We start from the raw sequence: 117,023 nt of genomic DNA, 5'->3' as shown, positions 1-117,023 counted from the left end.
TTAATTGAAATTGAAATATTTGAGTTGACTTTGTTCTGTTGAATTATTGTTTTGAATTACTTAATTATTTTATCATTTCACTTTTCGAAATGAATTGAACCAGGTTTATTTGACAATTCATTTTCATAGTAATTATATGTCATGCCTTTTCCAAACTGAATCGATTTTGAAGATCATAGCCAATTCAATCACTGATTAATTTTTGTATAATTAATATTATTGTGAGTTCTTCTATAAAGTATGTGTTCAAAATCACAGTTTTAAAATCAAATAATTCACAATTTTGTCCCGCAAGATGCCCCAAAACTGTGTTTATTGTGATTAAAGGACTTTAAACTGTCATCTACCGTTAAAAAATGAACATTCACCGTACCTACTTGCTCAAACAGTCAAACTACGTTAACTGCACTATAAAGTTTTGTACTCTTACTGTAATCTGTAAAATATGATGTACATAAGTCTATCAGAGTAAATTCTTATTGCATGTTAATGCAAAAAAAAAAAACAAAAATTAACATATGTATTTTATGATGTGCATTTATTACGCACACTGCATATATGCGTTAAATAAAACGGAAACATGCATCGTATCAAATGCATAAGCAATATTTATAATGATTTATGGATAAGTGCATTTTAATGTTGAATTTTAACAACAACCTGCGCAACCCTCATGTTATCACATAAATGGATGGATGATATTCATATATTTTCTCAAGTTTTATGTAAGGTCATTCACCTTAAATGACACTTTAGCTTCTTCACCATTAAAACCCCATCGATTAGTAAAGAGTGTCACTCTCAAAGTGAAATTATTTCTAGCCCTTGTATTCAAAAATGGTTCACTATTACAGATAACGGAGATATTATCGTAAACGGTACAGAATGTTCGATTTACATCTAGGCATATAAATATCACGACTATGACAGAATACATGCGTTAAGCAATGCATCTAAGTGAGAGATATTATATACATGTGTTGAAGCTTGAGATAGTTGTAAGACGCTTGGAGAGTTGGAATTTCTTAGTTGAATAGATGAACTACAAAAGATACAAGTCGCTTTTGCAATTTCATATAACACCTATAATACCTCTTACTTAGGTGCATTGCTTAACGCATGTACCCTGACATAATCGTGATATTTATATGCCTAGATGTAAATCGAACATTATGTATATTCTGATGTTACTAGCATCACATAGTGCTAGCAATGCAATTTTGAGTTTTGATTTGCGGTGTATGTTTCAGAGCACCTAATTTCTCACTTTATTACCTAATTTGCACTTTAAAAGTACCTAGTTTTGACATTTTTTAAATGCGATTTCCGTATTTTGCGTCGCTGGCGTAACAGAGCTTTAAACTTGTTCGAGGTAACAATGATGATATAGTATATAAATTAAAACGAAAGCAATCAAGAATCTTAATTGGGTGAAATTAAATAAGAACCCGTTAAAATTCTACTAATATATATAGAATGAAATAAATGAGGTTTTTTGTACCAGAAAAATTAACTTTTATAAGTCTATAAATCGATTCTTGGAATGAATGAATGAATGATATTTCCCTTACCTTCCCTTCCTTCTATGTATATGCACACATAACCTTTTTAAAAAGTCAATACGCGTATCAAATCAAAAAGGAATAACGAAAGCCAACAATAGGATTATAAAAGGTGCTTTAAGTTAACACCGCCTTAAGGCTTGTAGATGTATATGCCACTCATCGTCAATTCCTTGCGACCACAACAAAGTAGTGGTAAAATTAGCAACTATAACATTGACTTTTCTCGTTTTGGACTTTTATACGCTTGAAGCGCTCACCGACTTTTGGTTTACTACTAGCGTTAACTTTTGATTATAGAAACATAACTTGTGTGCACTTAAAGCGTCTAAATGTTCCAAAAGGTTACCGGATTTTAATATATTGCATAAGGCAAAATTTGTTGCTTGCAGCAGAACTCATTTTAACGTCATGTGTGGAAATATTTATAAGTTGTGTCTCATTTAAGTAATATTATTGCCTATGTTTTTAAATGAATATTATTATTATTTGAAAATATAGGCAATACTATTATTACGAACTTATCAGAATGGAAAAGAATACGGTAGTTTTCTGATGTCGAATGTGCCATATTACCCATATACTAGACTTGATTCCATAACAAAATTTGAAAGTGAAATTAAAATAGATTAAAAAACGAAGCCGTTATGAGCATTCAAAGATTGTTTTCCCATCTCTTTTTAGCAAAAAGTTTTATATGGAATCTTTATGGCAATACTATGGAATGACGTCAGTTAACTATATCTCCCTCTTTGTTATAAGCATTTCAAGATAAAGTTTTATACGTAATCTCTATGGTGATACCGTAAAATTACTAAAGATTTTCAAAAACCGACTTCTCTTTTCTGCCCATCCAGTAAGAATTCTTCACCTGCAGTGATACAAAAAAATTTTGTAAACATCCCCTGCATAATTTGCAATTTGTTTTATCTATCAAGTACCTAAATTCAGATTTTCATTGAATCCAAAAAATTTTTGAGCTCACTGTGAAGATTGTTTTCTATAGATTGAAATAAACTAATTTTGAAATGAATTTAAATGGCGGCGATAACTTATTAGGATATGACTTATTATTATTTTATGATATTTTATCAAATGTCGATATATAAAATTCAGTCTATCTAGAATGTTGATAGATACATTTAAGGTAGAAGAAGAAAAAAGGTATAATTGAATTTCAAATCGAAAAAGTAGCAAGTCTTCGTACGAACTTCAATCTATATATATATGTATTACAAGGTACAAGGTTTATCAAAACTATGTGAAACTAGTGGCAGCAGGCAGAAGTTCGGTTTCTTAAAGGGTGTCCCAAAATTAACGCAAGATTTGAATGTTTACCCATTGGCGTGGTAAAGTTTTGACGTTGAAAATGAAAAAGAAATGACTTTAAGGTTTTTGTGTCTAGGGTTTCTTAAAATAGAGGATTCCACGAAAAAAAAACGCTTTGCTGTTGAGCAAGGTTTTATAAATAATAAAGTTTAAGCAGCTAAGGCTCGCGATTTGCGTATAAACTATGCCACTGAAGCTACCAGCCGAAGTAGCTTAGGTCAATTAAAAATTTTTGTTTAGATCAAATTTTTTTCTTCATGGTTTTTTTGGTATTTATTTGTTTGATAGTGATATGTAGAAAGCCTGGGTAATTCGACAGACGGACTCGACCTTTAAAAAAGGTCTGGAGTGCCATAACTGAACTTTTTAGTTTGTTAAAAACTTTTAGCCTGTCAAGTTGATGGGAATTTTTTTTTCTGGTTTTCTTGGTATGTACTTCTTCCTCGAAGTATACCGAAGGGACCCAAGAGTTTGGATAAACGTACTCGACCTTTAAGAAAGGTCTGGAGTCTCTTGACCTCGAATAAACCGGTGAAATTCAAGTTTTCTGCCTTTGAAGTTAATGGAAATTATTTTCTTTTGATTTTGTTGGTATATACTTGCTCCTCGAAGCTTACAGAAGAAACCCAGGTGATTGAATAGACGTACTGTACCTTTAAGAAAGGTCTGGAGTCTCTTGACCTACATTAAACCCGTGAAATTCGACTTTTCTGCTTTTCAAGCTAATGGGAATTTTTGTCTTCTAGTTTAAGTACAGAAGAGACTCAAGTGATGTTCGTAATTTTGAAACAACTTGTTTTATATGTATTTAGTAGTATAAGTAAAATGATATTTACAAATAAATGAAATTTAACATCGAAACAAATCGAAAAAATTTTCTATAAATAAATAATTTATATTATTTTCTACTTACTAAATGTTGTAACATGCAGCTTTGTATAAGTATTCAAATACTGAAAATTTAAAATGAATATTTTTTGGATTGTTTAAAGCCTTTTTCTATACAGGGTATTTAAATAATTAACTTTGTTTGTCAATTGTTTGTTTTCACTTCATTTGAATGGTTTTTTAAAGTAATAAATTTTAAAGTTGTACCCTATAATAAATTATTATAGAGTATCATACAGGAAGGTCAATTAGTTGGTAACTCAACTCATCGATATTCATTTAATAGTGTGTAACTTAATATCGCCATAAAAATTTGTTTATTTTAATTTTAAATAGAATATAAATCACACCTGATTGATTATCTGTATTGTAAAATGTAATTGATAATAATCGGTTTGTTTTGTATTTTGAATTAAAAACCTCCATCTATTCGTAATGTGCGTAGTCATGGTAGGGACAATAAAATTGATGCCAGCGCTTCCAGTGAAAAATTTTGGGGATAAAGGAGGCTGTTGTGTCTAATTTGCAGTTCTTTACATGTTAATGTTATAGAAAATGTCAAATTAAAATTATTAAAAAACACTGATTAATTAAACTTTATGCATTAAAAATTGTGAAAATAAGAAATCAAATTGCACAAATATTATTTTTCAAATGTAAATTATCATAATTATTTATTTAAATTTGTGAGACAATAATATTAAATTTTCAATTAATTCAATTTTTTAATTTAATTATAATCAAAGTAGTATATCGTTACCATGGAAACGCCTCCAAAAAAACTCACGCACGGTGCGAATACATGGCGGTTATGTGAGTATTTACCTAACATATTTAAAATGATAATTCATGTAATTTGATCCATTTGAAAATTTGGGTGTTAGGTTTATTAAACCTCTATATGGTTTAGGGTTACACCATGTGATTGGTAGCAGTTATTAGCTCTCAATAACTCTCTCTTTATGTTTTTATGAGAATTTATGAGAATTGTAATCAATATTTTCTTTTTAAAAAATATAGTCATTTTTATTATACGAGAAATATTCTTAAATTTTATTACTGTTGATCGTAAAGTATCTGTTCGATTTAAATGCAATTTACTTTAAGTAATAACTTGAAATATATACAGCAAACATTTAAATCGTTTGGAAAATATGATTTTATTATTCAAAATTTTATTTCTAACGTATTTTGACCGTTATAAAAACATGTTCATGTTTGCGTGCATTATTTGTGACAACAAACATGTTAGACGTAGTGCATGTAATTCTGATTTAAAATAACTTATATATTTAGCAAAAATATAAAAAGGATAACCTATATATGATTTATCATTTTTTCAGTCAACTTTGAACGATAAAAAAAATATAATAATTGAAATCAAGCATGAGCAAAGTGCTGACGGGCTTAATTATTTATTTTTATCTTAGATGTTAATAATAGAATGGGTAAAAATAATAAATAAATTGATAATATTTAAACAATTTTTCATATATGTATTATGTGCAAATCAAGATTTCTTTATAAATAATAGAATTTCATCAGATGATGCTGGACTCGATGCTGAATGCGCTCACTGATGGTGATCTGATGTATTGATGGTGATCTTTGAAGAGTTGGATGGTGAATGAACTTTATAAAATTCATAAAAATATTTTTATAAAAATACTTTAACAATGACGTCATCATGATCATGATCATACAGTGTACAGACAGACACACAGACATAACATTTCATTTTACAATAGAATCAATATTACTTTATAGGTAGTAGTTAGTAATCAAACATACCACCAACCATATGTGACATTCAATGTCTGTCTGTCTATTTATTTATCTATCATGTCAGTCATTATTATTATTATTGTTATTATTATACAACAATGAAGTGAATCAAGTTACAAACGACGTTACAATGTTGAATGTAACGTTACATGTTACAAAGTTATATAGTTGTTACAACAAAATATAATGATAATGACTTTGTTTGTTTGATTGTTTATTTGTTTTTGTTGTTCAATAATTATTGTATTTTATGTTTTAAAGCATTTAATAGCGAAGCAGAAAAGTCGTAAAAATTGTTTGCATAAAATCAATGCTGTTGTGCTGTAACATAATATCTAGATACACTTTTGTATCTTGTATCTTAGACCCGGTAAAATCCGTCATTGTGCATGATTAATTTTCGCATAGAAAGATTTCGTTTAGAGAATGCTTCCGAACGTAAAAGTGCGGGTTGTCGGTGGGCTACTTGGTAGAATCGTTTCAGAAAATTTTTTATCTTAGACATTTTCTCTAAAACCTCCAGTTTTCGAATAAAAAATTCCTAAAATTTGAAAAAAAACACCATTTTTACGATTTTCATCCCTCAAAAAGTGTATGAAAAAATACTTTTTTCCCAATCATTTCTCTGTTTTTTTGCCCTCGGAGCTTATTGCTATAGATCAGGCGTCGGCCTTTCGCCCGCCATAATTGTGTTGGTTTTCAAAAGTATTTTCTAGATTTTTTATCGTTTTTCGAAAATCTTTTACAATACTAAAAGTTGTTTACATTTAAATTAAACATTTTTTCATTTGAAAAGTTGAGTCCTACATATGTAAGATCCCAATTGACCTTTGTTGCTCATTTACGAACTCGAACTCACTTTTTTCGTCCTGAACACGCTTCAAAAATTCCAGTTTTATATCTTTTTTCGTTTTTGAGTTATCGTGTTTACGAAACTGGAAATGGAGTAATTAGGTGATTTTATGAACACCTCTACCAAAATTTTGTTCATAGCATGCATATTTTTAAGCGTTACAAGCTTAGGACTAAACTATAGTATACCTTCATATATACTTCATATATCCAGGGTATAAAAAAAACAGAGTTATTCCAAAGTTTTCACTTCTGTCGACAGTCCCCATGACTATCGCCATCATTTGTTTTAACAAAAGACGAAAAAAATTTCCGAGGCCAGAAAAGTATTAAAAAAAAAAAGGAAATATTTTCTAAGTCATTAAAAATCTTCTTTGAACAGTAAAAAAAAAAAAAAAGTAATCACTTAGAGATGATTATTGTTAGTATTTGATTTTGATGTGGTAGACTAGGGTAAAATAGAGTAAAGATTTTTTTATGTGCAACAAACAGTGCAATCATGTGCAAACAATTCCTTTGAGATCAATTAAATCAACAAGAAATAGTTTTATATATAAGTCGTATCATCCTTGTGTTATATATGAAAAAAAAATTTTATATTTGTGACTGAGTTTTACATTAATTATTATATTTTTTAACAACAAAAAAAAGTACTTTATTTACATAATACAGGATGATCATTTTAAGGATGTTGTCTCGCTATGGGCATTGTGTCGAAGATCCTAAATTTTGAAGTCAGATAATTAAAGCATTTGATTGCCTAATGTATGAGCTGCTTTTTCTGGGTGTCGCAATCGAAAATGTGCGATCTCTCCTAATCTTGGCGGTCTTTACTTTATATGACGATAGGATTCGTATTTTCGGAGAAAATTGCTCTTAATGGACGATTTTGGAAGATATCTCAGAAATTATGCTTCCAACAGTTAAATAAACCCGATTTTTGAACTTTTTGGGTCAAAATTACCTGATATACTGAGTTTAATCGAAATAGGGAACAACAATTTTTTCTCAATTTTTTCGATTTTTTTCAAAGGGGTACCCCTTAAAAAAATTGTAAAAAATCGAAAAAATTTTGTTGTCACCGATTTTGATAAAACTCAGTACATAAGGTAATTTTGACCCAACAAATTCAAAAATTGGGTTTATATGACGATTGGATTCGTATTTTCGGAGAAAATTGCTCTTAATGGACGATTTTGGAAGATATCTCAGAAATTATGCTTCCAACAGTTAAATAAACCCGATTTTTGAACTTTTTGGGTCAAAATTACCTTTTATACTGAGTTTTATCGAAATAGGGAAAAAAATTTTTTTCACGATTTTTTCGATTTTTTTCAAAGGGGTACCCCTTAAAAAAATTGTAAAAAATCGAAAAAATTTTGTTGTCACCGATTTTGATAAAAATCAGTACATAAGGTAATTTTGACCCAAAAAAATCAAAAATTGGGTTTATATGACGGTTGGATTCATATTTTCGGAGAAAATTGCTCTTAATGGACGATTTTGGAGGATATCTCAGAAATTATGCTTCCAACAGTTAAATAAACCCGATTTTTGAACTTTTTGGGTCAAAATTACCGTATATACTGAGTTTTATCGAAATAGGGAACAAAAATTTTTTCTCGATTTTTTTCAAAGGGGTACCCCTTAAAAAAATTGTAAAAAATCGTTGGTTTCATTTGTCTGATTTGAAGTGCCTAAGTAAATAAAACCTTTAAAACATTTTAGTTTTTTTTTAAATATCAAAATTTTGGTATATGGATATATATCGGATATATATCAAAAATATCTGATATTTTGATATTTATAATAAATATCGGATATTTTCGAACCCTGGTCTTTAATCTACTTTTTTAAAGATAGTAAAATAAATAATTGTTATTTTTTCACAGATGGTAAATTTTGAATAAATCATCTGTATTAAAATATATACATATATACAGTAAACATACCTGGCTATATGTGCATAAATAATCAACTTATCCATGGTTGACTTGGTCCTTTGGGACAAACTATGGAATTATATGCATTGTTTGCTACAGAATTTTATATATTCACTGAATAAAAATGTGTTTTTAGCAGCAAGTAGATGTATGTACCTTTAATTCTTTAGTTCATATGTTTTAAAGGTATAAGGTTTTAGGTATATACCTCTGAGCTCTCTGAGATGAATACGAGACTTTTCTTTTTTTTTTATAACAATAAACTTCACCTGTATAAGTGTATGACGTATTTGTATACATATGTTTAATGTAAAGTTATAATATCTGGTGCAAAATTAAAAAATGAAACAGGTAGGTATTTTTTATAAAAATTGGTTTTGTACATTGAATATTGCTCCACCAACTGTGACATTATACTATGTATACCATTTGTAAAGTATCTCGTTAGCTATTATATGAAGAAAGAAAAGTTTTTTGGACGTTCTTATGTATAAGACAAAGAAAGATTCTTCAGACAATTTATTGTTTGATGTCCGTGCAATTATATCATTTGATTTAGGTGGGAGTTGCATCACACACAGTAAGTTGTCTGAGGCGTCTTTCTTTGTCTTATACATAAGAACGTTCCTAAAAACCCTTCTTACTTCATATACTATAATGGCTAACGAGATACTTAGCCATATACTACAAAGGGTATATGAAATATATCAAGGTATACTAAGTTTAGTACAAAGTTTGTATCGCTTAAAAATGTTGATGCTACGAATAAACTTTTAGTATAGGTGTTCATAAAATCATCTAATTAGTCCATTTCCGTTTGTATCTGGACACGATAACTCAAAAACGAAAAAAGATATCAAGTTAAGGACGTAAAAAGTGAGTTTGAGTTTGTAAATAAGCAACACAAGTGAATTGGCTCTTTAGTCCGTAAAACCCGTCTTGTAAACCGTTACAGATACAGAGAAAAGTTTAAATGTAAAATGTTTTTTTTTACATTTTCATTTACAAAGTCGACGCAGAAATTCTTTTATAAAATTTTAAAGCCTTTGTTTGAAACATTTTTAATTAGAGTTCACATACTTCAGAAAATTTTTTATCTAGGGTCGTAAAATAACCTTATTAAATGACCTAATTATGATTATTTTCATTTCAGAAGTGGATTAAAGAAAGTGTGTTTCTCCGTGAAGTCATTTTATGCACCTTTACATAGAAAAGTGGTTGTCGGACTCGTGGGCACGACATCGTGGTGGTAATACATGTAAGTAAACGCTCTTAAATACCATTGTACTTAAAATATAAGCATGAATTCTCAGTGTCACAATTGTCAAGGCCATTTTGGATAAAAGACTAAAAATCCGTTGTGCCCAACTAATTAAGAACGTATGAGCACGGTGGTGGTGACACAAATTGAAAAATACATATATTTTGAATTATGTTATAACTTGACAATATAAGACGAAAAGTAAGAATGAAATTTTTCGATATCTGGAGTAATTTTCAAAATATAGAAGATTGGAAATTTTGTTTAATTATTTGGCTTTCGATATTTCGAAAATTAAGATAGATATCGAAAAATTCTATTCTTAATTTTCGTCCACATTCATGAAGTTATAACAAAATTCATCATCAAAGTTGAAAATAAGGTACAAATAATTTCAACCATAAGTCTAAATTTGCCTTGACGCTCGAACTACCTTAAAAAAAATCAGTGAACATACATCAAAAAGAATAACTATATCCGAATAACATAGAACCTCCTTCCTTTTTTGAAATATGTTTAAAAATGTTTCAAAGTGACACACTAACCCACAGTTTTCGCATTGTACTCACCTTGCACCTTCACACCCGGTAGATAACATTAACAATAATCACACAAAATAAATTCATTATTGTATGATATCTTTATTTAACAACAAAAAGAAATAAAAACCCTCAGACTGTGTGTGAGACACAACAACAAAAAAAGTAAATTAAACAAAAAAATGTCAAAAATGTTTTATATTGAAAGTATTCAACTTTTTCACCCTCTAACCCCTCTCATCCCTCTCAAATAATAATTATTTAATATTCCTTTATTCAAACACAAAAAAGGGCATTATTTTTTTTCGTCTTTTCAATATTATAATACCTAATAATAACAAACAAAAAAATTCTTTTATAAAAAAAAAAAAATGTAAAAACTAGATAAATGAAAACTGACCATAATTTGTTTTATACATTGTATTCTATTTACAGAATGTACCGCATAAAAAAATGTTACGTATTCTTTATAGCAGGCATGGGCAAACGTGGCTTACAGAAGTTCCTCGGACTTCTAACTTAACATACTAGTAAGACAGTGACAACCTAAAATACGAGTAAGACAGAGAGACAACATTTTTTTCTACTTATCTCGTTACTATTAGTGAAACTGGGATAGATAAAAGAGTCGTATACCCGTCTCGCTTCCTCCTCTATGAGCAACGCGGACAATAAAGTTTATGACACACAATAAAGTTATAACAATGGTGACTTTGCCTGCATATATGTTAATAGTCTTATTTCTGCCTGTCCGTTCGGTGGTCTGTCTGTCGGTCCATCTGTCTTTAAATAAAGAAAAAGAAATAACATGGTGAAATTACTGAAGCTTCAGACGAAAAAAGTGACAATCAATTTGTATACGCTCAAAATCGTTGATTTAGATAATAAGTCCATGGGACCCATTAGGAAAAATAAGAGTTAGAAGAAAACTTTTTACAATAAATGAGCAACATAGGTCAATTGGGTCTTGGGCCCGTAGGATTCATCTTGTAAACTGTTACAGATGGAAAAAAAGTTTAAACGTAAAAAATGATCCTTATAAAAAAATAAACAACTATTATTTGAAACATTTTTTCGTAAACATCACTGTATACCCGAGAGGGCGCAAATTAGGTTAGAACAAATGCAGTATGTGCATATGTATTGTATTGTATCAAGTATACATGTTTGTATATATGTATGTGTTTGTTTATTACTATTTATACTGAGGAAGTGAGAAGAAAGATACCTTTATTACTTTGTGTGTAAGAGTGACTATCTTTTTTTACTTACATGACTGCGTAATCAACACTAGTCTATACAGGGTATCTCAAAAAGGAATTTAGTCAATTGTTTATTTTCACTTGTATTATACAAATTTTATGTGTAACAATTTTGAACGTGACACATTGTAAAAAAATATATATAGAAAAAAATCCCTTTTTTCTAAAGGTATTGTTATAAGGCTTATCTTTTTTTACCTTTTATATACATACCTATTGTTATAATATACCTTATAATACAAAGTTGCTGTGTGTGTTAGAGGAAAGATAACTTCATATCTGTATATAGGACGACCTGAGCTTATTGTGGTGGATAAATATGTTGGTTGTATATACTTAAAGGTCATTCATGTGCTAAAATACTCTGATCATTTTTTGGGTACAGGTTTTTAAATGTGATCAATCAATAAATGATCATTTAAAAATACAAGTTCAAAAAGGAATTTTTATTATTCAAAAAGTATGAATTATTCAAAGTTAATAATCCGTAATACTTTCTTAGGTATATACAGAGTGGTCCATTTTAATATATACAGGTAAATATTTCGTTATCAAAAAATAACTTAAATGTTGCTGAGTTTGATGGAGGATATCATAATCTGATATTGAATCTAGTTCTTCGGGTTTCTTTAATAGTCTATTTAGATCCTAAACTGTAAGAGATAGAATAACACTTTAAATTAGAAAATTGATCCTCAAAAAAAAAAATCATTTTTCGATTAAAACATTTTTTCGAAAAACGTTAGCTTTTGAAGGAAATGCGACGAAAATTCGATAAAATACAAGAGTTATCAAGCTGAAATTTTTATAGCGTGCTCAGAACGTAAAAAAAGAGTTTCAGTTCGTAAAGGAGTAACATAGACTAAGGTCTTGGGTCCGTTGTAAACCGTTAGAGATATAACAAAAGTTTAAATGTAAAAAAATGTTCCTTATATAAAAATAAACAACTTTTGTTTGAAACATTTTTTCGTAAATATCACTTTTTACCCGTGATATCGCAAATTAGGACAAAACTTTGATGTCTATTTTCTCCAAAACCATAAAAGATTCTCGAAAAACAAAAAAGATTCTAGAAAATACTTTTGAAAATTTTCCAAAACCAAATAAATGGTAGCCGAAATGCAGATTTAATGATCCTGGCTTTTTAAACTGTTCTAATTTATAAGAAATAATGCAAGCACTAACATTCAACACTTTCTATACAGGATATTTCAAGAATTAACCCAGTCAGTTGTTTGTTTTCACGTTTAGTATTGCTTTTCATCTTTGAAAATGGCCTTTTTTATATTTGAAGTTTTTCCAATCACAAAATTGTTAAATTAAAATCGCAAGCGAACTTTTACCCGTAAAATCACTCAATAAACCTAACCTAGCTTTAGTTTGTTCAAAAAATGACATTTGACGGCCTGATTTAAAAAAATTGGACTATATTTTCACCTGGAAAACTCATGATTCATATTAAGCGACGTCTTAGAAACGGTAATATAGGGAAAAAAATCTAATTTGAAATTTTTCTCCAACGTCTTTATGTGCTCCACTAAGACGTAAGCATCAGTGTAGAGACAAGTACTGTTAGTCGGGTTTTGATAGATAATAGAAATGTATAAAAATATAAAATAAATAACAAATTGATAGTTTTAGTTAATAAATTAAACACTTTTTTTTTGGTAAGTAATTAAATTCTTTACAAAATATAAAATTTTATTTAAAAAATAATGTCCAGTAATGCTCTTGTAATTATACTTGATAAAATAACATTTTTAATCAGTTTTTATCAAACAATAATTATTAATTAAAATATCATCCCTGGAATTCTATTCTATATCACAGTTAGGGGGATATTTTTGTGTTCCGAAATTTTTTTTAATCAAAATTTATAATTTAGACATTCATTTTTTGTTTATTCATTCATTTTTTTTTTAATACTGCCTGTAAACTGCCTAAAATATCGTTAACCATTTATATTACATGAAAAAAGAAGAGTTCTTACTGACGTTCTAATGTATTAAACAAAGAATGATTGAATATGTGTATACATGAACTCAGTCGGTCAGATTCATTACTCAAGCTTCGGATAGTTTGTTCGGCACCTTTTTTTATGTAAAATTAACTAACAAACAAATTTTGTAATAGCTAAAACTGCCATAAACTTAATAGTTCACGAGATATTGGAAAAAAAACCTATTTTTGCGACCTTTGACCTTGAATAAATTTTTTTTACGCACATGATTTTGCAATGGACTTTTCATAGATCATTTCTTGCATCCAAATAAAGATAATCTCGATGAAAAAACTTGGATTTTTTAAGATTATCAGCTATTTTTTGTGTGTTATTTCTCTGTGTTAAATAAACAATTAATTATTAATTTAATAATAAAATACTGCACCGATGAGCTTGTCTACCACCTCGAACATGCTGAGGTATTTTTATTTTTCAAGACATAGTTCATTTTTGTTGAAAATTGTTTAATTATTATTAATATTATCAAGTGTCCAATAAATTCCCTGCTGCGTTTTTTCAGACCGATAGTTTAACTATGATATTATTATGCTTATTTGAAAGCGTAACTCTTTCGAAAAAAGCCGTAGAGATTAGTTTGGTGGGGACTCGTCAAAAAGAAACCAACCACTCATAAAGTTTCAAATATGTAAAAAAAAGGACGCTTTATTTTCGGTACAGAACCCTAAATAATAATCATATATGTACTATAATACAAAGAATACCTTTTATGAGTACATAAATATGTAATTATTTTTGATGGGTATATGGATTCTAATACTAGAGTACTTTTTCTTTTGAGAAAATACTAAATTGAATATGAAAAATATTATATAGGTATTCTATTATAGATAAATTTTGCCAATTTTCTTTCCAATCTCAATTCGTATTCTTTAATAAATCAGATAGATAAATAACTTTGATTTTATTTTGAAAGTTTTCTATAAAATCATCTTAAAATTGTATGAATTGAAATGGAATAGTGAATACCAATCCATATATGGTGTTATAATGTATATTATGAAGTGAATTGTAATTTTTGATGGTGTGACAACAAGCCTCTTTAGCTCAGTGGTAGAGCACTGGTCTCGTAAACCAGGGGTCGTGAGTTCAATCCTCACAGGAGGCAAGTGAATTGTTTAACACATTTATTATAAATGTGTTTTTTATATTTTTATTTAAAAATAAAAATTTTTTCTTTTATAGAATGAAAGTAAAGTATACTTAATGACCTTCAAATTATGCAAGCTTAAACATTTAAATTTAGTAATATAGTTTTATACATTTAATGTTTTAAATTTTTTTTAGTAGTATTTTTGAGATAATATACTCAGAAAAGTGAGGTGAGTAGACGAAAATCTTGAGAAATCTTGTAGGGGGGAGGTAAATGGTTTAAAAATAGTTTTTGGTGACTTTTTTCTTAAATTGTTAAACAAAAGAAATTTTCAAATAGCGTTTGGATGCCACAAAACCTGGTATTTTAAATGCTTACCGGGCAATGAAACAAATAAACAGTACAGGCAAGTAAATTTTCCGTCCTAGCCTAGAAAAGTAATTTCCCTGTACCGTTCTACTTCATTTGATTAAATTTGTTAATATCTATCCGAAACTATAAGAGATGAGGAGTTGAAAATCTGCAGGTAGCTTTAACTAATGGTCTTGTGAAAGGTTCTCCAGAAACGAAAATTTCCGAAAAACATAGTTGTGTTTCTATACAGGGTATTTCAACAATTCACTCAATCAATTGTTTTCACTTGTGTTTTGGCTGATTTTTTATTACTTGTATTTATTATTATATTAGCTGATGTGGTATTTTGGTAATGAGGAAATCTAAAATTAACCATAGGCCATAAGCTTGAAATAGAAATGGACCTTGGAAAAATTTTTTTTTAGTCCATAAATATAAAGTTTAATAATTCATAATAATATCATTTTGTCGACTAATCATCAATGGTTGATTCCCTAAAGCGATTTTCATAAATATATTAAATTATTCATAAAATAAAAAGGGAAATTAGATAAAATTTTAATTGAAATGATATTGAAAAAATATGTAATCTCCAAGTTAGAAAAAATAAAAAAAAATGAATAAAAAGTAGATATAAAATAAAGATGATGTGAGCTTTGTCGTTATTGCATTTTTCAATTAGTTTTCAAATTTATTTTTAATTAACGTTAGCGTTAGAGGTTGGTTTTAGAGTTGATAAAACATATAGTAGATAAAATATAAGAGGTGCACAAATATTATAATTTAGGGTAGTTCTATCGAGACAGAATGCTCAACAAGAAAAATGTATGCTCTATACTTGATTATCAGTTTTGATTATCAGAACGAGGAATTTTGAAAAAATTAAAATTTTTAATCTTAGGAAGTACAGCATCCTACTTTTGATTAAACTCTTTTTTAACGACATGAAACTGAAAGTAGGTTTGTACGAAATTATGCAACAGGATACTCTCAAAGTACTAAATATACATGGCGTTACAAAATTATGGAAACCCCTGAAGACCTCGCAGTCAGCGGAAGAAAAGGATTGTCAGGATTGTCGCACTTACCTTAGAGTTTCCTATCAAAATCTTGGAATGACCTTGAAGATCATGGTCAAAGTCATATTTGGACGTAAAATATTCTGCTCTTTCCAAAGCCGCCATATAAAATAGGGATTCATTTTTGAATATCGATTTTTAAGTCGCTGTAGCTTTAACGTTATGTTCAAGGTCAAATCCAAGGCCACCATTGGATTCCTCATCAACAAATATGTCGAATGTGGTGGTTTTGCAAGGGTTACCGTTGCAATAATAACTTTGACCTTGGATTGACCTTGAAGATCATGGTAAAGGCCATGGTCAAGATAAAATTTTTGCGCTGTAGCTTTGAGGTTACGGGCCATTCATTAATTACGTAAGCATAATTTCGACGATTTTTAACGTTAGTTTCTAGACGTTAGTTTCGTTTCTAGTTTTTCTAGAGTCTAGACGTTAAATTCTGTCGGGAAAACATTTTACCATAGCCTTTAGCATAGAAAATACCATGATGGAAAAAATGAATGTATGCGTGAATTACCTTCATACGACTGTCTTGTCGTCCTAATATATCGTCTTCATCGCCACTTAGTGCAAGTTCAGTTAGTTAGTTATACGATGAATATCTACCGTCATCGTCGCATCGGTCTGGTCTGATACTTGGAGTGGTCTCAACAGTCAACAACATTCAAAAGATAATCATGACGGTGATGTTATTATTATTATTATTATAACACGTAGTGTTTGGTTGATATCTTCTCCATTACAAATTATAAATATACAGAATGGCTCCTCTTTCTTTTTATACCCCCACTTCGTTGTACTTACTCTTAAAAACAATCGAATATTTATTTTGAAGGGTGATCCAAATTGAGTTTCTTAGCTAAAATTTAAAAAAAAACAAGTGAAAACAAACAATTCACTGAGTTAATTGTTGAAATACCATGTATTTTTTTTTTTTGCGTCGTGTAAGTAAAGAAAGATAGTTACTTGTACACACACAGTAATAAGAATATCTTCTCACTTCCTCAGTGTACAGAGTGGGCCGATGTTTCGAATTCGATGTTTTAAAAGGGTATCTCCATAATTATACGAGCTAGAAAAAAATGAATAACTATACAAGTTCATTGGCGTCAACAAAAACTGATTGGCTATGGTTAAGTTAACTGCTGATTTTATTTTCTAACTAGCTTGATATTCACCCGCTTCGCTGGGATTAAACCGTGCCTTCATCTCCCTTGGTCTCACTAATCGCCTTTCCATATTGTTTTACAATGCCTAAAATATATGTACAGTTTTCAAATTTGTTTAATTAAATGTAAAATTATCATAATTCTTTGAGTAAATCAGAAATAGTTGGCCATGAATTGTATTTTTACTATTTTTAAATTTTTACGTTTACCATTTTTACAGAAGTCTTTAATTTTTGCTTCAAAATGATGCTCATAGGTGGCGCAGTGAAATGTCAGACCCAATTTTATTCATTTAATTTTTGAATATAATTTATAGCTCATGTGTTTGCCTGATGTATGAGCTAGTTTATTGTAGAGATTCAATCAAATTCATTCCGTAGATTTTGCGTGAAAGCATCACAAACAAGCAAACAAACAACCTTTCTTTCACATTTATTATAATATTTTGGGATAAATTAGGAATATTGTGAGTCAATTTTTTTAATTTTTTAAGTATTGTAAGATGGGCCATCTTAGACGCAGCTCCCTTAGGTTAATATGTCTTTTGTTACTGTCCATCCGGTACAAAATTTATTATATTTTTTTTGAGTGCTTCATCCCCTTTAACATAAGCTACGTTTTTTTCTACCTCTCAACGTAAAATCCGACGTGAAATGAAGATGTGAATATTATTGTTCTCCTGGAGAGAGAGTACATATATATGACGAAATCTTTTTTTTATTTTATATTTTAAATACACTTAGTGGTGAAATGTAGGGAATTGAGAGAGCATATATATATAGGGATAATATGGAAAAATATATACCTTTATGTAGGGTTGCAAATAAGGGATGATATAGCTCATTCTTTTAAATAATAAAGAATATATTTTAGTAGCTTTAACACAGAACCACATACTACATTAAAATTAAGTGTGAACATATAAATATATTTATTTAGATTTTATGAATAAATGTGGATATTGAAAATGATATCATACAAAAAAGAATTTTTTTCTTGACACTTTTATTTCATCAAAAATTTATATTTGAATAAAATAATACAAAAAAATCTAACACAAATAGTGTTATATTGGCTAAAAATATGCATTATTTCGGAATAATAAAGAGAAGTTGCGTTTTTCTTAAAATCTTTTCATGTTACTTTTACTTTTAACATACTATTTTACGAAAATCTCTTGGATGTAGGAATTACTCCTTTCCAGGATTGGAAAATTACAAATGTTTTTGATATCTAGAATCGATAGAAGAACAGAATTTTTAGCAAAAAATGATTTTTTTTTTAAATGCCTAATTTTGATGATATAAGCAATATCAAATTTTAATTAATTTTGAGATAAGGATAATTTAATATTGGAGATATAAGCGTAGGTCACTCCGTGAAGGACACGGAAGTTTAGTGCTTTTTCCCCATCCCAAAAGTGCCCAATGCGTCTAAAGATCTTCAAAAATTAAAGTAGAATTGTTTGTTGAACTGCGAACGCCACCCTAGAACACCCATCCCCTTTGTCACATCCTATCCTCGTCGAGTAGATTACGACTTAACAAGATTCGAGTTATCGAGGTTCTACTGTACTTTCATTTCCTGCACTACCTATTTACCGAAGTTGGTCAAGGCGAGTCATGGATAGACGAGGCTACATTCTCGTTCCTCGACCGACTTTGGGTTACTTCGCGAGTGTGGGGAACGATTTAGCCATAACTTTAAAGTATCCCAAATTTTCTCACTAAACAGCTATTTAAGTCTTAAAAACGTAAAACGTAGGTATTATTTATTACATTGGCAAGTTATTTAACATTTGAAGTTAATACTGCTTTCCATGTGAAATAATTTCCGGATGTAAAAATAATTATGATAAATCAATTAAAATTTCAACAACAAATAATTGATTTGAATTACGTATAGTATTATCAAAGTGAATAGATCATACAGCATCGGTATTTGAAATTTAAATAATATATCAAAAGTGTCGTTCGTTTATATTTTATTATCATACGAAGGTTTATCAAAGGGAGGACAAAAATAAGTAGAATATGAAAATCTAGTTCAGGTATTATATGAAAAATTTACATAATTTTTATATTGATTTTTATTCACATTTTACTATTTATTTTTGTCTAAATTAACGAAGACAATCGTTTGATGAATTTTACTTATATAATAGAGAAGAAAAATAATGGGTGAAAATTATTAACAAAATAGTAGACAGAAATAGAGAACTTGTAGTCCGTAATTTCTTTTTCTAGCGAACCAAGTTACACGTTCACATAATAATAAAAAAGAGAACTTTCGAAAAAAAATAAAATTAAAAAGCAAACAACTTCTATATTGAATGTAAAAAGCATACTTTTCTGCTAATGGGCTATTTTTTAACCCCTGAACTAAAAATAAATTAGTGTTATACGTTTGACCGCTATGTGTGTGTGACTGTCTGTCTGTCTGTAGATCGTAGCGCCTAAACGGATAAACCGATTTTGATTTTTTTTCGTTTGAAAGGCAATTTAATGGAAAGTGTTCTTAGCTATGTTTCAAGTGTGATTTTATGCTTACGTACTCGAAAAAACTAAAAAATTGGTGATGATATTCAAGAACGGCTCAGTTTTTAAAAGACTTGAGAAAAAAAGTAATTTATATATGTTTCAAGTGCAGTTTAGAGTTACGTATTCGAAAAATTTATCGGAGTTTTTTTTTTTTTTAATTTTGTAAATTTCACTTGTGCGTTACTTAATATAGTACAGTATTATAGTATTTAATCTATCGTATTCTGTTCAGGTTTGTCGGATATTACGTTTTAAAGTTAGAATTTATGCTCATGCAATTGTTCTGTCGCTTTTTTTTTAAGTATACATAATAGATTTTAAACAGGCAGTGTTTCGATTCATCCAACATATAACTCATTGGGGTTTTAATATAAAGCTATTGCTTTTAGAGTACTAATTTTCCGTTGTTTTGCCGAATCTATCGCTTTAGAATGTTGAACCATTTTAGATTATGATGAGTAGTAATTCAAAAGTAAGATGATGCATGATTGTTCTCTGATTTGTGTTATGATAGAACGAACATAACACGGTCAGTCAATATACTCTCAGTACCCTTTGCTCTACATTGCGGCTAGCTCACGTTCACTTTATAGCTGCTTGTGCTAGCTATAGCTTGGCCTGCTTGGCTTACCATGATAGTAGTAAATAAATATTACTTGGTATACCTACGTACCTATTCTTATATTAAAAAAACTATACACAATCTTCATTTTAAAACCTGTTTTTGCTTCACTAAGTGTAAAGATATTAAAACGAGGAAGTTTAAATGCTATTTTTCATACAACTGTTATACGTATGCTATGTATGGTTTAGAATTGCATATAATAAATAGGTGTAACTTTACCTTAGTTTTGCTTTTTGGCGGATTTAGAAAAAACCAAACCGGAAAAAATAGATCGAAAAAAATTTGCTGTGATAGTGTCCTATTTTTGAACGCAATGGCTAAAAACTATAGAACCCAACCAACTCCTCTTTAGCTGACAAACTCAACCCAACCACCAACTTGTAATTACAACAATACTCCGGGTCTATAAAACTTTTTCAGATTATCTTTTTGGCACCTCTGCTATTTTGGACCGGAGTCTCAATTTTTTGAAATGTTTCTCTGTTCTATGAACAAAGGCATGATTATTTCGAATTTAAACGAAAAATATAATTTCTTTCATTCCAAAAAAAGTAAATAAGTATTAAACGTTCCTTTGTTAAACAGTAAAATATATCAAAGTTTTTAAATCAATTATCCAGTGGAGGCTTTATTGTAACAAACCTATGAGAAAACTTAACAATATTATCGAGATAATATCGAAATGGGAACATTTATCGCAAGAAAATAATTACAATTAAGGTAGTACGAACACCAAAACAATTTTAGATTTAGGGTTGAAATTATTTGTGCCTTATTTTTAACTTTGATGATGTATTTTGTTATAACTTGAATGAATGAATGTAGACGAAAAATAAGAATAAAATTTTTCGATATATGCTTTGGTTTTATTAAACCAACTTCAAATTTAAAAAAATCAAACTTAATTAATCAAAAAATTAATGTCTAGTCTCTAAAGATCATATCTACCACAGCTTCTTTGTTGACAAAGTCACTGTACATCGTAAAATTGAAGAGAATAATACCAAAAGTTATAAGTTTATTAAAAAATTCTTATTACTAATATTTTTGTTCGTTTTTATACCATGTACATATGAAATATATCATAGTATATTAAGTTTAGTCACAATTGATGCTATGAACACAATTTTGGTATAGGTGTTCATAGAATCATCTAATTAGTCAATTTTGGGTTGTCCGTCCGTCCGTCCGTCTGTGAACACGATAACTCAAAGACGAAAAAAGATATCAAGCCGAATTTACAGCGCACTCAGGACGTAAAAAGTGAGGTCGACTTCGTAAATGAGTAACATAGGTCAATTGGGTCTTGGGTCCGTAGGACGCATCTTGTAAATCGTTAGAGATAGAACAAAAGTTTAAATATAAAAAATGTTCCTTATCAAAAAATAAACAACTTTTGTTTGAAACATTTTTTTGTAAACATCACTGTTTACTCACGGGGGCACATATTAGATGCAAATTTTATAGTATGTATTAATATGGGATTGTCATTTATGTATCTGTTACATGTATGTATGTGTAACGTGATATTGTCATCAACACAATCTTTACATGATATTGCAACAATTAATTCAGTCAACTGTTTGTGTTCACTTGTTTTCCTTATGTTTTTCATTCCGAACTGAATTTCCATTATTTTATAGATATTTTCGATTTGATATTATTAAACATAATAATTTTGTGTTGGAGGATTTAATAAAAAAAATTTTAATAATTGATACGTGTTTTAATAAAAAATAAAGGAACGTAAGACGATCTAAAAAATTATGAATAATTCATTGACAGAAGAAGAAAAATAAAGATGTATACGCGTATAAATTTGTACGCTTCTTCTACAAATTTATATTTATTATCTTCTAGAATTCTTGATTCCTCTCTACGTTCGATTTTGAAATGAAATGAAAATGAAAGACGATCAACAGAAAATTCATACACGTATTGGCCATCTTTTAACTTCCATGTATAGATTAGTATAGAATTTAATTGTGAAAAGGTACCTAGGTTTTTTGTACACTCATACTTCAAAGAAAACGAGTTACGTGACTCATTGAAAACTGGGTCAGACTAATATAATTTAAATATATTCTCGATAACCGCGACTGTTATCAAATTTTTCTTTTAATAATAGTTTGAGAAACACATTTTTTCATAACAAACATTTTTGTAAAAAGTGTAAAAAACTGGTACTGACAGCCATACCTCGTGAGATAATAACAACCGAATGTCGTCGAACGCTGCCGAAAACCTGGAATTGACATATATCGTAGATCAAATCAGAACTACAGTTTTCCGTATGATTACCAAACCCCGGGTAGTACTGGAGGCACTTCCCCAAAAAATTTGTAGGAAGATACGAAGATATTTTGCAGCTCTATTAGGTCATTTGTAATATGACCTAATAGAGCTGCTAAAATGCTACGTTGGAGATTGGCCTCGATTGGTGTGACGTTGGAGATTGGCCTCAAACAACACTTTTCCACATAATTTCTATTCGCCCAAATGGTACTGGATTTAACTATCCTCCACTAAAGTTCCCCGAGTTTAAGAGGGATTGTGACCTCTGATTTCTGTGTATTTTCCTTCAAGGCAGGAGGTGCAAGTGCACCACCCCTTCTCGGCGCGTATGGATCTACAACATATGTCAATACGAGGTTTTTGGCATATGGTCAACATTCAGATATTATCACCTCAAGAACTACAATTCGAGCTTATGAAATCAAAGCGAATATTGTCATCGTAAGTACGAATCGTTATCGCTAGTATATCTGTGGACAGGAGGCTTTGACTTGTGTATGGAGGACGGTTCTGTTGCATCAAACCAACTTATTTATGTGTGTGCGTTCCATTCAAGAAGTGTAGACTGTGAAAGATTATCAAATATTTATATTTATTATCTTTGTAATATAAATGGCTTTTGTTTTTGACCTAATTTTTTATGTTTTTTTTTTCTCTTCAATCGAAATATTTTCGGAACTTGAACGTTAAAGATGATATTATTTTCTCTACTGTTATATATTTATTATAGCGGAATTGTGAATGATTTAGATGAAAAGTGTTGTTGAATGGTGGCGGGCACATTTTCAAATATTTTTGTAATAATACAGGTTGTAGTCTTTAAAACTGAATATACAGAGTGTTCCAAGTTTTAGCAGTAGAACTTCATCAAATAGTAATAAGTTTAAAATAATATGGGATAATCCTGATGTCAAATTGGCCAGATTTTCTATAAAAATGTAAAACTAAACTTAATACCATGACAAAATTTGAAAATCGGCAGAAAATCGGAATAAAACATAAAAGAAATGTATGTAATGTTAGAGGTTTAATCTTCGTATACTGTAAATTTGAAAAGACGCGCCTTGATGTTCCTCGGATCAAACAACATATTGTACCATGTATAGATGATAATGGATTATAAATATTACATTGTTGAAAAGAGCAACTTCAGGTAAAATAGATGGGGATAATTCTGGATACATTGGTACTCGTCATATCATATTTAAACTCGTAGTGCAATGTGATATTGTACTTTGGTACACAGTTCATGTGGTTCCGTTTTTATCGACACCTGTTTAATATTTTAATCCTCGAATAAAAAAACAAAGTTCTTGGGAATAATGGTGATAATTTTTGATTTTAGGTACTACACCGTTCCCTATTTAGAATCAAGATTTAATAATGAACATGTGTACCTATTAATTATTAAGCGATATCCTTTAATCTTATGTTTTCATAGCATGTTAAAAACCATAAGCCTTTTAACTATTATGCATACCTATGTAAAACTTAAATCCATTTCCTAATAAATATAAAAAAACAATTTAAAAAAAGTCGCCATTAGCACCAATAAGTTTGAATTAAAACTAAATTTGAATAAAAGATTTATGTGAATCATATGTAGATGATACACAAGCGTACATACGTAAAATGTTTGGATACAAAACGATTTTAAATTAGTTTTAAATACCTAAATTACATCAATTTTGTTGGAGCTAACAACAGTATGTGTTGTGTTTTATCCATAACTATGGCTAGCGGTCTATTAGGGTGTTATTGGAAATTTATTACATATAATATTTTAAATATGTAAAAACAAAATAAAAAAAATCGGGTTTAATCGTCACATGATCTCCGTATTTTACAAACTTCATATTTATACCAGGAAATTGAACTGAACACTGTGAAAGTGAATCTTCTTTACGCACAGCCACTTAAAAAAGAAATATAGAGAGTGCCTCGGTTAAAAAAAGCGTAACGTCTTTTCACATTGGAAGGTTACGAAACTTGAAGCTTTTCGTGTTTCTTTTTCCCACTCGCAGATAGCGCTTGTGTACTAAATAATTCTAATTTCTATTTAGAAGAAGGCGCTCGTGTTCTAAATGAAGAAAATATTAAAATTAAAAAAGAATTACATGAGAATTAATTTTTATACAGTATTTATTACAACTTTTACAATTTATATATCTTAGCCTGATACCCGCCCGCTTCGCTGGGCTTACAAGTAAAGACTGGCAAAGACCTCCGTGTAATAGCCTTCACCTCCCTTGCACTTTTACAGTTTTCAATTTTTTATTAAATGTAAAATAGTCATAATTCATTGAGTATATCAGAAAAGATGACCATGAATTACATTTTTACCATTTTTACGTTATCATCTTATTTTACAGAAATCTTTAATTTATGGTTCAAAATGATGCTCATAGATGATGCAGTGAAAAGTCAGACTAAATTTCTTTATAAATTACAGCTCAATTGAGATTGAGAGTTAACTGTCACAAGGTCGCAAACAATTGACTTAGTTAACTGCTGAAATACCATGTATATAGACAGTGTTGATTACGCTGTCTTTTGTTCTTTTACGTCATGTAAGTAAAAAAATATAAACAAACACATACATAATATATGTAACGTATAAATTTAAAATATAAACAATAGGTATTTCTATGTATACACTATATAATGTTTCTATGTATACACTATATAATGTTTCTAAGCTAATTTGCGCTCTCACTGGTAAATGAGGATGTTTACGAAATATGTTTCAAACAAAAGTTTTTTTTATAAGGAACATTTTTTACATTTAAACTTTTGTTTTATACCTAACGGTTTACAATCTCACTTTTTACGTCCTGAGCATGATGAAAAATTACAGCTTGATATCTCTTTTCGTTTTTTTAGTTATTGTGTTCACAGGCAGACAACCAAAAATGGTCTAATTAAGTGAATTTTAGTGTCCGACCGAAGGTCGATTTTTGGCCGAAGCCGATTAATCGGCTATCGCCACAACCTTCGGCCGAAGCCGAGCCGAAGCCGAAGGTTTAAAAACATGATTTTAAAACTTAAATATTAAAGTTGATCTCTAGAAGTTGATTTAGAGGTTATGATCTTGAGAAGTTGATCTAGAAGTCAATCTAAAGATGATTAAAAAAATTACTTTGAAATTTATTTCAAAATAATAACATTTAGAACAATTTATTCAATTCCGACGTTTGCTATGTTTCCCAAATACAATTGTTGCGCTTATGATGATTTAGCTTCTACATAGAGGTACAAAAACATTTAGTTAATGAGAATTATATACACAAAGAATGACGCTATTTAAAAACACATCGCTAACACCGTGGTGCTGGTGCTTATGCTAGTCACGCTGTTATTCAATCCAGTATTTATATTATGATTGTTTTAAAAGCATATACCCACATAGCACGCCATACCCATATAGCAGCCCGTATTCGTTTACTGTCTATGTGTAAACTGTAGAGGACTAAAACACCTTTTATTGTGTTCATTTAGTGAGAAAAAAAAGTAAATTTCGATTAAATACAAAAAATTCAACTTTTTTTTTTTAATAATGTTTATTCTCATATGTATATGTCCTTGTTAATTTTGTCCAATTTATTGTGTTTCACAGGATATAAATGAATATTGAAAATATACATTAGATACAGACGGACTCAAAATAATTTAAGGACGTTCTCAAAAAGTCACGTTTTCTTAGGGTCATATTTAAATCGAGTAAATGCATGCTCATTATATTCCCTAATACCTCTTACGGTGTTTTTATAGATTTGAGCTGTTGAAGTTTGCGATTTTAACATGTGACAACGATAATTTTCTTAAATTTGGAAAACTAATTAATAATCATTAGTTAAAAGAATGATATTATCCTATAAAGGAAATCATAAGAAGCGGCACTCGTTTTTACATAAAAAACATTTAAAGTAATGAAATGAATGGCATTTGTGTGTTATTTCTTCTCTAAGTGATTTTTTCTAAATCTTTAAGCATCAATATTTTAAAAACTATGGTATATCTCGAACAATTTTACGTTAAATTTTCGACAAAGTTCTGACAGAATTCACCCTCAAAATTTGAGGGTTTATTTTGCTTATTATATGGCCCAGAAATCACTGTATATTCCTGTAACACCCTCTGTTTATATTGGGAAATCCAACATTATCGCTTCATTGGTTCTGGAAACACAATGCTGTGAAAAAAAGGAATTTTACTTCGTGTATATATAGTCCAACCTGTGAGCCTAAAATTTTTTACTAAAAAACGGCCAAAAACACGGGTTGTTCTATATTTTATCTATATCATTGACTGTAACACATTAAAAAAAACTTAAAACTTGAAATGTTTTTGGTTTTACGGTTCCCACGATTCTAAAAAAATTATTTGAATTTTGTGCAAAATGTTGAAAGTAGTTTAAATTTTAACATAAATTTGTAAAACCGGAAACTAATAGAAAATATGTACAATTCTGTGCCATATAGAGTGACAGCATGACTCGCATGTTTCTCTACATGTAACTATTTCTGATCCACCCTGTATCATGTAAATGCCTTATTTTTTGTATGTAAAATACCATTTATTCAAAAAAAAAAAAATACATATACACAAAATTTTATAAAATATTTGTTATTGTTATGTTTATTGTTACCTTTTTATCCACCCTCCAGGACGACTTAGTGGTGAGAGGGTGTGTATGAATAGTGTATGGAAGTATATAAGGGAGCGTGTAGTACCAGGGATCAAAATTTATATTTACTTGTAGTACAAGACACGGCTACCTTTGAATCAAGACTTAATTTTACCGCCTACGATATCAGACTTGAGTTGGCCTGAAACGAAACGAAAATGGGTTGCCTACCTTTAATTGACCTCGAAGTTAAAAGGTTCAGTTCAAGCTGTGTATACAAGATGCGTACCAACAATTTGTGCTTGAAACATTTTTCTGTATCTCATTAAAGGATGGGTGAAGAATGTAACATGCTATAGAGTGATTCCAGGTACTTTGTATCCAAGGTACTAAACATTACCCTATGTATAGTATAGACTATAGAGGGTGTTAAATACAATTTTTTTTACCTGTTTCAATAATAGACTGAATACATTCACTACTCCATGCCGTAACTGTTTGGGTATTTATATGGTACAATACCTGCTAATAAATTACCTTTGTTGTTGTTGTTTTTTCTGGTTGTTTGTTGGCTTAGCTTCGATATTTTTACATTGTTTTTTGTGCGGGGGGAATAAAGAGTGTAGTTTTTTTTCTATGTTATTATAATCATAAGTTATAATATTTTTGGTTGGTATTCAAGGTTTGTAGGATAATTATAAGAACCTTTAAAACACAACAATACTATTTCATCGGCCGTAAAATAGTATAAATCTGGATGCCACATTCTTTTGTTTTCGTCTCGGAGGGGAACAAATTGAGGAGTTATTTGCGACAGAACTGCGTGATTAACAAGTATTCATTTCCATCATCAAAAAGAAAGATAGTTCGCGGGAAAGCACTCTATTTATCAATACATACTTGAAACTTATATGTACGACTATTTTCGAAAGTGTTGCGTGTCCAAATGAAAAAAAGTTATTTTTAGCTTTACAATACCACGCAACTACAAAAATATATAATATATTGTGTGCAAGTGCTGCTTATAAATTTGATATTATAGATATCACTGTTCAATCATCAATACTCTAACTATAGTCGTCTATGATCATCAAACGATGGATCTTCGATGACCTCATAATTAAATTAAAATTTAGTTTTTATATCATCGACAACCTTATATTTTTATGGTATTATTATAAACTACAAGATTGTCTAAATATTTTAGATAATTTTTTATCACACTCTCTATATTTTTTGATATAGAAATATCAAATTGAAAAGGATAATCTATATGATTCATCATTTTTTCAGCCAACTTTGAACGATAAAATAATAATAAAAAGCCCGAAGACCTAGAATTTTTGTAGTGATTTTTGAAACTTTGTTAATCAAAAAATGTATTAATAAAGTTTTATTGAAATCTCTAGAAAATGGCACTTTTTATTAAAAGACCCTAAATGAATCTAACTGAATCATTTACTTGGTCGATATTTTAAATCCATAATTCCATAACTCGTACACACTTGACTCGTCCAATTATACTAATAATTTCTATAAACAGGATATGTAAAGTGTAAAGAGTCCTTTTTTTTGACACGATAAAGATAAATATACAGACAGATATTTTATTACTTCAAAAAGAATAAAATTTAAAATGTATAAAAAATAAAAAAACTAAAAATGTATTATTGATCTGATCCACAAAAGTGTATAAAATTTATGATTATTTCATGGTTGTGTGGGTACAAGGATTTGAACATTGAAGGGTGTGAGGAATGTGCAGGATGAAGTAAGAACGTAATACATGTCTATAAGTCACGTAAATCGAATGTATTTCATTCAATATTTGTGTTTTCTTGTATAATATTTTTTTTTTATTTATCGTCAAGTAATAACCATGGTTCGTTCGTACGTTGGAAGAAAAAACTTTTTTTTTTTTTACAAATATATATTTTATATTCATTCGATAAAGAACGGATTTATCAAATAAAATTCTTAAAGAAAGAGGACGGTATTCAAGAATGTACTTATTTATTCCCAGGGCACTGTTTCCCTATTTTTTTTTAAAATGTAATTTTGATTTCATAGGAATGTCTTCTTTGAATTAGATTGTTCACAAAAATGTTTGATAACTTTACAAAAAAAGTTTTGCTACGCAACTCCACAATAAAATTAAAACAACTCCGGTTTGTTATTTATTTTACCAAAAATGGAAATGCATTAAGGCTGTTGTCTTGCTATGGGCATATCGACAGAAAATTCTAAATTTGTGTATACTTATTATGAATATAATTATACCTTAACCAAAAAAATTTGAAGTCGATTGACCGTCTCTAACTCGAGTAAAATACAATTAAAGTTCGGATAATTAACATGGAGAGCATAGGAAAGGTTGCGTTTTGTTGTGTTTTTAACAAGTTTTTTAATTCTAGAAAAAAACTAGATTTAAGATATTTTCAAAAAACTAACTGAACATTCATATAAATTAATTATGTTAAATTGGAACAAACACTAATGTCAGTATTGATTGGAACAAACATGTCAAGACACATGTCATAATTTCATAATAAAACTATTAAATTATTTGACAGTATTTTTTTTAAAGTTATTGCATTTATTAAAAAAGTTAAATAAGTTTTAAAATAAATTATTCAGGATTACTATTATGGCAATGAAATTAATTCATACAAAGTCTATCTTCATAGTTGCAATGTGTTTAGACACTTCAATTTTACTAATAAGGTATAATACAATTTAACCTAATTTTATATCTTAGTTATAAGTATTTATCAATTTATCATTTTTAAATTATTATTGATTTTAGTTTTAGTTGGTAAGTAAGCCATAAATAAATGACGAAAAGTGCAATTTATTCAGATTAATTCATTTATTCTCCTAGATATGAATATTGAAACATTCATATTCTTTTTTAAATTTTTTTATTACTAGCAAATATTTTATTAAATTATTTTATTCTTCAAAATGTCTATGGAGCTTCGTAGCGTTTTTTTTTTGGCAACTAATCTTGTCTTGGCGTATTTCTTTCTAACGTTGAGTTTTGTGGAATAGTGTAAAAGTCATTTTTGGCATTAAATCTTCAAGCAATATACTCCTAATGTTTGCTTATGTATTCACAGAACACTATATTTGATCGGCTGTGAATGGCTAAAAGTAGTAATCATTTTTGAAAATAGACCCAGTATGTTTAAATTTCCGATTAAAATTTATTAGTTTCTACCTACAAAATGATCTGGAAAGAATTAGACGCTAAGTAAAATCGGTTGGGATTGAGGAAAAGATAAAGAATTTGTTTTTATACCCTGTATATATGAAATATATATCAAGGTATATTCAGTTTAGACCCAAGTTTGTAACACTTAAAAATATTGATGCTATGAATATATAGATGTTTATAAAATCACCTAATTATTCCATTCCTTCCATCTGTTTGTCGACACGATAACTCAAAAACGAAAAGCTGAAATTTTTATAGCTTACTTTGAACAAAAAAAGTGAAGTTGAGTTCGTAAATGAGCAACATAGGTCAATTGGGTCTTGGGTGGTCAGTCTTGTAAACCGTTAGATACAACAAAAGTTTAAATATGAAAAATGTTCCTTATAAAAAAATAAACAACTTTTGTTTGAAACATTTCATTGTAAACATCACTGTTCATTTTCTTCAAAACTATAAAAGATAAGGAGTTGAAAATTTTCAAGTAGCTTCAACTAGTGGTCTTATGAGATATAAAAACAATTCTAGAAAATATTTGAAAGTTTCGAAAACCAAGTCTTCTAATTTATTAAAAATAATGCAAGCACTGACATTAAATACTTTCTATACAGAGTATTTCAACAATTAACTCAGTCAATTGTTTGTTTTCACTTGTTCAAATCTAAATTTAACAAACTTTTTATATTCTCGACTTTTATGATATTGCTGCTCTTTTGCTAATTGATTGAGTTGTAACCCGCCAACTGGCGATAATAATTCGTATTAATTAAAACAAGAAGTAGACCCGTTTTCAGTAGTTCCAATTTAGACTAGAAGATGGCAATACTTGTACTTACCATTTTTAAAAGCCAATCAAAATGTTCAAATTCAAATAAAATAAATCCAACAAACTGGCGATGAAAATATGTACTAACTACCAGGTTACTTACCATTTATCAATAGTGTATGGTTCAAATTTGTTTAAAATGTGTAACACAATGATAGTGAAATTGGAAAACATCCATTTTTAATAATATTCCTGTTTATTGTTTGTTATCATGAAAGAAAATACAAAAATATATCATTAAAAAACTATTAAACAAACAATTTTCATTTTGTTTCAGAACTTTATCTACATCATCATCAACATTGGAGAACATTGGGAAGAGAACACCAAACACCGAACACGATTCAATGAAGACGAAAACAATAACTTACAAAAACATTAATAAAATGTCAAAACAATCTGTGATAAATAAAAAACTTAAAAAAAGACTTCAGCTTTAGTAGTTTTATATTACTCTCTACTCTTTACTACTTATACTGCGTCGTTCTAAGTCGTTCGATAAACAAATAGAAAAAAACAAACAAACACTTTTATTTATTAACGTCAACGGTGTTTTCCAATTTCAAAAATGGATAATTCACCGTCACCACAGCCACCAAGTAGTCAACATACATATCAAACATCACCAAGTGATTGTGGAGGTGATAGCAGTGATCATTCATTGCTAGGACATTCACATCAATGTTTATGTCCAACACATTTACATAATCAACATCATTTAAATGTTATAAATCAATTATCACATGGTCCACCAGGGGGACCTGGACTACCCTCGTCAGGAGGACCTGGTGGTACTCCATCCCCCGTTGGTGGATATCATGAACAACAGCATCGTGCTTCCATTCATGCTCCACCAAATCAACATGAACCAAAGAACAATGTCGTACAACGTAACAATATCTTACAACAATCAACGAAACATAATAATAGTGGTGTAACAATGTCAACACAACAATGTAATTGTTGTCATTTAATACAGCAACAATATCAACAGACAATGAATGTTGATACGGAAATACATGAAGCGAATATTATACAAAATCGGAAGTTGGATGCGGATGATAATATTGAAATATCACCGTTGCCACCAGCGCTTCCACCTAGACCACCGCCTAGACAACGTTTGTGTGGTGCTGGTGGTGATGCTGGGAACATGATTGGGGTTGGACATCATCATCACGGGCATGGTACACTAGGTGGACATGGAGGATCGTCGTTATTAGGTGGAAATGTTCGAAGACTACGTGATGGTAAGTTTTTATTTTTGTTATAAATAATATCCACTTTGATATATGTCAAAGAGATTTTTAGATCTTTATTCATTTATTTAAGGAAGGGGAGTGCGATAAAGGTATTTCCACGAGAAAAAAAAATTATCTAGACCCGTTAGTAAAGAAGTACTTTTCTTACTAAGTATGCGTGGGAAAAATTACCGCACTAGGGCGGTAATGAATTCAGTTACTTAGTAACTTTTTAATTTTCTATTTTTCTCAATAAGCCATGACAAATTTTAAATAATAATTATCGTATTTTAGAGGCGTAGATAAAGTTTTCTACTTCGTGTGATAACGCATTATTAACGTACTTCTGCAATTGTCCAACCTACTCGTGTTGCACTCGTTGAGAAAATTTCGTAGGCGTACGTTAATAATGTCGTTATCCCACTAGAGTATCGTAAATAACTATTAATTAGCGAACATATTATTTCAGAAAATTGATATAAATAAATTTAAAATTTGTTTTCAAATACTGGGGTACCCTATTACCCTAGTAAAAGAGTATTAGCTAAATACTTTTTTCTTTTAAGATAGTACTACGTACTACCTTAATACTTTTTTCTTTTAAGGTAGTACTATTGGTAATAGACTTTGCAGTCATAATTTAATGAAACTTGACATAGCTGTCCATTATTATATCATAATTAACCAGTTAAATTTTTAGGGGACTTCAGAGAACTGAAAATCTGAACGTCCAGTTTTGTGAAATAAAATAAACTCTGTGATTTCCTATAAGGATCAATGTTAAAATATCTTTAAAACATCTTTTTTTTCAGTTCTCTGAAGGCCCTTAAAAATTTAACTGGTTAATTATGATATAATAATTCATTAAATTCTGAATGCAAAGTCTATTACCGATAGTACTACCTTAAGATATTTAGTTCCTTTGTACAAAAAATAAATTTATTAAATTTATTTTCGAAATAATTCGTGACATGCTGTAAGTCGTTAGGGTATAAATGAGTTAAATTTAGCAAATAATAATAGCACAAAGGTGTACAGTTAAGAAATAATTAGGGCATTTTACGTCTAGGATTCAGACAATATATTGACAAGGTTAAAACAATTTTGTACAAAAATAAATATTTTTAATATAAAATGTGCAACAATTTTTCTCTCGAATCCACACAGACATAAATAATAACCCTTTCTTCTTCTCAAGGGAAATTGATCCCATTTTAATATGCATAAAAAAAAACTGTTTTTTATTTTTTATACTAATTTGCGTTATTAAAACATCTGTTTAAATTTTCTTATCTTAAGGTTGAGAATATATTTGCTTTTTAATTTAATGCAAGAAGTTATTTTGGGGTTTTATATGGAATAACAAATCTGGTAAAATTTATAGCCAGTCTTTCTTATTTATAACTTTCTGGCTATTTTGCATAAATGTGGTTAAAATTCGTTGATTCGGCTTTAAATTTCTCCCTCATGGCGTGTTTGGTAGCGAAATTCTTGACATAAATGTTTTCATTTTGAATTAATATTTTTACATTCAATGAAGATTAAATTACTTTTGTAGGAAAATTTCGAGTTGTAGATGCCAAATCTTCAGTATTAATAAAATTAAGCTGAACTTTCATCTAGCCTTCCATTTTAAAAACCCTAAACTATCAGCTGTGACGCTATCTTTGTTTTTTTGTGCTGTTAATTAAAAAAGCAAAAGAAAATTCTTCTCAACTTCTTAAAAACTTCTGTTCCCAAAATATACATACGTCAAATTTCAAAATACCTATATTGACATAAAATGAAAACTGTTATTGGAAAATGAATCTAGCCACATATTGACTATATATTTTCAATTAAGTAGTATGTTTTTGTGCAGCTAAGTAGCAAGTATATTCTCAGCTTTAACAAAAATAAACAAACTAAACGTTTTTTAATTTTTAAATTTATTGTTTCTTTCTAAATTCACAAACGTGTAAAGTTTTCGCCGTTTTTAATATAAAATTGGATACAATTAGAGGCACTAATTATGATACCTGAAATGCCTAAAATTTGAGTTATATATACAAGGTTCTTAAAAAGAAACAGTGAATTTCCAATTTTGAAAAAAAATTTTAATTAAATTTTCATTTTCCTAGATCAATTTTGTATTACATAAATGCGTATTTCGATATCCATGTAGGCATCATCAGTATATGAATTAGGTAACATCGGCACATACTCTATTTATAAGAGTAATTATGGATAGCTGATTCTTACTGATGGTGATTACTTGGTAGTCGAAATATGTATTTAAATGATATATTGATCTAGGAAATTGAGGGAAAATCTAAGCTCTCATTTATTTTTGCATGATAGTACTTACGTTATCAAAAACTGATTTATTGCCAATGGTACCAATTTCCTAATGTACGGAATGTTGTAAATTTTTTGAAGCTGACATGTCGAAGATCATAAATGGTATCGATTTTTGCTAAATAATAACGGTTTTGATTGGTCCAAACTAATCTTATCATATAATAGCGTTGAAAAGAATCAATAGTGTGAACGCAGCTTAATAATTCTTTCAATAAAAATTTTTTTTACCAAAAATCAAAGAATAAAAATGCAAAAGAAAGATTGATATTTAAAATCTCTTGTATAATTGTTTGTAACGCTGTAAAATAATATGTTTCTTATTTTTGGTTGGAATTTTAATTAGGAAATCGGTGTTATGGTAGCCGTTGTTATCTGTCTGTTTATCTTCTTGTAAATGCTTTATATACATACCATTCAACATGCGAAATTATTTCATTTCTACATAGAATTATATTTCTCCATAACGCAACGTTTAAAATAAATATTTTTAACAAAAAAAAAAATATGTTACGCTAAAAAAAGAATATTACATTTTTTTCGACTATACATTTCGTGATTTGAATTAATTATAAAATTATTTACTAAGTGTTTAGTAAAAATTGTACGACCAGCAAATTATCTACTAACAGAAATGTTATGACGATAGAACCGCGTATGCTCTTCCGAATTTGTATTTTTTGAAAGTAATGATTAAGGGGTTATATCCTGTTAGAATTTTCAAAGAATCGTTTTTTTTTTTGCCTTTCCAGAGTTTACATATATTTAAGTATATTTTATGAAAATTTCAAGTTGATCCGAGAAATATTCATGAAGATAAACGCATTAAAGAAAATGAAGTTTTTGAAACTTTAAACGCTATTTTCAATATTATCAAAAGAAAAAGCACGGAGAAAATTACGCAGCTATATGGGTATTTAATTTTTATAGACCATGCTGTAAAAAAGAAATTTTTTAATATATAATATCAAGAGTACCATTTATTTATTAAAAATGGAATCATTAAGATTAAGTGGTGGTGATGTTCCTGTGGGAGTAAAGTAGTAAAGCGTACAAGCTAGCTAACTATACATATTTATAATATTAATTTGCGTTAATTACTTTTACTGAAAACTTTTTGATTTAAGATGTATATATAATCATTTTGAACAAAACTTTTTCAAATCACAACTCAATTATCATTTTAACTTTTTATATACGTCTTATATAATAAATTACAGTAAAACTATATTAAAGCAAAATGAATAATTCATTTTCATTTTGTATGTCTTAAAAACGTATTTTCATGATTTTCTTTAAAATATATAGAATTACGAATGGAAAAGTGATTTTGACCCATTCTTACAAACTAATTTTTCAATTTGTAATATATTTACCTTCTTAGTAAAATAACGAAAGAAAAAATATTTCAATTTTTGGATTGTGTTATGCAATTGAAAATTTTCGAACCCCCGTGAAAAATAACGCAGTACTTTCGATAATTTTTCAAAAATTGTGTGTCGCTAACGGAGTTGCAATAGTGTCTACTCTATCAGTGTTGCATACTGTAGTCTAACATGTTAATAAGGGCAAGACAAGTGTTCTATAACGACCCGTTTTTTTCATGTATATAAAAATGTCAACACGTATTTGTTTGGTTAGTGTATAGATTCCTAAAATATTCACTAAACCATAACTAGGGTAAATTAATGACGCGTAACAAAGAAATAAATATTTAATTATTTCTATGGTTCTGTATATGAAGAACTCACACCTATTGTTCAACCATTTTAATGTGGCTAATGCTCCTAAACATTGAATTCATGGTCTTTTGTCCGCGACACTAAAAACTTTTTGTCTGTTCTTAATTCGTAGCAGGTTCTACCATCTTACCATGGCTCTCACCGCCGATTATAAAGAAAATCGGTTACTTAAAAAATAAAAATTTTTAATCAAATTTCACGTTGTTCGCGGTACGTAGCATCGAAAACTTTTGGACCAAATTTTACTACACGAATGATTTTACTTTTATGGCAGTTGGCATTATCTCATTGCTTCACGCCATATCCATGGAACATGTTACGAAATTAAATTATCCCTTTTTTATATTTTCTGGACCTGAGTCCCATTATATATTTTACATATTTACCTTGATTATTCCATGTGATTGCCTCAACTTGAGTCATTTTGCATCCAGGCAATCATTTTTTTCCTTGAATTACAGCTTGAACTGTACATTTTGGTTTGATCACTTCAATATGGGAACCAAGTACACGGCAAGAAATGTATGGCGTTTACTACAATGCTGGTATAGAGACAATTATTATAGTATCTATGTTAGCACAAGTAATATTACTTTTCCTACTAAATAAATTTTTAAACATTTGTAATTTGAACGCAAAACACTTTGTCTTAGTCCTTCTAAATTAGTAATGGCACGAAAAGAGTTGACTTAGAAAAATAAATAAACTTACAAGATAACTAAATGAAATCTAAAAAATATACAGTGGTACGATTTTGATTGTCAAATAAAGTATGATTAATTAATATAATTCAAACACAATTATTCTCAAACTCTTAAATTATATTATGTTTGTTGATTTGGAACCACTTAAATGGTATAATTTATCACACTCATCCAGAATGTTAAAGAAGGTAGGGCTCATTGGTCATAGTAGTAGGTACTTGTGAAAAAGTACTTGTACTTTATATATGCATAATTTTATTGTATTGACGTACCGCCGCCATCCGGTTCAGAGTTTAAATTACATTCAAAAGGCCTACTAATGTTACATATCCTTCAAACAATGTGGGTAATCGGTAGTTCGGTACACATATGTTCTCTATAGTTTCTTGTATATGCTATGAATATAATATGTGTATTTATAAAGAATACCAAATAAATCTTTCTTATTAACTCATGTATACGTACAAATTTTGACTCTAGCCTGTTAGTGGATGCGATATGCGAAGCGAGAGAGAAGACTGCCAGTTCCCCTGTGTCCTTGTCTAATACATATACTAATACTTACTGATACATATCACTACATAGTATAAAACAAAGTCGCTTTCTCTGTCCCTATGTCCCTTTGTATGCTTAAATCTTTGAAACTACGCAACGGATTTTGATGCGGCTTTTTTTAATAGATAGAGTGATTCAAGAGGAAGGTTTATATGTATAATAACATCCATTAAATAGTGGAGAAGTACTGCTATTTTTGAGGTTTCTAAAGTGATGTAGATAATTATATTTTTTCCGCATACATTGCAAACGCAGGCTGAACCCTACGAGTTTTATCAAAATAATGTAATAAGTATTGTACACATTGAAAAGGTCTACAGAAAAGTTGCACTCGTGCGAAGCCGGGGCGGGTCGCTAGTAATAAGTATATATGTACTTATGATTATGACAATGACACAGGGGAACTCATTGACAGTTTTCTCTCTCATTCATCAAATCGCATCCACTTACAGGTTGGCAGATACCTCGCGTTCTCTATGTATTCTATGGTACATATAGCTTAACTTTCGGTTTATTTCTGGAATCATAGAGGTTTCGATCAGGATTTATTTTATTTTTTTTTAATTTGGAAAGACTTTTTCGAGAAATACTCCTAAATAAGATGTAAATAGTAACATCAATAACGTACAAAATCATAAACAGAGTCTCAATAAACGTAAATTTTTGAACTTTGCAAATTTTTCCTGTGAAAAATTTTAACTTTACTTTTTTTGTTAAAATTTGACTAAAACACCTCTTGATTTTAGCGGATACCCTTTAATTTTTGCGGTTTATTTATCGAATTTCTTCTGTCGATTTTACGATTACAGAACTGGCTACCAATTAGTGGTACAATAGTAAAATATCTCAAATTTTGTGTATGCCTTTAATCACTACATATTTAATGACTTTACTAAAATCAATAAAACTGTAGTTTTTGTTTGGAACACTCATCAATTTTTATACAGCAATAATTTAAAGTGTCGTTAGTTTTAACATTTAAACTATTAACATTGAGTTATTGAGATCGAAAAAAAATAATAAAAAAATTATTATTTATTTACATATGAAAGACACGATGGAGAATGGAGATATTAATATAATTCAAGTAACAAATGTTTATTTTAAATCTATAATTAAGTGTTTATAATGTGTGGACCCATAAAAATCTATTTACGTCTGTTTCAAAGACTTAAAGACGTTGACAGCTATGATCAATTTATTAACTCGTAAAACTGAAAAACACACTTTAATTACTTTAATATGATTTATATTAAAATTCATGTCAAAATGTTAAAACATATATTTACTAACATTAAATAATGCATATATTTACTTTGGCTAAAAACAGAGATTATTTAAGTTTCAAATTGGCTTAATAAGCGATGCTAAAACTCACTCGGATGTCTGTTTTATTAAAAGAAACCACTTATATTCTGGCCTCTGACAAAAAAGCTTATATTCCGACCTCTGATAAACATTTAAAAAATCTTGTGTCGTGCTACGTGCGTAATGAAAAACTGCAAAATTTTCAGTTTTTGCAGTTCAATTTAAAGTATGAGCTTTTGACATTCGTTGCTACTATCATTTAAAAAATATATTAAAAAACAATTGAAGCTGCTTCAAAACTTTACATGGTTTTTAGAAATGTTGAAATTTTGAATTTTAGATTAAACCGTTAGAGATAGGAAAAAAGTTTAAAGGTAATAAATGTTCCTGATAAAAAACTAAACAACTTTTGTTTTAAACAATTTTTCGTAAACATCATTGTTTTCTCGTACAGGAAAAAATTAGGGAAAACTATGCTGTCCATTTTCTCTTAAAATATAAAAGATAGAGAAATGAAAATTTTTAGGTAGCTTCGACTAGTGAGCCTTATGAAAAATTTTTGAAAAAAAAAAGTTTGAATTAGACTGCAAAAACTGAAAAAGTCCGAAAATTTAGCAGTTTTTCACTTATTACGCAGGTAGCACAAATTTTTTTGCTTGGAAAACGTAGTTTCACACCTCTCTAAGGGGTCTAAATACAAAAAAGCAGCTTTTCTTTGCGTTTGCGATTTTAATGTAGAATATGACTGGCGTTATTGGTCATTTCCACTTACAGTACTACCAATGTAGTTGATAGCGTGTACGTACTGTACAACTAACTCTAGAATGTCGTCTCTTTGATTAAAACTGTAAATAAATCATTCCTCGTAAATAGATAGATGGATAGATGTACGGTTTGAGGGGGCAGGGGGTGATATAGTTACTATCAAGTATATAATGATGATACAGTTTGTATTTCTAGGATAACAGTGTTCTATATAGTTCTTAGTACCTACAAAAACAACTGTAACGAAGACTAGTAACTAGCTACAGCTCTAGCTAGTTGGTAGCATTTAGTTATTAGTGAGTAGCTTGATAGCTAAACAAAAACCATTCAAGCAAAATCATCAAATAATTTACACATTCAATTCAAATAAAATATCATCTATTTTATTGTCAATTTCATATCAATTGAATCTTACTTTTTCGTAATCCGTGACCTCGAAGTATGAAGTACGCGGATTCAAAATCGTTAGGTTTAATGAGGTAGAAAGTTGTGTGTCCATTGTATCGTATAGAAATAGCAATCATTCTGTGTAGAAATCTCAATCATTACGATGCTCCTCTAGTTCTATTTATTACACACATTATCAGAACTGCTTCTTTGATGTAAATAAAAGTACATGTTTTATAAAATATTATCATTGGTTGTAATAACATTTTTTGCTTACTCATGTAGGACAAATACTCTCTGCCTGCACTGAAATCCGTCCTGAAAATTATCTTTCACCATCTTAGTGTGACAAGCAAAATTAGCAAAATTTTTTCGCACTTCACTTACTGAAACATTCCAGGGAATTGTGAAGCCAGAAGTAGAAATAGCACAAGGCTGTTGCTACATTAGCATCCACATCTGCAAGATGCTCCTGAATGAGGATATCTTAAAAAAGGCTAATCTTAGGTGGAGGGAGAAACGTACTTGTGGTACTATAAGGCAGATATGATCTGAGTATAATCGTAAGAGCTGCGAAGATCTTATATCGATTCAAAGGACCTCTATAAGCAAAATCGGTACGGCTATTACAGGACACTGGCTAGAGGGCAATCGCGCTAAACAATTGAACCTCTCAGTGTATCACGATTATTGCTAGATCTGTCACAATGTAAAAAAGTAGAAAACATTGTCTCATCTTCTCGGTCACTGTCCAGCTTTTGCCAGGAGAAGATCGACTCACTTGAGCTAGTCTTGCTTTAAGGACCTCTTTGACCTGAAGTCCGTTGCCGGCAAATCATTACTGCTGTTCTTAGACAGCTCCAAATGGTTCATGAAGTAGTGTCCGGTACTAGTGTTATAGTAGTGAAATATAGAAAAAAAAACATGGAACCAAAGACTCGCATGTACAACATTGGTACATTGGAACAGAACAAACCTCTTAACAAGTTATAGATACTATTTTTATACCATTTATATATGAAGTATATCAAGGTATAATAAGTTTAGTCCCAAGTTTGTAACGCTTAAAAATATTGATGCTATGAACAAAATTTTGGTATAGGTGTTCATAAAATCACCTAATTAGTCCATTTTCGATTTTTCGTCTGTCTGTAAACACGATAAATCAAAAACTAAAAGAGGTATCAAGCTGAAGCTTTTTATAGCATGCTCAGGACGTAAAAAGTGAATTCGAGATCGTAATGAGCAACATAGGTCAACATCTTAGGTCCGTAGTACCCATCTTGTAAAACTTTAGAGACAGAACAAAAGTAAGAATGCTCCTTATAAAAAAATAAACAACTTTTGTTTGAAAAAATTTCTCGTAAACATCACTGTTTTTCCGTGAGGATGCAAATTAGCTTAGAAACATTATATAGTATGGTACCTATTGTTTATATTTTAAATTTATACTTTACATATATTATGTGTGTGTTTGTTTGTTTATCTTTCTTTACTTGAGGTAAAAAAAATTAACGAACCGGTAATCAACAATGTCTAACATGATATTTCAACAATTAACTCACTCAATTATTTGTTATCATCGCTTGTATTAAATATAATGCCTGTTTTATGTTAACGGAGCTAAATTTGCTCAATTTTATTTGTAGGTAATATAATCCTAAACAAGATAGTTTATTAAATTTATGTTTCTAAACAAGAGAGTGTAGTTGTATCTTAATAATTCTTAAACGGGTCTCGCCATTTGTGTGTTCAAAAATAAGATAAAATATAATCATTGGGTGCGCAGAAAGTACGAGCGAATACTTTTTAAATAATTAAGAAAGGAGGAAATTATCTTGAATGAAATTTTTATCATTAATGTTCCTTTTCCGATTAGGATAAAGCTCATATTATAAGGTAACTTTGACTCAAAAAATTCAAAAATCGGGTTTATTTAACATTTGGGCGGGTAGTTTTTGAGATAATGTCAAAAATCGATTCGAGATATCGTTTTTCTCAGAAACTACTAACTCAATCACCAAATAAACCATATTTTTGAATTCTGGGGACCAAAATTACCCTTTAAACTGAGTTTTATCAAATTCCAAAACAAAAAATTTTTTTGTAAATTTTCGATTTTTTTCAAAGGGGTACCCCTTAAAAAAATAGCAAAAAATCGAAAAAAAAATTCCGTGTCCGATTTGGATAAAACTCATGTTATAAGGTAATTTTGACCCAAAAAATTCAAAAATCGGGTTCATTTAACATTTGGACGGGTAGTTTTTGAGATAATGTCAAAAATCGATTCGAGATATCGTTTTTCTCAGAAACTACTAACTCAATCGCCAAATAAACAATTTTTTTGAATTCTAGGGCCCAAAATTACCTTTTAAACTGAGTTTTATCAAATTCCGAAAAAAAAATTTTTTTGTAAATTTTCGATTTTTTTCAAAGGGGTACCCCTTAAAAAATTGCAAAAAATCGAAAAAAAAAATCCGTGTCCGATTTGGATAAAACTCATGTTATAAGGTAATTTTGACCCAAAAAATTCATAAATCGGGTTCATTTAACATTTGGACGGGTAGTTTTTGAGATAATGTCAAAAATCGATTCGAGATATCGTTTTTCTCAGAAACTACTAACTCAATTGTCAAATGAAATCAATTTTTGAATTACTTGGGTCAAAATTACCTTGTATACTTGATACATTCCAGTTTTCTTCCTTGATGATTACGAATTTCAAAGTAAGTGATAATTTTCTTTTCTGGCTGTTAGTTGTGTTAGTCAAGTGTTCGGGTGGAACTGTGCGAATAAGAACAATGTTTTGTGTCCACAATTTACTTTCTCAGACAGTTGTAATTGTGTGAATATACCATAAAATATCGTATAAATCGTTTCGAATATACACACATTCTAAATAGGAAACATTTTAGAATGTTTTTAGTTGTGTTATATAAGTATATAGTATATAGTATAGTTATAGCAGTACTAGTATGAAAGTAGAAAGGTCTTCTTAAATGAACGCCTTTATTACATGTAAAAAGGATTTAAATAGAATAATTCATGTGCATCCTACTGGAATCTTAAATAAAAGCACAATTTACAAAATTTACTTTATATACAGATCGACCGTATGTACAATGTATAATGTCATCAAAAATCTTAAATTTTGTGTGTCAATTAATGAGTATTTAATATGTCTTGCGTATAAATTTCAAGTCAGTTGTCGGTACGATTTACGAAAAATTACTTAAAAAAGCTCTTTTACTTGGTGCTTTTAAAAATGTTAAAATTTACATAAAAAACTTTTATCAGTATTCCTCAAGTTTTAAGCTTTACATCATAGATACCAAAATTAAGAACTTTCTCGGTCTCATTATTTAATAATTTCAATAAAACTGTACATAAAAATGAAAAATCGATATATATATCACAATCAGTCAAAAATAAAAGCAAAGCTTAAGGAAGTTCCCTCACCAGTAATAGAAAAAAATAAATTAGTAGAAAATGATCCAAATTTTTAGGATGTTGTAGTTAACGATACATATTATTAAATCAAAAAAAATTTGGGTATCTTATCGATCAATTAAGAGAGTAATTAATTAATTAAAAATACACTAAATAACATACCATCCTCATATCATGCTATGTTATTTAGTGTATTTTTAATTAATAAAAACTCTCTTAATTGATCGATAAGATACCCAAATTTTTTTTGATTTAATAATATGTATCGTTAACTACAACATACTAAAAATTCGGATCCTTATCTACTAATTTATTTTTTTCTATAACTGGCGAGGGAACATCCTTAAACCAGTTATTATTATAACATTACATGAAATTAACATATAATGTTATTGTTATTGCACTTAGAATGATAAAACGTGTGCTTTTTTTTTACTTTAAGAGTGAAATGAAAATGATCCTAAAAATTTTAAATTTTATTTATCAATTTAAGGGCGTACGAGCACCAAGGAAATTTTAGATTTAGAGGTGAAATTATTTCTATCTTATTTTCAATTTTGATGATGAATTTTATTATAGCTTTATACTAGACGATTTGCGCATAATTTGCGCTCTCACGGGTAAACAGTGATGTTTACAAAACATTTTTTATATTTAAACTTTTGTTCTACCTCTAACAGTTTAATATCTCTTTTCGTTTTTGAGTTATCGTGATGACAGACGACAGACAGACAGACAATCGGAAATGGATTAATTAGATGATTTTATAACACCTATACCAAAATTTTGTTGATAGTATCAATATTTTTAAGCGTTACAAACTTGGGACTAAACTTAGTATACCATGGTATAAAAATCAAGCTTTATATTTAAAATTGCTTTGGTTTTCTTACATAAAATATAAGATTGCAACCAAGTAATCTGAATCTTAATCTGACTTTTTGTACATTCTGTATACGTGATATATATATATTATAAAACACGAGCAGTAGCTGTAGCAACATCTCTCAACTGAACTGAACTTCTCCCGAGTTTAGAATGAGTTAGTAGTATGAGTTGTTACTTATTTCTTTTTACATATAAACATATTTTAATTGCAAAATCCTTTATTCGTATTCCTTTTATTTCGTATCCGTTCTATATCCTACTTTGTGTGTGTTTGCTTTTTTCTATATATATATATATAGGTCTAGGTCCAGGCCTAGTATTTTATTTGATAGCTACTTTAGAAAATATTGATGCTACCAACAAAATTTTGGTATTGGTGTTCATAAAACGAAAAAAGATATAAGCTGAAATTTTTACAGCGTACTCAGGACGTAAAAAGTGAGGTCGAGTTCGTAAATGAGCAATTAGGTCTTGGGTCCGTAGTAGGACTATTCTTGTAAACCGTTAGAGATAGAACAAAAGTTTAAATGTAAAAAATGTTCTTTATAACAAAATAAACAACTTTCGTTAAAAACATTTTTTCGTAAACATCACGGTTTACCCGTGAGGTTGCAAATTAGGCGCAAATTGTATAGTATGTATTATATGGGTATATCAGTTATATGTGTGTGACATGTATGTATGTGTAATGTGACAGAGTAATCAACACTGTCCATACATGGTATTTCACTAATTAACTCAGTCAATTGTTTGTTTTCACTTGTTTTGATTCTTTCCCGACTACTCGTAACTTTGAAGTTGTAATTCCATAAATATTCATCAATTTTAAATTTTCCGCTTTGTTAAAAATCTTCTAGAATCCCTGAAAAATTTCCGTAGAGAAAAATAAAAAAACTTTTAACAAAAAGAAAATCGACTTCAAAAGAAAAACTTTTCCAAAACAAATTAATATGCACTTAAATGTAAAAAAAATAACGATAATATAATGTAGTTAAAATTATTGTTATTTTTGGAGTCGGTGTCAGCCAAGCTAATGTAGCAAACTGTTCTGTCAGAGTTGCTTCCTTGGCTGACACCGACTCCAAAAATAACAATAATTGTAACTTTTTTATTTCCTGATTTTTAGTGAATCTGGAGTACACTAACTAATTTGTCACTAAAAAGAGAATCATCGAAATCGGTTGGCTTGATATTGAGTTATTCGTCCTCTTGTCGTGCATACTATATGCAAATTTAAGACTTTTATGATATTCTCATGAATACAGTTAACCTCATCCGTTTTTGTTTGAAGTCGGTCAAAAAAGTGATTAGACTCAGCTTTGACAAACATCCTCTCAAATTCGCAACGATCTTCTGGAATGATTCTTAAATACTTCATCTGACTCTATACCTAATACTATTAGTTAGTATTAGTACCCAAACCGAATGAACGATACGTTCCTTTTACAAATTATTTCTATATTATATGTATGTATACATTTTGATATAAACGATATCTCATCATATCTAATGACGTCATTATTAAACATTTTATATTCTTTTTTTTGTATTCGTCATCAATATGTTTTCTTTTTATATTTATACTGTGCAATAGTAGCAGGTCAGGCAGGCATAAAGCATCATCATAAAAAGAAAAAATGAGGTTATGTTCAATTAGAAAGAAAACTGAGTCAAGTTTGTTTGTTCAAAGTATTTACTGTTTTTTTTTGTTGTTGTTAAATTTTGTTTCATATTATGTACCAAAAAATATATAAATTGTGCTATAAAATATTCATAGATAATAATAGTACAGGATGTCCTCGAATCAATCGTTTTAACAAGTGAAAACAAACAATTTTTGAGTTAATTGTTGAAATACCATGTATAGACAGTGTTGATTACAATATCACATTACACATATATAACTGATATTCCCATATAATACATGCTATACAATTTGCGCCCTCACGGGTAAACAGTGATGTTTACGAAAAAATGTTTCAAACAAAAGTTGTTTATTTTTTTCTGAGGAACATTTTCTTACCTCCTCTTCTAAGGAACATTTTTTAAACTTTTGTTCTATCTCTAACGGTTTACAAGATGGGTCCTACGGACCCAAGACCCAATTGATCTATGTTGTTCATTTACAAACCTGATCCCATTTTTCACGCCCTGAGTACGCTGTAAAAATGAGCTTGATATATTTTTTCGTTATGAATTATCGTGTTCACAGACGAACGGACGGACGGACAACCAAAATTGGACTAATTAGGCGATTTTATGAACACCTATACCAAAATTTTGTTCGTACCATCAATATTTTTAAGCGTTACAAACTTGGGACTAACCTTAGTATACCCTGATATATATTACATAAATACATTGTTTAAAAATGCAGATTGATAAACAAGATACAAGTTTTAGATAAAACTATATTTTGCAGTTTTAGATTCGATGTATCATTAACGATAGTATAAGATTTCGACTACTTGGATCCGTATTCCAACCTAGGTCGGCCTACCCTAATCGAGTAGCTTTGTGAGGAATCTGAAGTATCATAGTATTCTCTGATAGTATGGTGAAGAAGAACTTTTTTTCAAATCTGACAATTCTTTCTCACAATTCATCTTGTGAAAAAGAAGCTATGAATTTATTACCTTTTAGCAAGTAAATATAATGAACAAATCTTTCTCTAATTCACATAACAGCACATTTGAGGTAGTAACTAAACTCATCGACGATAAGTGTATGTCACAAAAAGTATAAAATTGGACGTTTAATTAATAACGGTAGCGTGTACCTAGAACAAACATTTAATCACAATAAAATATGTAAATTTTCTATTCTAAAATAAAATAATTTTGAGTTATTAACTTTCTAATACAAGGATTGGTGCTTTCTCTCCGAAAATTCTGTATCAAAAAAATTCACGACCTTACATAGAGCATATATACTACTAGAGTGTACCCACCCGCTTCGCTGGGTTTAAAAGTAAAGATTGATAAAGATTGTTCTCGCTTATCCCCTTTCTACAACACTCGAAATAGTGGTAAGGATTGTTTTACACAGGTAAAATATATGTATGGTTTTCTATTTTTTTAATAGTATAAAAGTCTTCATTGAGTCTATCAGCAAAGATGACCGTGAAATATTTCATATTGACTATTTTTACAGAAATCTGTAATTTATGGTAATGTCAAATATCAAATTTATTTAATTTTTATTTTTTTTATTAATATATTGAAAAAGGGTCTGCCTTACTCCAAATTACTGGGATTGCTCATTTTAAAAATGAGAACAACTCGTAGGATTAGGCAATAACAAAATTAAAATCCACGAAAATCCATTCACCTCTCAAAACCACGCCGAGCTCAATAGTATGTTCAAGACTTTCATGATCTGTCAAAACCTTTTTTCTTTAACTCTTTATATACCTACCATAGTACATTAATGAGTGTATAAGAAAGTCAAAATTTTCGAGGCACTTATCCTGGTCTCGACACGCCGAACCAAACATTAGTTTTTATGTTATGCTCAGAATGAACCCTTGAACCAAAAAGCAGCTCGTTAAACAATGTTAGGATGCCAAAAAGCTTCACTTTTAGTCCCACTGTCTTATAACATAAGTGAGGATACCTGAAAATTGAATTTTCCCAATAACGGTTTGAGCAAAAAATCAACTGATGAAACAATTTTAGACGATGAATAAAAATTACTAGTTTTGACGTGTAATACCTGATAAATGTGCCATGTTAGAATTTTGTTGCCATTTTCGTGATTAATAAGTTTAATTTGATAGATAAAAGCTATTTATTTACTTGGCCACTTAAAAAAATCCCAATTTATCGTACAGTTTAATTTATTAAACCAGAAAATTATGGTTCTGGATCCAAAAAACCATATTCATCAACTAGCCTCGTATAAAATTGTGTCTTGTTTGTTTATAATTTAAAACGTCCAATTCTCTTAAACACATATACACTAATTGTGTACCTTCATCAAGGTATACCTACGTTAACGTTATTGAGTGTGTGTTGTCCTGTCCTAGTTGGAATTTCTACGTTGATGATTATTATTCACAATTCAGTTGTGATGAATGAATTACGTTACGTTTGTCATCAACAAGCCACCAGCTATTATATATTAGGTACCAACCAGAGCAGCTTTCTTCATTCCCTCATAACTAAGCATTTAGTTTTTAGTTTATATAAATATTGTATGTAGGGGAAGGTGTAATACCTTGGATACAAATTTTTATGTATGTGTTTTTTCATGTCATGCATTAAAATATCACGATGGAAATTTTAAATGTTTAAATAATGATCCATGGTTCAAGTCTTAATATACCTAGAGTCACCCACACCGATTGTACTTTAATTTGCTCTCTTCTACAAGCTATCGTTACAGTTCTTTCTAGAAGACAGAATCATAGAATGAATGTGATTTCACTATTTTGAAGGTAATTGAACGAAAACAAGAATGTAATTATACACTACAAAGTGTTGTACCTTGAACCTAATACTATGGTGTTAGGTTCAAGGTACATCACTTTGCGTATTGGAAACTTAATTACATATTATTATTTTTTGTTTATTCGAAAACAATCACATTGACAGCCATTTTTCAGCCTATCTGCATTGGATTTAAAAAGAAATAAATCGGAAAAATAGACCGGAAAACATTTCTGTAATAGTGTCCCATTTTTGAACGAAAAGGCTAAAAACTTCATAACCCAACCAACTTCTCTATAGTCGACAAACTCAATCAAACCAACTCGTAATTACAACAATACTCCGGGTTTATATACCAATTTGGGCATTTGTCCGAATCTTTTTTTTTTCGATTATCACCTGCAATCTGATAAATTCTCTCATTTCAATAACAATTGCTCTCCTGTAAAGATCTGTATAGAAACTACAGAATGATTCAAGGTAGATTGTGCAATTGTACATGGGTACTACCTCTTTCCCGATATACCTTACTATATTATGTAAAATATTTTATTATAAAATTTAATTTAAATATTTATAGATACAAAATACATATATAGAGCAAATTGTTAACCTAATTAAATTTTATGAACATTGTAAGTAGGTATTGTCTATTTACAAGATATCAACATAACCTCTTATGTTAACTTGTTTCTTCAATTAATAGAATCTTAGAAATTTCTATTAATAGTTTTCTATTAATAAATTATGCAATAGATTTCTAATTCCATAAATTCGAAAGACGAGCCAATATAAAAACTCTTTTCTTTTAAACCCCCGCATTTAAAAAAAGAGGTGTTATAAGTTTGACCGCTATGTGTGTTTGTCTGTCTGTGGCATTGTAGCGCCTAAACGGATGAACCATTTGAAAGGTAATTATAGGTGTACTTAGCTATGGTTTAAGTTCGAGCTTAGAGTTCCGTTCTTGGAAAACTAAAAAATTGGAATTGATCTTCGAATCGATTCAGTTTGGAAAAGGCATGACATATAATTTTAACATATAAATAATTACTATGGAAATGAATGGTCAAATAAACTGGCTCAATTCATTTCGAAAAGTAAAATGATAAAATAATTAGGTAATTCAAAACAACAAAGTTAACTCAAATATTTCAATTTCAATTAAAACATTTCCAAAAATTTGTCCCAAAAAATGATAGCTCTCTAAGTATCCTTTTCTACTCATCTGATGTCCTTGACCATCACTTTGATAATGACTTAAGAAGAAGTGTTATAAGTTTAAAGTGTTTATCTGTGCGTCTGTGTGTTTCTCAGTGGCATCGTAGCCCCCAAACGGTCGAACCGCCTTCATTGAGAACATTTTATAGCTAAATCCCAAAAATCAGTTTACAAGGAATAAATCGCATCTATCGGGGGTTTTCACTTGTTATTACCAAACTTATCTTTATCAGTCCGCCAAAAGGCAAATAGAATCTTAGAATCTTTCGTTCTATTATGGACTGTAAAACATATTGTACAATTTTTCAATATCGAAAGAGAAAGGGGAACTAATGAAGTTACTATTTGACATTAGAGATTCGAACGAGTAATTTAATTTTTTGCAAAGACATTCAAGTTTAAACATAAGCGTGTAAATGGACAAAATTTTCTAAACATTCATATTAAACTTTTAGATTACAATAATGAAATACTCTTCTAAGTATAATAATCTTGTCGTAAATATGAAAAGCAAATTATTAATATTCATGTATGAATATGTATTTATGGACTGCTTTAAATTATTCAATGTTATTATTTTATTACAGTTAAATCTCTTTCAATCAATACATATATACACAATGTCCCAGACATACTTAGAAATTCATGAAAACGGACCAAAGTTTTGTTCTAATTGCGCTTTCAAGGGTAAACAGTGATGTTTAGAAAAAAATGTTTCAAACAAAAGTTGTTTATTTTTTTTATGAGGAACATTTTCAAAGTTTTGCTATATCCTTAACGGTTTACAAGAGAGGTTTACGGACCCAAGACTCAATTGACCTATGTTACTTAATTTCACTTTTTACGTCGTGAGCACAATATCAAAATTTGCTTGATATATCTTTTCGTTTTAGTTATTGTGTTTACGGACGGGCAACCGGAAATGGATTAATAAGGTGATTTTATGAACACCTACAACAAAAATTTGTTAGTAGCATCAATATTTTTTAAGCGTTATTATAAACTTAGTATATATTGATATATATTTCACAGGGTATAAAAATGCTCAAAAATAGTTGATGTATTTTATTAAAAACATAAGAAACTTTATTCTGATACACCCTGTAAATATATATTTAAATGTGTATTTTATTTGAATCACATAATCGATTTGCATATTTTAAATTATTTTTAATTGTAGATTTCTTTTGCATATTCAATTGAGGCGAGCCCGTTGGTATATATATATATATATATATATATATATATATATATATATATATATATATATATATATATATATATATATATATATATATATATATATATGTGTATATCTACATGAATTGGGGGTGTTTTGTGGGTGTTTTTATTCTATTTTTGTATATTATAAGTATTGTATGTATTTAATTCTATTTATTTTATTTTAAAAGTTGGTTACAATGTCTACATAACAATTATCGTGTTCAACATTTAACCTTTCTTCGTCTTTTTTTTTTACTTTTTTTTTTTTTAAATAGATAATTTTGGAAAGAAAAAACAAGATTTTAACTTTCACTTCTTTATATTGTGTCAATGGTGGGGATTTTACTTTCCAATGGATAAAAATGAAATTGTCTAACACTCTAAACTTCGTAGAACGGATCACGCACAAAAAGAGAATAATATCTAAATTCAGAAATTTTAACATGATAGAGCATATATCTTCTGATCTAAAGTTCTCCCAGACGCGATATTCAAAAAATGGATTCGTTTTGTGATACAAAGGTCTAGAAGATCTACAAGCGCCAAGGCAATTTTGAATAAAAGGCTTGATTTTTTTTTATATAAAGTTGGGATAAGTCTAAATCAATTTTGAAAATTTTAGAAGTTGATATATTTACTTGACCGGAAGTACAAAATATTCAACATAAGACAATTTTTTTGTCGTTAAAAGTGAGGCCCCCTTATTTATCACTATCCTATGGTCTTTTACGTTGTGTTGGATTAATTTTCCCTGGACACACTGTAAAAATTATTTAATACAATCAAATAAATCTTGACAAACATATTACATTCCAACTATCCTCGCGTTGCACCTAACCTTTTCTTATAACAGCACCCAAATATTGAACAAAAAAAAAGGATTTATCCTGTTAATAAATAAATGATGGCACCTAACATAACCTATAAAATACATGAGATTGAGATGGGTCTATTGAAAAAAAAAGGTTTAAAAAAAAGTTTGTTGTAGCACCTAAAATGTTCCATAAATTGAATAAAATAATCAGAGAATGTTCACAAATAAAATTTGTTATCCTTTCACCATCAAAAGAGGATATGTTTGTTTTTTTATTGGTTCAAACGTTTTTAAAATATATTTTTATTGTAAGCGGTCCACAGACATTCAATACTTTTGTTTTATCTCTTCATCTAAGGTAGTTTTTACGTATTTTGACTCGATTTATTTGAGTAAAAAAAATCTGTATTTCCACTTAATTGTTAAAAACGAAATTAATACTTTATATTCTCAGTTAAACTAGAAGGTAGTATTATGATTTTTTCGCCCAACTCTCAAGTTTTTGAGAATAAAGTATATGAAAATTAAAATCGATCATTTTCATAGATTGAGTAACTTTTTATGGAGAAAATATTTTTGAAGTCAGTTAATGGTTTTAAATAAAGTTTAAGTCAAGCAAGACGTTTGGACATTTTCACAATTTTTATCTCGAAATATGGGAGTTTGTTAAAATTGGTCAGAAAATACCAAGATATTATTTATCAATATATATAGTATAAAACAACGCTTTTCTCTGTTTGTCCTTATGTCCCTAGGTATGTTTAGATCTTTAAAACTACGCAATGGATTTTGATGCGGTATTATCTAATAGATAGAGTGAGTGATTCAAGAGGATGGTTTTTATTTGTAATAGTGGAGTATCTTTAATGCGCTGAATTGTCTTCTCTTTATTATAAAAATCGTTCTCATAGGGTTAGGGCACGAATGCAAAGCAGGTTTCCTTCAAAAACTGTCTCTCTTGAAATGGTTAACTATGCCAAATTGTAGTTCACGCTTGAACTACAATAATAAACGGGCTGGCGTTCGACAGATCACTCGCATTCGTGGCGTAAATGACCTGCTATTACTGATACATATTTAATGTTGGCAAGTCTTTTCGCGATATTAGGCCTCGGACTTTTGAAGGTTGAAATGCAAAATTTTCCTACTAGCCTTACTGGATATTATTGTAATGGTCAGCAGAAAAATATTTTCATTTTAACTTCGGAAGGCCTTTTCCTAATATAGATTTTTAACCCAATTAAAATTGAAATTATTTTCTGCTTGATAACAGAATAATCCCCTAAGGCTGGCAAAAAAATATTCTTATTTAAACTTGGAAAGAAATGATTTTGTCATTTTAAACACATTTAAGATAGATTCTAGTGTGAATAAGCCATTAGACAATATGTTTTATAGAGTTTATGTAATTTTTTCTTTCATAAATGCAAACGTAATTTGACTCTTCTTTTATTAAAAATATAAAAATTAATATTAAAAAGCTAATAAATTTGATAGCATCTTATTAGTATTCGTTGTGTGCGTAGTCATGGTAGGGATAATAAAATCGATGCCAGCGCTTTAAGTGAAAAATTTTGGAGATAAAGTGGGCTGTTATGACTAATTTGCAATTATTTACATGTTAATGATATAGAAACTGTCAAATTAAAATGATTGAAAAACACTAATTAATTAAACTTAATGCATTAAAAATTGTGAAAATAAGAAATCAAATTGTACAAATATTATTTTTCAAATGTTAATTATCGTAATTATTTATTTAAATTTGTGAAACAAGAATATTAAATTTTAAATGTAAATTTTCAATGCAATCCACACAATTATATATGCATCCATTAATTCTATAATTAAAGTAGTGTATCGTTGTCATGGAAACGAAATTCACGCTCGGAGCGAATAGCTGCTTGGTGTATAACAACCATGTCTAGATATACTATAAGACTGACAGACATTATAAGACATTAATACTAAGTTTATTAATGATATTTAAGTAAGCAAAAAGTATGTTCTTTATTTGATGAATGATCATTATCAACCACAACGATAGTAGATAGACGGACAGAACGAAGAAAACAGTATACAAAGATAAGTAAATAAACTTTTTATATAATATTATAAAAATAACTGTTTAGATTATTAAAATTAGAATATAACTGGAACTAAGAGCGTTTATTTTGATATAAATATATATTTATTTTATATTAAAATAAATAGCTTTGAATAATAATAAGTGTGCGATACGAAATGAGAGATGCATATTCCAGGATTCTGAATTTATTCACGACTTAAATCGTGTGTTTTATCGGAACAATAATTTTTCTGTTGATAGATCGGAAATGATTTTGAATTCTAGTTGCGAAATTCAGTCTGTTATCAATTCAAAATCTTTTGGTTTATGTTAAATGAAACAGTCAAAATATTTTAAATCAAGCGGCAAAGAATTGAAAGTGTGCAAATCCTTAACATAATATCCTGATGTGTACCAAATTTCATCCTAATCAAGCCGTTTCAGTATGTCATACAAACAGTATTTTAAAATTCTTCTCAGGATCCTGGATAATTCTTAGTATCTCAATTATAATTTAGAATATTCGTAAAAAAATCAAGGAGAACTAAGTCTTCGTTTAATGAACCAACATATGAAAATGCTAAAATTAAACTTATTATTTACTAGCTTGATACCCGCCCGCATCACTGGGTTTAAAAGTAAAGACTACCGCGTTATAGCCTTTACCTTCCTTGCTATCAATTATCAACTTTCCATAACACTCGAAATATAACACTCGAAAAATAAATGTACAGTTTTCAATTAAAAAGAAAAATAAAGTAAAATAATCATAATTCATTGAGTATATCAGAACAGATGGCATAAATTGTATCTCGTTTACCATTTTTACAGAAATCTTTCAATTTATGGTTTAAAATGATGTTCCTACACGACGCAGTGAACACATCTTTATAAATTATAGCTTATGTGCTATTCTGATGTTTGTGCTATATTATTGTAAAGTTTTATTCAAATCCATTCAATAGTTTTTGCGTTAAAGCGTAATAAACAAACAGTATTCTAAAAACTCGAGTGATTACGACATAGTTTCCTCCCTCCTCCTACTACCTTCGCCAAATCGGCATTCTATAAAACAACTTAACTAATATTTTGTATATTTTCAAGTTAAAATGAAAATCTTTAAATAGCTTTTGGGTAGCTGTTATCTTTGGTCTGTTTTGGCGCTGCTTTTCTACCAACGCTGTGATATGGCAAATTTTGTTTCATTATTAGAATAGTAATTACTGCAAATTTATTATATAATAATCCAATAATCGATCTAAGTTCAAATGGGTATGTTGTGAAGCACTAACACTTTTAAGTTTCCATCGGCAATCCCCATGACTGACTATCTTTTTTTTGTAAGGAACCCTAAGAAACGTTTCATACTAGTTATTAATTAATTAAAAAATGTTAATTAATTAAAGTTTGTTTTAATTATTTTAAGTATATTCAGAAGATACTATGAATTTTACACATTAGATATTTTGTAGAATTAACTATTCATTTCAACTTTATTCACCTGGTTTTATGTACAAAAACTTTAAAACATGTAATTTCTTATTTGGATACATTAAGAAGATTTAATCAAAAATGTTATAACTATTAAGACGGTTAATGCCAAAGTTTTCAGCCTATCAAAGCAAAAATGTTTAAAAGATTAAAACATGCAAAATAAAAATGAAAGTTTTCGTATGGAATCATCTCCAGAAAGTAAATATATGTATAATAAAAAATTCTCCGTGTACATAAAGACAAAACGTAATTCTGGACGAAGACAGTTACTATAATACCCATTTTTTTATTTCTTATAATATAAAATCGACCATAATTAATCATACAAAAAAAATTTAATATGAAAGATGTTGAATACGAGTTTGTACGGATATTATTATGATATCAAAAAATATCACTGATACGACTTAGTAGTTATATTGTACAAGAGTACATCCTACGTGGTACGAAGTACCTCGACGTTGTTATATCACAGAGACTCAAACTATGTTGAGAGATTTGATGATTTCTTTTATATAATATTCATACAGTCAAAATCGCTTGTAGCGATATCGCTTTTAACGACGATTCAGTTTATTACAAATCTTCCTAAACACACTCGAGAAGTAGCACGAAGTCGAGCAAGAAACGAGAATAAGGCCCTGTTCGACTTCGTTAAAAAGGCTAAACGTTTTGTATCCGAGAGCAAGGCAACATGAGGGATCGACGTGAGTTTAAGGCGTGCAATATTTTCACATTCTCGTGATTACTTATGTAGTTCAATAGATATTGTGGCTAACACAGTGTGTCGCATTTAAGATGAAGACATTCTCACATTTTCGTTCTTTATAGAAATATCGATTTGAAATTTTGCACAGTTATACGGGCTGTGGACGAAGCTACATATCAATTGGCAACCTTCTATTATTAATAGTTTCAAGGAAAACCTTTTGAAATTAAATTACGCAATTCAGTGCCTTGAAATTTCCAGAAGAGATAAAAGACTAATTTTCTCACAAAAACTTCAATCTACATACCAATTTTCAACTTTTTATCTCTTGTAGTTTCGGAGAAAATCCCCGGACAAGATTTTTCTTACGACTATTTTGCTTACAAATTAGTAATCTGAAATTATAACTTACTAGAGTGATACCCACCCGCTTCGCTGGATTTAAATGTAAAGATTGATAAAGATTGCTCTACCTTATCCCCTTTCTATAACACTCAAAATAATGGTAAGTATTGTTTTACACAGATAAAATATATGTATGCTTTTCTATTTTTTTAAATGTATAATAGTAATTATTCATTGAGTATATCAGAGAAGATGGCCGTGAAATATTTTATATTGACTATTTTTACAGAAATCTGTAATTTATGGTAATGTCAAATTAAATTAATTTTAAAATTTTTTTTTTTTATTAATATATCTTCATAAATTATAGCTCATGTGTTATTCTGATATATCAGCTATATTACTGTGCAGTTTTATTAAAAACTATTCGTTAGTTTTAGCGTGAAAGCATAACAAACAAACAAACAAACATGCTTACTTTGGCATTTATAATATATAGAGATCTTTACTAGGGACTGAATTACTGAAAAAATGAACGTTGGGTCGTATATCTGACCTTTTTGTGTTTCAGCTTATCTTTTTATAACAGATCTTATATTTTTCTAGTTGAAATAAGCACTAAATTAGCACCTAGTGATATTTCTCTCTAGAAGAATTATTATTCCATATTGATAAATCGCTTACAACGATTAACGGATATAACGGATAATAGTTGTAAGACCATTTCTATGTCGATATAATCGGTTTTGCCTGTGCCATAAGTATTACACATGGAATATGCAAGTGAAGTGAAGTGTAAGAGGGAATTTATTATTGACTGCTATTGCTATATGCTCTAATAGTAGTCGTTGTGGATGGATGCTATCATGCTAGTAGAATATAGTATATATGTATGTGTGTGCTGCATATATGTATTTGTTGTCAATTGCGCATGCGTTTTACTCTCGATTGTCTTCCTTTTTTCCCATTTAGATATATGTGTATATATAATACATGGGAAAATTTTCCAGGATTGTATTTCATAGAATTTTCATAAAAACTAGCTTAAAAATATAACTTTGTAATGGCTCATATAAAATAGATATTTCTAAAATAAAATTATACTTCAATTATTGACAAATATTTTTAATTTAATTGTTCCTCAACAAACGTTAATTTCTTTAAAACATCAGGTTATAAACCAGGATCCATGTTATTATCCGCTGTGAAAATATTCAATTCATTTTTGATTTTAAATTTATGACAAATACAACAAAACCCATCTTTATTAATTTGTAAATCAAACCAACGACGATGACATACATTACATACTTCAAAATTCAAATTCTTTTGAGCAATCTCAAAATTTTCTGCATACATTTTAAAATTAATATCATTTTGATAAAGATATAATTCTTCTTGATCTTGTTTTCATCGTTTCCGATGATCACGCATTAATGATCGATTACGATCACGCTCTTTACGACCCGTCAACGTACGACGCCGTGGCATTTTATTGCTAAAATTACAATTAACTAATAAATAACTTTGAAATTATAATAACTATAATTAAAATTTTTTCATTACTTGTATTAATATCACTTAAATTTTTAAGTTATTCTACTGTAGAATTATGACGTTTTTTATTACTTGAAAGAATCTACAGATGGCCACTCAATTAAAATTAATATTAAATGCAGCCAATTATATATTAGTATTAGATGTAGCTCACAGATGGTGCCACTGTCTCTGCATATATGTATATAGATTGTATACATACATGTAATAAATAAAAAATACTGTTGTTTTTTATTATTTATTATTTATATAATTTTTTCTAAAAATAATGATTCATAACACATCTAGACATAAATATGGAACTACATTTCATTTCATGTCTAAATCTTTTGTATTTTTTTTTGTAAAGTTTACCACCAAAAAGTTACATTTTAACCTAGTAAAGGCTCGCTTTGCTCGCTTGATTATAAAAAACCTTAAATCCATCCCCTACGTTTTCAGGGAGGGTTGTACGAATACACATATACATCGAAAATTATCTACTATCCTTTCTCTCGCATACAATATTTCGAATACATACATATTATACAATATACATACATGAGGCATACATGTTTATGTGTTCAAAACATCCTTCGTTACACAACGAGAGCGGGAAACTTTTTTCAGTTATCATCGAAAGAACAAGTGTTTCGTTCGAGAACGAACTGTGTATAGTAACGTTTTAAACGTTCTACATGTTTTTATATTGTTATTTTTTTTTTTTGTGTTTTCTAAATAGAAAATTCTTTTCAATTGATATTTTTAGAAAATAAAAATATCCGGTTTACATCTTTTTTTCTGTCGATAAATTTAGAAAGTTTTACTCGAAAATTTTCTAGTGTCAGATTCTACTTGTGTGTTGTTTTTCGGGGTAATAAAATCGGTTTTAGTGGTGGAATGTGAGTGTGGTAGTGTTTTTGTTAAAAACATTGTGTTTTTCCAAATAAATAAATAAATTTTCTTAGAAGGTTTTCGAGATTTTCTTGAGAAATGTGTAAAAATTAAAAATATACATTTTAAACATTTTTAAAGGTTTTGTAAATTAATTTTTTTTTTTAAGAGAGTACAATAATTAAATTTTGAATGAAAGGTTCAGTTTCAAAAAGATATAAATATCCAAATGTAACAAATTTTGAAAATGCCAAATGCTTGTGACAAAAAGGTTAAATGCAAATAAAAAACATAAAATTAAACTTAACCTATCAAAATAAAACATGATTATTGAAAAGTCAACCAAAAAAATTTTAATATTATTTCGAGATATAAAAAATTTTATTTATTAAACTGTCTCTTCGAATAAGTTTTCTAAATAATGTACAGCGTGTCTACCATTTAGTTTTAGCCTCTTTCATTACCACTATTTATAATAAAACATGGGATAACACTACAAAATTTGCTTTGTGTAGGAACAACTCCGAATTATTTATGTACTTTTGACCCAAAAGGGGCTTTATTATTCCAAATGGGATAGCTACAGAATCTTTAAAAAATGATAATCCCAAGTGTCAAAGGATACCCAAAGCAAAAAAACTTAAATAGGGACCTTATTAATTTATTATGGATAATAGCTCGTTTTGTTGGTAACCAATCAAAAAATAACTTGTTGGGTTTCATGGGGGGGGGGCATCATGTCCTGACATCAGATTGGACGTAATTCTTCGAGTTTCTTTAATAGCCAATTTAGATTCTAAACGGTAAGAGATCGAATCACACTTTAAATTTGAAAGTTAATCCTGATAAAAAACTAACATTTTTCATCTAATCCATTTTTTCGAAAATCGTCAGTTTTCGGAGGAAATGCCACTTAAATATATGCCATTTTTGCATTTAATCGAAGAAAACATGCTAACTATGGAAAAGTGCTTTAGCCAAAAAAAATTCAAGGGCAATAGATAACATTTGCCTGTGCCCATGACTTTGACCTACAATTATCGATAAACTTTAAGCGTATTTAAGCGAAAGCCAACGTTTTTCGAAAAAATATTTTAAATAAAAATTGTTAGTTTTTCTATGAGGATCAACTTTCTAATTTAAAGTGTTATTCTATCTCTTACTGTTTAGAATCTAAATTGGCTATTAAAGAAACCCGAAGAACTAAGTCCAATCTGATGTCAAAACATGATAAGTTGGATAAGAGTTTCAAGTTGAACGGGGGACACCCGGTATAAATGTTATTATGTAAGTACTTATGCGTATAAAATCGGATTTATATAGAATATATATATAATGGTGTGTTTTTAAGTACTCCCAAGATACTCTATAATCATATTATCTTATATCATTCAATATGCGTATAAAATCAAATATAATAATCTTTAAATATTAATAGATATATAGGCAACCACAATTACATGAGAGAATTGAGTTAAACAGAAAACCTTACGTGAAATATCACTCAAGAGATTTTGTCAAAAACATCAATTCAGATTTGACAATACAGTCGAGTCTCGATAATCGGGATTCAATAAAATCCTGCAACTGGATTTGTTTCTATTACTGGGATTTTATGAAAAAATTCATTATAAGTTAAATAAAGCATTGCAAAAAGATCATTGGAATGTATGTATTTAACCAAGACTGTACAGACAACATTGACCACGTGCTATTGTGACGTTATTATCTTTAACAGTAAATCAAATTAGATGTATATACAAACAAACAATATCATAGTTCGATTACTGGATGTTTTGGATTATAAAGACTCTACAGTATATGCTAGAATGTAGCCTAGAAGCTAATCAACATCCCTTTTATTTTGGAGTACCGTAACGAAAATGGGTACTGATGTACTTTTAAATTTTTCTGATAAGGTAAAATTTGATTGCAAATAGTCAAATAGTATAACAAAATAGCGCACTAAAATAATGTGTGTATATAAAATATGGTGGAAGCGACGGGTAAATCTAAGAATGCTTGCCATAAAAATGCATTCATGTCATTCGATTTACATATGCATGCAAAATTTCAGTTGCAAGATTCCTCCGAACAAACATAGTGATACTTACATACACACGTTCATTGCAAGTTTCTGTTTCTAGTTCGTAAATAGAAATCGACTTAAATGATACCTATTCCTTGCTTGTCGTTTTATATAATTCGGAAATAAAAACTAATAAAAGATAAATTTTGTATCTAGTTTCGAGATTTGATTCCAAATACAATTATTAACATGCGAAAATAGAAAGTTTTCGTCATTTAAGAAGAAGGAGGGTTTTCTTCCCGTTCATTAAGTTTTCATGAATATTTTTCGATAGATACGTTTTTTTTTTATTGATTTTCATTTGTAAAAATTTGCCGTCGTCAAGTAAATATTAACTAGAATTTGGGTAAAAAGTTTTTATACAAGAAAACTTTTTCTTCGTATTATTTTTACTGTTTCGCGAACATACGATAAAAGTTTCTCTTATACTTTGATTACAGATCGAGTCAAGTCAAGACAGAGTTGTATATGTGTGTAAAAATTAAACAAAATTAAGTTTTATATGAAGGAAAAAATATTTCATTGTTAAGTGTGTAATTACACAACGTAAAGGGTTCTATATAGTTTAGTTTTCCCATGGTTTTTACTTTATCGTAAAAAATAAAGAGAAATTTTCAGTGCAAAAATTTCTCCGAATATATTTTGATGAATAACCGCTGGATTTTTTATTTTTCTTTTCTTAATGAAATTATTTATGGATACTCGGTTGCATTAACTGCGTTTATTAGTGCACATTTCCGAAAAAAGTAGCGAAAAATTCTGTTTTTAAACTGGGCCCAACCAAACAGTTTTGCCGTTGCTAACAGCCCCACTCTGATATTTCTAATAATAAAAGAAAAATAAACGTTTTAAACTTGGCTGTAGTTTTAATATTTGGTATTATAATTTCATTCACGAACTTCGGCCGTGGAAACATTTCTTATATCAATACTTTCGCGTCTACGGTCCTTTTTGCTGTTCGTATAAAAATAAGTTTTCTTAAAGTTCTATATTTTTCTTTTCTTGCTTCGAATAGAGGATTATGGTAAAAGATGCAAGTAGCAGAATGAGAAAGAGGTGTACTTGTAGCGTAGCGTGGTTGTACGTGTGATTGGTACTTATATAAAATTATATATAAATTCTTAACTTTTTTTTTTTTTTTGTGAACCGTTGAAGAAGATCGTCTTCTTCATATTATTATTATTCTTTAAATAAATATTTAAATTTCTCACCAAACCAGAAAAAAAAATGTTATTACACATAATAATAAAAATTTTAAAAACAAATAAATTCTCAAGCTATTTCAAAATCAAATATTACCTCAAATTTCTTTGGTGTAGGTAATCTGATTTCATTTCATATTTATATCTTGTAATAAATATTCGCTACAGTTGCCATGCTGAAAATGAGACACAATGTGCAATAACTTTAGTTATGAAATGTGAAACTTGAAATCGTCGATTTTTTATCTTTAACTAGTTAGCGGCGTTTGTCTCTACTAGGTTAAAATGTAACTTTTTGGTGGTAAACTTTACAAAAAAATAAATACAAAAGATTTAAACATGAAATGAAATGTTGTAGTTCCATATTTATGTGTAGATGTGTTATCAATCATTATTTCAAAAAAAAATTATATAAATAATAAAAAACAACAGTATTTTTTATTCATTACATGTATGTGTATATCTATATATATGCAGAGGCAGTGGCACCATCTGTGAGCTACATCTAAAACTAATATATAATTGGCTGCATTTAATATTAATTTTAATTGAGTGGCCATCTGTAGATTCTTTCAAGTATTAAAAAACGTCATTCTGAAAAATACAAAAAACGTGATAACAAAACATAAACAATTAATTTTTGCAGTTCTGCAGTAGAATAACTCAAAAAATTGAAATTCTTATAATTTTAAAGTTATTTATTAATTAATTGTAATTTTAGCAATAAAATGCCCCGACGTCGTACGTTGACGGGTCGTTAAGAGCGTGATTGTAATCGATCATAAATGGGTGATGATCGGAAACGACGAAAACAAGACCAAGAAGAATTATATCTTTATCAAGATGATATTAATTTTAAAATGTACGCAGAAGATTGTATAGTATGGAGGTTAGCGGGCCATGCTCGAGCATCGCGCCTCGAAGCAATGGTTCAGAGCACCTAGCCAAATAGACCCTTGTACTCTATCCCCACTACGCTTTTCAGTAGCTATTATAACCAACTGATGTACTGAAGCCCAGAATTTGCCTAGCGCTGAGTTTCCTAATTTCTTCTGGTTCGACTATGGCCGGACCAAACCATTTCCTTCGCTGCTGTATCAGCGCCGGGCAATAACAGAGAAAGTGGATCGATGTTTCTTCTGAATTTTCTCGACATCTGTCACACGCGGGAAATTGTCTTTTTCCAATCTGATGTTGGAACTTGTTCAGGCTATCATGCCCTGTGAGTAACTCTACGATGACTCTAATATCAGCTCTGTTTAGTTTCAAGATCTCCTCGACTCTGTTACCGAGCGAGTTTCCTTCACCCAACAGGCTTTATTCAATAATTAATGAAAACTTATAAAATATCTACATACAGAAATACCCTCCATAAGATAACAATGCCAATAAAGTAGATAAAGCACAAAAAAAAAGGATTTAAAAATTATTATTTTAAATAAAATAAAATAATAAATGTTCATTATAAAATCCATGTTTTTCCCCTTTTCATTTTTTCACCAACACACACACAAGTTTTCACACGATATAATAATAATAATAATTCGTATAGCAAGCAAGCAAGGCAAGCAGTAATTCTATATAAAAAAACATATTTTTATATTTTTGTATAATAAAAATAAAATTTAAATAAAATCTCCCAAAAAAAAAAAAAGAGTTCTTTATAAAATAAAATAAAAATGATGATAATTAATTATACAATTGTTTGAATATAAAATGAACTAGCTAACATTAACTAGCTTTAAAACTGTGAGCTGTTGTGTGTTAAATAAATATATAACAACAACAAAATTTTGGTAGAAAAACAGTCGACATCATTTATTAAAATTTTCTGTTTATATATAGGTTGTATCTCAGAATATTTTATCTTAGAAAGTTCACTAACTAGTCTACAAATCCAGTAGTTCTGATTTTGATCGGACTTGTTTATGATATTGGTCCAATGAATAATCCAAGTTTGTCATATCGAGCGCCGAACGCAACTTCGTCAAAAATCTTCGGTTTTTTTTCAGATTTTGATGATTATAACCTAAAAGGAAATTGAGTACCTTTTCAGGACGTTTTTAAAGTAGACTAAATTTGCTAACATGAATCAGAACTGTTTCTGTAGACCCAATAGTTTCCGAGATAAAGCCTTTCAAAGTTTATCTTTTTCTCGTAATTCGCAATGTTTTACAATATTCTGACGTTCTGAATGAATTTTGATCCTAATTGATCCAAAAAATCAGGTCTAAATTCATTCAAAACGACAGAATATTCGAGAAAATGATAAATTTTGAAAAGCTTTATCGCGGAATCTATTGTGTCTACAGAGACAATTCTAGTCTTATATTGTAGATAATTTAGTCTACTTTAAAAAATCTTGAAAAGGTACTACCAAAAACTAACCCTTTATCGTTATAATCGCCAAAATCTGAAGAAAAAAAATTTGTGTTGCGCGCTCCTACTAAGTTTAGTCCCATGTTTGTAACGCTAAAAATTTGGATTGGTATAGGTGTTCCTAAAATCATCTAATTCGTCCATTTCCGGTTATCCGCTTGGCCGCCTGACCGTCGGTCTGTCTGTTCGTAAACACGATAACTCAAAAACGAAAATAAAAGTTCGAGTTCGTAAATGAGCAACATAGATCAATTGGGTCTTGCAAACCCTTAGAGATAGAACAAAAGTTTAAATGTAAAAAATGTTCCTTATAATAAACAACTTTTGTTTGAAACATTTTTTAGTATGTTTTGTATGGGAATATCAGCTATTTGTGTGACACCACAGTTGTGTTATATAAGAGTGACTTATCTTTCTTTACTTACATAACATTTAATTATTTTTTCTCACTTGTTGTATATAATTTCAGCGATATTGTCTCTTGGCGATTGATCGTTGGAAGGCATGAATCTATAAAGATCTCCTAAGATTAGAAGCCTCCTCCAGCTCTGCGTTTTTAGATATAGAACTACCCCCAGTACAACAGTCGAACCATTTTCTAAAATCATAAAACTTTTCCGAAACTTCTTTCGAAAAATCTTTATTTGAACTTTACATATGGAAAGTTTGATTTGTTTGGCAATTTTTAAGATAATAGGAGCAGAAATCGGATTGTTTAATCATAAAATGAGCAGACAAACACAATATTTTCAAAATTCGCCTTTTCCTATGCTTCTGACCCACTCTGTAGTTAATAATATAAAACCATTTTACATACCTAATTGTCATCAATGTACAACGAGAAAACATACGAACTGAGAGGAGAGCTTTTTGTGTGAAAGCTAGAAGCTACTATACACGTTCTGAGAAGTGTGTACAAGGTACAAGCTTTAGTCCGTATGAGTTGTTTAGTATTTAAAGAAGCATAGAAGTGTTTTTCGTTTACGTATGGTACAATACTAAAGTTTTACTATATGTACCTAAATATTATTTATATAAAAATACTGTTGGGAATTATTGTGTGAAAACTCTGAAAATACCTTACGAATTGTTACAACACGATACGACACGACACGACACTATACGACACGACAGATCACACATAACAAAAGACACGAAAAATTTTATTTAAATGCGTTTTCTTATTACCCTCATTATTATTATTATTAGAAATTGTTCTAAATTAAAATTTCCTAAATTGTAATTGGGTAGATACTTAATATTATGATACTTTAATGCATATGCTACCGGTAAAGTTTACCCTTGAAAGGTCTGTACAATTTTGTACCTAAATTTGAAATTTGTAAATAAATGTGGGATATCTATAATACTATATAGCCCTATTCGAAGTTGACTGACTCTTCTATACAAATTATAAGGAACTTCTAATCATGCTAGAAAGTCGCGGTTTTCGGAAAACTTTTTCATTTATACTCCCTTGAAAATCAGAGAAACATCCCCAAAATAACGATTTTCTGTTCTAAATTCATGCAAAACAGATGGAATCGTTTGGCTTGAAATAGTATCAAATTAACAGAATAGTTCAAAAAATTGTATTACCCACATCGCAACCTCCTGGAAAATCGAAAAAACACCCCCAAACTTCCCCTTTTCTTCTATATATGCTAGAGAGGTGCAGTTTTTTTCATTTGATGGGAATATTCAAACTAATGAGGTTATTCGCTAACTTTAATTTTTCACCCTCTCCCTTAAATTATTGGGGAAGTAATTTTTTGCTGACTTATGGCCGAAGGTCTCAACGGTGCTCAAGATAGGAACCCCCTCGCTAAGAAACCGAGTCTAAAATACAATATAGCCCTATTTGAAGCTGACTTATTTATCCACTGACAGTCGGTGGTGACCGATAGAAATTCTCAGGCACTTTCAAACGTGCAAACAGATGCGGTTTTCCCGTCGGAATTCGATGGGAAATTGCTTGAAAAAAAATCCGAAAATTTCAACTTTTGTTTGGTCCTTGAAAATGAAAAACCACCGGAAAATGGGAAAAACCCTTAAACTACCCATTTTCTTCTTTACAAGCTGTGATTTTTTTGTTTTTTTTCAATGGTTATTTCTGTGATGCGGACCTAAGGACAATGGCTGCTACGGGAAATCCCCTTGCGAGCAAAACTACTCTTAAAAATTAAACCCCTCAAACTAACTTTGGTGTCAAATATGTTATTTTACTAGGAAAAATTTAAAAGTTGTGTATATAAGCAAGCCTAGAGTATTAAAATCATTTAGTTTTAACTGATGAGTTGGCCGAAATTTTGAGCTGCATATTTCGAACAACATACCAAAAGCCCTCATCAATAGGTTGTTTCTTTTAATGTCAATGTGGAAAAAAACTGAAAAAAAAAAACAGAATAATGCTTTAAACAAAATCATTTACCTGTTTTAAAATATAAATATAAATTCCTATCAGATACAATTTTATTTCTATTTTTAAACGATTAAACGATTGTATACAGGCATCAAAGTGATATCATCTTTAATTTCCTAGAAAACTAATAACATTCGCGAATTAGTCCATCGTAAATTAAATCTACTATTTAAAACAATAAAACATAGAACTTATCGAACAAAAAACAGAATTTAATTTGTAAAAATTAAATGAAAGCAAAATTTCTATATAGGTGAAGAAAAAAATAAAATAAAACCGTCTATATGACCACAAAACGTACAAATTTTAATTAAAAGATACAATCAATTAACTAACATCACCGAATTAATTAATTTTTGGTTGCATTTATACGATGGAAAGAATAAAATGCATTTTCATATGTAACTGATAGTGTAACACCTTGATGCTTTAACACATTCACCAGTAAAATTTCACAAAAAAGAAAACTACTTAAATCGCAAAACGCGATATAAAGCTGCATTTTTGGTTTTTTATTTGCATCCCTTAAGAAGGTGTGAAATTACGTTTTGCAAGCAAAAAAAGTTGTTCTACCTGCGTAATACGTGCAAATATTTTTGCATTTAGTTGTTTATTTACATAAAGTCATAAAGTTCAAAAATTCACTAATAACATAAGCTATCGCTAATGTGCTTAATTCCGAGACTAGAACTCCGCATTATTGAAACCTATTAGAAGGTTAATATTGATCACAAATTTGAAAAGTATGACCCAAATTTAGTAGAATTCCATACTTAGTTTATCAAAGTTGGATAAAATTTGGATGTGATAGAGCAAAATTAAATTTTTTGAATTTTGATGACGTCATAAAGTTCAAAAATTCGATTTTTTTGATAACACAGGCAAATTTTATCCGATCTTCTTGGAATTTTTTTTGAAACCCACTAATTTTGGGCCATTCTTTTCAGCTGTGATGTCAGTTTTTCGCTAGCTATCACTTATGTGCTTAATTCCGGAACCAAGGCTCCACATTCTTGAAATCTAATAGAGCTAGGTTAATTTTGATCACAAATTTGAAAAGTATGACCCAAATTTAGTAGGATTTCATACTTGGTTTATCAAAATTGGATAAAATTTGGATGTGATAGAGCAAAATTAAATTTTTTGAATTTTGATGACGTCATAAAGTTCAAAAATTCGATTTTTTTGATAACACAGGGAAATTTTATCCGATCTTCTTGGAATTTTTTTTGAAACCCACTAATTTTGGGCCAATCTTTTCAACTGTGATGTCTGTTTTTCGCTAGCTATCACTTATGTGCTTAATTCCGGAAGCAAGCCTCCACATTCTTGAAATCTAATAGAGCTAGGTTAATTTTGATCACAAATTTGAAAAGTATGACCCAAATTTAGTAGGATTCCATACTTGGTTTATCAAAATTGGATAAAATTTGGATGTGATAGAGCAAAATTAAATTTTTTGAATTTTGATGACGTCATAAAGTTCAAAAATTCGATTTTTTTGATAACACAGGCAAATTTTATCCGATCTTCTTGGAATTTTTTTTGAAACCCACTAATTTTGGGTCATTCTTTTCAACTGTGATGTCAGTTTTTCGCTAGCTATTACTTATGTGCTTAATTCCGGAAGCAAGCCTCCACATTCTTGAAATCTAATAGAGCTAGGTTAATTTTGATCATAAATTTGAAAAGTTTGGCCCAAATTTAGTAGGATTCCATACTTGGTTTATCAAAATTGGATAAAATTTGGATGTGATAGAGCAAAATTAAATTTTTTGAATTTTGATGACGTCATAAAGTTCAAAAATTCGATTTTTTTGATAACACAGGCAAATTTTATCCGATCTTCTTGGAATTTTTTTTGAAACCCACTAATTTTGGGTCATTCTTTTCAACTGTGATGGCAGTTTTTCGCTAGCTGTCACTTAAGTGCTTAATTCCGGAACCAGGGTTCCACATTCTTGAAATCTAATAGAGCTAGGTTAATTTTGATCACAAATTTGAAAAGTATGACCCAAATTTAGTAGGATTACATACTTGGTTTATCAAAATTGGATAAAATTTGAATGTGATAGAGCAAAATTAAATTTTTTGAATTCTGATGACGTCATAAAGTAAAAAAATTCTATTTTTTTGATAAAACATACAAATTTTATCCGATCTTGTTGGAATATTTTTTTGAAACCTACATTTTTTTTTTGGTTCATTCAAAATTTATTTCCTTTTATTTAATTCATTAAATTTAAAGCTTATATACCTTACATTTTTCTTCAAATATGTAAAAATAGGTATGCAAAACGCCTAAATGAAAATCCTACTTGCGAGAAAAAGTATTGGTTGAATATTTAAGAAGGAAAATAAATGATTTTAAAAAGAAAATATTATTTGATTGATAGATGAAAAATAAAATGTAAAATAATGATTGATTACATGAATAATGACCCTCTTAGGTATCCACCATTCGTGTTCGAGCTCTGATGCTATTAACAATGAAAAATTATTTGCTATAAACTTTTCTTATTTCTCATTCTCAACTTGCTTGCAAAAAAAAAATAGATGAGTTTTTAAAATAATATTTTTATAAAAATGACACGATCAAATATAAAAAAAAATTATAATTATTTTTACAGAATGTCCTAAAACTTTTGTCTTTATTTAGCGTTAACCTCGGATTTTCAACTATTACTCTTAAAGAACTGAATCGCCCAGCATTTAAATGCCAATTCATTTACCGATATAATTCCCAAAAATTATTAGAGAAATGTCTAGAAATTCGTAGCTATTTTAGAATCGTAGCAATTTTTTAGTTTTTTCGGGTACGGAACTCTAAACTCGCTCTTGAAACATAGCTAAGAACACTTCCCATTAAATTATCTTACACACATAGCGGTCAAACTTATGACATCCCTTTTTTTAGTTCGGGGGTTAAAAACGCAAACTTTAACAGCTCAAATCTATAAATTTAACACCGTAAGGTATTAAAAAATTTACTTGCTTGTAAAGGGCATTAATGAAAATGTATATACACGATTTAAAGATGGTCCTAATAAATCATGATTTTAAGAGAACGTCCTTAAAAATGAATTCAAAAGTCAAAACCTAATGAATTTTTATTTATTGATTCTCATAGTTTTCAACATACGCTACGTCCGTTATTATTTATATTGTTTTATATAAAAAATTGTTTTGTCAAAATTTTCGTATGTTTAAAAAGGAATTTATAAAAGAATGTGCGTGTGTTTTGGGACATCCTATAAAAAAAAAAAACTTTTTTTTTCGTACATTATGAATATTTTTTAAAATATCCATTTAAACAAAAAAAGTATAGAAATGAATATAAATGATATTGGATTACAAATCTCTGGTGGTAGCGAGTTCATAAAATAACATATTTTTATATAAGAAAAAAAAACTTACCTTTAACATCATTTTATTTGCCCTTTCCATTAGGCTTTAATATAATGATTCCTATTTATTTTTACGAATATTGATGTCTTTTATATTCTGTGTGAAAATGGAGAATTTATGAGTTTATTTCATGGTACGGATCCCTAATTTCTTACAATTATTCTAGAAACCTTCATATTTTCTTTTCTACGAATACAACTCCTCCAGCTGTTTGAATGGTTATATCTCAGAAAGGGGTGACTCTTAGGGGAAAAAGTATATGCGAAATTTTTTATATTTAATTATCTGATCTACAATTTTCGTCTGAACTAATTTTATGATGACTAAAAATCGCGAAAAATTCGTTTATGTTGGCCCTTTTTCCATGTATCAGATTGATGAAGACTTTTTGGATTTCATTTATGTTTTGAACAATTCTATTTTTGTATCTTGACTCCTATTTTTTGTTTTAATTTGGCCGGATAAAAATATTTATATATAACACAAAATTTTACTAAAATAAAAATATATTGCTCAAAAGTTTTTATCACCCCTTGCCGCTTTACTCGGAGGTTTGTAAGGGTCAGAAATGTTACCCCTAAATTTTATACAAAGTTTAGAGACACTATGTTCACTATGTTCTTCTAATTCGGTAGTCTTGAACACTCTGTATATAGATTGTATGACGTTCACACAGTTTTTTTTTTTTATTAATTTATAATTTTTGTAATAAAAATTATTTTATTTTTATGTACTCGTATATGAATCACATGTGGATAATATTAATCTAGAAGTTCATGTATCTAAATTAAAAACAGTACTAATTCCAGAGCTCATAATATAAATTAAAATCAAAATAAAATGATTGTATGAGTGATAATTACATAAATAAATAAAATAAATTACAAAAAAAAAAATTCACAGTAATTTTAATCAAATTTTTGTTAAAAAAGAGTAAATTATTATTATTAATGAATAATTAAATATACGTAGTTTTATATGGAATATACAATCCCGCTATCATAAAACTGAATCAACCTGAAATTAATGAATGCCATCTGGTAATAAAATTGATAATTTGTGTCCTGTAAATACTGCTGTACGATATTGTTAAACAGAGTAGAATGACGCAGTGGAAGCCTGCTGGGCTCACAACTCAGAGGACTGGACCCAATCACTAGAGGCGTTGAAATTCGTATACTCTATTTTAACAGTGCCAGGAATGGGAGCTTTCTCTTCTATCTTTTTCTCTTTCATATAAGTTATAATAATTATAAAACATAAGAAGGGTATCTCAAATGGATCCCTAGCTCCTAAACCAAGAGATGCTCTGTGCTCTCTTTGAGAACAACTCAAGGCGAAACGATTCCTGGTAAAAAAAGCTATTTTAAGCCGATGAAGCTATAGGATTCTGTCGAGGACAGACGCCACGTAGAAGGCCGACAGCTTCTCTGCCAGGATCTCTCTCAAATTGATAAATGGATCCAAGGCTTTTCACCCGAACATTCTGATCTAATGCCCCGCAGATTTCTGAAGGTTCAAATAACATATATGGAGATTTCATAATCATCTGTATCCTCATGTTACGAAGGTTTCAGTTCAATCGACAGTGTTTTGTCAAAAATCTCACCACCCTTCTGAATTGTGCTCTATTAAGCCAACTACAGTCGTATGGTCTAACAGTAATCAAGGTGGGCTTGTCGTATCCATTACATGATTCAGTAAATTACACGGAACTTCTTGATATAGGAATGACTCAGGTGTAAAAAAGGCGTTTGAGACATCCTCTCTTGTGGCAACGATTCGGCTGCTTCAATCCCTTTCTTGTAGTATAAGCTAGTTCAATTTTATTGTGAAGAATTGTACAAATGTAATGCAGAACGAATTCATTTTAATTTCAATATTAAAATTTAATCAACATTTTTGAAAAAAAAAATGTTTGTAATCAGACAAATCAAATCATATTCATTTACCTTTTGTAAAATTTATTTATTTTTTTTTTACAAAATTAACCGAATTAGGTGTATTTTTTAATTAAAATATAATATTAAAAATATTTATAACGTATGAATATATGACGGCTGTAATTATATGAACTTCATCAAAATATGATTTACTAAAAATTTATAGACATGGATATATTTTTTTTTAATTTCATCCAAAAATAATAAAGAATTATCTCTTATATTATAAATGCGAAAGTAAGCATGTTTGTTTGTTTGTTTGTTACGCTTTCACGCTAAGACTAGCCAATGGTTTTTAATGAAAATGTACAGCAATGTAGCTCATACTTCAGAATAACACATTAAATATAATTTCTAAAGATCGCGAAGCGGGTGGGTATCACTCTAGTTCATCTATAAATTGTATTTATGTCATTTTTTAATTTTTGAATAAAAAAAGGACTTGTTATTGGTTGTGACGTCTTTACTCCCCAAGCCGTGGGCCAATCGGAATCAAGCTGAATTCATATTTTTCGGCTTGTTTCTATGGAAAATTGCGTTATAATAAAGTGGAAACTAGCTGACAGACAAACAATTTATTATTATTCATGTTATTTTATCATTTCTCTGTACGTTCGTTATTAAAACGGTAATATTTATCGTTCGAAATCGAAAAATACAGTATAGACAAAAATTAAATGCAAAATTTTAGTCGAAATTGTTGCTTTGAATTTTTAAACTATTCCAAAAAAAAAGTTTGATCTTTTAATTAGGCACGAGTATCAAAAATCTTACCAATTATGAATCAGAGTAAGCTTTTGATTGAGCTTGATTGAATGGATACAAAATTCGCGTCAGAAAACGTATTTTTCAAGCTGTATATCTCACGCTGTAAAAAGGCAGAATATATCCGATAGAACATGTTCCTTGAATGTAATATTCTGGTTGTTGAATATTTAGGCTAATTCATTTTTGGATTAGTAGAATAAGAAAAATTACATCATTATTTAAACATTATTTTTTGTACTTTTTTTACGTGAACTTTGCTTTTTCCTATCAGCTGAATTTTTTGTTAATATTTCCACATGAATAACTAACTGAACTGAAATATTCCTTTTTTAATATTCTCAACAATAATAAAAAAATTTTAATAAATGTTTGAATATTAAGTTAATAGCTAAAGCTGTTTTATTAATACATCAATAATAAAGTTGAAAATATTTAATAATAAATTTTATTGAATTAAAATATATTTAATAATAAATATGAAACTTTAAAACATGATGAACAATACATTAATATTACAAACATAAACAGCATAACCTATTAAAAAAAAATTCCATACGCAGTAACTGCATAAACTAGGAGAATTCCTTTTTAAGAATAAAAATTCTAAGTCATCATATATGCTAAATACGATTTTTTATTACAGTGTTAAAATGTAAACTAGCACGTTATCCACTTGTTTCGCTGGGAAACTCAATCTAAAAAAATAAAGAAAACCGTGCTATACCTTCACCTCACTTGAATCTCTTCCATAGCACTCGCAATTTAAGGATGTATGAGCATGACAACAATGTTTGATTTAAAGGCTCAAAATTTGTTTGTAGGTAGTCTTTTACTCAAAGAATATGTGGTTAAAATTTCAGCTTAGGTATCCGTGCAAATTTTTAAGAAAAAAGTCATTAAAAATCGATATAAAATACATTGGCTCTTATGGAGGAATCTCAAAAAACGACATATTTTGGAAGTTGGAAGTTTTTGATAATTTTCATTTGGAATGAATGAAAACAAATTTAAAAAAAACTTTTTAATAGAAAGTAAACATATTAGCAATGAATTAGAAAAGAAAAAAACTAAGTGTCACCGTCCATATAAGGGATGTAAGAGCAGGGTAGATTAAGGGTTGAAATTATTTTTATCTTATTTTCAACTTTGATGATGAATTTTGTTATAACTTCATGAATGTAGACGAAAAATAATAATAAAATTTTTCGATATGTGTCTTGGTTTTCGAAATATTGAAAGCTAAATAATTAAACAAAATTTTCAATTTTCGATATTTTGAAAATTAAGCCAGATATCGAAAAATTTTATTATTACTTTTCGTCTTATATCGTCAAGTAATAATATAAATTTATCATCAAAATTGAAAATAACTATTTTTAAATTTGTGCCCCCACTACCATGCTCATACATCCTTAAGCAATGTCAACTTTAAAGACAAATCTCATCCTATTCTTCAAACAACTTTCCTCTTGCAAGTTTTTAAAAACTTAAGATTTCCGTTTTCCGTAAAATACCCCAAATGAATAAATTTGAATGAAGACAACTTTGATACAAATCAAAAGCTTATTTATCTTGAAGAGAAAATGCGATAAAAACATAAAAACAATAAAACGGTGTATTTTTACTTTGAATATAAATTTCTTATTATTTTATATTATTTAATTTCAAAGAATCAAATGCAAAATAAAACCAACTCAACCATCATTCAATCTGTTATGTCATAATTGTTTGTCGTTAATTTTATAAGTCGTTAGAATATATAAACATACTAAAAACAGAAAAAGATGATAATATCATTTTTCATATTGTTCGATTCTTAAACATTTATTAGCATGTTCAGTTTGAACGAAAGAGTGGGCTTCAATAAGTGAATCGCTTTCCTGCTGTAAAGAACACAGCTAGAAATATTTTTTAGTTTCAATACTTATTGATCACTTATGCCTCCATGGATAACACTCAAAATATATATTACTTTTTATTATAAAACCAAATGATTTTACTTTTAAAATCTAAATCGCTTGGGCGAAGCGGGCAGGCAACTGCCATCTTTATAAATTATAGCCTATGTGTTATTCTGATGAATGATTTATATTTTTGTAAAGTTTCATTAAAATCCATTAAGTAGTTTTCGAAACCGTCCAGCGAAGTGGGCGGATAAATGCTAGATTGTTTATAAATTATAGCCTTTATTTTATACTGACGTATGAGTTACATTATTGAAAAGTCTCATTAAAATCTATTCAGTAGTTTTCGAAATCGTCCAGCGATTGTGTGATAACTGAGCCACAACAATGCTTGTCCGGGTCAGATAGTGTTTTATATAAAACGATATCAGTGAATCAGTCCTTGACATTAATTTTTAGTAATTAAAAAAAATATTCTCAAATTAAAAATTTATTTCACTACTGCGTATATAATATAAATTGATAATTTTCATTATAACATTATTGTTATCATTTTTAATTGTAAAATTTAATATATATCTCCTGTTTATATTCATTCAGCCAGTATTTACATCATATTAAACAGAATCCAATAAAAAAAACTCGATTCGATAAAAAAAAAAATTATGAGACTTAGCACACACACATATTTATTGAAAAATTAATTGTCAAAAACATTATATCTAATAAAATTGAAAAATGTTTTAAATTAGTTTGCAGAAATTTATTGTTAGTTTTTGATCTATTCCATTTTCATTTGAATCATCATAAGAAATGAAAATGCTTTATTTAAGATAGTAATTCTCAAAACATAAGGCATTTTATTTTCAATTTTATTAAACCTGTTTCAACATACTGCATGCGAAGGGAATAAAATTGATATCAGTTGAATATTTTATCGAATTATTTATTGATTGTATAAAAACACTTTCTAAGAAATGTTATGTGTCGCCTTTTACTAAGGAATCACTCAAATGACAATATCAGAAAATAGTGTCTGTCACGTCAATGGTTTGTCTTAAATTAATTCTGAATAATTTTTACAAAATCGGCACAAATTAGGCAATTTTAGATTAAGGGTTGAAATTATTTGTATATTATTTTCAACTTAGCTGATGAATTTTGTTATAACTTCATGAATGTAGACGAAAAATAAGAATAAAATTTTTCGATATCTGCCTTGGTTTTCGAAATATCGAAAGCTAAACAATCAAACAAAATTTTCAATTGTTTTTTTGGGATAGTTTTTTCAATTTTAAAACAATCTATGTAAAATATTTGTGCAGTCTATGGAAATGAAATGAATAAAGATATTTAATTTTAGATAACATGAAAATTTAGTTTTTCATGACAAACCGTACTCGTAAATATACCAACCAACAAACAATTTGATAAATATCTTTTATAAATTACAATTTACCAAACAATTTACTATACATGTAATATATATGTATATGAAATGGAAATCAATTTTCTAAATAAATTTTATTAATACAAATTGTATGGTGTCTAGACTTCAGACAGTGTCACCATGTCACCCTGTCACCACGTGTAAATGATCTAGAAATTACTTATTTCAACTTTATTTTAAATATAAACAAGTGATAACAAACAATTGACTGAATTAATTGTTGGAATACCATGTATAGACAGTGTTGATTACTCTATCACATTACTATACAATTTGTGCATAATTTGCGATCTCACGGGTAAACAGTGCTGTTTACGAAAAAATGTTTCAAACAAAAGTTGTTGATTTTTTTATAAGGAAAATTTTTTACATTTAAATTTTTTTCTATCTCCAACGGTTTTCAAGGTGGGTCCTACGGGCCCAAGACCCAATTGACCTATGTTGCTCATTTACGAACTTGATCTCACTTTTAACGTCCTAAGTAAGCTATCAAAATTTCAGCTTGATATCTCTTTATGTTTTTGAGTAATTATGATAACAGACGAACAGACAGACGACAGACAGACAGACAACCGGAAATGGACTATACCAAAATTTTTTTCATAGTATCAATATTTTAAAGCGTTACAAACTTGAGACTAAACTTAGTATACCTCGGTATATTTCATATATACATGGTATAAATATTTATATCAATTTTCTTTCGTTTTAGTCAATTTAATTTTGAATCGAACGTAAAATTTCTTAACCGTATAAACCACATATTTTATTGAAATTCGAATAATTTCGTTAAAATTTTTTCGTTTTGTTTTTCAGTTAGTCATGCTTTTACTCTAAACTTTTCTAAAAGTTTCCTTAATTCAAAAAACCACGTATCTTTTAGAATCCATGAAAGCTATTAAACACACATTCATACAATTATTGTTTTATATTTTCATTATAAAAACGTGAATTAAAGAGACACAATAATTTTCGTCTTAGATTTTACCTAGTAAAGAATTCATGTATCCAGTCCGGTGATTTATTAGAAACAATCGCTGTTCATTATGGGGGAAATATAATGGTTTTGAAAACACTGCACAGTTTCTTGGTATAATTTTTTTTTATATTACTCATTTAATTTAAAACTAAATAAGTGTTATTGCATTGAAATTAGTTACTAACTGGTTAAATAAATAAAAATGAAAATAAATTACATCTAAGACATAAATTACATTTATTGTCTATAAATATAAAGTGTTCAATAAAAATGAAACTTTCCAGAAAATTATTTAATTTATACTTTTATCTTTTTTTTTTTGTAAAACTAATATTAACAAAAAAATTTTCGATAATTGATTTCATGAATTTGTAAAGCAATAAAAAAATATTTTTCCCATTTCCAAAATATTTTTGTTGGTTTTGAACTGAGTACTTCAGCTTGTTAAAATGAAAATTATACCAAAAATTTAAAAGTTTATTTATCAATTAATCACCCTTTTATACGTCTCTCGTGAAAAATTTATATCAATTCTCTTTATGAGAAATTTAACTATCAAAAGTCAGTGTTTTTACCATAAAAGGATATAAATTTTTAAATATAACATAATATTTGAATCACATATGATGTTATAGTAATAACACTTAGAATCGTTTAAGTTTTGCGCTTATTTTTGACTGAGAAAATATTAGTTTTTCATTATTGTTGCATTTTAAGTGTTGTAACTATTACATTATATGTGAATGGCATGTAATGTTATAGAAATAACACTTTAAGTTTTGCGTTTATTTTTGACTGAGTATATATCGGTGTTTCATTTTTATGCACAATTTTTTTTTAAATAATGAGACTGTGAAAGTTCTTAATTTGGGTAAGATTATAAAGCTTAAAACTTGAGGAATATTGATATAAAATTTTTATGTAAATGGTAACATTTTTAAAAGCACTTATTGATTAAAAACTAACTTTTATTACAACTTCTCCATATACCACCGTGTAAAAAGGGCAGTTTTTAATAATTAATTTATCGTAACTTACAGAGAATCCACTTGAAATTTATACATAAGACGTATTAAATACTCATTATTTAACAAATTGAAACGTCTAAACGTTTTCATGCCATGATGATATCTATAAAATACATGGGGTATGGGTATGGAGGTTAGCGGGCCATGCTCGAGCATCGGGCCTCGAAGCAATGGTTCAGAGCACCTAGCCAAATAGACCCTTGTACTCTATCCCCGCTACGCTTTTCAGTGGCTATTATAACCAACTGATGTACTGAAACCCAGGATTTGCCTAGCGGTGAGTTTCCTAATTTCTTCAGGTTCGACTATGGCCGGACCAAACCATTTCTTTCGCTGCTGTATGAGCGCCGGGCAGTAACAGAGAAAGTGGATCGATGTTTCTTCTGAATTTTCTCCGCATCTGCCACACGCAGGAGATTGTCTTTTTCCAATCTGATGTTGGAACTTGTTCAGATTATCATGCCCTGTGAGTAACTCTACGATGACTCTAATATCAGCTCTGTTTAGTTTCAAGATCTCCTCGGCTCTGTTACCGAGCGAGTTTCCTTCACCCAACAGGCTTTTGGCGATTCGCCTTCCCTCGTAGCTGGTCCATAATATAAAATACATACTAAAATTAAAATTTCATATGTTTTTATTACCGTTTATACATACAAGAACCTTTTTATAAGAACCCACCTTATATCTTCTAAAAACTATGTTCATCTTTATTTATTTGATGAAGTATGGTAGTATATATTGTATCTTGTATAGTAGTTAATTATAATTTAAATCAAAGTATAATATAAGTAACATTACATAATATATAATATAATGTAAGTTTTATTGTAATAAAAGTTTAATAACATTTTATAGTAAAAACCTCATCTATGTGGTATAATAGGTAAGAAAAGCTGGCAACGTCACGAAATACTTGATTCTAAGACAACATGGATTTTAGAAATTTATTTTCTTAATAAAATTAGGTAGAAGGTGAAGTATGTCTGGCACCTGAGAAGGGTTCTATTTATTAGTGAGCATTCTCGAAAAAATTATAAGCGTGAATCCAGCGTTAGTTGACACCGCTCTAAGGTGTTATACATATTTCATCCCTTTGCCTAGGTTCAATAAAGAAAAAAATTCTGCAGTGCTAAATTTAATCATTCTGAATTTTGCAAGTATCGTATGCTCCTCTTAATATCGTGGTGAAATTCGCGTTGTATCATGGTCCCAAAATATAGCCACAGAAGAGTGCTTGATTTTCGAATGTTCTGAAAACTTTATGAGACTAGCCCTTGTGATAAACTTAGTCATTGAGATATACTTACTATCTAAATTTGTAGACCAATTGGTTGTCGAATTTGAAAGATATTGCCCATAATGTTCCGCCTTTGTGGGCATTATTTTTGTAAAGATTTTCCGGTGTTGAAAAACTTATCAGAAAAGTGATTTTTTTCCTTATATACCTACATCGAGAAACTCAAAATAAATTGTCCTCATACATTTTTAAAACATATTTTGCAAAGAAACCACAAAAGAATGAAAATCAGTAAAATCCTTAAATTTTGTAAGGATGCCAGAAATTTTCCCGGTAAGAATAAACTATGGAGAATGTTTTTTTTCCCCATTAGGCTTACATACCCAAAGAAGCAGAAAAAGATTTTTAATGATTTTCAGAGAATTTTCTGATTGTGTTCGACTAACGCCCCAGAAGACGGCGCTTTATGGCTTTGATCTAAAATTTTAGATGGTATATCTCAGTGACTAAACCTTTCACAAGAACTCTCTCTAGTCCGCATAAAGTTTTTAGAACACTTAAAAAACAAATATTCTCTTTATTAGGCCAATATTTGGAGATCACGACACAATCTAAACACGGAAACTTCACCACGTTCTTCAGGAGAACATATATTATGATATTTCAAGTTTCTCATAAAGTTTTCATGACACTGGTGAAATTCAGGCTAGGATCTGTTGCTATCTCCAAAGCATCGCGACGAAATCGAGACACGAGAACTTTACCACGTTCCTGAGGGGAATATATATGTTCAAGAATGTGGTAAAGTTCTCGTGTCCAGAAGGGTCGCGATGCTTTGGGGATACCAAGGGATCCTACCCTGAATTTCAACAGTGTCATGAAAACTTTCTCATAAAGTTTTCATGACACTGGTGAAATTCAGGGTTGGATCTCTTGCTATCTCCAAAGCGTTGCCAACTCTTGTACCGATATAACGCTACATACGCGATATTATATATGTTTTTGCATACAACATCATACATGTATACTTCCTTGTATACACTAACATTTTAAATGATCGTAAAGTAAAGTTTTTCTTTTAAAATATGTATATATTGAGATTTGGATTTAAGAGACAACAACAAACATAAAATGGTGGTTTAATTATTTACAAAATTATTTAAACTTATAAATACATAACATACTCTAACATCATACATTTTACATATTACATACATCATATCAAATACAAAATTATATTTATATCAAAATAATATTTTAATATAAATAATAACAATTATAATAAATGTATAATACATTTTATTAAATAAATACAAGTTGATCTACTTAGTCTATTACAAGTTATATTATATTATAGGAAGAATCAGAATAAATTATATTTATATATAAATTATTATATGTTAATGTTTATAAGGGGGTTGAATACAAAAATAACTTTCATTTGTTTCTATCACGTCAGATTTGTTGGAAAATTCATTTAAAAAAGTCTAAAATTGGAAATTTGATTAATTACAAAGGTTAGTAGGGATAATACAAACCCCTGAAGTGACTAAAGCACGGTTTTCCTTAAAGCCTTCTCCAAATTGAACCGATTTTGAAGATCACCGCTTCTTTTTAGTTGTTTCGACTACGGAATCCTAATCTCGCTTAGTTAACACGGAATAACTATGTTTTTATATTGTTTTTTAAAAATTTTTAATTGTTAATTTGCAATAAATGAATTTTGTGAATTCCAACAGAGATATTATTTTTAATTAAAAATTACACAAATTGTTTTGAATTGAAGATGAGTTTTCAGTTCATTATAATACCATGTCGTTATCCATTGTTGTAGTTTTTCCAGTAAAATTATTTTTCCGTCATATTCGGTTCATTTGATTCCTATAGACTGTGAAATAATTCTGTTTTTTTTTTTTTTAAATAATTCTCCAAGGAAATTTTGTACATTGAACAGAACTACTATAACAATAAATTTTATGTATTCCAATCATAAAAGACAATTTTTATAAAAGTTTAATTTTATTTTTAACTCCTTCCGGATATGTTTGTTTCTTCTTTATAGTCTCTATAACAAATAAATAGGTCTGTTTTAACAATATTTTATGAAAATTCCTTTTTGGGAAAATTATATTTAGCCATGCGACAAACTTTTGCCTTATAATAGAATTACGATTATAAGCTTAAAATGGATTTTTTTAGGCTTTTGAATAAACAGTTTCATATAATAAGTAACCATAATAGATGTCAGGAAGAGTCATATTTTGCAGTCAAAGTTTCAGTTTTTCATGAAAACATGGATAAAATGATATTTTCTAAAAATAAAACGTAGCTAGATCGTTTTTCGCTCCAAAAAAAAAAAAAAAACTGGAAAGTAATTTTCATGAAAATCGTTGGAGCCGTTTCCGAGAATGCTAAGAATTGCTCGAAATATATAAAATGGGTCTTATTTTAAAATTAAAATAAATTTTATCGTTTTATCTCCTATATTGTTACTTAAATGTTACCTACAATTCATACTTGACCCATTTTCCAAGCAACTTGAGCTCAACCTTGAAATCTGTTTGTATAGTAAAAAGACAAATAAATAAACCATCGATATTTAATGGCGTAACAAATAAATTTATATGGACAAATCTAAACAGCTATTTTATCCAAAAACAACAAACATACATAAAACGAGCATGAGGTCTATCTAATATTCACAGTATGTGTAAAATAACAACACATTTTGCACAAAATGAATAACAACAATAACAATAATACAAAAATAAAAAATATAAAATAAAATAAAAATAGTAAAAATAAAGCACAAAGGAGTGAAGCCGTTGTTACCAGCTTTATTATGAATAACAATTTTTATTTTTATTTGTTTTATAGTGAACACAAAACAACAACTCACAAAATGAAGGAATATTTACTATATACTAGAGTAATACCCACCCGCTTCGCTGGATTTAAAAGTAAAGATTGATAAAGATTGCTCTTGTTTATCCCCTTTCTATAACACTCGAAATAATGGTAAGGATTGTTTTACACAGGTAAAATATATGTATGGTTTTTTATTTTTTTTAAAATGTATAATAGTCGTAATTATTCATTGAGTAGATCAGAAAAGATGGCCGTGGAATATTTTATATTGACTATTTTTACAGAAATCTGTAACTTATGGTAATGTCAAATGATTACTTTTACAGAAATCTGCAATTTATGGTAATGTCAAATTAAATTAATTTTCAAATTTTGTTTATTTTTATATATATATATCTTTATAAATTATATCTCGTGTGTTATTCTGATGTATGAACTATATTGCTGTACAGTTTCATTAAAAACCATTCGCCTATTTCAGCGTGAAAGCGTAACAAACAAACAAACATGCTTACTTTCGCATTTATAATATATAGAAATTTACTGGCTTTACTTGCCAAACGTCTGTTCCTTTTAACTCTCGGTGTAATGCACAAAGTGTCAGTACTAAAAAATAAGCGATATTACAGAGTAATGAGTCATATTTTTTTCTGCTTACAGTTCTGAGCCAAAAAGAACCCATTTGTATAAGTACAAGTGAGGTTATGTTATATGTAGTGTCGAAATTTTTTTTTTTTTACTTGTAAAACCAAAAGAGATTTCATTTCATCCATGGTGGAAACATGTTTTTTTATTATCACATAGAAAAATAACATTATATAATGTATATGAAGTGAAGATAGTTATATAAAATATATTGTTATGTAATATACAGATACAGTTAGTACTGCTGCCATCTGCTTACTAAGCATAAAAATAAAAACAGTTACATGTCAAAATGTTGTTATGTAATAATGAATATGTTTTCTTTTGAAATTTTATTTTATTTTATTGCTTATTTAGTAAAGTTTTATAACTAGCTTAAATTATCGAGTGTTTTGTGAAGAGGAAAAACTTTTAATTTCCTTTTTATTTATTAAAATATCTTTGCATAGACTTAGTCAACACATAGAGTTCTCTAAATATACCATTAAGATACATACCTATATCTTTCTAATAGTCTAGTGTCTAGCCAATAGGCTATAAGTGTAGATATTATTCCTCAGAAATACCAAGTTTCTACCTTTTACATTATAATACGGCCGCTGACCCGGTTTTCGTAGCTCGGTCCATGAAAACGACGTATGGTTTTCGCCGTATTTTTTTCTACAGAATCTGAAAATCACTTTTTCGAAATATAGTGCAATAACTTTTTATAGGCAGTGAAAATGGATAATATTATTATCTAAAATCAATCATTCGAAAGAATTTTTCAAAAATATCAATTAGAATAAAAGTTATTCGAAAATTTCGGAATAAAAACGGGAAAATAACACTTTTTTTAGACATTTTCGTTTCTATCTCGGCTCCTAATAAAAATAGGAAACTCTACGGCAAGTATATTTTTAGTTTAAAACATTTAGTTTAAGTTTAAATCTTATATTTAAAGCAAACGTAAAGAAATTTTCTTTTAATTCATCGGTTCGCTTTATTTACACGATTATATACTTCAACAAAGTGCAATTTTATTTTCCATCAATAAAATGCATGACGTTAAACTAAAATCAATCTCTTTCATAGAAGTAATGATTTTGTTTATTTAACTTCAGTGATTTTGTATCCATTTTTACTTTATTTCAATATGAAACGGCCAACTTCGGGATGAGGTTGTTATAATTTTAATTTTTTTTCTTCAGTGATTTAGTACGAAAAATAAGTTAATCGTGATTTAAAAATGAAAAGGTTTATTGGTAAAACTGCTTTTTATATGGATGATTAAATCAATCTCATAAACTTTTTGCAACAACATTTTTAATCATTCTGCAAATAAATTACAAAACTGACCTATTGTTTACATTATATATATATATATTTTTTTTTTTTTGTTATAAATACTCAACATTTACTCATCAGTAAACGCTGAAGTGTATATATTTGTTAAAACAAAAACAATATGGTCCATTAATTTTGTTGAATCCATTGGAATGGATAGATGTTAGCAGTAAATAAAATAATTATAATCAAATATTTATTAACAATTCACAATCAAATATATGTGTGTATAAATTTTATTTGACACATTTATTTATATTATATTTCATTTGTTTTTAGCATGGTTAATGTCATAGGGTTATTATTCTCTATAATATTTCAAATTTGATTATAGATAATAACTAATAATAATATTATCATTCTCTATGAGTATATACATCTTAAAAAATAATCGTTCTTTTTATCCCGGTGAAATAATTGCATAGAAAAGTGTAAATTTATAGCTATTACAGCTCTATTTTTGTCGCAATATATCTTAAAGGGCATTTTCACTCTGAAATATAATAATAAAATATTTTATAGACACTTCAGACAATAATTTCTGATTGATTGGCACCTATTTTTTTATAATAAACCATAAAATATAATAATATGATTGACAGTGAGTGGTTAGGGAGGGGGGGGAGTATTTACGAGTGTGAATGACCACACAAACACACATAATTTTGTACTGATACAAAATGTGTTTTAGATTACAGCGCACAAGTTTCCTGAAGATAATAATTTTCACATTAAATTGATTTTATCTTACAATTTTCCAACATTTTCAATTACAATATACATGTATGTATATGTGAAGAAAATGTCAACTTCCCCCACATTTAATAGTATTTTCATACACATAAATCAAATGTCTAAAAACGGTATAATACCGGACGTCTTCTTGCTCTTTACGAGTCATATTTTATGACTGCACCAGATTGATATTAGAATTACAGGATTTAAAATTACGCCTTCCAACAACTTGACTCGGAGGTAATGGACGAGGCCAAAAAAATACAGAGAATTTCTCAAAAACCCTCAATTTGTTTCAACGTCTTATGATCAACACTGGCTCCTTCTTTCGCCAATATGAGTCAGAATGGCAAGCTTTCAGTATTTTATTGTCGCATACTAATATTTGAGATAGACTTCACTTGAGATAGATTCACAAAAACTTTAAATCGGGCGAGAGACATACGTATAACTTAGCAGCCATCTCGTTTTAGATTACTAATAGTCGAGATTCAGTATAATAACTTCGATAATGGTTTGACTCCCGTTAAACGCTTATATGACTCCTTAAACGAGGTTTATGTGATGGCTAGTTGAGCCGTTGGATGAAAGGTCTAATAAATGCCTTGAAATCGTAAAATGGTTCTAATAATGTAATAAAATAAACACAAACCTTCGAAGTTATAAGCCGAAGTAAATTATATCATTTAAGTATTTCCAGAATAAAAGCACTTCACAACAGATTTGGCCTATTTTTTTCACAGTCTCAGAATAATTAGTTAGCTGTGAGATCTCAAAGTTGCAGAATTTTTGGTCGTTTAGGTCGTTAAATTCTCAAAATTTCTGAAACTTTGGGTTTTAATAGCAAGCCCTATTCTTAGCCTGTTAAAAAAATTTGTTAAATTCTGTCGAAAAGTGAGTTATACCTTAGTTTTAGCATGGGAATTGCAAACACCATTCTGATACCTTAAACAAAATTGAAGTAGGTTAAAGACAATGGTGTTTTTAGCTCATTTTTGAAAAGAATGGGCAAAATGTCCTTTCATTTCGAACAACGCAGATTTATTTCGAATTTTGATAAAAAGCTGAACCATTCTGAGTTAAAAATTTTACTATTTTATTAACAATTATTATTTTTGTTAAAGAATAAACAAAACGAAAGTTAATGACATATAAAAATTATAAACAATCAATACAGGGATTAAAATTAACTTTAATAAAAAATTAAAAATAATTTTAATTAAAACAAACATGAAAATGAATTTTTTTTTATAAAAAAAAATACAACAAAACGTTTTCCTAACAACAGTGAAAATTAAAAAAAATAAAAAAAACCAATAACAATGAATAACAAAAAAATACAATCAATTTGTAACAAATAATAAAAAAAAAATACCGATAATAATAAATAAAAACAATGAAAAATAATTTAAAAATATGTTGTGATGAGACCTGGTGGTGTATGAAGAAGGGACTCCTGGTGAATCGATCGATCTTCTTGAAATTGATTTGTTAAAATACAAAAATAAAATACTACTGGCAAAACCAAAAACAACACCATGCATGGATACCCAGTAATGCAAGTTGTACAATATCATGTACAACCAACACCACCGCATCCGGCATTTCAACGATTTCATCATCCCCCACCACCATTAACAACAACAACACCATCATCATCAGCGGTGATACCACCACCAGGATTACATCATCATCATACAACATGCACACATCATCATGGTATGTATTTAGATAGTACACTGAAAAAAAATTCTTAATATCAACCGATATGAGGTTGTCACAACCTCATCGCGAGATCATATATGGCTAATGGGGCCACGAATATGATACAACTACCCTATGGGGTTGAGTGGTGAAGTTGACACAAACGCATGAGTTGTTTGTATGAAAGTAATATACCTACTGTCTAACAAATTTCAAGTATTATTGTTTTGAAAAGCAACATAGTTTTAAACAATCTTTTTTTGATTGGTTCTATCACTTATAAATATTATAACAAAATACTGATGTGATTGTCACAACCACATGAGCAGGTTATTAGGTTTATTCGAGTTGGGTTTTGAACCAGTGATATGTGGTTTGCTATTACCGACTGCGCTACTGATCGTTGTATATATATATTTACACAAATATGCTGTATATTATAAAAATGATCAACAAACTTTCTGTAAGTTAGTAACAACAATCTTCCTGTAGTTGACACAATCGCGTATAGACTAGGCATGATAGATATGTGTTTATAATAACCAAATCCTATATTTAAAGCATACGTAAAGAAATTTTCTTTTAATTAATCGATTCGCTTTATTTACACGATTATAAATTCCAGCTAAGTACAATTTTATTTTCCCATCAATAAAATGCATGACTTTAAACTAGAATCAATCTCTTTCCTGGAAGAAATGAGTTGTTTATTTAACTTGAGTGATTTTGTATCATATTTTAAATTCAATCCCATTCTATTGTAAATATAAATATTTAGCTGTACTTGTTCCAATCATTAGGAAATTGGTTAAAATTTACTTTATTTCAATATGAAACGGCTAACTTCGGGATGAGGTATTTTAATTTTTTTTCCAGTGTAGGTATGTGTGTGCTAGATGATAGAAAAGGTGGGAGACAAGGTGGGGAGGGGAGGTATATATTAGATTATATATTGAAATTCTATTCGAGTACCTGATGCTGCTGTTGGTGTACTCGAGACGTATAAAGATGTCTTTATTTATTCTAGATGGCTAACATAGTTTTGAAGTTTGAAAAACAATAAGGTATTTACCACTAATACTTCTTCAAAAGACTTTCGCATCTTAAACTACACAGAAAAGTTTCATGATGTGAGTTTTTACAAAAAAGTATTGAAAACTTTGAACAGAGGCTGTTTAAAAAAATTAGCGCCCCCGTAATAAAAATCTATTTAATATAGACTTTTTTTAGTTCTTTAGATTCAAGTTCTTTATTTCTTAGAACTTAGAAATCTTTGGTTGTTGGAGGCAGTTCTCTGGGTCGAACTATCGTTGTTAAAAAAGAACGGATATTTTTTTCAAAAAAGCACTTTTCTAAATCACCAGAATACATCGTTACTAACATACTTGTTCTATTTTGAACTTCTTCAGTGTTAAAATTGATCAAATTGAATAGAAACGAAAAATTAATGTAAAAATTCCTGGACAATTGTCGCCTGTTTTCAAATTCAACAAGAAGTCTGTCTATAATTACTAGATATACTTTCACTTCGAATGTTTCCTGATTAGATAATGAAGAATTAATGTCTTCGGCAGATTCATTTGATGTAAGCTTTCTCTTTCGTATCCTCTTTGAGAGTTTCAAGGCTTGCAGTTCATTTTTATTAAAATTTGCACTCTCTGTAGAAATTATATGAATTAGATAGTTACATATTCTCATAAAACGCTAAGAGACGAGATGTATATTGCTCGACTTAGGCACCAGGCACCTTGGGGGCCATTTCGTGGAGATATTCTTGTTTAGCGTCCCGAAAACTCCCGTATAACGAGTTTCGAGGAAATATGTTACATATTCTGGTAAAACTCCAAGAGACGAGATGTATATTTCTAGCCCTGAGCACTAGGTACTTCGAGAGGCTTTTATGTTGTGATCTTCAAGTTCAGACTCATTTCCGTCGATATTTAGTTTCCACTTTTTGGTGAACCATAATTTATATCCATTTATTTAACAATAAATCTCCTGTCTCACTTTTTTTGTTTATTTGTGCAAGTACGACGTCATATTCAAGATACAGTGTGACATTCTGTAAAATTGAAATGAAATAATAATTTTTTTTTTATATAACTTTACACAATATATTATATATAATATATCTTATGTAACATGAATATTAAATTATATTTTGCATACGTGAGATATTATTAATAAATTCTATTTATAAATTTACCTCTCTATATAATGTAAGTATGTAAGTATGTAAGTATGTAGGTATATTCCATATATAATATTTTCGTATATATACGTAACATTAAAATGGTATTTCAAATTTAATATACATCAGATATTACAGAATGATTAAATATCCTTGGGGAAATAATATAGACTACATACATTCTACATAGGAATTGTATATATTCATGTATAAAAGTAGGTACCTTAGTTATATCCTAACGCATTCTTTGAATTGGAAAAAATTATAACAATTCTATACGAAATGTATTTTTATTACCATGTATATGAAATATACTAAGGTATACTAAGTTTAGTCCCAAGTTTGTAACGCTTAAAAATATTGATACTATGAGAACAAAATTTTGGTATAGGTGTTCATAAAATCACCTAATTAGTCCATTTCCGGTTGTCTGTATGTCTGACCGTCTGTCATCACGATTACTCGAAAACGAAAAGAGATATCAAGCTGAAATTTTTATAGCGTGCTTAGGACGTAAAAAGTGAGGTCAAGTTCGTAAATGAGCAACCTATGTCAATTAGGTCTTGTCTTTAAACAAAAGTTTAAATGTAAAAAATGTTCCTTATAAAAAAATAAACAACTTTTGTTTGAAACATTTTTTCGTAAACATCATTGTTTACTATTGAGGGCGCAAATATGGGAATATCAGTTATGTATGTGTGACATGTATATGTGTAATGTGACAGTGTACTCAACACTGTCTATACATGGTATTTCAACTATTAACTCAGTCAACTGTTTGTTTTCACTTGTTTTATTTTAATATATTTACCATTCGTTGGTTTTATTAAACTTGTCTATGGTTAAGGATGTGGAAACATGATTTCGATGTGAAACTATGTGTAAAAATAATAGGAAATGATAAGTGTCTTTTTTAAGTTGACATATGATCGAAACTCGAAAAATATGTTTTATCGATAAAATGTTGGATGTGTAGGCGCACACCCTACGCAGGCATTAAACTAGACCTAGATTTTCAAGACCAATGAAAAGCCCACTCTACTCCATAACTGGTGCTCCATAACTCATAACACTTTAAATTAGAAAATTGTTTTTAATTAACAAGTGAAATTTACAGAATTTAAAAACCCCCGACAAATGCGATTTAAGTATTCCTTGTAAACCGATTTTTTGAAACTTAGCTATAAAATGTTCTGTATCAAGTCGGTTCGACCGTTTAGGGGCTGTGATGCTACTGAGAAACACACAGACGTACAGATAAACACTTTAAACTTATAACACTCCTACTTAAATCGATATCAAAGTGATGGTCAAGGACATCAGATGAGATGAAAAGTATACTAGAGAGTAATCATTTTTTGGGACAAATTTTTGGAAATATTTTAATTGAAATTGAAATATTTGAGTTGACTTTGTCCTTTTGAATTTTTATTTTGAATTACCTACTTATTTTACCATTTCAATTTTCGAAATGAATTGAGCCAGGTTTATTTGACACTCATTTCCATAGTAATTACTTATATGTTAAAATTATATGTCGTGCCTTTTCCAAACTGAATCGATTTTGAAGATCATCGCAAATTTTTGTTGTTTTTTCGAGTACGGAACCCTAAGGTCGCATTTGAAACATAGCTAAGACACTCTTTCCGTTAAATTACTTTTCAAACGAAACCAAAAAAAATTGAAATCGGTTCATCCGTTTAGACACTACGATGCCACAGATAGACACACATAACGGTCAAACTTATACCACCCCTTTTTTTTAGTTCGGTTTACAAAAAATGTTTGCGTATTTATAAACAACTTTCTAATTTAAAGCATTCACCTACTGTTTATCAGTTATGAATCAAAGTGAGATTTTAATTGAATCCAAAAATTTAGATCGAATTCCATGCCGACATAAGATGTGTGCTTTTCAAACTTACATTTTTCATTTGAAGCATTTTCCTTGATTTAATTTATTTATCGAGTTTCAAGTATATGTCAACTTAAAAAATAACATCCTGTATATGGATAAATTTTCAAAAATTATTTTATTTAAATTATTCGAAATAGAAATACTACCATCTAAAGCTATTCAAGTTGTACTAATTCCGTCAAAGAAATTGCACAAAGAACTTTGTCCAATTTGATATAATATAAACATTAAACATGGTATTACAGTTTTGGAGATTTCTAAATCCCGTTGTGGAGATTATCATTAAATTATGAAACAAAACAAAAGGAGACATATCAGACATATCAGTTAAATGAATTTCTCTTAACAATGTTGATATGAATTCGATGCTGATACTGCCAATGCTGACAATAAACAATGAAACATATAACAATGGTATTATAGTGGTTATGTTATGTTTATAACTAATTATATTAGCTATTAAATTCTGTAAATCCTATCTATCTACTAGGGCACACGATAATCCGATTATATTATCACATATACCACACGTTTGTACATAGTATAAACGTTCTGATGATTCACGTTCAAATATCATAACATTTTACTACTCAAAATCATTTACATTTTACAGGTGACATTTTTAATTAATTATAATTTTTTTTATGTAACTAGCTAAACCCGGCTACGCTTCGCTGTGGTTTTGTCTGATTTATTTTTAGAGATGTATAGGTTAGGTTAGAGTGGCTGTCCTAGGGTGAGACACACTTAGACCATAGGGTCCGTTGTGATACCGAAAAAGGGTTGGCTCATCCCCGGCCACTACTCCATGAACCATTTGGAGCTATTTAAGAACAGTAGGAGAGCTTTGATTTCGACGGGCTTTAGGTCGGAGAGCTCGTCAAAGAGAGGCTGGCTCAAGTAAGTCCATCTTCTCATGACAAGAGCTGGGCAGTGACAGAGATGTAAATCAAAATAGTCTATACTTCGTGCGTTTTATCGAGGCCAACATTTAAAAAAACAAAGTACGTTTTTAAAGTCAAGTAATGAGTTATTTTTAGCTTTACAATACCACGCAACTACAAAAATATATAATATATTGTGTGCAAGTAATGCTTGTAAATTTGATAATATAGATATCGCTCTTCAATCATCAATACTCTAACTATGGTCGTCTCTGTTCATCAAATGATGGATTTCGATGAACTCACAATTAAATTAAAATTTTGTAAATTTTGTAAAAACTACAAGATTGTCTAAATATTTAAGATAGTTTTTTATCACACTTTCTAGTTTTTTATGATATAGAAATATCCAATTGAAAAGGATAACCTATATGATTCATCATTTTTTCAGCCAACTTTGAACGATAAAATAATAATAAAAAGACCGATGACCTAGGAATTTTTTGTGATTTTTGGAAACTTTGTTAATCAAAAAATCTCTTTATAAAGTTTTATTGAAATCCCAAGTATTATTCAATACTTGCATATCTCCCTAAATCATTATTTAATTCCATTTGTAACGTATGACAATAACGTTTTAGTCCAAGAGTTGGTAGACATTTTTGTGGCATTCTGAAAATTCATATGACGATCCATCCTGTATACATACATGCGATAACTAATTGCAAGAAATTATTCAGTCATTCTCTTCATAAATACAATTCAATGCATAAATTGATTATACAATCATGCTGTAAATGGAATTTAATTATGGGTTAAAAAAATATAATTTAAACAGAACAGAGATAAAAAAGGGAATGCAATCAGATTACATAAAGGATTAATGTAAATGAATATATTGATTGAATGATATATAATAATTGATTATTAGTATTCAAAATGTACACATACTATACACATGTAAATCTATACAGGTTGTAATTTTTAAAACTACACATACATAAAAATTGAAAAAGAAGAAAATATGGGTTCTTTTACAACAAATTAAAATGTACTCTTTTATTATCTATTTATTATCATAATTAAACTGAACTAACCTGATCAAACGGCACTATAGCTCTGGGTGGGCTTTGGTCTCCATAGCATTCTGGTTTTCGTCTTGGAACACCATCCTGTGATCTTCATAATAAGGAGATGATCCGTGATATTGTCCATCCATCTTATTTTGCGCCTCTCTCTTCTCCTCGTGGTGTAAACTTTAGCATTTAATACTCTTTTAGGCATTTGGAAGTCGTCCATGCGTTGTATGTGACAAAACCATTCGATTTTGCGAGCTTTATCATAATTAAACTAATCTCGATTAACAATTCAGTCGAAAATCTAGGATTACATTTCCATTTCGTAAAAATTGATCCAAATAATAAATCTGATTTTTTACTCTTTTTAGACTGTCAAGTTAACAATATAAATCTTTCTTAGATAATAACGATAACGATAGTGTTATCGAGGAACTTAATATTCTGGATGTGTCATACAATGCAAGGATGTTCAGTTCTTCGATAGGGTTGTCAACTCTCCGGCTTTGGGACGGAGACTCCGGCTTCGAAGGTACAAGGCAACTTTAATTAATTATAATCAAAAAATACGAATTTTGGATAAGTTATAGGTATTTATATTCTACCTGCCCTGGTTACTTTTGTTTTTCGAAAATCTTGTAAATTTTCCCAATTTTCACTGTTCACATCCAGGTATAGTGGAATAAGAAAAATGTACCTGGGTGTGAACAATGAAAATTGGGAAAATTAACAAGATTTTCGAAAAATAAAAGTACTCAATACAGGTAGAATATAAATACGTATAACATATCAAAATTTCCAATCGATAGAGTAAAGGGGATAATCGCAGTGCTTGAAATTCAATTGTAACTTTAACCATTCTTATCTGGATAATCGTTTTTCTTTATAAATTTTGTTTTCCATCAATGAATATTTAAGAGGATTCTTAAAAAAATTATAAAGTTTCACGATAATCAAAGAATGATTTTACGCCAATCAAAAATGTGTATAGAATTGTCTTAAAGCAAGTGTTTGATTTAGTTTTTTTTAAGTGTATTTTATTCCTATATGCACTTCTAAAGAATAGAATCCAGTCCATACTCTACTTTCATAGTTCGTATACAATAAGTAATGATTTTGATTTATTGAATATAAATAATTGATAAGTGAATAAAGAGGTAATTCATTCAATAAAATATTTCAATATCTATGTAAATCCATCCGTAATAATTTACATAAACTAACAAATAACTATTTATACAAGACAATTATGATTATACATATTAATTATATAATTCTAACACACATAACTATACATACACAACAAATGTATGCATATATTATTGTAATAATCGAATTATATTAATAATTATCATGATCATTGATAATTATTAATTAGTGTTTATGAAATTAATTTAATCGAAGCAATTTATTATTTTATCTATTGTAATAACCACATGCATATCAATTTAATTTTATCTACTTCGAATTTATTGTTTTACAAGTGAAAACAAACAATTGACTGAGTTAATTGTTGAAATACCATGTATAGACAGTGTTGATTACAATGTTTAGAAGTAAAGAAAGTTAACCACATATACATACAAGTCATACCCATATAACTGACGTAATTTGCGCTCTCACGGGTAAACATTGAGCCTACTACCTTGACCTACCTACCTTTTGCTTATTTTCGAACTCGACCTCACTTTTTACGTCCTGAGCACGCTATAAAAATTTCAACTCGATATCTCTTTTCGTTTTTGAATTATCTTGTTATCTTATTTATTATAAATGTGAAAGTAAGGTTGTTTGTTTGCTTATTTGTGACGCTTTGACGCAAAAACTACTTGAATGGACTTGATTGAAACTCTAAAGTAATACAGCTTACAGCTCATAACACTTGAGCTTTAATTTAAATATATATAAAGGTGGACCTTTCAATTCAATTTAGTCTGACATTTAACTGTGCCATCTATGAGCATCATTTTGAATCATGATTTAAAGATTTCTGTATAAATGGTAAACGTTAAAATGTAAAAATGTTAAAAATACAATTCATGACCACCTGTTCTGATAAACTCAATGAGCTATGAGTACTTTACATTTAAAAAAAATTGAAAACTGTACATATATTTTACCTCCCTATCCCTACCCCTATTTCCAGTTTTATGGAAGGGAGATAAGTGAGAGCAAGGAATGTCCATTCTATACGCGGACATCAAGGTAGTTGTTAATAAATAAACAAATATTATACCTTTTAATGATACCTTGAATGCAATTTATGGTAATGGAACGATTTATGAAACTCAATACACTTTAAAAACAAATTACTTGATACTATAAATAACTATAAGAAAATTAGAGAAAACCAAGGTATTTTTCGGAAAAATTACTATTTGAAATATTTTTATTATTTTTATTTTTATTTCCAACAAAATAGAACAATAATTATTATACATACAACGAATAACATTACCAAACAATATGGCAGCCATCAAAACATATTATTTCTAAAAAGCATCTATAAATTATTAGTGGGATATAATGCTAGATGTATCAGCATTTTTTTTTATTCTATTTAGTTTTATATAAAAATAAATAGAGAAATAAATTGAATTTTGTTATTTAGGTAATCCATTTGAAATCAAAACTATACGTTATATAGCTAAAAACGAGCTATATTAGCAAGATACATATACATTATAGTACAGTACGTTTACTTCTGAATTGTCTATAGGGATTTACATAAATCTTAAAATTTCTATGCTAAAGGTATGATTGGCATCGACTTTAAGAAAACGTAATTGCCCACAAAAAAATTAACACGTAAAAAAGAATCCATACTACTTAGTCGACAATTTTGTACAGTTTTAGTTCGCCTTTTTTATTACTGAAAGTAACTTTGCAAACAAAACTAGATACAAGATGGACCTTTGAATTTTTTGAATTGTCCATTCAAAAATAACTTGAAACAAAAGTTTCAGAGTTTGATGGACATCATGTTCTGACACTAGATATGATCAAGTTTTCCGGGTTGCCGTTTATTAAGGACGTACCTCGAGAAGGACCAAAAAAATCTCATTTTCTTAAGAAAATCTTTAAATCATGTATATGCATTCTCATTAATGCCCTTTATAAGCAGGTAAATTCATTAATACCCCTTACGCTTTTGAATTTATAGATTTGGGCAGTTATAGTTTGCGTTGAGCTGTTAAAAGGCTAATTTTCTTAAGAAAAATTTGGAAAACTGATAATCATTAATTAAAAGCATGGCAAATATTTTTCTATAAAGAAAATGGCACGCGTTTTTCCATAAAAGACATTTAAAGTGATGAAATCAATTTGATGTGTTATTTCTTCTATATAAGTGATTTTCTCTAAATCTTTATCAATATTTTTAAAACTATGTTTTATATCGAAAAATTTTACTCTTAATTTTCGTCTAATTTTCCCAAGTTCTAACAGAATTTATAAATTAAATTCGAAACAGAAATCTCAAGTATGATCATATTTTTCAATTTTTTGAGGAATTATCTTAAGGTAGTACTACCGGTAATAGACTTGGCATTCAGAATTTAATGAAATTTTGCATAGTCCATTATTATATCATAATTAACCAGTTAAATTTTTAGGGGCCTTCAGAGAACTGCAAATCTGTACGTCCAGTTTTGTGAAATAAAATAAAATCTGTGATTTCCCATAAGGATCAATGTTAAAATATCTTTAAAATATCTCTGAAGGCCCTCAAAAATTTAACTTAATCCAAAGTCTATTACCGATAGTACTACCTTAAGTAGTTATCAACAATTTTAATTTTCTTCATGGTACTATTAGTCCTTAACCCTCCAACATGACCAACGCTCTCCTGAATTAAACGTCCTGTATATAGAAAGTACATATGAAACTGTTTGCTATGTAGGTAATATATAAGCAAACAGTTATATTATATGCTCCAATCTCCCAATCTACCTATTAGTCTAAGAGCCCGCTTCGGCCAGACGCACATCATTTCATAAAACCCTAAAGTTTATCTGCGCACGTCACCAACACAGGTAAGAACGATGAGCGACTATGTAGTTTAGGTAGTGGTTACCTTGGCAGGTAACAGGTAACAAAGGTGTAAAAAACAGCACCTCAAGTACATTAAGACATAAAGCTCTATTTTTTTATATTTTCTTCAGAATAATATTTAAAATGACGTCATGCATTGCCAGACACTTAGTATAGTTTCAACCCCCTGCCAGACACCCCCAAACTCTAAAAAATTGTGATTACACTTACATTATAGTATAAAAGCTGAATTTTATGTATGTTTCTTGGGGGACTATGAAAAGAAGTTACCCCAGTAGCCGGACAGTTTTCAAGGTTTTTTCCATCTTGCCAGAGGCCTTGAGAGTCCGCCGTCGGTGCGAGCAGCACCTCAAGTACGTTAAGATATAAAGCTCGTTTTTTTTTACATTTTCTTCAGAATAATATTTAAAATGACGTCATCCATTGCCGGACACTTAGTATAGTTTCAACCCCCTGCCAGACACCCCCAAACTCTAAAAAATTGTGATTACACTTACATTATAGTATAAAAGCTGAATTTTATATATGTTTCTTGGGGGACTATGAAAAGAAGTTACCCCAGTAGCCGGACAGTTTTCAAGGTTTTTTCCATCTTGCCAGAGGCCTTGAGAGTCCGCCGTCGGTGCGAGCAGCACCTCAAGTACGTTAAGATATAAAGCTCGTTTTTTTTTACATTTTCTTCAGAATAATATTTAAAATGACGTCATCCATTGCCGGACACTTAGTATAGTTTCAACCCCCTGCCAGACACCCCCAAACTCTAAAAAATTGTGATTACACTTACATTATAGTATAAAAGCTGAATTTTATATATGTTTCTTGGGGGACTATGAAAAGAAGTTACCCCAGTAGCCGGACAGTTTTCAAGGTTTTTTCCATCTTGCCAGAGGCCTTGAGAGTCCGCCATTGGTGCGAGCGCGAGGCAATATGTATTCAGGCGGGTTTGAGTGAGATGGTGAGTTTAATAAAAAAACAAAAGTAATCCATAAATTTTTAGAGTTTTGTTAATATTTTTTAGAAATTCAAGTTTTGACTGTATGAGGTAATAATATTGTTTATCGTATGAAATCCAATGAACAAATATTTTATTCATAGCAATATTATAGAAAGTAAAAAATATTCTTATAATTATTACAGAGTTTAAAAAAATATAATTGTATACAAAAAATGATTTACTAATGCTCAGAGTTTTCATCGTTGTCGTCAATATTTTCACAATCATCGTCACTACTACTCCAGTCCTCTTGATTGATGTCAATATCACCTTCTTCGTCAGTTTCTGTAAAAATTTAATCGAGTTAATACAATTATGAATAATAATAAAATCATGTACATAATTTGACATAGTAATTACATACCTGATATAATTTCTAACGAATCACTGACATAATTTGGTAGCTGATCCCCTTCAAACCATTTGAAATGATATTGGTTATTTTCTTGTACCCAACCATTATTTTCTGGCTTATATATGGTTGGACTTTTTAGGTGAGCATTGTTCCAAATACAACATATATAATTTGCACGTAAAAATTGTTGCAACAGTTCGCTTTTACATGGTGGTAGATTGCTGGCGTCGAAATTCCGCAATTTTTTTCGATCAAAAGCTTCGTCCACATCAGAGACCGTATATGAATCAATGAACATTTGAAGGCGCGCAGCATCAACATCAATTATGCTACCGACATTATATATGTTGCATATGAATTTCTGGACAATATTAAAAACGTTTCGTTGTTCATCGCTGTCTTCAATTAATTCATTGTTACCGAACTTCATGAAAGCTTTCTGATACTCCTGATGTTTTTTCAATATTTTGTAAGGTTTTAATTTTCCTTTCCTGAAAAATGCAGGATTGTAATCACATCCTGTGATTGCATGAAACCCAGGTAAGCTCCGACAAATAGAATCTCCCAACTCTGCGTGTATTTTGGTTAGGTTAACATATCTTAAGTTATTTCCAGTACCTGTAAGGATCCACACACATGAATCGTTTTTAAGATGATGCATGTTTCCAAGCATTATAGCAGCAATATCAGTATCAACACTTCTGATTACTATATTTGCTTGATAGTCGATGTTACACGCATGATACACTATCTTAGTATCTGCTTCCTCATGTTCTGGGCATGACAACTCTTCATCTACACTTAAAACAACGTGATTAGAACTATTAACAGTAAATGAATGACATTGTCTGAAATTCACGTTTATAATTTTATTTTGAATAAATGGCACCGCTTCATCAGTAGCCCAATGTGAAATGAAGAAATCAACAAGAGCTTCTTTAAAATTCAAATTTTTCAATTCTTTGGCAAAATCACTTGGTCGAACTTGCTCAGGCCCAGTTATTGTAAACTCTAATTGCGCAGATTCAAATCGTTGTGAATGTTCATAATCTTTGATCGATGGGGTAAAGTACTGATCAAAGATAACATCAATTCTCGATGCTTGTAATTGAGTGACCATTTGTAAAATTTTTTTTGAAATGTTTCCAAAGTTTTTCGGAACATTTTTCATTGTGTGCAACAAGAAAAACCCATCAATGATTAGAACATCGATATGACTTGGTTGCTCGTGTTGGACCTCTTTCTCTAAACTTTTCATCAAAGCAGATTTATCAGTTTTACAAATATTTCCATCCAAATGGCACATGGACAATGGCACTGAAGTAATTGGGTAAGATAAAATTTTTGAAATATCTACTTTGTAGTCCATTGAAATTCCTAGCATACGTCCAAATAAATCTCTTTGAATTTTAATTTCTTGAATTTTACCACCTACTTGAACTTTTTTTTTCTTCTCATAATCTTTAGAGAAGTTGTCTACTGATGTTTTCTTTATGGCTTTTTCGAATCGGTTAATATCTGATAAACACTCAGAAATGAATGCTTTGCGGTGGTGATCTCCATTTACTTCAATATTTAGAAGGTACGCCTCTACTGGTGGTGATGCAGATTTCCCAGATGAAATATTAATCAATTGTTCTTTTGGTACTTCTGAGCTAAAGGGATTAATAAATCGATCGAACGTGGTAATGAAATTTTGTAACTGCTTGGTATTTTTCCGAATATTATGAAGATTCAAGTCTGCAGAAACATCTTGATGAGTTTGTAAGCCTAGTTCTACGTAAACTTGGCTTATTATTGTGGATCTTACATCATGATTTCGAGCCCACCGTTGACGGGCTGAAATTGAATTTGTAAAATGTAATACTCCTGTGAGCCTTCTAGCAGCGTCTGCGTTTATCGTTTGCTCTAACACCAGGTCAATAGGTTGTCTTGAAAACGGCTTGGTGGTCCTTTTAATACCAAAGCAGCCTATTTTGAATCCTTCGTATAAATCCGGATGAGTTTCTGCAACTTTCAACAAATTATCATAGTATTTTACGGTCCATCGTGCATAATTTTGTTGATTACATATAAAAAATATATTTGTAATTTTGGGCAGCATCGATTTAAAAAGCTCGAAATTTCCAGTCCGAATGCTTCGTGATAGATTCAGGTAATAGTTTATAAGGTTGATGTAAATTAAATAAAACTGTGCAGTTTTACCATGTTCGCCATTGAGAGATTGTTGCTTGTAAATTCCGTAACTATTTATTAATTCTTTTAAGTCTTCATTTTCTATGTGAAATGACGATATTTCGCTGTTTTGAAGTCTTTCCACTTCTTCTATTACATCATCCGTTAATGTTATATTATTATTTTGTAAGAACGATTTAAAAAATAGTATTTCCAACCCCAAAGCAACCATTGGATGTAATCTTCTACAACGGTTAAAGTGTTTTCCATCAAGAAATCCATTTACAGAACCATTTGCCAGTAAATTACTCTCAACCATTACATTTGTTAACCCACAGGTATTTATCACCTTACCGATTGCTTTAAAATAAGCCATCATTAAATGAAACGGTCCTAAATGTATGAATAAGTTATCAAAAGAAGGTTTTTCCGTGGCTTGTATTTGGTATGCAACTTTTGCAATGGCAAGATCATAGGTAACCTGTATGGAAGGTTGGTGTAAATCTTCTGCAATTTTTTTACTTTGTTTCATAGTCTCTAGAACTATGGATGTACTGGTTGGAGATGCATTGATTGGGGTTAAATAAGAAATAATTTGTTGTGGACTGTCATTATTATCAATCCGGCTGTTGAAACCAACCCACATTGGTACATTAGGTAATTCAAAAGCATGACTAATCATCCATATATTGTCAATTATAGTGTGTATTTGCGAATCTGTAGAGTGTGTAATTTCTATATCATCAGGCTTTAATTGTAGTTCACCTGTCATTTTTGGTTTCTTTGGATACGGAGTCTCTTCAGTAGATATGGCTTCAAAAGTTCTTCTTTTCCTTTTTTGTTGTTGTGAGTTATTACCATGATTTAGAATCGACGCTTCAGACATCTCAGATTCTTCGGATATTTCAGGTTCTTCGGCTGTATTTGACTCAATATTTTGGTAAATAATTCCCACTGTATCATGTAAAGTATCCTTTCCGCTCGTAGTCTCCACAAAACGGTCAAAATTGTCATATGCCACACCAGTAAAAAGTTCAGGTTTCTTTTTAATTTTTTCTGGGCATAAACTAGACTTTTCAATAGTAGTAAACGTTGTTTCCGTTTCTAGTTCCTCAACTCCTTGATAACTTATACAGTGCCCGTATCTATTAACGATATCAATAACTTTTCTACTGCTCGTCAAGCTCTTTAAAGTCATGCCTAACATTATATGCTTTGACGTTTTCAAATGACCATTATGAACTCCAAAAATCACATCTTGACAATAGGAGCGAGATTGGCGATTACATTTTAAGCTGTTTTTTCGTTTTTGATTGGCCCCAGCAAGAAGAGTAGAGTAAAAATCCAGTAATTGTTGCGGTATCGAAGCTTCTCCTGATATTAAATCCTGCGCTGTAATATTTTTAGCCGGTAACTTTTTCTTTTCTATTTGCCATATTGTTTTTCTTAAAATCAATGCCGCTTTTTGTAAAATATGTTCGGTTTGTAAATTTTCCAACATTGTATCGTCTATTACGTGTAAAAATTTCGGTGCTATTATTTTTTTGTTATGAACCATCAAAGATTTAATATCATTAGAAAATTTTTTTAACATTTTTTCTTCTAGGTGTTGAGCATTGAAAGTAACATTCACTTCAACAGAATTGTCTTGAAAATTTTTTTCCAATGAATCCATATACAGTTCGTGTAAATGTACTAATAAATGACAGCGCCCTTTTTTGATTATGTCTTCCTCGATGATTACACTTATTTCATCAAAAGCCATTTGGTGATATTCTCGATGAAAATGCCAATCACTTTTATTGACTGGTTTTTTTAATGATGATATTTTATTGTACAAATCGACTCTACATTCTGTATGATAGTGTATTTTCGAACCAGAAAAATTTTGTAATCTATTTAATAATTCTGCAAACTCGTCTCGACCTTCGACTTTAGGTAATAAACTAGATTTAAATTGGTTGGTGTCTGTTTCGTGAAGTGGAAGCATTTTCGACCGTAATTTTTTATATTTTCTATTGCAGAATACACAAACTTTTGGATTATTATTAATACTGCCATCACTCTCAGTAACATTATGTACTATTGGAGTTGAACGATTATTTTTAGGAGTATCTGACTCAAAAGTTTCAATATTTTCTTGAGATATTTCTTGAGAAGTTGTAGGTTGAGGTTCTATTGATTCGGAAGTAAAAGTTGTTTGAGAGATTGACGATTCTGTAGTGGAAGATTGTAAATTAGATGGTTCGATGGTCAACTCAGGCGTCGACGGGGTGGATGGAGAGCGATTGTCTGTAGGTACACTGGCTGATGCTGCTTCTTCATTTTTTTCATTAGAACACACAGGTTTAGAAATTAAATACTTTTTCATAACTCCTGTGAATGCTTTATAGCATTCCCGGTGATAACCACAGTCTGTATATTCATCGGGCAAACTAATGTCTTTATATTTTAGTTTATGTTTTTTTCTGGCATTCAAAATATTTTTACATTTTTTGAAAGTTTCCTCTGAAGACAATACTATTTTGCCGCTACTTTCTTTACAAACAAAACAAATGCATTTATTTTCCATGCTAACACTTTACTTAAAACTCAATTAAATTTATTTCACAAACTACACAAATAAATGATAAAACGTATACTGAACGTATAATAGTTCAACACATGGTGCGCATGACAGATGGTCATGCGCACCACTCAAACCCACCTGAATGGCTATGACGTGACCATTACAGTGCTTTCTATTGTATCATTAAATCGCGAATAATATTCAAGTTTCAAGGTCATAATTTTAAAAATCAAAATGTTAACTGAAACGAAATTTTCTGAAAAAATAAAATTCAACCAGCTTTTTGGGTGAAACAAGTTAATAAAGAAAATTAAAATTCTAAAAAATAATCAATATTAGAAAAAGTTAAAATATTAATCAATATTAGAAAGTTATTCCAATTTTCAATATGAGCGTAATTTTTGTTACACCTCGTAAAATAATTAGTAAAATATTTAGCGGTAATGAATGGTAGCTATAATACGGACTATTCTTAAAGACACCATGTTATTTGGGAAGTAATTGGGCCTTACTCTGTAACAAAAATCAGACCAAATATAAGTAATTTTAAATGTGTCATCTCACTCAAACCCGCCTGAATATATATTGCCTCGCACTCGCACCGACGGCGAACTCTCAAGGCCTCTGGCAAGATGGAAAAAACCTTGAAAACTGTCCGGCTACTGGGGTAACTTCTTTTCATAGTCCCCCAAGAAACATATATAAAATTCAGCTTTTATACTATAATGTAAGTGTAATCACAATTTTTTAGAGTTTGGGGGTGTCTGGCAGGGGGTTGAAACTATACTAAGTGTCCGGCAATGGATGACGTCATTTTAAATATTATTCTGAAGAAAATGTAAAAAAAAACGAGCTTTATATCTTAACGTACTTGAGGTGCTGCTCGCACCGACGGCGGACTCTCAAGGCCTCTGGCAAGATGGAAAAAACCTTGAAAACTGTCCGGCTACTGGGGTAACTTCTTTTCATAGTCCCCCAAGAAACATATATAAAATTCAGCTTTTATACTATAATGTAAGTGTAATCACAATTTTTTAGAGTTTGGGGGTGTCTGGCAGGGGGTTGAAACTATACTAAGTGTCTGGCAATGCATGACGTCATTTTAAATATTATTCTGAAGAAAATATAAAAAAATAGAGCTTTATGTCTTAATGTACTTGAGGTGCTGTTTTTTACACCTTTGTTACCTGTTACCTGTCAAGGTAACCACTACCTAAACTACATAGTCGCTCATCGTTCTTACCTGTGTTGGTGACGTGCGCAGATAAACTTTAGGGTTTTATGAAATGATGTGCGTCTGGCCGAAGCGGGCTCTTGCTCTATATATATTAATTAAACTTTAATACTTTAATTGGTTTGCGCTAGTTTCACATTAAAAACTTTGTTGTATGTATTATGCATATATGAAATTTATTGAAAAGTTTGCTATTTACCCTAAATTCTACAACAACAACAACAAAAATAAATATAAATAAAAAAATATAAACATGCAGCCGTATAATTTGGTCTATAAATCTTTTTTAAATCTCACTAAAAAAAAATTAAAATCAGTCAACCATATTGCAATGGTACACACAGTTATAATGAAAAGCTTTAATAATTATTGAACTGTGCATTCGATATTAAAGCTAAATGAAAATAATCGTTCATATAGTTTTAATATTAATTTTATAAAGGAAGCTCTGTCTTCAGGTAGCAGATTGTTCTCTTGCAGGGAAAAAAGGACCTGTAAGCTATAGGGACCCGATTTCGATATACCTCTGTTTTTATTTCATTGTTTTTGATTTTTTTTACCATAAATCTATGATGGGAAGTAGAATCTTCCACAAAAATTGGGGAAATATTCTGACAAATTCACATTCTGAAAAATTCTATAGTAACAAATTATTTTTTAACCCTTGAATCAAAAAAGGGGTGTTAGAAGTTTGACCCCTGTGTGTGTCTGTCTGTGGCATCGTATTTGGATTATTTTTCGTATTTGGAGAATATTCTTATCTATGTTTCAAGTGGGAGTTTAGAGTTCCATACCCGAAAACTCGTAGGTTTTTTAAATTTTGTTTGATTTGTTCGAATTGTAAGAATTATTGAATTGTTAACTTAATTAACACTTTCTTTTGTTTCTAGGTGGTTCGAGCTCACACCATCATCATAATGGCATCAAAAAGTATGTTTTTTGGTGTTGTGCATGCGGTGGTCTGTCCACAATTATTGGAGCATTATTTTTGGCTGTATATTTTATGTTACGATCATATACATCCACCTTAACATATTTTGAAACAATTCCAACATTTGTACCTGCAACTATGGTAAGTTTTTCCTTTTTCTCTACTAGCTAGCCATACACGAGCTATCCTTATTACCAGATTACGAGAAACGTTAAAGTCCCATTGATTATCGACCTAAGGAAAATTACTATTTGCTTTGAATACTAGTTTAGACCCTTTTTCTCTTTCTGGCAATCCAGAGGATGTGTTAACACGTTATTCTACGTTCACGCAGAATAAATTTGCTTTATTCTTTTTCACAGGGTCTTCGTGATATGGCTGGCTAATCAAAATCGTTCAATTTTCGTATCTATATGATTATTTTATTTATTTTTTTCTAGTTAATGTTAACTGGTTTATGTGTAATGAGTTTAGCAAGACGACGAAATCGTTTTAGTTATTTAGTAAGTATTTTTTTTTTTTTTTATTTAATTAATATTTTACCTAACGACCCAATTTATATTATCAATTGTATACGTTTTTTAGGTTAGGTTATTATTATTTATAGTTTGATTGACAGACAACATAATTATTTGTATTTTTAGTTTGAATTTACTTTTGAATTTTTGTTCAATAAGTAGTTCTTTATTAAAATAATATCGAAAATATAATTGTTTTAGGTATATTTTATTATTTATTAATTAAGTTTTAGGTTAAGTGTTTTATTTATATCAGTCCATAGAGAAAAATACCATAGAGCTGCTAAGACCCCATCAAACGGTTGATCGCAGTAGAGAGAGAGACAAATAAAGGGTGGCAGATAGTTATCTTCGTCTCTCTTATACGACTACAATTTCTGTCTTTTTCTACTTCTCTCAAATTCACTCATTGGGCTTCCCATATCTATGCAGCTTTATGGTAGTATCTCTATGCATAAGTCATTTATGACATTTCCAGCATGCTTCCACATACGCCGTAAGTCTATGGTCGTAATGAAATTCATTCTTTAAATTCGTGAAGATTCCTTCAATTCCAATGAATGCAAATTTGTATTCTCCTCATTGAATCCAGTCTACATTTTGTACTATTTTCTGTTTCCAAAATTATTCAGTATAAAATGAAGACTGAAGAATCAGGTCTTCAGAATTCAAATCCTTCGTTCAAGAACTTTTGGCAACCGACTTTGAATATACAGTTTCGAGAAAAACATATTTAGGGTTGTAGCCCCTTAAAGAGTATAAATCTTTAAATAATGATTTAGTCAGGTTATTTCTCCAAATCCGAAAATTTTCATATTAATATAAAACCTTTTCTATTTTCTAAAAGGATGTTTTTCTGTTCACAGATAAAAGTAAGCGGAATATGTTGTCTGGTATGTGCGTTAACATGCGTTTTAGTAACAATTACCACAACTGTAATACATATGAATCGTTTACAAACACTACGAGAATGTGTTTATACACAAAAAACACGAACTTGTACATGTTATTCCGTACTTTTAGAAGCTCATGCTGAAACTGATGAAGGTAATTATTTTATTCAACTTTTAAATATCATTTTCATAAAGCACAATCATAACCTATCCTTTTTTGTTAAACCTAACCTAATATAAATTTTTAGTCTTTATATATTATTAAAATTCAAAGCATATCACTTGATTTTAAATGATTTTTTTTCTCCATAATTAAACAAGTACAAATAATACTAAGAATTTATAAGTTGATCTTGTTTTATTAATGTCTCTTCATTTTTTTATCTGTAAGACATTAAAATAGCATTATGGCGCCATTTTTTTTAATATCGAGGGCCTCATGTCAGAAAGGCATATCCGTCAACTTTAGTTCGATAAAATTTAAACGTCAATTTGACTAGTTTTTGACGTTTAAACGTCAAAAAAGTTTTTTTATGTTTTCTATTTGGAAAGCATCGTAAGGTTATGTTTCTTTTGCATAAACAGAATCTGTGATAAGTTTTCTTCATAATGAAAACTTTTTTGAAGCTCCAATCACCGATTAATTTTGTACAATTAACATTATTGTCCTTCTTCCATGAGGTACTGTGTAAAAATCACAATTTAAAAATGAAATAATTTACTATTTTGCACCGCAAGGGGCCCCCAAATTCTTGTTTTGGGAGCCTTCTGCGTTTTCCTTAAGCTAGAGACGATTAAGATGATTTTCTCGAGTTAAGACAACAATCGTAGGCAAACATAATTTTAAAATTGATGAAACTTCAATCGGCTCTCTTTAAAAGTTGTGTTTTGGCGAATACGCCTGTCTGGCATAAGACCCTCCGATATGTGTAATTAAAAAATCAAACTGTTAATATAAATATTCGATTTAATTAATTAATTATAAATAAAAGTAAAGTATTTAATATAATTATTGATGTTTTAATAGGTACAAGATTTGTATTTGATTCAACACCAGATTGTGAAGTCATCCATGGAGCATTGTATTCATGTTTACGTGCAATGTTTGGTTTATCAGTTAGTGGTATATTAGTATGCATTTTTTCATGTATGCTTGTTTATCAATTACTTAGGTGAGTTTTTATTCTTTCAAATTCTTTTTAGGTACTTTTTGGTACCACAATCGGGTTTTTAACAACGGTACTTGAAGGTCTTCTGCAGCTTCCTTGAGAGTATCTCGTTAGGAAAGTTTCTATTATAAGCAAATGACTAGTATATACTATCGAGGTCAAAAGCAAACCAGAAACCTCGTAGATTTCAGCTGGGTCTTCAAACATTATTTATTTGAATCCCGGACTTTTATAGCTGCAAATAACATTAATTAAAATTTCATCGACCTCTATAAACGTCCCTAAGATCATGAGTCACCACCAGCTGAATGATCTAATTTTGGGTATGCACAGCTAGATTTTTGGTTTGTCCTTCAAGGTGGGTTTATCGTAGCTACTCCCAAATTTGGAATCAAAAGCACAGATGATCTCCTCTGTCTATGTTTATTATTGAGGGGCAAGTAAGTTTCTCGAAGTATTTATAGACAATCCTCGATTTGGGCAATTTTTAACAAAGCCAAACTTTTGAGATCCTATGTCTACAAACCTCAACTTCAGACAAACCTCTAAAGAGAGAAGAAGTTCTCTAAAACCGCAGATCCAAATTCCAGAGTCAATTCCAGTGTTAACTCTTATAAGCTTTATTATAAGTACCCCCCGGGAGTCCTAGAGATACCATAAGGATATTAACGCTAATGAGTCGTAATGGAAAAAATCGAATCTGAGTATCTCATTTACTTCTGATCAAGGTAGACAGATTTGTAGAAGTTTTCTCAAATGTGGAAGTTGCGACAAGCGTCTTCTTTTTCAATTATTTACCTTTTATGAATCCATTCTCTGAAAACCTCTCTTCATTTTGTTTCAGTCATGAAAGGAAAAAAATGTATTGGGAACAATTAGAATTACGATGTCGTTCATTATATCAACATCAGACAAATTCTGGAGTGAATTCAGGTTCAGTACGAGGTCCACCAGTATCATTAAGTACCGGTTCTGGATTTTGTAGTTGTTGTGAAGAATGTCGTTATACACCAATTCCAGCAAATCCACATTTATATCCATGGGACACCCACGCATTAGACAGGTAAATATTTTGCAAATATTTCGTTTATTCATAGCATTTTTGATTATTTTTTGTTTGTCTTAGATTCTGGACACCGGGACGTATAGGGAATTTTTACTCACCAAATCCAGGAGAGGAAATTGGCCCAAACACAAATGTTCCTGGCCTACAATCGAATACAGTTGTAGAGGGAAATGGAAGTATACGAGCTAGAAATAATAATAGTGGTTGGAATTGGAGACGTTTACCATGGAGTCGTGGTGGTGGAGCATGTCCTGATTCAACCCGAGCTAGCGGAGTTAATTTCAATTACCCAACAACCATAAGTAGTCCAGATAGTCAGTATGGCTTTAGTTCTGTCCCTGGTGGTTTAGCTAGTGGTCCAGTCTCTTCCTCAATACCTGGTAGTGGGGTTGAATCAATAACAGCAACGACTGGATCCGGTGGTTATACAGTATTAGCTGATAGACAACCACCTGGAGCATATTTATGGGGTCCACCACCTCCTTATTCAAATCCAGATAGTCCAGCTCGTCGGGGTATTATAACATCAGCTTCACCAGCCACTAGGTATCACCATTCACATCATTTACACCATGCACACGCACATTGTCAATTAAATGAAGATCAAAACACCCAGCTAACAGAATGTCAACATCAACAGCAACGTCCTCGAAGTCGACCTGGGCCAATATCGAAAGATAATTATGAAAATACAACAGAATCTGAGCATGGCCATAACGGACATCATCTTCAAAGTGAATCCGCTGAAAATACGGATAATTCAAGTAGCGGAATATCAAATACTTTACCCGTACGAAAAACCAAAAAACGTATGGATATATCCTCAGTAAAAAGTGTAAACCAACAAAATTTTCGTACAAACATTCAAAATATTTTTCAAACTCAACAAAATTTTGACGAATCTTCGGAACAACATAGTGATGAACATAATTATCAAGAACCAAATCAAATAAACAAAGATACAAATTCACCGTCTTCGGCACAAAAATGTCGATTCCTTCCACGATTGCAAGGTGTCGAAAATCCAGCCTTCCAAACACAAGAAACGACCGCTCAACCGAGCAAACCACAAGAACCAACGGAATCTGAAGTATATTTCGCTGATGTTTCGAGTTGTTGTAATATATCGGTGCGAAATGACGGTCATGATTCTTCGTTGTATGATGAAGCTTTAAATCAAAAGATGAATCAAAATTTTAGTGCACCAGGAGGTGTGCCACCAAATGGAGATGATGAAGACTACTTAGCACATCGTATGGGTAAACGGCAAATGTCAACACGAAGTCGTTTACCATTTCCATTACCGAACTCTGATGAACATTGTAAAGAATTATCTTCAGATCAATGTCTTCAGCAATTATTACCAAAAGATCTCTCTCAAAATAGTTTAAGTAATTGCAGTAATGTCCAAACTCCTCTAACCGACACCACAGACGATGCTTTAACCCCTTCTGTGTCCTCACAAAAACTTCCACAAACTCCCACGGAATGTCATCATTTACATCCTGGAATGATGAAATTTTCCACGTCAAATGAGAATCTCGATGATCAATTTTTAGCACCCGATGCCCAATACGAAGTTATAGCCCAAACAACGTCTGCATCAAGTAACTTAACGACAACAATTTCTGGTTTAAATAATTTTACAACCCAAAATTGTTTTGGTAACCATTTCAGTCCAAAAAATAATAATGTCCCTCCAAAATCAATTAATTGTACTAATAGTAAATCATCATCAACGTCACCTAGAAAAAGTATTGGATCAAATATATCTACATTAATACAAAATTTAGGTGGGAATCCTGTAGGTTTATTATATGGGGAAGTGAATAGCGTGGAAGATGATGATGAAATTCAAGCACAATTAGGTGGAAATCATAGTGATGTTACCATGGATTCAGGTTGGCAAAGTGGTTCAGATCGACCTGATTGTATACGTGGTAATTCTGGAACGGCGAATAATAATGATAGTTCTGAAGAAACTACACCAAGATCTGTTAATGTTTAATGTAATAAAATCAATTAGGTTAAAAAAAATTCGCAGGGTCGCATCGTTTATGCAAAAATAGAACTGAAAGCATATATAAAGATTTAACTTGATGAGTACAAAGAAGCATACTTCAAAAAACGCAAAACGTCTAGAAGTGTGCTTGTCTGTATCATATAAGGATGGTGTGATGACAAGAAAAATGTCACATAGTGACAATCTTAGTAAGAATTAAGCATTCCAAAATTATAATTTCAAATATAGTTTAGAGACTAATTCTTTCAATATTTTCGCAAAGAACGGATAAAATATGACAATAAAGGCAAAATTTCATTTATTGACTTTATCGTAGTGATATACTCTCATCAAGTGCATCAGGTCTTTAAAATTTAAAAAATCAGTCATTTTGAAGGTCAAACTAGGACGAATCGTTGACGGAATTCCCGTTGAATTAACGATTGAATATTATAAAAATGACTAACCACTTAAATAACGAGGGAAAAAATAACGATTTTATCACTAAATGAAAACGTAAACGACTGTAAATTTTATCTAGTCAAGTTAAGACTAGGCGAAGGCTCTAAATTCGAAATATACTGTGACAGACAGCAAAGTAATAAATTTTAAAACTTTTATACAAATGTTGAAAACTATTTCTGCAATCTGTGTGTGTCAAATTTATTGAAATTATTTTTGCTTAGAACAATCAAGAATTTAACAAAAAAACGATAAACAAATTTTTATATTTTATCAAATATAGCTTAAGAATATTAGACAAAGAATCAAAATCGGATATGTATGCCAAATATTCCATTAAGGGCTTGTTTAAATAACGAGTAACTAATTCCACGTAAATATGGTTCTAACCCAAGCAATCTGTTGATAGTAAACAATTTTTTGTTCGGTCAAGTAACAGAACGAATATTTCGATCCAGTACTCGTTTATTGTAAACAAGACTTAAGAATATAAGTCTGAGTTCCATGGATTAACCCCTTTAAATTTTTTAAACGATCGACGTGGTAGTAATATAGAAAATTCTAAAAACTGTAAATAATTCAGTAGCAACTAAAAGTGGTGTGCATGTTGGAATAGTGGAATTAAATGATGAATTTTTATCGCCACGAGCCTGACTTGTAATCGAGAAATCAATAAATTAACCGAATTAATCAAAATTAATTCTAACCCATTGGTTTGCTAGAGTGAAAGCCTTTACCGATGTTTTTTTTTACACAAAATCTTATGGAAATGTTAACCCCAACAAATTGCCCCATTGACTAGTACAGGATCCAAAAAAAACTTAATTTTTATATAATTTGTGACTTACTGGTTCCTCCACTACATTTCGGCTTCGGGGCCCGTTTCATTCGATTCAACGTCCCTGAAAACCTATGACTTGCTACTGGATTAAAAATTCTATTCTCACTAAATATTCTAGATGCAATATTTTGAGTTTAGGCAAAAGAAAGAAGTAATAAATAGCAATAAAAACCCTTTCATGGATATATATTTCTCGAATACAATCGACACCAATTAAAACAAAGAATTCACATTTACCCATACAATAAAAGGCAACAGGTTTCAAGCAATTGTAAATTATAACCCTTTAATTACGTAAATCGAAAATTCGAGTCACACAAGCAGCAAAATTGGTCGTCCAAATTTCTTTCCAAAAAAACTTACGATTTTCGTGCCAAAAATAATTGATAAACAATGCTAATCGTTAACTAACATCTAAAAATCACCTAACCTTGTGCTAAGTTGACCCCTATTAACAAAAACTAATACATTCCGTTGGATCCGTTAGCACGAATTATACTGTCAAAGTATTTAAATTTCGTACACACAAAAATGTCGTGCCCGACTTTTGTAATAATCGTGTCGGTATCAAATCGTGGTCGCTATGGTCGGTATGGTCGTGGTCGGCTTCAAATTGTGGTCGGTATGTCTCAGAATTAAGGAAATTGTCTTTTTGATAAAACAAATGTAGCTGAATCGATCCATTTTTTCAATAGATATATATGTGACTCTAAATAAGTGTTGGAACGAATATTCGAGGCCGAATACTGCTATTTGAATGTACATTCTCGAATATTCGTTCCATCATTTTAAATAATAAATAAATACTTGCAAGCAATAATCTTTATATTATATATAATTTTATAACAAATTTATTTCTATAATTTACTTTTGTTTGAAAACTACTGCTTTAATGGGAACAATAAAATAATAAAAATATAAATGTTAAAAAAAAATTATTAGAATAAATTTTAAAGAGAAAAAAATTAAATAATTACAGTGGACCTGTGATAATCCGAGAAACATTTTCCAAGGTGATGTCGAATTATCGAATTTGTCGGACTGTAGACTGGAACTTTTTGAAAAAGAATAGCTTGTAATCCGACAAATTACATATCAAAGTGATAAGATTTCAATCATTTTCTAATTTCAGGAGCCGGATTACCGCGAGTCTACTGTACAAAAAAAGGAAAACTTATTTTTGAATGTTGTATATTATAAAAAACAAAAGAAAATATATTATTGAAGATCCACTAGAGTTAGATGAATAATATACTGAGACCCGATTTCATCGTAATTTTTTTATTCTCCAATCAAACGACTTGTTATTGACAGATTCGAAAAGTTAATTAATCAATTGGGCTTATGTTTAAAAAAAATATATATTTATTTGAACTCTCAGCCCTTTTCTTCGCTGGCTGAAATCTAAAATAAAAAAAAACCTAATAAATTTAGAAAAATGCCCAACATACCTAAAAATGGTATAAAATAGTAGCGATTTTAGGGAAGTTTTGAAATTTCCCTAGTTTTTTATACTTTCTGTGGTTCTAAAAGCTATCTACACGGCTGGAAGCGACTTTGATACTTAAAGAATCATTGCCCGATTATCTTTCGATTTTGAACAACTCTCGTTTGAAATTGATTCATTATTTTATGTAAGATTTTTATATCTTTTGTCAAAGTTGTTATTAGCTATCAAAAACCGTGAAGGTTACATCTAGAACCATAAAAAACATTACAAATCTATTAGCATTGGCTATTTAACATTTTTCTAATGTTTATAGGAATTTTTTATCTCTTAATTGAGATCGATTCAGTTTTCAATTTACAATAACCGAAAATAATGACCGTTAGACTTATCGCCCATGAAATGGATCATCAAAATCTCGATCATTAGATCCAAAACTTCATTGGATGAAAATCTAAGAAAATTAATGTCTGTTATATTCAAAATAACGTCAAGGGAAATGCAAAAAATTTCGAGTTAATGAGTTTTCGACTTAGCAAGTAGTTCGAGATATAGAATTATATTTTATTAACTACGACTTACGGAGTCTGCTTTTTAAAATTCGAGTAACAGAGTCTAAATATGTACTATCAATACCTCGCAAAGATATAACATTTTTTTCTAGTTACAAAGTCTAAATAATTCGAGATATCGTACTTAATTGTTCAACGGAAGTTAATGGTTGTTTTTTTCGACTTATTGAGAATTAACGAGGTTCGAGTTATAAAGATTCCATTGTGTAAATAATGCGAAGGTCTCCGCACAAAAACTTGTTGATTACAGTGTCTTAAATACAAAAATTCTGGAACGGAATAATCTTTTTCACAGGTCTCGGCGGTATGTTTTATTTCTAACTCTTCTGGAGAATATAAAAAAAAAACTTCCATCCTCCCATGCTTTAAATTTTTCTTTTAAAAAGGAAAATAATAAAAATTTTAATTTATTTTATTTTAAATTTTTTTTTATTTTTAAATAATGTGTAATTATTTTTTGTGTGTAAAATTATTATTAATTTTTTGTAATGAGTATATATAAATAAATTAAAATTTTCAAAAAAGGCTTTAAATGTGTACATTTCTATTGTTATGAATGAATGAAATATATGCCTTTTTATCTTGCCAATTATTTGTTAAGTTGACAATCATATTTGTATGATTCTTATTACGTTTTTATTATAAATAAATATTAGATCAATAATAAAAATTTAGATATTTATATTTTAATTTGTAAACTAAATAATTATTATTAATTATATAATTAATTACTGTACATATATTATTTAGAAAATAAACAAATAATATGGAATATTTTGTTGTTTTAATATAAAGCGAATGAATTTTCACTTCTCTCCTAGGTCCTCGAGACCCAATCCTTTTTTTAAATTGTATTGTGTTTATTATTTAGTAAAAGTGAGTATTAAATTAGTAATACTTTTATTAATTACCCAGACAGCTCTGTGGTAATTCCACCTGCCTATAAAACCAATGTACGCTGGTTCGTATCCCGGTGGTGTTACCATTAATAAATTTTAAATCAAAATAATTTTTTGTAACATTAAAAATTTTCCTACTATTTTTTCTTTCAGAATAAAATTATTAATTAATTATTTAGGAAAGGTAAGTATTAAGTTAATTACATGATTATTAATAAGCCGAGTAGCTGTGTGGATATAGCGCTTGCCTATGAAACCAATGTAGGCTGGTTCGTATCCTGGTGTGGTTAATATTTTACTTTTAAATTAAATGAATTTTTCCTGATGTTAAAAATTTTCCCCTCTTTTTATGGTTTAAATTATCTATATACCCCGCCCTCTTGTCATAAATAACGTCAGTTAATACATATGTCATAAATCATTATTCTGTCAGGGGGTAGGAATTTAAATAATCATAAATCAATCTCACTCTTTAAAATCATGTTCTCCCGTTACAAAATATTAAAAAATATGTACAAAAATGGTTTGTAGCTCCGCGATCTTAGCACCTCATGTGCGGAATTTCGATTGACCAATTATACCATCTGAAAGGTCAGAAATTGGTCATAAAAGGTCAGTTGGTCTCATTAATTGGTCAGCATCAGAAAATTTTTTATTAAAGATTGAAAAAACTCCACCTATGCGCGATCGGGAAGCATTCGCTGATAATTGGTCAGCTAGTATAAATAATTGGTCAGTTTAATTCAAAAAATATTCAAAAAAAAATATAATTTCGAAAAAATTTTCAATTTTTTCAACATTTGTACTAGGAGAACATAAGTGGGAATTAGTAGTTCCTGATAAGGAGAAAGGTGTGTAAGTGTTTTCACCCCGAAAGTCTAAAATTTTATTTTGGCAGAAAGATATTGGTCTGCCCACTAGAGGTCACACTCACCAAACACGGGTGTGCAGACCACTAACTTTCTGATTTACGAGGTGACAACAATTACCTTGCTATCAGGTACTACTTATTCCGTCCGTCCTTGATGTTCTCCTAGTAGAAATGTGAAAAAAATTGAAGTTTTTGAACGAAAAAAAACTAATTTTTTCATCATTTACTAGGCAAACATGCTGTGGTGGAAATTTGAAAAAAAATGAAAATAAAAATCAGATTTTGCTTAAAAGATTTAATGAACTTTTTTTTAATATATGTCCTCATCTAGTTTCGAACCAAGGGACTATATATTCGATGTCAGATACGCTAACCATTATACCATTAGGGCTCTGTTATTGGTATTAATAAATAATTATATTCATATTTTCGACTTTCTTAAAT

General features: G+C 29.6%; 1 protein-coding gene and 1 non-coding gene across 4 annotated transcripts; both read left to right on the top strand.

Moving 5' to 3' along the window:
• The first annotated feature begins 9,569 nt into the window (after nucleotides 1-9,569).
• LOC123300687 (transcription factor mef2A) lies at nucleotides 9,570-111,876 on the top strand. 3 transcript variants are annotated; one of them, XM_044883300.1, is made up of 8 exons: nucleotides 9,570-9,617; nucleotides 31,541-32,513; nucleotides 105,799-105,980; nucleotides 106,280-106,342; nucleotides 107,224-107,404; nucleotides 108,278-108,422; nucleotides 109,264-109,482; nucleotides 109,546-111,876. In XM_044883300.1, exons 2-8 carry the CDS (start codon nucleotides 31,832-31,834, stop codon nucleotides 111,491-111,493), a joined length of 3,420 nt encoding a protein of 1,139 aa, XP_044739235.1. In that variant the 5' UTR covers nucleotides 9,570-9,617; nucleotides 31,541-31,831; the 3' UTR covers nucleotides 111,494-111,876. The 3 variants fall into 3 exon arrangements, with proteins under 3 accessions (XP_044739235.1, XP_044739236.1, XP_044739237.1); XM_044883301.1 differs by lacking the exon at nucleotides 9,570-9,617 and adding an exon at nucleotides 29,858-29,947; XM_044883302.1 differs by lacking the exons at nucleotides 9,570-9,617; nucleotides 31,541-32,513 and adding an exon at nucleotides 87,144-87,474.
• On the top strand, nucleotides 14,478-14,549 carry Trnat-cgu. The gene has a single exon. It is a non-coding gene; the product is annotated as a tRNA-Thr (tRNA).
• Nucleotides 111,877-117,023: the final 5,147 nt, after the last annotated feature.

This window comes from Chrysoperla carnea, chromosome 5 (genome assembly GCF_905475395.1).
Source record: "Chrysoperla carnea chromosome 5, inChrCarn1.1, whole genome shotgun sequence".
Classification (NCBI taxonomy): domain Eukaryota; kingdom Metazoa; phylum Arthropoda; class Insecta; order Neuroptera; family Chrysopidae; genus Chrysoperla; species Chrysoperla carnea.
The sequence above is the reverse complement of the archived record's forward strand: the minus strand, read 5'-3'. Positions and strand labels throughout refer to the sequence as shown.

Bases quoted from the DNA above. Each gene is read 5' to 3' on its own strand.
- LOC123300687 (XM_044883300.1), top strand. From the start codon at position 31,832: ATGGATAATTCACCGTCACCACAGCCACCAAGTAGTCAACATACATAT. The intron at 32,514-105,798 runs GTAAGTTTTTAT...TTTTGTTTCTAG, and splicing joins TGTTCGAAGACTACGTGATG to GTGGTTCGAGCTCACACCAT. The intron at 109,483-109,545 runs GTAAATATTTTG...TGTTTGTCTTAG, and splicing joins GACACCCACGCATTAGACAG to ATTCTGGACACCGGGACGTA.